Source organism: Marmota marmota, unplaced genomic scaffold (genome assembly GCF_001458135.2).
Source record: "Marmota marmota marmota unplaced genomic scaffold, marMar, whole genome shotgun sequence".
Lineage (NCBI taxonomy): Eukaryota > Metazoa > Chordata > Mammalia > Rodentia > Sciuridae > Marmota > Marmota marmota.
This window is the reverse complement of record NW_026000077.1, coordinates 873,644-1,005,146: the sequence shown is the minus strand read 5'-3', so window position 1 is coordinate 1,005,146 and position 131,503 is coordinate 873,644. Positions and strand designations below refer to the sequence as shown.

General features: G+C 44.5%; 1 long non-coding RNA gene and 1 pseudogene across 1 annotated transcript; one reads left to right on the top strand and one right to left on the bottom strand.

The window, feature by feature from the left end:
* Positions 1–26,422: 26,422 nt before the first annotated feature.
* LOC107156145 lies at positions 26,423–76,276 on the top strand. Its single transcript, XR_001505316.2, has 5 exons — positions 26,423–26,932; positions 58,323–58,446; positions 64,897–65,074; positions 67,338–67,458; positions 76,031–76,276. It is a non-coding gene; the product is annotated as an uncharacterized LOC107156145 (long non-coding RNA).
* LOC125620196 lies at positions 29,331–29,426 on the bottom strand (annotated as a pseudogene).
* Positions 76,277–131,503: the final 55,227 nt, after the last annotated feature.

Below are 131,503 nucleotides of genomic sequence, written 5' to 3'. Positions count from 1 at the left end.
GTTATTGATTGTGTTATTGAGTTCTATAGTTTCTTTATTCAGCTTTTGTCTGGAGGATCTGTCCAATGGAGAGAGAGGTGTGTTGAAGTCACCCATAATTATTGTGTTGTGGTCTATTTGACTCTTGAACTTGAGGAGAGTTTGTTTTATGAATGTTGCAGCACCATTGTTTGGTGCATACATATTGATAATTGTTATGTCTTGTTGGTAGATGATTCCTTTTAACAGTATATAGTGTCTTTCTTTATCCCTTTTGATTAACTTAGGTTTGAAGTTGATTTTATTCAATATGAGTATGGCCACTCCTGCTTGCTTCCGAGGACCATGTGAGTGGTATGATTTTTCCCAACCTTTTACCTTCAGCCTGTGTATGTCTTTTCCTGTCAGATGAGTCTCCTGTGTAAGTGTGGATTATTCATTATCTGTGATACAGACAGACTCAAGGGTCAAATTCCAGCAATATATGACCTTGGGCAACCACCCTGCCTCAGTTTCCCCATCTATAAGACAGAAAAAAAAATGTTTCCTAGCTGATTTGTGGGAAGATTAAATAAGCAAGGATGAATACAATGCATGATTCAGTACACGCATTCAATAAGGGTTAGTTCTCCCCTTTTGCCCAGATGGAGATAAGCCAAGAGAACATTCTATTCTGCAAACACTGCTCTTTTAAAACTTCATTTCCTCTCCAGCCCCTATGGCAGTTTCTTGATTTTCTGGATATAGAAACCATGTCCGAGGGCCCGTTGTGTCCCCCTGACTCGTTCCTCTCCTGGCTTCCTCATCCTGGAGACCAAGGACCTCCTTGTCTGTTGTCCTTTCCAGATGGGATCTCCTGGCTCTTGTTCCAATGAGTTGAGGGTAAGGTTTCCTGGACTACACCAGAAGGGTGAGCAAATTGCACCACCTCTTATAGCTCCCTGTTAGTGCATCCGGTGGAGGATTCCTGTAAGAAGAAACCGTTGTGTTCCTCTTTCTAAGTGCCTCATTAAAAGCCTGAGGATATATTCCCCTGCTTCATTTGCCCTAGGAGGCGAGACAGCTCCTGAATGAGAAAGAGGAGGACATGCTTTGTGCAAGTCATTATCCCCCACTAGGGTGCTCTGACCACAGGGACACTGGTCTCCAAGGCCCTGTTACTTCCTGCATGCATGTAATTGGGATCGATTTACTGGGGAGTCTCAACTTGTTGAGGTATAAACACGAAACAGCGTTATTTCTTCCAGTAACTGCCCCTGGCTATCCTGTGCCAGGTCTCTTTCCTGTCGGGGAGCAGCTCCCTTAACATCTTGGTCTGGTTCCATAACTTTACAGCCACTTCCATTTAAGTCTCATTCCGGTAATTAAGACTCAGCCTTTTACATATTTAAAACTTTGATCGCAAACTTGATTCAGATCACTTTTCCTCCCTTCCCTCCAGCATAAGCTAGAGCTGGGCCCTGCCTTTGGAAGGGAAATGGGTTCTGATTTGAAGGCACTTCTTCTTCTTCCTCTTCCAGGCCTCCGGATCTGGGGAGAGGCCTCTTTGTCCTTTACCCCTTCCTAGTCCTGTCTGGTTCTGTCAGATGCTGAAGACTTCAAGCAGCCCTCCTCATCACTGAGGATCAATCCCCCTTCCTTCCCCAGCCCTAGCTATACCTCTCTTTGGCTCTGCCAGTGGTATGGCGCCCATTGACCCCGTCTCTGTCTTGAGTGTTTAATTCATAATTCAGCAGCCACCTGGGCAAACCTGAGCTCCTTCCCTTTGCTTCTCCACATGAAGTCCCAGTGACTATTGGAGTTCTCCTCCTTAATCCTTTGAGAGCCACACCAGACCTGAATGAGAGCTGTCCCCATGGTCTTCCCAGTTCCTGCTAGGTGGCCAATGTAGTGGGCCTCTCCTTTTTAGATTCGCCAGGCTAAAGGCGGTGGCAGCCTCAGTGTTCAAGTGCAACCCCAGACCTCAAGGTACAATACTTAAGCGCTGCTCTTCTCTTTCCCACAGCGGGGGAATGGAGCAGAAAGTTCTAGGTGCAGTTCTAGGCCTCCCATAGAGGATAACATAGTTCTGTGTCACAATGCTCTGTGTCTCTGAGGCATTGTGGTGAGTCTGGATTCCCTCTCCTTTCACTTTGGGCAGGAAAGCACCCCAGTCTCTTCTCTACAGGGGAGAGGGGCGCCTAGCCTCTCCCCAAGTACACTATGCTCCCCATGAGCTGAATCTCCTTTTATCTCCCTGTCCTGTTCCTATCCTGACTGGAGGAGTGCAGGGTGCTGGTTCATTTGAGGGGTGCTTGTTCCTCCATCAGCCCTGTATGGAGGTGACTGGCTCCATCTGCTGGCAGCTTGCGGGTAACTCTCAGGGTTACTTGGCTCCTCTTGGCTAAAAGCCCACCACAATGGGAAAACATTAGAGGGCATCTAGAGATATGCAATGATACCCTATCTCTACTGTCTCTTGGTGCTAGGGATTGAACCCAGGGCCTCTTGCACGTGCTCTTCCCTACCCCCATCTTTTCAACTGTTTCTTTTGCACTGTGTTGAGGTTGATCTTCACATGCTCACATGCATGTGAGCAAGTGTCTTGTCATATGTGACAAGTAGTTTTTAAATTTTTCCATTTCCAGCCATATGTGTGTGTGTGTGTGTGTATTTTTTCTTTTTCTTCTTCTGTTTAACTTTTATTTTGAGACAGGGTCTTGCAAGTTGCCCAGGATGGCCTTGAACTTTCGAACCTCCTGCCTCAGTCTCCCTAGAAGCCGGGTTTACAGGCATGAGCCACCATGTCTGGCTTCAGTAGTTTTTTATGTATTGTAAGTATTGCTAGTGTTTATTGTGCTCTTACTACATGCCATCTGATATCCTATGCACATACCATACTTCATCTCATCCAGTCCTCACACCACAGCCCAATGGGCTAGGTACCATTATTATCCCCATTTTACAGATGAGAAAACGAAAATGAGATAGACAGGTTAAGGTTTATAGCCAGAAAGTGTTACAAGATCTACCAGTATCCTATCCTGCCTGCAGAAGGCATCCTTTGCCCCTCACCTCTCCCCATCCCTCACACTAAGTAAGCTCTATGAATCTGAATGAACTACATCTCACAGTAATTTTTGTTTGTTTGTTTGAAAGAACAAAATATGCCCAGGTGAAGCTCATGCAAGAGTTTTACCTAGGCCTGGTGGGACTGGTCGGTCAATTTATAAATGGCCACACTATGTGATGATATTGATGTCATCAGCATGGACCCTGTGGCCAGGGGCTGAGCTCTCTCATTCAACCCCTTCTTCATTTAATTTTTTCTTTTTCCACATTTTTTAATTGATGCACATAATGATGGGATGTGTTACATATTCCTACATGCACACAATATAACAAGAAAATTTGGCCAATATCACTCCCCACCTTCTCTAACATTTTAGATGAATTTTTTTCCAGAGAGGTCTAGAATCCTGACCACATACTCCAGGAATGTCTGAGTACTTCTTTTCATCTGAAAATACGAGAATCTCTGTTGTTTATATAGTAAATTTACTTCCATTGTCTCCTAGATGTATTTGAAATCACTCTGGGCCCTCTCATTTTATGGGTGAGGAAACTGAGGCATGGAGGTTAGCCACCTGCCTGAGATCATGCAGTTTGTGCATGCTGGAACTGGGGATTGGAACTGAATCTTCTGCCTCCACCCTATCATGCTGCAGCCACATCCTTAATGTCCTTCACTGAGACCCTCAGGATCCTGCCCTCCATGTGCTGGGGGCTCTCTTTACCTGGGGGCACCTCCTTTCTTTGCTTTTAACCATGTCCATGACCCTTGATCCTGACTCTTTCTCTAGCCTCCTTCCACTGACTTCACTGACATACTCTCCATCTCTCCCAAGATCTAGAAGCATCCTTCAGGGTAGGGGGAGCAGACCGAGAAGCTTTCTGATTGGGACCCCCCAAACCCCAGAGGGGCTGTTCATTGCCTGTATCAGCCCTAGTCATGGTGGATGTTATTTATTGTCAGATAAATGTATTTCCAAATAAAACACAAAACGAACAAATAAATGCAGTGACAGAGCTGTAAAAAACCCTGCCGGCTCGCTCACTTGAAGAAAAGCCTGCACAACTAATTAACCCAGGCAGGCCTCCGTGGTGTTTGGAAACAAGCTTGGAATTAATATTGCCCTTCCCAACTGCTGAAGCCAGCCTCTAAATCTTTATTGGGCAATAGCAAAAGAGAGACACGAAAGTGAGAGGCCAAGATGGAAGAAGATAGAGAGACAGAGGAAAATAAATACAGTTATCTATCTGCCTCAGTTATCCCTTAGCTACATCTGGGCTCTAGACAGACAGACAGACAGACAGACTGTGTTTCTTCTTAAGAGCAAGAGGCAAGAGGGGAAAACAGCCTTTGTCTAGCTCAGAGTACCTTTAATTTCTGGACCACTGAAGTCAGAGAATCAGAGGCTCTTGGACTGGAAGGGTCTTGTGAGAGGTCATCTAATTCAGTGGTTTTTAAATTATTTTTAGCAGCAAACCCTTTGCTTGAAATGAAATCAGACACAGAAGCACCTTATATAAAGCAGATAAAAGCAGGGCTGTTCTGGTTGAAGCTTGTTGCTTTTCAAGGCCTCTCTTTCTTTTCTTTTTTTGTAGTACCCGGGATCAAACCCTGGGGGTCGTTTCTCCTGAGTCACATCTCCAGCCCTTTTTAGTTTTCATTTTGAGACAGGGCCTCGCTAAATTGCTGAGGCTGGCTTTGAACTTGCAATCCTCCTGCCTCAGCCTCCTGAGTGGCTGGGATTACAGGTGGGAGCCACTGCGCCCTGCCTCATTTGTCTAGTCTTCTCTGGGGAGGTGGTCACTTGCTTGTGGAAGCCCAGTTGTCAGCATTAAGAGCAGAACCCTGAGGAAGGTGAAGGGCTTCTCTTGGAGTCAGGGGTGGGGTGATGGGGGAGGATGAAGGGGTGAAACTGGGCACTGGGTGTGGAGCTTTCCCACCTCGGATTAACCCTGAGTGTCCTTGGCTCAGGCCTAGATGACAAGGGGGCACAGCAGGGAGGAGAAAACACAAATCAAGAAGTAACGCTTTTTTTTTTTTTGAAGGAGAAATTATAAATTGCAATTTAATCACATAATCACTTTGACACTCTCAAGCAAGCTAATTTCTTCCCTTGCCTCATTTCATCCACTCAGTGAGATGAATCTTAATGAATAATGTCCTATGAATATTTAATTTTTGATCAATTTGAATTTTCCCTGGCATACCTGCTGGAGACATAAATCAGTTCCCCTTCCACCCAGCAGAGAGAATTTGGACAGCAGCCTGGAGAAATCTCTGTCCATGGCCGCAGAAGTGGCCAGCCTGGAAGTTTTGGGTTTCTGATTTGCCGCCATCTCACATTGCGACTTGGACCTCCTTAGATGTCATCCCCAGGCTGTTTTCTAGTATTGCTCTACCAGCAGATGCCTGAAGCAGTGGTTGTCTGAGCAGATGAAAGGCATCTGAAGCTGGCTTTCCACAGGTGCCCCCTCTTGCTTCATCCTTTTTCACTAATGACTTAAAGAAACCTCTCTTCCGACCCTGAGGTTCCTTATGCCCGCCCCCCCCAGACAAATGTTATTATTCAAAAAGCAAGTATCTAGAGAGGTAGCATCAGGAAAAGTACCATTCTCAGAGACAATACATGATATTTAAATGTTACATTTCAGTTTGCAAAACAACTGCTCACGCATCTTTTCTTTTCATGCCTTAAAACATCTCTGTATTCAGTCTCTCTTTCCTGAAGAAACGGGGCTTGAAAGGGTACTTTCTTATTCTGGATCAAGAAGGTGAGGACTGGGTGGTGCATGCCTATAATCCCAGTGGCTTAGGAGGCTGAGATAGGAGAATTGTGAGCGCAAAGTCAGCCTCAGTAACTTAGGCCCTAAGCAACTCAGTAAGACCCTGTCTCTAAAAATAAAATATAAAAAGGGCTGGGGATGTGGCTCAGTGGTTAAGTGACTTGGGTTCAATCTCCAGTACCTAATAAATAAATAAATAAAAATAAAAAATTGAGTACTGAAACTTACACTCTAGAAGAGCTAAACACCAGGACAATGGGTCCAAATGGAGCTGTCTATAAAGAGGGATAGATGAGCATTTTGGACTGGGGTCTGGAGCAGGAAAGGCAGGTGTACTTAATAGGCCGACTGGAGGTGGTCTCAGTAAGAGTAGATGACAGATTGTAATGACACATGATTATGGGAGGCTGAGGCAGGAGGATCACAAGTTCAAGGTCAGCCTGGGCAAATTAGTGAGACCCTGTTCCCCGCCACCTCACAAAAAAGAAAAGAAAAAAAGTAAAAAGATGTGGGCTGCAGCTCATTGGTAGAGCACCCCTGGGTTCAATCCCCAATATTAAAAGAAGAAGAAAAAAAGAATTGATGACAATGATGGTACTTTTTGAGAAAATACCTTGTTAAAATGTATTTTGGATGCACATCTACATCCTCTACATTGTGTTTCCTGGGGCTCTCTACTCATGAAGGCAATGGGTTTTAGTGCTTCAGGAAGGGCAGGAACCACCTGAAACAAAGAAGTCATTGTTTAGTTTCAAAACTTTCGATTCTCCTGCGTTGGCCTCTCAAATTGCCAGGATTGTAGGTATGTGCCACCATGCCCTGTTGAACACCTGTAATTTCCAAGATTAACTTCCTGTCTTTACAGGAACCTGGGACTTGAAACAAAGAAGATACTCAAGTGTTTCTGAATGGTGCAGCCCTAGGGCAGCAAGAATAAGGGAAAATAGGAAAGGAATGAAGTGAGCCATAGCCTCTCCAGAAAACCCATTTAGTTGTTCAGATGCATGGTGTTTCTTCCACATGGGCCACAAGAAACCACCATTCTTCAAAGTAGTGTGTGTGTGTATGTGTGTGTGGGGCGGGGGCAGGGGTGGTGATGGTCCAAGTTGTCTTCTGGTCTGTTTTTTCTCCTTTTCTGTCTTGCAGTGGTCACCATTTGCCTGGTGCTATGTGAACTTGACTCTACCACGATTCCTTCTTGCCTGGTTCCTCAGGAAGACTCAGAAAGTTAGAGGTCCCATGCCTGTGCCATAGCCCTTCATGGTGGTTTTGAAATAGGTCCACAAGTGCCTTCATACTCCTCCCTTCAAGAGGTAGAGCCTACTTCTCCTCTGCTCGAGTGTAGGCTGGTCTTAGTGACTTGCTTCTAACAAACAGAATAAAGAGTGTGACTTCAGAGATTAGGTCATAGAAGGCACCACACCTTCTTCCTTGCTCTTTAATTACTTGCTTTGGAAGAAGCTGGCTCCCATGTGTGAGGATACTCAAGCAGCCTATGGAGAGGCCTACGTGGTAAGGATCTACAGCCTCCAGCCAGCAGCCACGAGAGTGAGCCTTCATGGCAGGGGATCTTCTAGGCCCACCGGGCCTTCAGTTGACTGCAATTCCTGTTAACACCCTGACAGTCATCTCATGAGGGAACCTGGATCAGACCACCCCACTAAGCCATTTCCAGATTCTTGACCCACATATTTTGTAGAATAATTGGAAACACTAAAGACAATGAGAAGATCTAAAAGTAGCCCGAGGGAAAAAATAGATATCCTGTAGAGCAATGAGAATTCTATCCACAGCTCATTTTGTAACAGCAACAATGATAGCTTTAAAATGTTAAGTCAAAGTAACTATTATGCCAAATTTCTACCCTATCAAATATTATTGTCAATATGAGGGCAAAATAAGATAATGCAAAAAAGTTTTATTTATTAATTTTTTCATCATACTGGGGATTAAACACAGAGCCTTGCACATAGCTTAGGCAAGCACTGTATCAATGAGCTTCATCTCCAGTCCTTTTTTTTTAAAATTATTTTTTAGTTGTAATTGAACACAATATCTCTATTTTATTTATGTGGTGCTGAGGATCGAATCCGGGCCTCTCAAGTGGAGGCGAGCGCTCTACTGCTGAGCCATAACCCCAGCCCCATCCCCAGTCCTTTTTACTTATTTTTTTCTATTTTGAGACCGGGTCTTGCGAATTGCTGAAGCTGGCCTCAAACTTAGCATCTTCCTGCCTCAGGCTTCTGAGTTGCTAGAATTACAGGTGTGGGCCACAACACCCCACTCAATTGTGTGTGTGTGTGTGTGTATGTGTGTGTGTGTGTTTTGGCCCATGCCCTTGTGCATGCAAGGCAAGCACTCTACCAACTGAGCTATATCCCAGTCCTCAATTGTGTTTTTAAAGATATTTTTTAATCCAAGCATGGTGGCTGCATGCCTGTAATCCCAGCAACTCTGGAAGCTGAGGTAGGAGAATTACAAGTTCAAGGCCAGCGACAGCAATTTAGTGAAACCCTCAGAAACTTATCAAGACCTATTTCAAATTAAAAAATAAAAGAACTGGGGGATGTATCTGCATGGTAAAGCACCTCTGGGTTCAATCCCTAGTACCATAAAGCAAAGCCAAACAAAAACTACAATTGCTACACTTGACTACTAAGAAACATGTACTAAAGAAATTAATAAATATATATAACAGGAAGTAGAAAAACATTTCAAGAGAGGTTTGAAGTATAAGAAAAAGTGATGAAAGAAAATGTTAAATGTTGGGCTGGGATTGTGGCTCAGCGGTAGAGCGCTTGCCCCGCACGGGCGGGACCCAGGTTCGATCCTCAGCACCACATAAAAATAAAGACATTTGTGTTGTGTCCATCTACACTTAAAAAATAAATATTTTCAAAAAAAGAAAATGGTAAATGTTTATATATATAAATATTGATTTTATAAAATTATAACTTATTTTAAAAGACTTTCTTCTAGCTTTTTGAGATATGCAATACATAATTTTTATCTGCAGTCACCCTCTTATCTGTGAATTAGTAGCCATTGTTCAAAATTATTATTATTATTGAACTAAAAGAATAAAATTCATGGGCAAAATTGACAGTATTTGTAGATATAGAAAGTAAGAGTGACAAAACTCTTCTCTCTTTTTTGATATACTTAGACTGTGATAAAACTATAATGGCATCAGAATGATTAACACAAAATTTTGGGCAGTGAGCCATTGGAGCAGGAGAAGAAGGTGGAGGGGATGGGGTAAGGGATGTTGGGAGCTTGGCTTAAAAGCAGAAATATTCTATTTCTTAGGGCAACTATTCAGTACTTGGCTGCTTATTTTTTTTTTTAATTATGGCTATTCTTTAATGGGTACATCTCTTATATACACTTTTTCTTTTCTGATTTTTGGGTACTGGGAATTGAACTCAGGGGCAGTCAACCACTGAGCCACTCTACCGGCCCTATTTTGTATTTTATTTAGAGACAGGGTCTCACTGAGTTGCTTAGCACTTTGATTTTGCTGAGGCTGGCTTTGAACTCACTATCCTCCTGCCTCAGCATCCCAAGCTGCAGGGATTACAGGCATGCACCAATGCGCCCAGCTATACTTTTTCAATGTATGGTATAGTAAAGACAGACAAATTATAAATGATCTGTGATTATCAGTGTTGTGGCGTGTCTCTCTTCACACACAATGCAAATTCCTATAAAGATTTTCTTCTTTATTTTGTCAGTACTGGGGATGGAACCCAGGGCCTTATGCATGCTGGGCAAGTGCTCTACCACTGAGCTACATCTCAAGCCCTTCTAGAAAGATTTTGAGGAAAAAGGTGAGGATAAGTTTATTTTGAAACTTATTGCCAAGGGACCCCCTTCCCCTGAAAAAGGGTGCCCCAACTAACATTTCTACCAACAGAGCATAAAAGGACCCATATCTCCACATCTTTTTGTGTATTTTTACTAAAATATATTTCTATCATATATGTCAGAGTGGTAAGCTATGTCTATTTGAAGAGATTGGAATGGGATGAGCAATTTATGAAGTAGTAATTATAATGAATCCCATTTTACAGGTAAGGAAACAGAATGATTGAGGTTGGCGATTTGTCCAGGCATTTTGACCCTGTCTCTTAATTCAATGCTCAGTTAAGCGGCCATTTTACTGTACCCCTCTGATGGTCAAACTCCACAGAGCCATGTATCTGCTGCCACACATGGAGATCATCAACAGTCCAGCCAAGTTACAAAAGTAGGCAGGAAGCATGTGCACACCGGCATATGTGGGGTGCTGGAGTGGCGCTGGGAAGAGAAGTCTAGCATTTATCTCCTCAGAGCTGAGGATGGCTCCCTTCCTTGGGTCTTGCTGCTTCGGCCCCTGATTATAGAGACAGGGTTGGAGTCCTATTTAATCACTCTGTGTCTGGCATGTGGAAAGTACTCAGTAAATATTTGCTGGCTCTTGCATAAATTCTGGTTGATATTTTTGTCACCAAATATGGAGAGAGAACTGTCCCTTTAGCTAGGTCAGGCTTACTTCTCTGCATGAAGTGAGTCTGTGCCAGGCCCCGAGAAGGGAGGCATTGACCTTCCAAGGAAAAGACCTTCCTGCTGTAAAGACAAGGATTTCTCAGCAGGTGGCGCTGCAGCGAGCCGACCCCCGCCCCTGGCTCCCTTGGAGGTTCCTTGGCTTTCTCAAAGTGATTAACTGGGAGATTGGCAGGCAATAGTGGCAATGGAAGTTTAATGTTCTGGAAACCCAGCCTTTTTCCTTTTTCTCCAGGTTTTCCCTGGTGAGCCAGGAAAAGGTCTTGCAGCTTAACAGGCAGACAGGGATGAGGCCCGGGAGTTTTGTCATCAGAGACTGGAATTTATCACTGTGACACCAAACCCAGGCATGACTGCATTTATGGAGGAGAAATAGGTTGGGGGAGGAAACTACTGTCCCACCTGGGGACAGTGCATTGAGACCTTGCCATGACCCTGAGATTTGATTGGCTACCGCAAATGTCATCAATTGGTCTTGCAGTTCTAAGACGATATTCAATACCTGGTGGGTCCTATGCCTTTGTGCCTGTCAAACAGATGACTTGACACAGTGACAAGAGCTGACAGGCCTGTGTTAACATTTTACCTCGGTTCTCTATTAACTTTTGTGATATTGAGGAGGCATCTTTATTCCTTTGAGCCTCAGTTTTCCTTCTCTGGATATGGGGGCAATAATAATTACCCTTATTGTAGAATTCAATGACACAGTGTATGCAGTTGGCTAGCACTCTTTCTGCTACCCAGAGATGCAGGAGTGTGGAGTGGTAAAGATCACACCTCTGGACCTAGATTTCCTGGGTTCAAACCTGATTGACAGTTTTCTAGCTGTGGAAATATTGGCGAGAAAACTCAGCTTCTCTACTTTGGTTTCCTTACCTATAAGATGGGGGGATAATAGTGACACATTCCCCCAGAGGAGCATTGTGACGACCGAATGAGTGAGCATTCATAAAATGCTTAAATCCATGGCTGGCACAGGGTGAGTGCTCTACAAGTTCTTAAAATAAGTTGAGGGTCCAGCCACCCTCTTCTACTTTTCTATCCTTCCTTCCTTCTTGATCTTACATTTTTTGCTGTTCTATAAGATCTGATTTGGGTCTTGGTTTTCTGATTTGTAATCAGTGTTTCTTGGGGTCACCCAACTCAGTCTCACCAGGTACTTCCCTTGGGATTGGAGTCTGCCCCGCAGGTGCCATGCCTAGATAGATCCAGTCTAGATGGATTCTTCTAGAACTCACCTGATATCTTTATGACTCTACTCAGTGCCTTTGCCCAAAGACCTCTGCTGCCTCCTCCCTCGTCTCCCTCAGGAATCCAGTGATGTTCCTTCCTTCCTTCCTCGTTTCCTCCTGTTCTTTCCTCACTGGTACTGCCAAGGTCCCAGCAGGTCCAATGGCTGAGCCCATTGGAAGGACAACAGGATCCCTAAAAGCTAGATTTCCTCTTGGGTGGGCCCAAGGTGGGTGAAGACCAAATGTTGGTCTTTAATCCAACATTCCATCTAGAGACTTCTCACTGCCAAGTTTAACCTTCCTTTCCAGTATAAGGCAGCCTTAGTATTAAATGGCTGTAATGAATAATAACAAAAGAAACTACATTTGTTTAGGGCTTACTGATATAACAGATTGCTGTACATATATGTATTTTAAATTTTGTTTATTTGTAAGTATAGTATTGTTGATTTTTACAGTTCTGTAAAAGAGTTTTCCCCAATTTTTACTTGGTAAAATACATATAAAATTTGCTATCTTAATTTTATTTTTTGGTACTAAGATTGAACATAGGGCCTCTCCCATGCTAAGCACATGCTCTACCACTGAACTACATACCAGTTCTATTTTAGCCATTCTTTTTCTCCATGATGCTGGGGTTGGAGCCCAGGGCCTCATGCATGCTAAGCAAGCACTCTACAACTGACCTACATCCCAGCCCCATATCTTCATCAGTTTTAAGTATACACTTCAGTGATAGGAAATTCATGTTGCAGTATGACCAACACCTCACTCTAGAGCACTTTTTATGTTATCAAACAGAAACTCTACTCACTAAACAATAATTCCCATTTCTCTTTCCCCACAGTCCCTGGCAACCATCATTCTACTTCCTGTCTCTAAATTCTTCATCTAAGTGAACTCATACAGAATTTGTTTTTTTGTGACTGGCTTATTTCACTTAGTATTACGTCCTTAAGGTTCATCCATGTGGAAGTGTATGTCAGAATTCCCTCCTTTTCAAAGGCTGAATTATATTTCATTGTATTTAGATACCATGTTTGCTTGTTTGTTCATCCATCCATGGACACTTAGGTTGCATCTACATTTAAGTTATGTGGATGCTGCTGCTAGGCTCATGGGTGTAGAGATCTCTCTTCTATATTCTGCATTCCATGGTAAGATAAGTTTTATTTTATTTTTTTTTCATTTTACAGATGAGGAAAATGAGGCCCAGAGGGGATAAATGATCCGCCTAGGGCTGCAGCCAGTGGGTGGCCTGGTTTGCTTGGATCCAAAACCAGCTGTCTGCACCAAACTGCTGCCAATAAACCGGAATCTGCCTCCCTGTCTCTTCTATCTGCTGGAAGCTGCAAGATATAACATCTCCCTCTTCCACGTTTGTGCTTAATGTATATGAAGAAAGCTGTCATGTCGATTTTTTTTTTCTTTAGGCTAAATACCTTCAACTGTGTGTTAGATTATACGACATGGTTTCCAAGCATCTCAACATCTTGGCTTCCCTTTTCCGGACACAATTGTTGGTTGATGTCTCTCTGATGTGCATTTTTCTGTATCCTGTACTCAGTGCTTGAGACATTTTGAATCTCTCTGTCTTGATAGTACACTATCATGGTTTAAGAGTTTTGCATTCAGGCTGATCTGGATTCAAATCCTAGCTCTGCCCCATGTATCGCTGTATGATTGTGGCAGATTGCTTTTTTCAAAACATGGATGCCATCATGTATTCCATTGTGCATGTTCTTACAATATGCAATTCTCCTCTTCTCAAATGGTGGGCTCTATGTCCCACTTAAATGTGGGCAGACTTTTGTGACTGCATGGCCAATAATATATAGCAGAAGTGAATTATGTGACTTCTAAAGGTAGGTAAATGAGTAACTTCCATCTAGTTTCCTTGATGCTAGAATACCTACAAATGTATAAAGGAAAGAGGTTTGTTTGGCTCATGATTCTAGTGGTTGAAAAGTCCCAATACAGTGGAGAAGTGGAAAGGGGACCAATCGAGGGCAGGGGGTGCCAAGCACATGGGCTGCCTCATTCTATAACAGCCCACTGTCAGGAGAACTCACCTAGTCTCCTGGAAACTACACTACTCTCTTCTGAAAGGGACGATCTCATGGCCCCATCACCTTCCACTAGGCCTCATCTCTTAAAGATCCACTGCTTTTCAATCCTGCTACACTGGGGAATTAGAACTCAAATGAGACTTTCCAGGGACAATCCACATTAAAACCACAGCAGATAGGTACTCGTGGAACTCAGTCACCATGCTGTGAGAAAGCCCTGTTGGCTGAGGGGCAGAGACCTCACAGTGAAGCCATGCATAGGCATGTGGCTGATGGCTCAGCTGAAGTGCTAGTATAGTCACTGTCAACCTCTGGACATGTGTAAGAAAGCCATCGAGATGATTGTGTGTGTTGATAGGGAAGTCTTTGAGATGACTGACACCAGCCCTGCCCACCACTTAACTGTATCATTATGAGTGACTTCAGGTGAGAATCACCCAGCTGTACCCAGGCAACCTAGAATAAAATAGTCATTCTAAGCCAGGCACGGTGGCACATACCTGTAATCCCAGGGACCTGGGAGCCTGAGGCAGGAGGATCACAAGTTTGAGGCCAGCTTCCACATGTTAGTGAGACCCTGTCTTAAAAAATAAAAACGGCTGGGAATGTGGATCAATGGTGAAGCACTCCTGGGTTCAGTCCCTAGTACTGAAAAAAACAATCATTCTAGGGCTGGGGTTGTAGTTCAGTGAGTTTGATTCCCAGACTTAGAAAATAAAATAGTTTTTTTAAGTCATTAAGGAATGATCAGATATGTAGCAACAGATAATCAGAACAGTGATGTTAGGCTTTATTTGGGCTCCCTAAGTCTCAGTTTCCTTATCTGTGAAACGAGGACTGGAAATCTACCTTGGGGGAGTATCACGAGCATTAAAAGACAATGTATGTGAAGCATTCGGCCTGTGCTTGCCTGTGCAAAACGTAATTAATTATGATTAGTGACATCATGAGGGAGATGAATCGAGACCTCAGAACTAGCTAGAGACAGAAGAATAGGAGACTGAACTTGCAGTGGGGGCACCTCTGGGAATCAGCTCAGATGTGCAGGGAGTTGTGACAAGCCTCAGGCAGCAGCCAGTGTGAGATTGCCCGTCCAATCTGGGATATCATTTACTTCTTGACCTGCAATGGGGTGTGTGAACCATCAGTATGAAGCCTGGAGAGGAGAGGGCAAGACCTTGGTCAAACCTGGAGCTGACTGCCGGGAAGGTGTGAGTGGGACACAGAAACATTGTTGGGAGTTGGCCACCGGGTGGCCCAAAAGGTGAGAGGGGATTGTGCTAGCGTTCTAGAAGTTGGAGGTCACAGCTGGCAAAGTTAACGAAGTGACAAGAGGGGGAGCCCGGGAGAATGCCTGATGGAGTTCTGGACATGGTGTTTTCTTGTGGCTTGGTCCCTCTGCTTCAAATGGCAGTGGTCTCAGGGTCTGAAAGGAATAATGTCTGGAAAATTCAGGCAGCTGTCAATTCTTAAATCTTCAAAAGTGCCAGATGCGGCGGCGCATCCTTATAATTCCAGAGGCTCAGGAGGCTGGGGCAGGAGGATTGTGAGTTCAAAGCCGGCCTCAGCAACTTAGCGAGGTGCTAAGCAACTCAGTGAGACTTGTCTCAAAATCAAAAGGGCTGGGGATGTGGCTCAGTGGTTAAGTGCCCCTGCGTTCAATCCTCAGTTTAAAAAAATAAAAATCTTAAAGAGCAACATTAACCACCCCTTCCCCCAAGAAGCTCCCCACCGCAAATCCCTATGCTCCACCTCCACAAATAGCACAAATATGCTCCTTGTAGAAAAATGATATGATATAAAAAGCAAAAAAGGGCAAAATAAAAATCATCATATTTCTCTAGTCCAGAGATAACCTCTGTTAACATTTTGGTATACATATACAGCCTTCCAGACGGTGCACAAAAATAGAAATGTACTGTTTGGAAACCTGCTTTTATCACTTAATGATACGCCCTGGACATCTTTCCATGTTATGAAATGTGCATCTGCAGTTCTAAGCTTTTCCATTTGGGGACATGGAGCAGTGTGCTGGGGGTCCTATGAAGTAGCAGGAAAACCATGGTTCATCACACTAGAGCACCAATTTGACTCAGTGGTAAGTTGCTTAAAATACTATTTTTATATTAAAACAAACCCAGCTACGGTATGGAGTAGAATATAAAATGTGCATGAATTTTTAGGAGAAGATGTGAGACTTCAGAGATACATCAGGCCTGTCTTGTTCTTTTGTACCAGCCTTTTAAATGGCAGGTAGCCATTAGCTCATGGGGGTGGGATCAGCTGAATGGTTTGAATGGAAAGAGGAGGGAAGAGGATAAGTGACAATTTAGGGGCAATAAGGGCACCCAGAGTCATTCCTGGAGGCACAGAGTCCCTTGCCCAGTAGGCAGTGAGATGATCAGCAGTACAATGTGGGCGTCTTGAATTCATGGCTTGGCCTTCAGAGCCTGGGCCTGGCCAGGGGTTTAATTATAAGCCATTCCATTTCTAACCTCCTCCTCAGCCTGTTGGCATAGAGCAGTGAAGGCTGGGGTGGCGTCAGGGTAGGGAAGTGTGGCTGTATCTGACATTGCACTTAGAATTAATCCAGTGACTCCACATGGACTGTGCACAGGGTGAAATGACTCTGTCCCAGATCTGCTATTAGCAACCTCTGTGACTACAGACGATTTACTTAACTTCTCTGTGCCTGGTTTTGTCTTCTGTGAGCTGGTAATAAAAGTAGCATCTCAATGGGTTGTTGAGGGCATTAAATAGGTAAAGTATAGTACTTAGAGTATCACTCGGGACATAGTAACTGTTCAATATGTGCTAATTATTATTGTTATGTAATCTGTGCTTGCATAAGTTTCTCATGGCAATAGTGTCACACACTTGTTTCAAGCTGAGCTTGTGGCTAATTGAAACTCCTGGGTCTTTTTCATTGGCATTGTTATTAAGCTGGTATTTATTCTCTGTGTTGCTATTAGTTTTTAATTGCATGGCTTATTAATGTTCCTTGTCTTATTTCTGATCTATTATCTTAAAGCATGGTAGTTATCCCACAGTTAAGCCTTCTTTTCTAGAGACAATTGGGTTTCAGTTTCTAATGACATAATTTTACTGTCCCCATTTTACAGATGACAAAACTAAGGGAAGGGAAGTACTAGCTATTGCATGAGTCCTTTATGCCACATGTTGGGCTAGGTGCTTTGAATTTCAGAACAAACTAAAGTGGCATGATTTATTTTTTTTTAAATTTGTTCTAAATAGTTATCTATGACAGTAGAATGCATTTTGACACATCATACATAAATGGAGTATAACTTCTCATTCTTCTCGTTGTACATGATGTAGAATCATACTGGTTGTATAATCATAAATGTATGTAGAGTAATAATGTCCAATTTATTCTACTATCCTTCCTACCCCCATATGCCCTCCCCTCCCTTCAGGACCCCTCTGCCTGATCCAAAGTACCTCTATTTTTCCCTAGCCCCACCTCCTTATTATGAATTAGCATCTGCATTATCAGAGAAAACATTTGGCCTTTGATTTTTGGGGGACTGCCTTATTTCACATAGCATGATATTCTCCAGCTCCAATCATTTGCCTGCAAATGCTATAATTTCATTTTTTTTTAAGGCTGAGTAAAGTCCTTTGTGTATATATACCACATTTTCTTTATCCATGCATCTGTTGAGGGGCATCTAGATTGGTTTCATAGTTTAGCTATTGTGAATTGAGCTGCTATAAACATTGACGGGGCTGTGTTACTGTAGTGTGCTGATTTTAAATCCTTTGGGTATAAACCGAGGAGTAGGATAGTTGGGTTAAATGGTGGTTCCATTCCAAGTTTTCTAAGGAATCTCCATACTGCTTTCCAGAGTGGTCCTACCATCAATGCATGAGTGTGCTTTCCCCTCACATCCTCATCGCTGGATTTCTTACTTCCATTTTACACATGTGGCAAAAGTAGCTCAGAGAGGTTAATCAGTTAGCCCAAGTTTACTCAGCTGCCCCTCAGTTTTCCCCACATCATACTACCCGCTGGTTTTGGGTCATCCATACATTGAAATGTTATGATTCTATTCAGGCTATTGACTAGATGTTTTATGGGACAAAGCCAAGGAGAGAGAGAAATCACTGGAGAACCCCTTCTAGGTAGATCTATTAGTCTTACACCCCTAAATCAATACTCTTTGTATGGGATCAGTGAGCCACTGAAATTGGATGCTGCTATTGGAAACCAAGGTCTTATGCTTCTTAACCACAAAGAAAACCTCCTTCCTTCACAACTTTAAGGGAAGGTTCTTTCCTTGACCCCTTTTGGCTGGAGTCTAAACATTTTATAGGGTCACATGTCCTGAATCAGTCCCCAGAAATGTTCCTGTTCAAGCTGAGTGCGAGAAGTGTTATGGAGCACTCTGGGAATAGTCAGCATCTGCCTGTATTTACTCTTGTTGTTGATTAAAGCCGACAGCCAGAACGCCAGGAGCCCAGACTGTGGGCACAGGACCGCAGTCTCTGGAGAAGAGGAAGAATCGACAGCATTGGCTGGACTAAGAGAAACCCAGGCCCTTCTTTCCCACTATCAGGATCCTCAACTTGACAGACCAGCAGAGCCGTCAGATCATAAGAAGAGGAAGAGATCATTTCTTCCAGATTGATCTTGGCCCCATTTTGGAAGAAAGAAGCAGTTGAAGAGAGTGGTGATATGGAGGCTGGTGCCAGAGGGCTCTAGAATTGTGTCCAAGGGCCTGTGGACAGCAGCATTAATCATACTTTTCCCTAGGGGATGAAGAAACTGGTGGACAAAGCTCTGACACACTGATTAACCCTCTGATCCCCACCGGTTCAGGCTGATCTAGAGCAGAAGGAGAGGAGTTGAGAGAGGCCCCTCCTGATCCCCGCCCTTGGAATGATGTGTTGAGGTCTCTGAACTCCCCCGTTCCCAATTCTGTGCTACACAATGTCAGGTGTAGTGCAGTGACCCATTTGGACCTAGAATATGCTTGATCTTCTGCCTCCTCCATCTGACCCTTCTGGAAGGAGCATGGTCAGGGTAGCAACCCTTTGTGTTTTGCCGCTGTTCTTCACACAGCGGCTCAGACTCCTGCAGGGCTTTCCTTTCCACTTAGAATAAAGTCCAGAGTGCTCAGCATGGGCCACGTGGCCCTGTGTGCTTGGGCCTCCGCTCCCCAGCAGCCTCACCTCCTACCCCATGGCCCACAGTAGCCTCCCTGCTGTGCTTTGAACATGCTATGCCTGCTCACGCCTCCGGATCTTCACACTTTCTGTTCCCTCTCTATGGCTGCCAGATTTAGCAAATGAAAATACAGGACACCCAGTTAGAATCAAATCTCAGATAAACAATGAATAATTCTCAGAACAAGTATGCCCCATGCAATATTTGTTTACCTGCCCTTCAAATTTAACCAGGCATCCTGCACTTTGACTGGCAGCCCTGAGCACTCTGGGGAAGGTTGCTTCTCAGATACGTACGTGGTAATTCCCTCACTTTCTCCAGGTCTCTGCTCACCTTGCCAGAGGCCTTGCCTTTCTGTCGCACCTGCAATAGCAGTCTCCTCAATCAACTCCCTCGTCCTGCTTACTCATCTGCAGACCTCTTACCTTGACCTCATATGATGCCATTTTTGAACTCGTTTATTGGTTGGCTTTATGTCTTCCTGGAACACATAAACTCCAGGAAGGCAGGAATTTTTGTCTTCCTGCGCTATCCTCAGTCTCTGGACTCATTGTTGGTGCTGAATAAACATTTACTGAGTGAGGAAATGACCTCTTTACTTTGATTCACCCTTTGGGATGTGATCCCTTCAAACTTTGATCTCCTTTCAAGTGACTTCCCTTCCTATGAGCCACAGCCTCGTTGCCTTCAGGTTGATGTTCATGCACGCCAGGTTCATTCCCACCTCCAGGACTTGGGACTTGCTGCCCGACACAAGCCTTCATGCTGTTTCTATGAGTGATCCTTCTCTCCCCTTAGATCTCAGAGGGGTGCTTCCCAACCTTTCTAACCAAAATCTTATCCTAGACCTTTCACTCACATGATTCTTTTATTTCCCTTAAAAATCTCATTGCTTTCAGAAATTATTTGTTTAATGATTGATTTTTTTCTTTTTAAAAATTTATTTTTAGTTGTAGATGGACACAATATCTGTATTTTATTTATTTATTTTTTAATAAATGGTGTTGATGATTAAACTCAGTATCTCACGCATGCGAGGCAAGTGCTCTACCACTGAGCCACAGCCCCCAACCCAATTTTTTCTTTCTTCTTTGTGTCCTTCACACAAGAATATAAGTTCCATGAGGCATTGGCACGAGTCACTTGTACATCACCATATCCCAGCACCTAGACCCATGGCTGGAATACAATATAAAATCAATATATCTTTGTTGATTGAATGAGAGAGGGAGCTATTTTGGGGTGGTTGATGTACTCCAGCTTTTCAGGAACATTGGTAACTTCCACATGGGAGGTGGCTAATAGCAGAGGGAGACTGAGCCCTGGATCCACCCTAGAGAGGGACTGTCCATGCTGTTGGGCTGCACCTTGTCTCAGGGTGACCGGGAATGCTTAGTCAACAAAGCCGACTAAGGGTGAGACGTCTGGAGAGGGCTTCTTAGCTCTCTGCTTTTCTCCTTGGGGCAGCCACCTCTTTCCCATTGAAACATGTCCCTTTGGGCTGGGACCATGGGAGTGTCTCCTCCATGCCCCCTTTCCCTCTGTGTCTCATTGCAGAGGTTGAGCAGGCCCAGAGGAATGGTGAGACCCACAGTGACTATGGAGCCCCAGGTGATTGTGGAGAAAATGAGTATTGTCCTTGGGCTGTCCCATGAGAAAGAAACCAGTGTCCTGTGTGTTCAGTTGCTGAACTTTTGGGGTTTGCTGCTGAAGTTTACACTAATGAATACACGGCTGTATCCGCTGTGTCTAATATATAGAAAGTGCTCGGTAAATGTTTTGTTGAGCTCCCTGGTGAGGAAGAGCTGTTTATGCCTGCAAATGGAACAGAATTGCATTAAATAACTAAGGGGAGCCTGCCACCTTCCCTTATTTGTCCAGATAAGAAGCGTCCTTCTTAACTCCCTAATGTCATCAGACTCACCAAGCATGAGTCCCCCTCTCTCTGCATTTACCAGGGGTCAAACTTGTAAAATGTGTCCTTCAAGGCACAAGCAAAAGAGGAGTTTATGACAGATTCCTACAATTACAGTGGTCTTCCATGTTATCTGTGTCACTTGGAGGTAGATGCTACAGCATGATTGGCTGCACCTATAAATGATCTCTGTGATGAGTTTCCAGGGACTCTTTTGATGGAAATTTATCTTAGCAAGTTAGTGGCAGTCCTTCCCAGCTCAACTGTTTTACATGGCCTGATTTTTTTTTTCTGTGAAACCTATTTCCACCCTCAGACTGATTTCTTGTTTCTTGGCTCCTTCAGATCGAGTGACCCTTGGAATTTTTATAGCGTGGGCTTTAGTGGCACACTCTTAATTCAGTTTCTATTAAGAGTTTTTGCAGAAGGCTTAACAATTTTCTTCATGCATAGTCTTCATCTGCCCTTAAAATGGACGTTGATCTTCATTTTCTTGCTACCCTTACACTTTGGCACAGACAAAAATCCCTCTCTCTGGACTATAACTAAGAGATTGACTTTTTTAAGAAAAGAAATTTTACTTTTACTTTGAAATTAAGAAAACAACAAATTTAAGATCAGAATTCTGAACTAGTTTAGAGGACACTGATTTCCTGGTGGGCACAGCTGACAGTCTCTCTGTTCGTAAATGAATCACTTAGCAAGTATTTATTGGGCTCCTGTGAGGCCCTGCACCAGGCCCAGGAGATTCAAAGATGAAGACAGTGAAGACTGACCTCACGAGAGCTCCTAGTGCATACAAAAACCCAACAGGAAAAAATTGTACAACGTAGTGTGATAAATATAATAATAGAAACATGTAACAGTGGGATTTTCTCAACACAGTGAAGAAGGCCCCAAATTCTCTCCTCTACTTGACACTATCTGAGGCACCCTGTCCCAAATTCTCCCTTTTCAGTTTTGGGTATCACTTTGGTCTTGTTTCCTCCTTTGCCAACTATTGCAAGAGAAAAAAAGACTGATGAAGGAATTTTGTTCTTTAATACACTGGATTTAATTACACTGAGATACCATCTCACTTCAGTCAGAATGGCAATTATCAAGAATACAAGTGACAATGTTGGTGAGGATGTGGGGGAAAAGGTTCACTCATAACTTGCTGTTGGACTGCAATGGTGCAACCACTCTGGAAAGCAGTATGGAGATTCCTTAGAAAACATGGAATTGGAACCACCATTTGATCCAGTCATCCCACTCCTTGGCATATACCCAAAGGACTTAAAATCAGCATACTACAGAAACGCAGCCACATCAACGTTTATAGCAGCTCAATTCACAATAGCTAAGCTATGGAACCAACCGAGGTGCACTTCAACAGATTAATGGATAAAGAAAATGTGGTCCATATACACAATGGAATATTACTTAGCTATACGAAGAATGAAATGATGACATTTGCAGGTAAATGGATGGAACCAGAAAATATCATGCTAAATGAAATAAGCCAATCCCCCCAAAACAAAGGTCAAATGTTCTCTCTGATATATGGGTGCTAACTCGTAACAGGGGAGGGTAGGGAGGAAAAGTATAGAAGTTCATTGGATTAGACAAAGGGGAATGAAAGGAAGGGAGGGAGGATGGGAATAGGAAAGACCGAAGAATGAATTGGACATTGCTTTTCTATGCTCTCATATGAATACGCCACCAGTGTAACTCACATCATGTTGAACCACAAGAATGGGATCAAAATTGTAATGGGTTGCACCCAATGTATGTATAATATGTCAAAATACATCTACAAAATACATCTAAAAACAACAACAAGAATACACTGGTTTTGGGGAACTGCCTTACACATATGTATTATTCTTTAAAAAGAAATATGACTCAACAAATGCACAATTTCACGTGATTTATTTTGCCTACCTTTATAGGCCTTTGCATGTGAACAAATAAGTTAGAAAAATAGTCGCTTTAGTAGGTTATATCCGCCCCCCCCATGTTTTTTGGAGACAGGGTCTCCCTATGTTTCCCAGGCTGACCTTACTTCTGGACTCCAGCAATCCTTCTGCCTCAGACTCCTGAGTAGCTGGTACAATAGATGTGCCACCATGTTTAGCTTTATACATGCTTTTTTATTTGCAAAATTTGGCTACTTCTGTAAGTGAAGAATAGATGAGAAGTAACACTTACCTAGAGTATCTGCTTACTTCTGGAAGATTCTGTGTCACAAGCTGTCACTAGCACTCTTTGTGTGCATAGCCCTCCCCTCCCTAGGAGGAATACTAGGTTCTCACGGTCAGCAGTGTTCACTCCTCAGGGCTCTTCTCTGGCAGGGGAAGGAAGGAGCCCTGATCCACTCTAGATGGGACACTCCCTGCAGGTCACCTTTCAGAGAGGTCAGAAAACCTCACCAAAACCAATACCATTGGTCTTTGTTCTTTTGATCCAATTTTGGGCTGGGAAAAAGAACAGAGCAGGGTAGAGAAAAAGAGATGGAGGGCCCTGGGCATGGGGGTGGGTGAAGGTAAGATTGTTGCTGCTCATCTTCCTGTAGAAGGTCACAGGACAGCCTATGAGGTCCAAGGAGCAAGGGGGAGACCACATGCTTTTCTGGGCCTGGATCCATTTCTGTCTTTATCAGTCACTGGTTCTTATTCTTCCGTCTTCTGGTGGCCTTCTGGAAGGGTGATCGCCATAGCACAGAGGAACTATTGAGGACTTGGGAGTGGGAAAGTAGGGGCTTTCCAGAATCAGGGGAGAGCCCTTTGTTCCTTGGGGTCCTCTAGAAACAGATTCTCAAAATTAGCTCTCAACTCCCATGTGTAAGGAGAGGAAGGAAAAAGAACTAGAATCAGACAAGACCCTGACAGAATTAGGCAAAGCCCTGGAACACCCTTCCTCGTTGCACCCACTGACAAAATTCCTAAGGAAAATATCTGGGCTCTAGAGCATAAGACCTGGGAGAGTTCTTGTTCTGCTGCTGTCAGCTTCACTTCCCTGACATCTGCATTCCTCATCTGCAGAATGAGGAGTATTTGAAATGAGACAATATGTAAAGAGCCTCTAGGTAGCGCAGTGGGTACAAACAACCGCTAATTCTGCTATAGGTAAGTAATGGCCTTTGGGCTCCATGTGGCTCCATCCTGCCCTTTAGACTTGTGACATAATACCTTGGCTTGACCCATGACAATCTGTAGGGTCTCCCATTGTCCTAGGGACCCAGAAGAACTAGGGAGTATGAAGCAGCCTTCTGCAGTCTTCTGGGATTCTTGCTGTCTCCTGTGGAGGACTTGCCCGAACATCCCCTTTTCCTCTGTCTTTGTGTAGGCAAATGCTCTTCCCTGACCTACAACACTCCCCTGCCTGGTCTGCTGCGCTATTCCTGACTCACAGCCCAGGACAAACATGACCAGTTCCCTGTAACTTTCTCTGACTCTCTGAGAAAATCAATTTCTTGCTTATCTGTGTTCCTGTAGCACTTTGCAGAGGCCTCTGAGGCCTCTGTTGTTGTCTAATCAAGTCTCGTTATAGCTGCTTCTCACATTTCTGTCTTTCTCATTAGACTGTGAACTCTTCCAAGGCAAGGACCATGCTTTATTAACCAGGGCCAAAGATGTAGATGTGCTTAAGCATCTTTATTTTCATGGATGAGCTATTGGGAGAGGTTTGATCCTGCTCCCATGGTACAGAAGGAAGGGTTGAGAGATAGTGGGAGGGAAATGTGTATTAATGTTTCTCTTTGGCTTTTTGAATGCTTGGAGGTATGGGGGAAATGAGATGGTCTGGGCATTCTTTCTTCTTCTTTTTGGTACTGGGGATTGAACTCTGGGATGCTCCATCAATGAGTTATATCATCCATTTTTACTTTGAGAGAGGGTCTCTCTAACTTGTGATCCTCCTGCCTTAGCCTTCTGAGTCACTGGGATTATAGATGTGTGCCTCTGGAACTTGGTCTTAAGAATCAGTAATTTGCTTAGCAACACGTACCCCTGGGAGAAAGAAAGTCTGCATGAAATAAAGAATGAACGGGAGTGGAAGACTTGGGATCAAGTCCATTTACTTGCAATGGTATCTCACGCAGGTCAGCCATTCTCAGCCTTAAGTTTCCTGATCTGGGGAAAAGCATGCTTGTTTCTGGGTTTTATAGCAAAGACAGGGCATTGCTACCTGCTTATCTATCCTGTCTCCTTTCCTTGTGAGCATCCAGGCTCCCTTGGAGTTAGGGAGGCATGTGACTAAGTTCTGACCACTCAATGTCAGTGGAATTGATGTTTGTGTCCAGGGTCTCCCTGATGGAAACCTCCCCTGAGTCCTCCATATTATCTCTTTGCCTCTCTGAGCACTGCAAGTGAAGGCCTTGGAGGCCCCAGGGAATGGCAATGCCACGCCATGAAAGGGGCCTGGATCCCCAGTGTCTACATAAGACAGGTTCTCTTCCTTTCTGCCTACCTGTATTGCATTATGATGAGATCGAGAAACACTGTGATTTTGTTAAGCCACTCAAATTTTGGAGTCATTCTTTATAGCATTTAACCTACTTTGACAGAGTTTAAATGGATAAAAGTTTTTCAGAGACTTCAAAGTGCTGGACTAATGTGGCTGGTTATTATTATGGCTTTTATTCCAGAAAAATCTTTTGAGTGCACAGCTGGGGAATTTTTTCCAGGTTTTATATAGTTCCTGTATCTTCTCAAAGGTGGAGAGGGAATGAGGAGAGCCCTTGGAAAATATGTCATGGTCTAACTATGCAGAGGAGTGCGTGATTTGCGTTCCAGGGATAAGACTCCTCCAGGAAGGGGAGTCCTGATTGACAGTTCTATTCCTGTGGGGGAGAAGACCTGTCTCAGAATAGACCCTAGGTGGCAGTATCCAGCACAGGGGGCAATTAGAAGGCTTCTGAACACAGGCTGTTTGAGGGCTGAGCACTCCAGGGTTAGAAAGGGGAGGTAAAATTGGATCAATTGTCATTTAGGCCCTGGGAGACCTTGTCCATCATGTGAACCACTCAGCTTTCTGAGTGGTTCCCTTCACACAGGGCTGCTCCCAGAGTTCAACCCAGGTGACTTTTAACCTTGGTCTTTTGACCTGGCCCAGCAGAGGGCTGATAAAAGACATAAAACCCCCTCCAGATGTTGACTTAACCTAGCATCTGGGCAGGAAGTGGGGTGTAATGTGGATGGATCCAGACACCAGACATCAAGAGACTGCAGTCCTTAATCAGAAAGAAGAAGGAAGGAGAAGACAATCACTTGTCATGGGCCATATACTTTATCTATATTAAATCCTTTAATTGTTACGACAATTCTAAGATAGGTATTGCCGCTGTTACAGACAAAGAAACCGAGGCCTAGGGTAATAGAGAACCTTGCCAGGATCCCACGGCTATTACAGGCAGAATCGAAATCCTGCTCTCTCTTCCTTAAGAGCCAATGTCCTTGACACTGTCCCTTGTAGCTCTCTCATTAGGATAGCCCCAGGTCAGGGCTGAGAAAAGGGACCCCCTGGCTCAGCCCTGCTCAGTTCACTGGAAGGCCCACGGAGAAGCATTCATTCCTTCTTCTGAGTTTGGGGAAAACTTTCTGTGAGCACATGAAGCCTAAGTCAACAGGTAGAGGCCATCAGAAAAAGGAGATGGAGAGAAGGACAGGATAGATGTTGGGGAGAAAGTGGAAATCAAAGGAAAATTATGATGGAAGCAACATTGAAAGCCTTTCAGATGGGGTCAAGAGGCCATCAGGAAATGGGACTTAAGCATGTTTGCAGCTGTTGCCTGGAATGTAAACTTTTTTTTCTCTGTCCTTTGACCGCAGGCATCTGGAACTGAGGTGCCCAGAGGCTCAAGAAAGCACATCAAGAGGTTAATGGACTCTTGTTTTGTGGACATTTCCTTCCTGTTTATGCTTTCTTTTCTTTATTGACATCAGTCACACAGCTCCTGTTTCTTGTCAATATTCAGTTGTCCATAGAAGCCCCCACTTTTCCTGCCGCCCTTGGAACACTGATTCTCAGTTATCTTGAACCCGTCCTTCTGGAACTGCAATCCCTAAGACCCCGGGGAGAGTCCTTCTACTTCTGCAGTTGCCGAGTTTGGATTGATGGAAAAGGAAAGGGGATGTACCAAAGGGGAGAGGAAGAAAAGGAGAGGTAAAAAGCAGTAAAGAAGGTAAAACAATGAAAGAAAGGGGAGGGAGGAAGATGTTGCCTCCCCTGACGTTTTCATCTGGAGTCTGGTGTCTTCACTATGGGAAGAGAGGTGGCAGGCTGCTCCGGGTGTGCAGGAGGCAGTACTTGAGAATCTATGAGGATTCGATGTCTTTCTGGAACTTAGCTTGTGCCCAGTTCAGCCTAGCCCAGAAGCAGAACAGTTTGGGCCGTTTTCAATTCATCATTCAGAACCTAGTCTCACTGGAGGCTCTTCGTGGACTAGTCTTTCAGCAGGAACCTGCTTTGGGATGTGTGCAGCCTGTGCCTGGGAGAGAAGTCATCCTCTTTGGTTTGGCCAGACCTAGTCTGCGAGACCACAGTGAATGCTACCACATGGGTTTCTGGGGGCCATCCAGCTAGTTCCCTTGAGAGCTGCCTGGCATAACAATGCTATGCTTCTCTTTGCCAGCTGTCATTCCGTTAATGTTTGTGCCGAACCCCAAAAGCCTTCAACAGCCAGCACCACTTCTCCAACCCTGATTGGGAGGAGAAAATGCATTAAAAAAACCAATTGTTTCTCCAGTGGCAGGTCCCTGGCCCAGGAAGGCTCTGGGCTGGATCAGACAACAGCTGGAGTAGTGCACAGAGAGCTTCCCCACACTGCAGCCTTCCGGCCAGTTTTCCCAGAACCTTTCTGAGGGGCTGAGCTCCAAGGCAGTCAGTGGAAACTCTGGTTTAGTGGCTCATGGAGAAGATGCACTTTCTATATTTCTCCAAGACTTACAGAAAAGTAGGAGGAATGAGCAGGGCTGGACCTCTAGAAAAACACCCTGGTGACCTGCAGATGGGCCTGCCTGTTGGTATTAGAGAGGGAAAAACTTCAGGCCATCTCATTAACCCTCCTGACATGAGAATTCCCTTGTTGTGGAAAATCGAGATTCTGCATGGTGTTTTATAGCTCATCTGTTAGGATCACTTGTTTATTTTACTTTCAAAATAATTTTTTTTTAAGGGAAGCAATGCCTTTAGTCATGCTCCTAATTTTAAGAGGCTCTGCTGAGCCGTTTTCACTGGTTGAATTATAACAAGACCAGTGAGGTCATAGTCGGTGGATTAATTATAGCAAGGCTGGTGAGAAAATTCAACCTCCTTTGATAAACACAGCTTAGCTACTTTAAGTGAACAATTTTCTACAGCAAACATTTTAACACATGTTGTCTCTTACAGCAAACTTTAATGGTCTCCTGGTTACAAGCTGGCAGTTCTTAGAACTCTTAAACCATTCAATATTATAGGAAAACTGCATTTTTTTTTCCCCATAAACAGACTTAGATGGAAATTCAACTACATAACAACAAGATTCAGAAAAAAAGTATGGATTTAACCTAAATTTTGTATCTGATGTGTAAATATTTCTAACCTTTTTCATCGGTCTAAGCCAAGTCCCAGGCTAACCCAAGGTTTTGCATCCTCAAAGCACTTGTGTCAATATCTTCTTTACTTAATGTTCTTTCTTAATGTTTTTTTCATTAGGTGCCATTTAATCAAGGCTGAATAAAAGCCTTGGGTGTGTGTGTATGTGTGTGTGTGTGTGTGTGTGTGTGTGTGTACACATAAATATATACATATATATAAATATACACACAAAAATATATGATATATATGAAATATACTTGTGGAAAAAATGGTGGCTGTAGTTATAATGTTTGCTGAGCAAGCAGCTCTGCAATACAATGGGGTGGACTTGGAATGAAGAGGAAATTTGTTTTAGAAGTGAGGGATGCAGTGGGCTGCTGTGTTCAAATTTGGTCTTTTCTTGGTTATCATCTGAGACCTGAAAATGGAGGCCCTCCTCACAAAGGAACCAACACTGGGAGAATATCGAAGCGTAGCATCTTTGAATTAGAAGGTAGTATATGGTGGTTTTGTTTAATTCTTGCCTAACACGTGATTTTTGTCTGAACTGTGTCCATACTATGACTCACAATGAGCACAGCACTCACCCCAGGGCCAGGCACACAATGGGTTCTTGGCGAACGTTGAATGATGAGATGGATCTATGAGTAACCAACCCCATGGGGCGGAAGTGAAGCTCACCATCTCCCAAGTTGCCTGCCTGCAGTGTCTGGGTCCTAGAGAATATATCCACTCCTTTTTTTTTTTTTTTTGTTTGCTTCTGGATCCTCCAACTGTAGCTAACTATGACTCTGATTTTAGGTTATTTTAAAAATGGTTTTATTAGTGCATTATAGTCATACATAACAGTTAAGTTCATTTTGTCCCAATCGTACAAGCGTGGAATATAATTAACTGCATTTCAGTCCCCAGTGCTTCCTCCTTCCCCCTGTTCCCCTTCCCCTACTCTCCTGATCTTTCTTCTCTTTATTTATATTTTAGTTGGTTCTTTATAGACACACATAAAGTTGGAATTCACTGTGAATGTCATCCTTGAGTAGGGGCCATGTTAATCTTCTCTGTATCCTTCTAAATTTAGGAGGTAGGGACACACACACACACACACATACACACACATGCACACACACACATGCACACATGCATACACCCACACACAATTTTTTATTTTTTAACTAATTTTGTGGTGCTGGGGATTGAATCTAGGGTCTTGCGCATGATGCTAGGCAAGCATTCTACCACTAAGCTACTGAGTAGTATTGTTATTTTTGGTACCGGGATTAAACCCAGGGGTGTTTAACCACGGAGCCACACACCCAGGCCATTTTATTTAGTGGGGTGAGGGAAAGGAAGTGGCACAGGCTATGGAAAGTCAAGGGAAGGAGGTGTACAGGGAGCAGGGAGGGTTGTCTTGTTATGCAGGTGAAGTCTCCCAGGTGACAGTCAAATGTGGCAGTCTGTCTGGGCCAGGTGTCGGATCCCTCATTTCTTCTGGTGAATAGATCTTCCCTAGGCCAGAAGGTGAGATGGCAGATAGAAAAACAGGCTGTTTCTTTCACCAAGAGATTTCCTTTATAGATATGCATTTCTTTATATCTTAATAAAAGAACAACTTTTCAGAGCTAGTCCTATATTTACAGAGGTCAGCAATTTCTTAATAACTAACTTGAAATGTGCCAAAGAAACATATTTGGGTGGGGGTGTTTTTCTCTTTCATATGGTTTAGAGTATGGTCTGGGATCAGACAGCTTGGGTACAAATCCTGTTTCTCTCTCTCCATATATATATAATTTTTTTTCCCCTGATGCTGGAGATTGAAACCAGGGCACTTTACCACTGAACTACATCCCCAGCCCTTTTTATTTTTATTTTGAAACAGGGTCTTGCCAAGTCGCTGAGGCTGGCTTTGAACTTGCAATCCTCTTCCCTTAGCCTCCTGAATTACCAGTGTGCACCACCACACCTGGCAATACATATTTATTTACGTCGTGAACCTGAGGTCGAGGAAGGCAGAACATTTTGCGTGATGTCTCTGAGCAAGGAAGCAGCACTGTGTTCTGAAGCCATGGCTGACTTCCAGACTTCTGCCCTGACTTTCCTGAAGACTTCGACAAGTTCTTGTTATGAAGACTTCAAATTATTTATAGTCCCATCATTCTCAATAGGACAACTTTTTTATTTATTTATTTTTGTCAGCTGACTGCCTTCACTCTTCCAATGCTGAAAATCACTTTCCAGAAGGGGTGAGGATAGGAACAATTCCTTTCATGCCTACTTACTCTGTGTGTGTGTGTGTGTGTGTGTGTGTGTGTGTGTCTTCCTACCCAATTCAGTGGCCTTAGAAGTAGCATTTCCCAAGCTCTGCCATAGCATCAGCATGACAGGCTGGGGACTGAGGCTTGGGTAATGGGGTGAAGATCAGGACAACAGAGAGGTGCAAGGTATGGGAAAGGGGAGGCTCACCTTAATTTGAGGACTTGCCAGAGCCACCTCTTTTGCCTCCTTGATTGCCTGGACTGGGGGTGGGGGGATCCAGCATGTGAAGACTTAGATTTCTGCAGACATAAAGGATGGATTCACACCCTATTTAGCTTTCTGGCTCACCAGCTTCGCACCTGAGGAGCTGTTGATGATCCTCCTCCCTGCCATTCTCAGTTACTCCCTGCTGTACCACACTTCCCTCCTCGCTCCTCTGCCACCATAGCCACAGGGTTGGCCCGGAAGTTGGGGTGGGCAGGCTCTGCTCTCTGGTGAGCTGGTACTCCCTAGGCCTGGGGAGACTGAGGAGGCCTTGGTCAGCCTACAGGCTGGGAGAGGGGAAGGGAAGGAGGAAGCCAAGGGCTGGGGTTTGCTGGCAGTGGCACCTGTTTCTAAGGGAAAAGGGTGGTGCAGACACCCTGAGCTGAGCCATGGGAGGGGCTGGAGAGAGATCAGGGAGGCTGATGTAAGCGACCCCGAGGAGAAACTCATCTAGAGAGATGCCCTCTGTGTGAGGACCAGGTCAGGTGTAGACACTCTCCTCCTGATGGAGGCTGTTACGGTTTGGATGTGGTATCCCCCCAAAGCTCACATGTGAGACGGTGCAAGAAGGTTTGGAGGAGAAATGATTGGGGATATAGCCTTAACCTAATCAATGAATTAATCCCTGGTGGGATTAACTAGAGGCAGGTGGGGTGTGGCTGCTCATTGGGGGTGTGGCTTTGGGATATATGTTTGTATCTGGCAAGTGGAATCTCTCTGTTTTCTGATCATCTTGTGAGCTGCTTCCCTCCACCACACTCTTCCACCATGATGCACTGCCTCACCTGGAGCCCTGAGGAATGCAGCTGGCCTTCTATGGACTAAGACCTCTGAAACTGTGAGCCCTCTAATAAACTTTCCTCCTCTACAGTTGTGCTGGTTGGGTCTTTTAGTCACAGCAGCAAAAAGGCTGACTAAAACAGAGTCATTCCCTTCTTTTTATCACAGGGAAGAAGAAGCTGGCCCAGCAGGCGTGGCCGCTCACTCTCCCCAGGAGGAGAGATGGAGAGAGGCCTTTTCCTCACATTTCTCAGGCCAGCCTCCCCAGGGCTCCTTGTGAAGTGTTAGCAAGGCCCCTGCTTTGTTTTCCAACCGGGAGCTGACCCTCCCTTCCTCTCAAAGGTCACAAAACAGAGTTTTGCTTTGAAGTGGCTGTGGTTTCCATAATCTGACTCTTTTTGGTTGGATCAAAGTTCTTCTACCCTCTTAGCAGCCAGCTGTTTCCATAAATGGGTAAGGCTACTGGCCAAATGTCTCCTGGATTGGCTTCTCTGCAGAGTCCCTTACATTTTGTACTGTTGCTGGTTCACTTGCTTTGTCTTAGTTCCAAGGCTCCTCCTTTGTGGACCACAAAGGCTCCATGCAGCAGGCCCATGAGCAGGTAGACGTCTTATGGGGTGGAGGGAGCAATGGGAGCACCACAAAAGGGTTGTGGGGGGAATGGGGCAAGGGAGGGGCTGCTGCAGGAGCAGGACTGTCATTAGCTGTGGCAGTGGATGGACCAGGCATTTGATTTTTTTTTTTTTTTTGATACTGGGGATTGAACTCAGGGGCGCTTGACCACTGAGCCATATCCTCAGTCCTATTTTGTATTTTTATTTAGAGACAGGGTCTCACTGAGTTGCTTAGCACCTCACTATTGCTGAGGCTGACTTTTGAACTTGCGATCCTCCTGCCTCAGCCTCCTGTGCCGCTGGGATTACAGTCATGTGCCACCATGCCTGACAGTGCATTTGATGACCTCATATCCTCATGTGGGGACTCTGACCCAGGAAACAGACTCGGGGTTTGGCATGTGGAAGAAGATGCAAGATGCAGTTAGGATAGTAGACATGCTTTATTCAGTGGTGGCCACAGCCTCTAGCCTCCAGCTTCAGCTATAGCCTCAGCCAGTTCCCAGTAGCCCCTCTCACCCTGAGTCCACAGACCTTTTTTATATATAGTTCAAACAAAGAAGGCATTGCCAACAGGTCACATAAGGGAACACACGCTCACAAGTTAATGTTTATGACCTTGAATATGTATGCCGAATCAGGGTGTTTCTGGCCTTGACTCACTATAATCTAGTTGGTTCCCAGTCCTGGCTACACACTAAAAACATAACACAGCCCAATGGAAGTCTCCGAGAGGGAGCCTAACTACAGCCATTTGGGGTCTGCCCCAACAACCGCCACGCTTTGGCCACTGGCACTTTATTTCCTCCTCAAATCTCAAAAGAGCAAGGTACTGGACAGGGAATGGCCTAGGGACTGTGAATAAAGATAGGGACTATGAATTTGGGATTTTTTTTTTTTTTTTTAAAGAAAATGGCTTGCATGTGGCCACTTGGTGCCCTGCCGGATTGTCTCTTAGTTCAGCTCTTTTCTCCTCTTTAGCAGGACCTCTTGCTATGGCATCACTCAATGCTGGATGGGCTTCAGGAAGCCCAAACATCTATATTTGTGGGGAGTGGCTTTGATTAGGTTCTCAGAGAGGTCAGTGCCCCCAAAATGTTAAGAAACTCCGATTCTTTGTTGAACAAGAGTGAGAAACTGATGTGACTCCATTTTTGAGAAACCAGCCTCTACCTCAGAGCAAAGCCTGTCCAAGGAAGCGGTCATGACCCTTGTCCTTGGAAGAACCCACAGAGTACTCCTAGGCACATACCCACCCTGCTGAGTTGTTTATCTACAAATAACAGGAGAGATCTGTGGCACCCTGACTCAGACAGACTAAGTGAGGACCCATAGCAACCCCCTAGCAATCACCAATCAGCATGAGACAGGGAAAATACCTGTGATGCCAGATGACCCCCAACTAGTTTATGGTGGTTGATAACATGTTGGGAAACCATGTAGTTCAGCAGTACACCCCTCTTGGCCTAAACCAAAACAGTTCAAAGGAATCCCCCCCTCTTGTACTAACCAATCACTCCTACCCAACTTGTTCCCGCCAGTGAATGTGCTAATCAATGTTAAGAGTTGTTTTATGATTTTCCCGTGGGGTGTGATGATTTGCTAAGAGATGTTATGATGTATGTGAAGTCCCTACCTTCCCCCAAAGAGAGTATAAAACTGCTGCAAACCCTGGACTCGGGGCCTCTCAGTGTCACCAGTTGCTGTGTGCACAGAGGACCGAGCTAGCTTGCAATAAACGCCTCTTTGCTACTTACATCGATCTTGGTCTCTGGTGGTCTTTTGGGGGTCCCAAATTCAAGCATAACAAGAGTTGTTCTAGGGGAGTTTGGCTGGGAGGGCTCCTTATCTAAGAATGTAGCTTTGTCTTTGATGATGGATGGGAATGAAGGAAAGGAGTCATTTGGTTTATATCCTGGACCTTGGAAGAACTTTGATTGTAGGACATTTTAGAATGCTTGCAACAATCACCTTTCCCTAAATATTATTTTTACCTTTTGCCGTTTTTCTCTTTGCTACTGTTGGACTTCAGAGAACAATTTCCTCTAAATATGGCTTTTTGGTGGTGTTGTGCTGGGGATTGAACCTAGTGATTCTCTACCAGTGAGCTACATCCCCAGCCCTTTTTACTTTTTATTTTGAGGCAGGGTCTCACTAAGTTGCTGCGGCTGGCCTTGAATTTGTAATCATCTTGCCTCAGCTTCCTAAATTGCTGGATTCCAGGCAAGTGCCATCACACCCCACTTAAATGTAGCATTATTAAAAAAAAATCATATACTGAGCAATTTGATCTAAAAGGAATGAAAAGACCTTAGAATCATTCTTGCTCCTCTCACCCAAGCTTGGGGAGAAACTCTCTGGAATTCCCTTATCTGCATTAAGAGCAGACTGCAAAGGGAACACAGTTGCTTTCCACCCCACCCTGAAGTCCCATTATCTATATTAAAAAATAAAAATAAAAAAGAGTGTAACACACCTCGTTGGACTTCCCCTACAAGAAAATGTGTAACTCCTGGGTTCATTCAAATTCCAGAGACCATCTCTGGGACCATTCATTCCCCTAATTGACATTTAGAAGCTCTCAAAATTGTCTGCATTTCCATTCTTCCTTTCCCCCATAGTAAAAAGGGTATGTGTTTCTGAAAAATATTAAGTAGATGGGGGCGGTCATCATACTCCTGTGATTCCCCCCAAGCTGTGGCTTCCTTCTTTTGCATATTAACATATTTGCATGCTTTTTCTTCTATTTATCTTTTTTTTCAGTCTTTCTACTTAATCTTTTTCAGTGAACCTTGAGAGGGCAGAGGGGAATTTTTCCTTTGCAGCTACACTCCTCAAAACAAAACAACATTTAAAAAATTAATCAACCTCCAGAAAATGAGAAGACAAGTCACCAACTGGGAAAACATATTTGCAAAAGACCTTTCAGAGAAAGGACAGTTATTCAGGGTCCGGGATATATTTCAATTATAGAGTGCTCACCTAGCAGGTGCAAGGCCCTGGGTTTGATCCCCAGCACTGGGTCAGGGGGAGGGGGGAGGCAGGAGTTAGTTATTCAGTATATACAAAGAACTCTTAAAATTCAAGAATTGGAAATTAAGCAGATTAAAAAATGGGCAAATGATCTGAACATACCCCTGACCAAAGAAGATTCACAGATGAAAACAAGAACATGAGAAGGTGCTCAACATTTTATATCATTAGGGAACTGTAAAGTAAAACAAGATACATGATACGGCTATTCGAATGGTCCAAATACAGAACACAAACAACACCAACTGCTAGTAAGCATGCTGAGCACCAGGAACTCTCATTCCTTTAGTGGAAATGCACAATGGTACAACTATTTTGGAAGATGACTTGATGGCTTCTTACAACACTAAACACGCTCGTATTATAAAATCCACACTGCTTGGTATTTGCCCAACTGAGTTGGAAATTTATTTCTATACAAGAGTCTGCTCATAGGAGGATCACAAGTTTGAGGCCAGCCTGGGCAAATTAGCGAGAGAGCCTGTCTCAAAAATAAAAAAGGGCTGAGAGTGTAGCTTAGTGTTAAAGTGGCCCTGGGTTTGATCCCAGCCCTGAAAAAAATAAAAAAAAGATAAATAAAAAAATAAAAAACTGCTCACTTATGTTGATAGTGTAACAGTGGCTGGTCCTTTGAGAATTATTCTTGGGAGAGATGACTCCCCTACCTTTGCCTGGCATTCTAAATTCTTAAAAAAGGCTTTACCTAACTAGTTAAGATGTTAACTGCTAAATAATCTGCCTTTAGATTTACAGAACCCAGAACATCTGGTGACCTACAGATAACATTAGCATGTGAACTGCCTCTACTTATTTTTTAAATTCTGTTCATCAACTAACTAAAACATGTAAATTGCCATAATGCTTAGCTTGCAGAAAAGTAAACTAGCCCTAGGAGGTCAAGCTTATTGCAATGTTCCTGCAAGGGGGAGAGGACAGTTAGAAAAAAAAAAATAGGAGACAGGTTCTGGATGACCAAACCCCTCTCAGTACTTAGTATTCCTGCCTATTTCCAGCGCTTCTCCTTTCTCTCTCTATAAAAACCCTTTGTATCCCTGAATTCTGGAAGACGGTGCTTTGAGGATGATAGCCTCCTATATCTTCTGGTGTGCCAGCCCTTGAGTAAATCTGATCTCCTTTCCACCAACTCTCATTTCCCAAGTATTGGCTTTTCAGTGGTGAGTGGCCGGACCTGCATCCAATAACAAGGGTAGCTTTATTGCAAAACTTGGAGGCAAGGAAGATATCCTTCACTAAGTGACGGGATGAACAGGTATATCCAGGTCAGTGGAATATTATTCAACACTAAAATGAAATGAGCTATCAAACCATGAAAAAACTTAAATGTGTAATACCAAGTGAAAGAAGCCAATTGGAAAAGGGTACAACTATGATTCAAACTATATTCCTTTTCGTCTACAGTCATCAAAACAAAGCAACATTTAAAAAATTAATCAACCTCAAGAAAATGAGAAGACAAGTCACCAACTGGGAAAACATATTCGCAAAAGACATTTCAGAGAAAGGACAGTTATTCAGGGTCCGGGATATATTTCAATGATAGAATGCTCACCTAGCATGTGCAAGGCCCTGGGTTTGATCCCCAGCAAATATATTTTTTGTAAATATATTTTTTGTAGACACAGTAAAAAGACCAGTGGTTGCCAGGGGTTGGAGGGAGAGTGGGATGAGAAGGCAGAGAGTTTTTAAGGGAGTGAAAATTCTCTGCATGATTCTATAATACTGAGTACATACATTTGTCAAAATTCATAGACTATGCAACACCAAGAGTGAACCCTAATAGAATATGGATTCTGGGTGATAAAGATTGATGTAGGGGCTGGAGTTGTGGCTCAGTGGTAGAGCACTTGCCTGGCACGTGTGAGGCCCTGGGTTGGATCCTCAGCACTGCATATAAATAAATAAATAAACAAACAAATAAAAGATCCATTTACAACTAAAAAATATTACAAAAATTGACCAATGTACATTTATTTGTTGGAAAAAATATACCATTTTGATGAAGGATGTTGATTATATGGGAACTCTCTAGACTTTTTGCTCAATTTTATTGTGAACTTAGAGCTGCTCTAAGAAATAGTTTATCAAAAAAAAAAATCAACACAAAATGAAACAAAGTGACACCAACTTATCAGGCTGTGTAATTTTTTTTTTTAAGAAACTGAGTGGGTGGGGTGGAAAACAGGTGTTGTGCTGGGTGGGTCAGGGCCAGGGGGGCTTTGCTGACTATTAGAAGTCCACAAGTAGTCTGGTTCCTCACAGCAGAGGGAGGGAGACAAGACAGGAAAGGGGGAACTGGCTCAGAAGAGAGCTGTGCACCCAGAGGTTGCAAAGAATGGCAATTGAAAGTGTCTTCTAGCAGTTGAGTGCTTTTTCATGTCAGGTGATCTGCTAAGCATCCTATAAGCATTACTCACATATTGCTCACAACAATCCTAGGGGGCAGGCAGGACTGATATTAAAAATATTCCAACACTGGTACGACATGGGTTCTGATCAACCAGAATAGAAACAGCTAGAGCAGAGTCCTGGGGGCTCCTCTTGGCCAGGAGCTGACCCTTTAGTTGCTGTCTGGGTGGTCTTGGGGAGGGAGGGGCAAATGAGCTTATTGGGATGGCTGTGTCTTGACTAGAGGTTCTCCTACTGCATCAGAATCACCTGGATGACTTGTTCAAACAGATGTCACAGGGCTCTGTCCCCAGAGATTCTGATTCAGTAGGTTAGGATGGAGCCCAAGAGTGTGCATTTCTAACTAGTCCCAGGTGACAGGGATGACACTGGTATAGAGAACCACAGTTCTTTCCTAAATATTTCAATGTTTTAGTAACTGGTACAGCCCTGGTTGAATATCAGGCCTGGAGATGCTTTTACTTCCATTTCACAGATGGACAAATACAGGCATAGAGAAATGAAGTAACTTGCTGGAGATCCACACCCAGTGACCCACGCAGGCGGCCTGAATCCAATCTTCCTGATTCAGTCCCTCCCTGAGTTTGCAGACTGTGGCTCCCTCAGGGCCTGCTGAGGTCTGTGCAAATGGCCAACCACCTCTGGGGAGGCCCCAGGCTTTGGACAGCAAGGAGAAGAGGCCAGAGGCCTGTGGGGCTCACCTTCTATCTGATGGCCTGGAGAATGCCCCCGAATTCCTGAACGGCTGGGCACTGGCTTCCTCAGCCCCCTCCCTCCCAAGCAGCAGCTGTGAAGTTGAAGAATTACTCTAAACTGTGATGCCTCCTCAGGAGCCTGTTCCAGGGCATGCTGTGATGGCTTCCCGAGAAGGCGACAGCCACGTGGTCTGCGCATGAACCCTCTTGCTCCCTGGCTCAGCACAGCAGCTGCTCAGAGGCAGCGTGGGCCCTGAGCGGCCTGCCAGGGGAGCCTATTAAGAGCCACAACACTATGAAAAGCACAGCTGAATTGCTCCATTAAACCTGGTGGGGGCCTGCTTAACAATGGGACCCACCCTGGGAATCCTAGCTCTGCTCCAGCCTGCCGGTCTCAGTCTCCTCCTGTCTGCTCCTTCAGTCTCTTCCTAAAGAGGCTTTGGGCTGGAGCTGGCAAAACTGGCTGAGTGCACAGCAAGACTCGGGCGGGGAGCAATGGGAGGGAAGTGGTCTCTGCTGCCTAGGATGGAAATGAATGTGCTTTTGGGTGTGGGACATGATACTGTTAAGGACGCTGATAGGAAAGATAGTCTGGACAAGAAGGACTTGTGTGTGTCCCCCTTCCAGCTGTAACCTTCTCTAGGGGGCAAGAAATCCTTGCAGCCAAGATCATTCCAAGGACCATGACTCCCTTTCTCTCTTTTTTTTTTTTTTTTTGGTACCTGGGATTGAAATCAGGGGCACTTAACCACTGATCTACATCCTCAGGTCTTTTTTATATTTTATCTAGACAAGTTCTAAGTTGCCTAGAGCCTTGCTAAGTTGCTGAGGCTGGCTTTGAACTTACGATCCTCCTGCCTCAGCCTCCAGAGCCATTGGGATTGGAGGCATGCACCGCTGCACCTAGCCCATGATCCCCTTTCTATACCATACTTTAGGTACTAGGGAACCTGCAATTCCCTGCCAAATGACCCCATGCCTGTTTCTAGTGTCTATGTAAGCTTCTTATCTGCTTGTCCTTTAAAGGAATGACCCTATCACTGGGGTGTGGACAGAGCTTGGAAACAGGAGTTGGATGTCCACTTGTGTGTGTGAGGTCCCTTGAGGGTGAGAGAGCTTGGGGTGGGAAGAGGTGGGGACAGGCTGCGTGCTAAAAGTCATCTTTCCCCATAGCTCTATGTGCCAGTGCAGAACACTCCAAGGAGCCTGAGAATTCTAAATTTAAACTTTCCAGGCTTCTGAAAGTATATTTGTCAAGGTAGGAGGATGGAGTATATTTTATTTAACAGTTTGTTAGCTTGATTTATAACTTTCAACTATCATGCTCTTGGCACTGGAAATTAGGGGTGGGTCCAGTGCAGGTGGTGGGGAGAGTGGGCTCCAAGGCCTCCCTGAAGCAGGCTGGGCATGAACCCCATCTGCAGACTACCAAGCAAAGTGCCCAGTGAGACAGCGAGAACTGCAGAACTCTCTGAGCCCTGCAGAAAGGACACATTTGCATTTCTGGGATCTTTGGCTTTGGGGTAAGAGTGAAGATGATGAGGGCGCTGATGAGCTGGCCAGAGTCCCATGAGGAGCCTCTTGGATACCAGTGGTCTTGTGAGGAAAGGGTCCAAGTTCAGGTTCCTTGACCTTTGACCATACCCTTGACCTTTGGAGACACGATCTCTTCTTTTCCCAGTTGTTTTTCCTCAGTTGTTCCATTCCCACCCCAACACAGACACTCCACCAAGTTGTGCAGTAAGTCTCAGGAAGAAATAGGACACCAGGGGAGGAGGCACCTTCTTCCAGTGTCCCTTACCATGAAACAGACCTCTTCTAGGCTTGGCAGTGAGGGCGGGGAGGGGAGGGCAGGTGGAAAGGAGAGTAGCCTTTGTGATTTCTAAGTGGCCCTGCCACTGGTAGTGGGTGGGAGGAGAGGAAGTGTGAGAAGTCCTTTCTTACATTTATCAGAAACCAAAACTTTATCTGAAGGGCTTTTCTGGATCTGTCTCTATCTCCATTTCTATGTCTTTCATCCATCCTCCATCCATCCATCTATCCATTATCCATCCATCATCAATCCCGCTATCATCTAGGTTGGTTTGTTTTCCCTGAAAAGTTTTTTTTTTTTTTTTAACACATTTACTGAGGACCTACTGTATTCTGGGCTGTGTGCCATATGTTCTTACCTCATTTAATCCATGTGAAAATCCTATGAAGTATTCTCCCTATTCTGTAAATGGGGAAATAGACTTTCACAGGTGAAGCAGCTGGCCTACTGTCAAGTTAGGGCTGACATCCTTATCATCGGACTTTGAGTTTTGTGGTGCTTCTATTGAGGAAAGATTATCCCTAGATTTTTTTTTTTTTTTTAATCAGGAAGGAGAAATGCTGCTGTGAGTGTTTGCTTATCTCTCTCCAGCAGTGTTCCCAGGGGTCCTGGTTCTGGCTCTGACTCTGCGGGGGTGATGGGCACCAGGCGGCACGGCAGGGCAGACTCCCCGGAGCACCAGGCCACCAGCACTGCTGTATGGGTGTGCCTGTGGTCAGGCTGCACAGGCCATCTTGGACAAGTGGAAGAAGCTGTGAAAACAGCTCTTTGACATCCCCTGCTGTTTTTAAAAACAAAACAACCACAAAGAGGTTGAATGAAACGCAGAAAATATTCTTGTTTCATATGGAGCATTTGTTTTCTCTTTTCCTTTCTCTATTCCCTATTTAGTTTCCTAATTATTTCCTTCTTTCCATCCTTCCTGCCTCACTCTCTCTCTCCCTCTCCCTCCCTTCCCCCCTTTTCCTTCCTTCCTCCTTTTCTTCCATTTAAAAAGATCTTCCTGTTTCTATGTCTTTTTTCCCATCTAAATTTTCTTCTCTCAGTGGACACAGTTTGACTCTTTCTTTCTGTTCCCCATTTTTCACCTCTCCCATGCCTTTGTATATTAATCCATCTCTCTAACTTTGGGTACATACTATCCCAAATGTGCAGTTTTATGAATTCCAATATTAGTTTAGTTTTTTTTTTTTTTGCATATATATTCCAAAGCGTCTTCAATTAAGCCAAGGTGGGAACAGGAAATTCTAGAACAAAATGAAACAATCCCCACCAAACTATCATTTAATTCAGATAAATAAAAATATGCATAAAAGGACAGGGTATCTGGCAGTAACTGTCTGTCTCCTCTGGTCACCTCCATAGCCAGCAGCTGCAGGAAATGGGTGAGTTCTTCTCATTTTTAGGCTTTGAGCTTGTGGCCTGCTCTGCATGTTGGGTCCATTGTGGTTCAAAAGCACACTTCTGTTCTCTTGGCTGTTCCTCACACAACCCCTTCCTTACGGTGAGATCTTCTCCAGGTTTCAAGGTATTCATGGACAGGAATAGGTACATCACATGACCTCAGCTTAGTTCATTTCATGCATCTTGAACAAGCTTAATATACAAGATGGACTTTTCTATCCTGTGGCTATTTTTGGCCTCTTGGATGACTGGACCCTTCCTCAAGATTACAGATCCTCCCTCCTAAGCAGGTTATCTGCCTCACCCACCTACCCAGGCATGGAGTCCTATTAGGTTCTCTGAAACATTTTCTCCCTTTGCTCCATGGCCTACATTAAATCCTACTAGGGCCTTGACACTAACTTCCATTCCCCATTTCAATTCCTTCTTTCCTACACTCTCTCCAAAGTTGCTACTTCAACAGTTACTTTCCTGGCCACCCTTTATAGTCTGTTCGATGTGGTTCCATATCCCTGGTTCTGGTTGTTTTTTTCCTAAACTAAGAATGTTTCCTGTCTTCTTTACCTTCTCACTTTCTATTGACTTATTACCCATCACCCCACATTCCCCATGGTGCATCTCAGACTGGGCATTGCTGGGGCTGCCTATCCATCACCATAAGCATAAGAAGACTTTGGGTGTGCAGCTGATCAGCTGCTGGGTTGGGGAATGCAGTTAGATCTACAGCCAAAAGCAAGTTTTCTGCTCCGTCCTCCCTGAATGGTATCTACAAACACACCCATACAGAATGGAAAAGTTTTGAGCCTCCCTCTGATTCTTACAAGGAGTCAAGGTGAGACTGCAGGCAGGCAGTCTATAAGAGAACTCAGCAAGGGCTGAGTTATGCATTTATAGGTATTTTTCCAACCCCAGCAATCTCATAGGTCATTTCTCCTCCTCTGAGGAGAACAAGATGATGGGAAGAATTTAACTGTTCTTTCCCAGGGATGGAGTAAATGCCCTTTCCCTTATGGAAACGTGAGTGTAGGATACCATGGCTCCCTGACATTTGGGATTTGCGTGGGGAATATGGCGGGGGCTGTCACAATTTCCAAGAGGCTGAGGATTTTAGGTGTCTTTCCCTAATATTTTTACAGTCTGGGAAAGAGAATTAAAGCCCCTCTAGCTATCTCCTTTCCCTCCTCATGATGACTCCATTCCTCACTCATTCATCTCTCATGAATTTTGCCCTCTTGCCCAAGATTGGTCCTACCATCTCCCAGAAGTATCTCTTTGGCCACTTCTTAGGCCTGGAGGTACATAGTAGCCCAAGGCACTGGCCACCTTGCAATATGGACCTGGGGAGGAGGTCTGTGAAGGGCAGGGAATTCCAGTGTCCCAGGTGCCCAGAGAGCCATAGAAGGGAGGTTACTGTTCTGATGGGCATGTCTCATCTGTGAGTAGGGGCAGAGGAGGTGCCACAGCGGCCTCTAAACTGTGGAGCCAAGGCAGAGGCCCTGGTTACTTGGGTCCAAGGGGAGTTGGTACTGTATGTATCCCATAGAGATCTATAGGCCTGACTTACTCTACTCCTCTCACTGGGTTTTGCTGACTTCTGTTCCTGGAGATGTTCCTTTAAGGAGATCCTAAGGACAGGGCTGCAACTACAAGGGGGATTGAAGACCTGTGACCTTCTCTTCACTTTTATCACCTTTCTGATTCCAGCCAAGAATGTGTTGTGATTCCAAAACACACGCAGCAACGATGTGTTAGGTCTATTCTGGTTTCTGCATTGATTCACAATGAATAAAAATTAAGTTGGTACTAAATTTTATGGACTCATTTTTTTTTTAATTCCTCCTCTTTGAGGTTTAACTAGATAGTGCCTGTGGGAGCTGAAGGCCGTTTTAATTAGCATCTTACTACTGCAAAGAGAGGAACCCTGATCATTGCCAGGCAACCTCAAGTTGCCACCTTCTCTAAACTGTGACCCGCCTCTAAGTACTTGCTATGCATAGTGCACCGGTTCTTCAGCGAGCTGCCCTGGCCCTGCAGCCTTGGTCTCCCCTGCCTGAACTTCTAAACTGGTACTGAAACATGACATCTCACCCTCCTCCCAGCCCAGGAGGCCTTGTGTTAGTAATAAGCTTCCAAGTCTATGTACCTCGGTTTCCAGTTAGGTTCTTCAGGGTAGAGACGTTAGGGTTGGAATAACATCTCAAGGGTTTCTTCATATTAACCAGATTACTTTTCTTATATTAATGGGTTAACAAGTATGAACAAAAGAGAGAGATGAGAGAGTGAAAGCACGCAGTAGCAGCTACATTGCTCAAATGATAGAGGAAGAAAGAAAGAGCTGTTTTCTAGGGTAATGCTTCTCGAGCTTCATGGTCCTCATTCTCAACTCAGAGAAGTGTGTATAAAATGCAGCCTGCACCCTTCCTGCCTGAGACTCCCAGTGATTCTGATGCAGATCCAAATTCAAGAGCGACCTTTTAGGGCCACAACTTGCAGAAACAACTCTGCTGACAGGAACTACCGCATGAACTGAAAAACAATTTTTTGTTAAAGAAGTGAAAATTTCTTTTCGTGTATGTGAATTAATTATTATTATTTTTTGAAACGGGGTCGGTTGTTGGATGTTGCCCAGGCTAGCCTCAAACTTATGATGGTCATCCCCCTGCCTCATCCTCCTGAGTAGCTGGAATTTCAGGCATGTGCCACCACGCCCGGTGAAAAATGGAAATTTCCTAATGAACGTTGAGAAAATACAAATAGAATCAGCTCCTAGAGCACACACACACACACACACACATAAAAATGGTAACCAGCAAAAATACTTGTAAATGTCAAATATAAAATTGGCTATTTAATTTGAGTTGGTAGGTTTAATTCATCTATAATTAATCCTAGGTTTATTTTCAGCTCTGGACTGTTTGCATCTGACCTTGCTTCCTGTCTTCCTATCTCTATTGTTTCTATAGTTTTGCTCACTTACTGCTGGATTTTAGAGCCCTGAGGAAGAGGAGCCCTTCCCAGATCAGGCTTCTTTGCTTGGACTGTTCTGCACACAGACCTGCCCTCTGCCTGCTGCCTGAGCGTTGGTCTTGATATATAGGAACATTCTGTCACTCCATCAGCATTTACGAGGCAGAATAAACATTCTAAATGGTCTCATAACTTTTTACACTTATTTAAAAATACAAAGTAGGAGGCAAACAAAGAAGCGTATGGCTTATTTTGTCTTCCAACGGACTCAATATATCCTCCAGACTTCAGTTACAAGGTTAGAAAGCCATCCACTCAGATGAAAAAGAGAATGAGCTTAGAATACACATAACTCACCCACTGTGAGTTTGTAAATGTATTTCCAGAAAGTTTAGACAATTTGTAAATCTCCCCAAGAAATAAGGACGTCTCCCACATCTTCCCAAATTAAAACATAAAGTCATAGTATAATCAATTATAACATGTTTAAGGTGAAGTTGTCAAACAAAAAGTTGAGTGATTCCCTTGAGTCCAGTTAAAAAAGAACCCCAAAGAAAACTTTTTTTTCGGTACATGCACCTGCTATTTCCTTCTATTTTGCAGGTATATTCAAAATAGAACAGAGAAGGGATATACTCAAAAAGAGCATATGTTCCAGAACAAAATGAAATTTCTAACAGAACTACTTTCAAACTTCAAATTCTGTACCGGGTTCTTATCTTGGCCCAATGGGTTTTATTTGTTGTTTCTATTTTGCCTCAGATTTCTTGTTGCTTACTAGTTTTTTTTTAAGTAATTTTATAGTTATTTCAATTATCTGTTTTATTTATTTATTTTTTACATACATGACAATAGTGGAATGTATTACACTCATTATTACCCTTTTACAGCACAAGTTTTCATAACTCTGTACATAAAGTATGTTCACGCCAAATTATGCCATTATACATGTACTGTTTTTTTGCATTACAATTCTTAATACACATATATGCCTCATTTTTTCATATCTCTGTTTGTATATAAGGTATGTTGACACCAACTTCAAATCTTCTTACATGTATTTTGAATAATGATCACCATCACATTCCCCCATTGATTAACTGTTGCTGTAACTTTTGTTCTGAGATTGCCTATTAGAACTAGTTTCATTTCCATTATGACCTTTGACTCCCTTGTTCTGGTCCCATAGTCACCACAAGAGAGCTACTGGCCTGCCTGGTGTGTGAAGAGGGGCTCCTTGTAATTTCTTGGGAAGCAGGTGGGGTAGGTATTGTGTAGATCAGCTTTTTGTTTCTGTGACCCAAATACCTGATACAGCAACTTAGAGGAAGAAAAGGTTATTTTGGCTCATGATTTTAGAGGTTCAGTCCACGGTTGGCTGATTCTACTTCTCTGGGCTTTCGGTGTGGCAGATCATCATGGAGGAAGGGCGTTGTGGAAGAAAGCTGCTCAGCTCATGGCAGCCTGGTAGCGGAGAGAAAGGGAGCAAGGGACAAAATATAATCCCCAAGGACACGCCCCTAGAGACCTAATTCCTCCAGCCATTCCCCATGACTACTATTACCATCCAATAATGAAATGGTTAATCCATCGAAGGGATTAATCAACTAATTAGGCTCTCATAATGAAATCATGTTACCTTTAACATTCCTGCATTGCCTAACACATGAACACCTCATATCCAAACCATAATAGGCATCTTTTATCTTCTATTCCAGAAATGCAAACCCCTTGAGAGGTAGAGATGCCTTTGCATCCTCAAAGCAGGCATACAAGGAAAGAAACAGGTATTGGCATGGGCAGTGGTCCACTAGCCTCTCCTCTGTCACCAGACAGTGAAGAGTTTACAGTCTAAGGAACTGGCATGACTCAGACAATAATAATACCCAGCATTTCAATAATCAGAGATAATAATTGATTATTATGAATAAGAATTAATAATTATTAAAAACAATAACCAGACATTGTTCTATGTATTTCAATTTTTAGGATAAACTTATGAGGTAGGCACTAATATTAATACCATTATATAGATAAGGAAACTGAGCAGAGAGTGACTAAGCAACTATTAGTCTCTTTTGGGTTGCTATAATAGAATACCTGACTCTGGCAATGTATGCAGGAAAAAAGAGCTCATTTGGCTCACAATTCTGGTGTCTGGAAAATCCAAATAGCATGGTGCTGGCATCTGGCGAGGTCTGCCTGGCTGCATCATAACAAGGCAGAGAAGTAGAAGAGTAAGTGGGTGCATGCAAAGGGAGAGGTCATGTGACAAGACAGGAAGCAAGAGTCAGGTGAGGGGCCAGTCTTGCTTTTTTATAGCAACCTACTCTGGAAACTAATCCATTCCTCACTCCTGTGAGGCCCCACCCACTCCAAGAGAGCATTGATCCCTTCACAGGGCAGCCATGACTCATTTACCTCTTAAGAGTCCACCACCTTTCAACATGGTTACGTGGTGGACCACCTTTACAGCACACTAACCATAGCACTGTCCAAGGTCATATAGCAAATAAATAGCAGAATTGGCATGCCAACTCTACGTGATTTCAAGGTCTAGATTTTTTTGACCCGTGTGTTACACTATCCTCCCTATATTGCAGAGTGGAGAAAAGTTGACATTCTGAGTTATGACAAGCTTGGAATTAATTACCTTGGACGCTGGGCTTAGAGTACACATCAAATCCACTTCCCAATGGATGCTGGGCTGTGGCTGCTGAAAGACTCCCTGCCCTGGTTAGGATGGTCCCCTTAGGCCATACAGGGTACCGCGGCCCCCAGGACAGAGAGATGCCAGCATCTTTCCTTCCTCTCTCCATTTTAGCTTTGTACAGAGCAGTTGTTCTTTATAGATGTGTCACTTACTTGACTGATTGAAACCAGAGGTCAAAATCAACCAAGGACGGTGCCAACATTTCTCTAAAGGAGGGATTTAAAGATGATAACCGGCTGAAGAAGAGGAAGCAGGCTTGGAGGACGAGTCTTGAAGCTATTTTGTATAGTAAGTCATGGTTTGATTTTAAAGTGTGTTTGTTTGGGGGGGATTGGGTCTGAGGGAGATTTGGGGCACGTCTCTGAAACAGTCCCCGGTCCTGTTGCTGGCGCACACTGACTGTGGCTGTGAGGGATATGTTCCTAAGTTTAGTTACATCCATGAGCACACCGTGCGATTGCACCTTCAGAAATACAGTCAGGTGCACCAAGAGCTCCAAAGAGCATCTGAAAGGCCAGCGGCATGGCTGGCATGTCTGAAAACTTCCCAACTGGGAGCCAGACAGGAGGAGGAGCTTGGGCATCGGTGCTCTGGGCTGGGGGTGTGCCTAGTGATCAGGAGTGGATGAAATTCCATTAGAGGTAAATGTTGTCAGACAGCAGGCTGGAAAGATATATTTTAAGCTGAGAAATTACTTAATAAATTCAGACCAACACTCTGTGACATTTCCCACAAGACTTTAATGCTGTTTACAAATTCCAGAGAACACCCTGAGTCGTTTCTGGCATGGGCTTATGATTTATTTCAAAGGAAAATGGGACAGAGTGTGTGGGTTTGTGTTTAATGTGAAAAGGGATTTGGAGATGAAAAGTCAACTGGCATGAAAGATTGCAGGGCAAATGCAAAGTCGCAGAGCGTGTGGGTGGCCTTGGAGCATGTAATAGGGTGTGGAGAAAAGGGGCCTCTCACCCTTCCAGGGCTAATCAAATGGTTCCATTTGCACGGGCCAACAGCGCATTAAGGAGGGTGGGTTAGGAGGCCAGGCTAGATCCAGGCTTTCTGAAGCACTCCAGTCCTAAAGATGTTCATACCAAGAACAGGCAGAGCGTCTGTCCTAAGGAGGAAAGCCACAAAAATCAACAGGTGGAGGGCATGGCCTTCATTTGCAGCAAGATGGACTTCAGTTAGACCAAAAGAAGGCATTCCTAAAGAAAATAAGACCTTAGATGAACTGTGTAAGGAAGGTCTGGGGGCAAATTCTCCATGTGGGATGCTCTGTGTTTCTTGGAAACAAGGGGATGGATTGGATGACCTTGTGATTTCAATCTCCACGAGGTGCAGAGACCATACAGGGATTAGGGGAGGGGATATTTCACCGGTTCACAGCTGGTGTGATCCAGGGGACAGTGATTTAAGTATTGGGTGATGGGGGAGGCTGCGATGTGGGACCGGGCTAGTAGGGAGAGGACAGAGTCGGGAGGATCCTCCTTCCCTCTCTCTGCCTTTTCCTCTTTTCCTAGGAAACTCCTGGTTTCATTCATCTTGTTTGCTATGGAGTATGTGGTTTGAATGGGAAACGAGGACAATGACGTTCCTCATCTCTCTTGTAAAAAAAAAATGACATTCCATTTGGTTTTGGAAAATACACAATATTCCACTTATAAAATATTCAATCACTGTCATTAATCCTCCCGCCTGGGCTGGCTCTGCCCCAGTTAGGCATGAGCCACAGACTTTGGCTGGAGCCACAGGCTTCTTTTTATGGACAATATCATTAGAGGTTCCAGAGTCCTGTAGATTGGAGCTCTCCAGGGTAGGGGTCTGTATCCACCAGCTGCCTCCAAAGCAATCTCCCGGCTCAAAGTCCAAAGGCTCCAATCAACCAGGGCCTCCCGCCACTGGGCTGAGGATTTATAGAGAGGTTCTGGGCTTTGACAAATTAATTCCTGTTAGTGCAACAAAGGGTGCCCCCTCCAAAGGCTCTGCCCACTCTCCAAAGCTCATCTGCCTTAAAATGTGGCCAAATCTTTCTACTCCTGTGCTGCCAGACTGTCCTTTTTCTTCCTCAAAATTTTTTTCTTACATTTTCCTGTCTTTTCTCCTCTGTTTTTTCTTATTGTTTTAAACTTTGTTTTATACCTTAGTATCAATGACAAATAAAATTGTATATACTTACAGTGTACAACATGATGTTTTGACATATGTACGCATTATAAAATGATTAATGAAAGCCAGTTAATATTGTCTTACACACTTTTGTGGTGAGAACATTTGAAATATAATCATCTTTTAGCAATTTCAAGTATACATTACTCATTCTAGTCATCAGGCTGTCAAATGGATCCCCAGAATTTTATTTTTGTGAACAGCTCCCCTACCCCTTGTTCACCCCAGCCCCTGACAACCACCATTTTACACTTTGCTTCTGTGAGATTGACTTTTTTTTAGAGGCCAGGATGAAGAGAAAAGGGAACCCTTGGACACTGTTGGTGGCAATGTAAATTAGTACAGTTATTGTGGAAAATGGTATGGAAGTTCCAGGAAGTTCCTCAAAAACCCCAAAATACAACTACCATAGAATCCAGCAATCCCACTACTGGGTATGTGTGCAAAGGAGATGAAATCAGTATGTTGAAGAGACATCTGCACTTCCATGTTTATTGCAGTTACTGTTGATGATAGTCAAGATATGGAATCAACCTAAGTGACTTCCAACAGATAAATGGGTAAAGAAAATGTGGTATATATACACACCATGGAATACCATTCAGCCTTAAAAAAGAAGGGGACCTTGTCATTTGTGACAACATGAATGAATCTGGAGGACATTATGTTAAGTGAAACAGATACAAAAAAAAAAGACAAATACTGTATGATCTCACTTATTTATTTTAAAATAATCATAGAATTCCAAAATGTCAGAGCAGAAAGTACTTTGGGAAATGCCAAGTCCAACATGCTTCTTTGACAATGGGAAAAACTTAGGCCCCAAGATCTGTTAGTAGAAGTTTTCTCCAGACTTCAAAGCAACAACTACTTGCTCTCCCACCCACCTCCACTCCCTTGGAGGAGCGGGTGTTTGTCAGGAGCCTGGGCATGTTGACTGGAGAGAACTGCAGTGGGTGGCCAGGCCTCTGGAGGGTCCTCTTTAACAGCTGTGCTCTCCGAGGACAAACTGAGGCTCTAAGGAGGGCAAGCTGCCGATGGCCCTGCATTCTAGCTCCAGGACAGTTTTCCACGTGTCACTCTACTTTCTGCCGGAAACCTTGTTGCAGGCGCCACCTCCTGCCCAGCTTCCCCATTCCCCTGGACGCCAGCCTCTTATGCTCTGGAGCCATCTGGGCTTCATCTCGTGGGCCATCCTAGGAAATGTGCTCTAGGGCTTAGTGTCTGTGCTCCCCATGGTGGCTGGGGGCTCTGTGCTCTTGTCCCTCCAACCCCGGGACACTCACTCACTTTGCCCACCTGAGACACCACTAACCTTTGCCAAAGCTACAGATTGGTTTGCATTTGGCATCGGGTGAAGGTTCCTTGGGATTTTGAGGATGGGGCCTTTTGCCTAACAACACAGGGAGAGTGGGGGTTACTCTGTTCTTTTGGGGGGGAAACTAGGTTCTGTGGCCTATCAGGCTCCCCCCTCAGCCTGACCCTGGAGCCCGAGAGAGGCTGTTGACATTCTTGTCACTGGAACATTTTGTTCCCTGCTGGAGACTGGCTCCCTCCAGCTGTCAGGAGTTGTGGGTGGCTGTCCTTCGTGCCCAGCTGTTGTCACCAGCCTCCTGCTGAGGGTGCGCACGTCTCCCTAGAGTCACATGGAGCAGATACCTTGGATACTCTCCCACCTCTTCGGGTCCCTTCCAAATGCCACCCAGGACCAGGAATCTCAGGGTCTGGAGTTGGGGGCCATCCAGAATCAGATTTGGGGAGATCTTAGAAGCTATAAACTTCCTGTCTGGGAGGAGGAAACTGAAGGGCAGGCAGATGAAGTTCCCCCAAGTCCTGTAGTTTATTAGTGACAGAGCCAGAGCACCAGTGATTGCCCTTGCTCTCCAGGACATAAAGGGCTGTCACCAACGTGACCGCCATGAGCTTCCCAATAGTTCTGTGTGGCCACCCCTTTTCCTGGGTGGGGAGAAGGCCCTTTGCAGTGCTCTGAAATCTGACTTCTCAGTCCTTCTCGGGTTTGCAGTATTCCTTGAGGTGGGTAAGGGTTAGGGATTTGGCAGGCCCCGCCAAGACCTTTCTGAGGGTAGCGCTGTCCCTATTCTGTATTTCAGGGTCTTTGCTCTCTTAAGGACATCCATAAAATTAGGCGGCAAATTCATGGTGTGGGGAATGGCAAGGTCCTCTCAGCTGTCAGAGGGAATGCAAGCTGTGTTTTATTCTGAATGCCTGCAGAGTTGCTGGGGGTGAAGGAGGACAGGGGGTGGCTGGATATGCAGAAGTACCAACCCCTAGCTGTTCTTGATGCTTTATCTTGGTTTTGCTTGTCTTCTGTCTCCTTCAGCGTGTTAATTCCAAGATGTTGAAAGGAAACATTGTGCCGTCTGATTATGACCTTTCAAATGAAGGGGTTGAACTAGTGGCTTAAAAAAAAAAAATCGTAGGGCTTATTGGACTCTGAAGCTGCACATTCCCCACTGGGGTTGGGACTGGAGTTCACAGCTCACTTGGGTTTGGTCAAATGCAGCAGCCTACCTGCCAGCAGGATTGCCCAGACCAGGCCAGTCCGTCCCTGGAGGCGCACAGGGAGTTTAAAAAAAAAAAATTCCAACAAGAACAAAGCTGAAGCTAAATAATCCATGATAACCAGGACAGAGCTTCTCTCTCACCACAGAAAGACAGTCGTCCAAGCCCTCTTTGTCCTCCTGTAGTGGGCCACAACATCGTCCACCACCAGGACATTCTTTAGTGATGGGGGAACCATTTGTGTGATCCTGCTAACAAGGGCTTGGGTCCTGATGGGGTGAGGGCAGAGCCAGAGCTTCCACAATAAACATTTTCCTTCTGGAAGCAGCTCTTGTCCTAATACCAGCTCTGGGCTTCCTGTGATGCCCGTTCATAAATGATTCAGGCCTCACTTTTTGAGAGCATTAAAGCTCTCTGTCTTTTTCCTTCACCCGGGAGCACAAACAGCAGTCTGATGCCGGAATTTAATACCCAGTAAAGCTTTCAGGTTCAAGAATAAAAAGGCCGCAGTGTAAACAGCCCACAAATCCCGCATCCAACCAGCAACAGCCGCCAGCGAGGCCCGGCTAAGGGCAGGTGGGCCACGGGGAAGGGCTGCTATGTCCCCATCTGGGAGTCCAGTGGCATCGTGCCCTCCACAGCAAGGGGTGGCCTACTAGGCTTCTGGGGTGCAGTTCTCGAGTTAGTCAGCTTTCCATCACTATAAAAAAAATCCTGAGATAATTAACTTGTAAAAAGGTTTATTTTGGCTCATGGTTTTAGGGCTTTTAGTCCATGACTAAGCAGACTATTGTTTTGGGCCTCGGGTGGGGGTGCCAGATGGTGGGAGGCGTGCGGCAGAGAAAACTCACCTTATGGCCAGAAAACAGAAGAGGAAGAGGAGGAGACCAGGGTCACACAATTCCCTTCAAGGATGTGCCCACCGTGACCCAAGGACTTCCCAGTAGGCCTCCTGAAAGATCCCATCACCTCCCATAGCACTACTCTGGGGACCAAGACTTCAACACATGGATTTTTGAGGAACAATAGCAGTTCTCTAACAGCCCCACTGTCTGATCGCATCTCAGAAAGGTTGGACATCCTCCCTGGGGTTGGCAGTCCCAAGCCCAGGTCTCCAGGAAAAACCGTTCTTTGGGGTCCCAGGGATTGAACCCAGAGCACTCAACCCTTGAGCCACACCCTCAGTGCTTTTTATTTATTTTACTTTTTAAAACTTTGACACAGGGTCTTGCTATGTTGCTTAGAGCCTCACTAAGTTTCTGAGGCTGGCTTTGGACTTGAGATCCTCTTGCCTCAGCCTCCTGAGCCACTGTGATTACACCTGGCTCAGGAAGGACTTTTGATCTGACTCCATTGCCCATAGTTAGAGGAAAAGCAGAGCGAGTTCTCCCAGGCCTAGGCACCACGTTCCTCTGCCACGAGGAGTCTGGAATCCTGTGTTTCTGGCACCTGTTAGTTTGAAGCACTGTCTGTAAATCTTAGCCATCTTCCATGCTCCAACCTGGACTCCGCTGCTTCATAAAGTTTTCTCTAATACACCAGCCCAGTTTTCTGAAGCCCAGGCTGTAGTAAATTTCTATAAACAAGAATGATGGTGGTGGTGATGGTGGTGGTATAGGGATGATAGCCATGATAATAGCCCATCCTCACTGAGTATATTCCTTGTGCCAAATTCTCTTCTAGTGCTCTTTTGTATGAACTCTGTTTATTTGTACGACAGCCTTATGAGGTCAATAACAGCATGTTCTGATTTTGCCTCTGTGTGTGTGTGTGTGTGTGTGTGTGTGTGTTCTTCTCCCCGACACTGAGTCGTCAGAAGGAAAGGGGTGTGTAATGCAATGTGGAGACTGAGTGTTCAGGGGCCCCACAAGGCATTAGCTGATTAATCCTTCCTCCCTCCCTATATGAAGTGGTATTCTGCCCATTTCTCAAATGAGGGCCAGAGGTTGAATCACTTGCTGACTGATCTCAATCACACAGCTTTATAAGTGCCCCAGTTGGACATAGAATATGTACATCCTATGTCTTCTCTCATCTCGTGGGTTGAAAGCACAATCTCACCACCTCTTACCCAGTGTATACGACCATGGGTTTACCCTCTCTGTCCTTCAGGTTCATCTAAAAAAATGATATGTGCATGTAAGGAGCTTAGAACAAGGTCCCTGGCACAGGATAAACACTCAAAAATACTGATTAATATTATCATGTCTTAATGCAATGTCAAGCAACACATGTTTAATGAGCCCCCATGATATGACAGGAAAAGGCATTGTATTGAATGCTCTCCTGTTTTTATTCCTCTTCTCTACTTTCCAAAGTGCCTTGAAAAGCATTAAGCACATAGTAGCTGATCAATAAATGCTTTGTGATTGATTTCTGCAATGTAGTTTGGGAGTGGGTCTCAAAGAGCTCTTCTGCCTATGGTGAAATATCTCCTCCATCTACAATCCTTTGATTTTCTTTTCATTTCTCCTGTGCCTGATTTTGGAGGCACCCATGGCTGTGCGATGGTATAAAAGCTGAGTTCCGGGAGCCAGATGACCTAGAGGTCTACTTTTGATACTACACTAACTTCGACCTGGCTGAGTTAATTCCACCTTTGGGCCTCAGGGGCTTGGCTTAGCTAGTATCTCAGGCCTCTAGTGCACTTCAATTCTTAGGGAAAGTAAGTGCCAAGGAAGGGAAGACCTGAGATGCTCTCTAGCTCCTAGCTCTCAGATCTCAACTTTCTAACTTGCTAACTTTTAAAAATTGTTTTCATGGGCCTGGGGATGTAGCTTAGTGGTTGAGCACTTGCCTCGCATACATGAGGCACTGGGTTCGATCCTCAGCACCACATAAAATAAATAAAACAAAGGTATTAAAAAAAACTGTTTCGAGCCAAGAAGTAAACTAAATGGATGTTAAAAAAAAAAAAACCTAAAAATCAAAACCAAAACCCCCCTCATTTGTACAGATCAGTCTGTCTTTCCACTCCCAGCCTTGGCTATGGTTGGGCTGGTCCCATGTCACAGGCCTGCTTTCTTTTCATTACCCCAGCTCAAGAGGAGGGAGGATTCTGTGATAGGGACGTGTGCACATGGCGAGGTAGCTACTTTGGGCAAAGTTCCTTGTCTTAGCCGGCCATTGGCACTTTTGGTTGCCATTATTACAGGAAAGAGGTTATCAGATTGCAAATGCTCAAAACTTATTATTAAAATTTTGCTGATGTTGATTAATGTCAGGCTGCCTTCCAGGGGCCCGGGTGTGTGTGTTTGTGTGTGTGTGTGTGGGGGGGGTGGGCGGTGGCGGTGGTGGAAGGATTAATCAAACCACATGCTTCATCTGAGAAAATGGAGAAATGCCGCCAGGCTCACTTCAGGAAGTGGGTGGGAACATCAGGGCTGTAAGGATTATTCTGGAGTCCTCTCCATTCTAGACCATTAAGTCTTGACCTTCAGGTCTGTTGCTCTGGAGAGAGGAAGCAGATGCAAGGTAAAGCTCTCTGGGAACTGTTGTGAGACCCCACAGGTGCAATGATTATCTAGGAAGCACAGGAGTTGTCATCACATGACTGGAGAAGGGACAGCATCAAGTTGTTCTTGGAATTTCAGGATAAATTATGTGGCCTCCAGATTTTTCCTGCAACCCACTTGAGAGTTACTGATTTTCAGTTCTCTTTGAGATTATTTATTTATTTGTTTATTTTGGTACCAGGGATCGAACTCAGGGGCACTCAACCACTGAGCCACATCCCCAGCCCTAGCTTGTATTTTATTTAGAGACAGGGTCTCACTAAGTTGCTTAAGGCCTCGCCATTGCTGAGCCTGGCTTTGAACTCGCGATCCTCCTCCCTCAGTCTCCTGAGCTGCTGGGATTACAGGTGTGTATCACCTCGTCCAGCTGCCATTATTATTATTATTATTTATTATTATTATTATTGTGGGGATCAAACCCAGGGCCTTGTGCCAGCTGGGCAGGCACTCCACCACTAAGCTACATTCACAGTACTTTTGGGATTCTTTTTACAGAGAAAATATCTGCTTTCTGAATTTGCTGTTGCCAAGCCCTTGGTTGAAAAGAAAGTGGATGTACCTGGCCAGGAGCTAGAGAGGGATGTGGGAAGGAGAGATGGGAGGAGGGTTCCCCCTCTTTGTCTCTGAGGACAGGAGCAGCCCAGGGCAGCTTGACTCTCTGGTCTGGATCTATACTTTATTCTAAGAGTATCTAAGCTAAGAAATGCAATTGAAAGAGAATGCTTCTATGAGTTGCCTCCTGTCTGCCAAAAACATGGTAATGAGTTGGTAGGGCCAAGTCGCATTGCAGAAACCTGTGTGAGGGAGAGCTCTAAGGTTCTGGAGTCCCCCTTGAACACCAGGTTGGGCCTGGGGTGGGAGCCTTCCTCTCCCTCCACAGGGATCATGGGGCTGCAAAAGAGGCAGGAGAGGGAAGAGCAAAGGTTGAACGACTATGAACTGCAAAGGAGCCTGGGCTCCAACAGGGGAGTGGCAGACTTGGGGCACCTTCTGAACTAAGTCAGCCCTCACCTTCCCTGGGGAACATCCCAGAAACCCTCAGTCTGGTGCACCTTCTCTTCCCTGTCTGGCCCCCAATGTTCCCTTATAGTAGAATATGGAATTTGCTTGCTGACATTTTTCCCCCCCTATTTAGAGGAGTTCAGTGATCCTCAAAGGATCATGCTGTCCTCGCTCTGTAACTGTGTCTGGCAAGTAACAAGGGGCCATAAATGTTAGTGAATCAACAAAACTGAAGGGACTTGGCACCCAGTAGACACAACGTAAGTGCCATCTTCCTTCCCTGCTGCATCATGTCACAGTTGACTTTTGACTCTGAGAATGAAGAATGCTGACTTTGAAGATGTCACTTTTTCAGGCCCATGGTTCCATTCCCTTCGGTCACATGGCCTTGCCTCAGGGAACACAGGTTTTTATGTTCGGTCACTTTTGATGTTGAGACGAACTGAGCCCAGCTCACCTACGCTCTGTAATAAATTCCAAAGCTGGAAGGGGACCAGGAGGGGACTCATCTACTCTGGGACATCCACCATGCACTCTTCCTGTCCATTAGTGTGCACTGCTGAGAGTTGGCTGGGGAGCTCCACTCCTCAGCCTGCTCCCCCTCCTCTTAGGAGCCCCAGCTCAGATGGAGCAAGGCAGAATCACTTGGCTACAAAATTATCTCTACTTCCTGCTAAGGAAGGAGGCAGGAGCAGGAGCCTCTTCCTTGGGGGCGGATTATTTAATCACTCGTCTTTCCCCTCGAATCAATGCAACTAATGAACATCTTTTGCTTCTTCCGCCTTCCCCTCTGCCTTCCCGCTCTGTCCTCGCCTCTTATTAGTCACATTCTCCTTGTTTGTGCTCGGAGTCATCAAGGATTTCACCAAGGAAAGGAGGGCTGGGACACATTGCAACCTACTCCTCTCCCACCAGGGTGGCTCTTCCTCTCCGGGTCACAATCAGTCTGTTCTGAAGTGATCCAGCTTTGCGGGACTGTAAATGGCAGAACTTGCCAGTGTCACACAAAGGAAAGGCCCTTGAGCTCCCTCCAAGAGGGAGACTTTAGATCAAGGAGGTAGGGGCAAGAGGCGGGACAGAGAACAGAGGAGTCATTTGTCACGGCTAAATGGAAATTTATTGCTATAATCCCTGGGCTATAGAAAGGCATCAGGCTGACAAGGGGAACAGGAACTCTAGAAATTGCTGGAAAAAACAGGCAATGTCCTTAAATCATTCTGAGGGCTATGGTTCTTATTTCCAAATGGTAGTTTCATGGGGCTCCATGCTGGCTGAGGGGCATGGGTAGCCTGAGGTCAGGTGGTTTGGGGAACTGGGCTGCCCATTTCCTTGACTGCCTTGCTGGTGTCAGCTCTGGCTAGTCACTGGCCGAGGGCCAAAATGTGAGTTCTTCTGCCTGCCTCCTGCCTCCCAGTGTGAGGGTGGCACAATCACCTCCTGGACAGTTACGCTTCACGAGAGCTCGATCAACAAACCTGGTTGATATTCACTAAGTGCCTAGCACTTCCCTGGACACCATGGGGGATGTAAAAGAGTATGTATGATGTATCTCCATGCCTCCAGTGGCTTGGAATCTAGTTGAGGGAGAAAAGTAACACCAGGATTCAAGTGAGAAAACCTAAGTGCTCCCTGTTGAATATGCATGAAGGAGAGTGAGGGAGACAGATTACCTGCTTGGGGGGGGGGGTCCGTGGATCTCTCATCCCTTCCATTTGTACCATGGTTTACAACTTGCTTTTGGAACTTAACCTCTTTTTTGTTTTGATTCCTATGTCAATATTCCATTGCGGGCAGTCATTATTTTAACCTTTTTTTTTAAAACAGGGCGATGGTTGAAGTTGAGAAAATTTAAGACCCAATGGACATGAACACCAGGGTTCTGACTCTGGGTTCCTTACTCCATTCCTCATAATACGTCGAGAACTTAGAAGAGAAGACAAGTCTTGAGGTAAGGAGGATTTAGATTAGTGGAAAGTAAAGGACATGAGATTTCAGGAAGAAGAAATAGCACGAGGAGATGCCTCCTTGGCACCTACTAGAAACTTAAGAGAGTTGTGCCTGTTGAATTCAGCGTTGACTTCCCAGCACTGAGCATGGGATTGGGGTTGGTTCTCCAGAGAGACGCATTTAATGACTGAATGGATTTTCGGTGGGGTGGGCGATAATATTGACTCCGAGAGCAACTGGGAGGATCTCAGGCTATCTTGTAAGTTCCTTATAAAGCTGTAGATAAATGGGAAAGGTTCTTGTTACTGGGACTTTGATGAAGACCATCCAGAGGCAGAGACAGGCTTGCCCAGTTGCCCAGAGTGAAGGCGGGGTGGAGAGGGTGGAGAATGTCAGAATCTTTGGAAGAACGGACCCAGCACAGTATCCAGCTCCCCATGTGCAGAATGAAGAGAGAGGAAACTCCTAAGGTTCTCTTTTCTGGTTTCCTTTATCTCTCTTCACATTTCCAATCCTTGGCTTCCTTGCCTCTGACCCCACCTGAACCCTCCACTTTGGAACCACTTATCCTCCTCTGCCTTTCTTTGGCATGTTCTCTCTCTCTCTCTGTCTCCATCTCCACTCTCCACTTGGTGCTTTCTCCTCTGGGTGTTTATCTCGTCCGACCTCTTTCCTACCACCTGCCTGCCAGTTCTGTTGCTCGCAGCCTGGATGTTTTCTGACATCTGCCAGGTGGATCCATAACCGTGGTGAAGATTTCTTTTGGTTCTTCTCTAAGCCCGTCTACCTCTGCCATCTGCTTGACTCTGTTCTCTTTCCTCCCTGAATTCAGAGACCAAACAGGTACCTTCTAATTGGTGCAGTGGGCCCTGGTACCCAACTCAATCAGTCTCTTTTACACTCCTGGTTCATATTGAAGCTTCCACCTAGGATTCATCCCCACACCCTGACCTAGTACGCCCTCAGCTCTTCCTTTATCTGCTGGGCCAGGTCTTGTCTCCCCTCCTTCCTTCTAACCTGATAATGAGACAGATATCTCATGGTCTCCTCGTTTCTTAATGTAATGCCCTGTACGTTTGTCTTCACCTCAGCCTGCCTGTCCAGAAAACAGTCAGGGGACGTCAACCTGGCTGGTGTCACCTCCTTTCAGTCTAGCTGACTGTTATATAAAAGCAGGCTCTTCATAAACACTTTTTGATGCTAATGCTCATGATGTTTCTGATGAAGATGATGATAAATGAGATAAATCACGACAAATGTTTCTGGAACAGTGCGTGGCACCAAATAGGTATTCAATAACCATTAGTAGACTCTTAATCTGAATGATGATGTTAATTGCTTTTCAAGACTCTAGTTTTGATTGCAAATAATGGAAACTGACTCAGAGGAGCTTCAGGAGGAAGGAAACTCGATGAGTTGGACATGAGCCTAGACCCAAGGCAGGACGTGAAGTTGGGTTTCATTAGAGTCAGGAGCCAAGAAGTAGGAAGTGATCCAGGATGGGGACGGCTACTGCCCAGGCTGTGTGGTCTCTTCTCTTTCCCCCTTTATTTCTCTATTTCTGGGAACACGAGTTTTCTCTGCTCTTCTGTGTACCTGGTGGTTTAGCAGCAGAAACCCAGGATAGCTTTCTTCACCCATTCTAAAAATCGCAGTGGGCCCTCCTATAACGAAAAACAGGTTAACAAAAGAAAAGCACGACACATTTACCTAATCAAAGTTTCAGGTGACACAGGAGGCCTCAGAAATGAAAACTCAGACACCCAGGGAAAACCATGTTTCTATGCTTAGGTTTGATGAAGTGCAGAAATGTGATTGGACAACATGTCATGATCTAAGGTAACAGACTGCGGGAAGTCCAGCAAGGCCTGCCTGTCCAGATTCCTCTGGGTCTCTCTGTGTGGCCTTCCTCCTTCCCAGGTACAGGGCGGGATCCTCTGGAAGAAGGCCTTCAAGGAAGAAGGCAAAACATGAACTACTTTCTGGGTTTTATGGCTGCCTTGGGACAAGGAGTTCTGGTTTCTGTGATTCACTCTGGGGGAAGAAGAGGATCAGCAGACAGGACAGAAGGTCAGAGAGACACTATGTTCTCAGGCTGCTTCTGAGGACTTCCAGTCTCCTTTAGTTCAAAGTGCTCAGCAGGTCAACACACCAGACTTTAGGGTATCATTTTCTGATATCCTAAAGTCAACAGCGGAATATGACCACCTCTGCCTGGTGTTAATCATATCCCTAAGCTCGCGTTGCACCAACCCACGTTCCAATTCTTCACGGCCATATTTAAGGAAGAGAAATGTGATGAGCCCAGCTGAGGTTGCATGCCCGCCTGTTTTATCAGCTGGGTGGAGGACAGGATCATATCAGTGGGTGGAGGACAGGATCATACTCCACAAACATAGGCACAGGAGTGTCCCCCTCTGAGTGGCAAGATCCTTAAAAGCATGATGTGTGTTCTGAAAGATGGGAACAGGGCAGAAACAATGGAAAATACCTCCTACACTAACTACAGTAGGAACCATGAAGCCCGGGAGCCTGGATATACCCAAGCCAGTTAACCTGAGGTCTTTTTTCCAACTACCTTGAACTTGTGCACCCCAGGTGGTGCTCACTCCTAGAAGTCTGACTGCAAATTAGCGCTGCACTTATCTCTTCCAATGTGAGGAAGGCAGCATGCCTGGATTCTTCCCTCTCCCAGGATCCTGGAGCTTGCTGGGCCCTCCCAGCTGAGCCAGAGTGGCAGCCCCTTCTCAGAAGCTGATTACAAAGGCAAAAGCTCTCGGGCTCCTGGCGGAGATAAAGGGAAGCACCTTCACCCACTGGCTGCAGCAACGGATGGGTTTGCCCTTCTGCAAGTGATTACTTTGGCTCAGATAAGGAGTCCAAGTAGCCGGTGAACCAGCAGATTTTTCTATAATCTCTTTCCTGAGATTTGAGCTCCAACAACCTCAATCAAGTGCCCCATCACCTCCCACCTCTTGCAATATTGACTTTATGACCTCTTCTGGGAAGAAACAAATGTTTGGGCCTCTTGCAAGGACTGCAGAATTCTGGAAGCTCTGGATGCTGGGAAAAAGCAATGTTCACCAAGTAATGGAAGATTGTTGTTCGGAACTCAGGCCTGGAGTAGAGAGCGCTGGGTTTGTATCCTGGTAGATGACTCATATAGCTAATGAAGTACTTTAAAAATTCATACTTAAAATAATCATGGGAGAACAAACTTTGTGGATTTCTTGATGTCTGTTTTATCATCTCATTTTATTTTGCTTTTGGAGTATATTTGAAAAGGATGCCATAATCTTTACAATGCCTTGAACCTTGAATTCTGGATCTTTCATTTATTAGTATGTGACCTGAGTCAAATTCTTAACCCGTTTTAGCTTTAGGGTTTTCCAAAGTAAAATGGGGGAGAATTATATACCAGTCCTATTGGGTTACTCTGAGGTTGAAATGGGACTCAAGTGAACCCTTTGATGTAATGCCCTGTACGCTGACACATGGTTAGAACTCTCTAAATTATAACTACTATCCCTGCTCCCTAAAGTGACCATAAACTCTAAGATGAGAAGGATATTTAAAAATATAGGCACAGAACTGGGGAAAAAAGCTACATTCTGATGAGAATTATCCCAGGAGTGTAACTCAGTGGACTTTGCCCCAAGTTAGGCCCTGTAGAATTGTCACATAAGGGGAAATGCCTGAGATTCGGGACCCTGTTAGGGTTTAAGTAGAGGACTATGGTGAGGGGGGGTTATCCTGACTTTCTCCATACTTGAACATCTAGAAAAGTACAGAAAGCAAACAAACAAACCAACACCAAACAAACAAGTGCTAGCACTTCATATTCTACTTGGATGGATCCCTTCCCATTCAATTTCCCTCGCTGTTTTAGGATTCAGATGGCAGATATCATTCTACCCATTTCCAGGAAAGATGATCTTATGGTCCTGGCCTGAATTTAAGAGTCCCTTTGTTGGAGTTGGCATATCCCTTCCTCATTTTTTATCCATCTTTTCTTATTTTAATTGTCAGGAAGTCCTTTCTCAAGTCTTTATTAAGGACTGGGGTTCTGTCTCAGTCTCCTGAGATTGGAGGGTACTGGGAAACCATCCACATTCTTTTTTAAAATTTATTTTAATTTTTTATTCTTTCTAGTTATACATGACAATAGGATGTATTTTGACATATTACACATACATGGAGTATAACTTCCCATTCATCCACATTCTGCATTACCTCTTGGTTAAGGGAATTGTTCTGTTGACTGATGAATAGATGATATGGCTGGGTTGATTCCTTCAACTATTCTGCTTGCACCAGGCTCTGTGCTGAGTAACAGGCATCCAGAACTTCGTGGGACACTTTATCTATATGGAAGGAAGGTCTCAACACTCAATTTTTTTCCTGTCCGGATGGTAAGAGACGGGACTCATACCTGACATTCATTCTTGCTCCTAATCCACTGGCTGATTCTTTAATTTGAATAGTTGCACACAGTAAGTTTTCTCAATATCCTCAGTACTTGCCTGGCTTTTCCAGCAGGGGATAATATCCTTGTGTGTACTAATCAGCTTTCTGGGATCATCCACATTCTCCAGCTTCTCAAATGTGACTCAACCTGGAAACTCATAGGCAAACAGAATCCTGGAATTTGCATAAATGATTAAATCTGGCCTTTTGGATTTGACCAGCGGACTTCCCAGCTGGCTCAGTCCCTCCCTCTCACAGGGTGGAGCATTGCAGCGTGGGCAAGAGCTGGGCCCAGGGTTAGTTAGAGCTCAGTTAGGTTGAGAGCTCAGGCTTCAGGGCTCTGTCTCAGATCTACCATCATTAACTGTACAGCCTTGGTCAAATTCCTGAATTCTTTGTGCCTTGATCATCTCATCCACAAAATGGGGCTAATAGTTCGGAGCTATTTGAATGAGATGATCTAACGTAAGTGAAGCACAGTGTCTGAGCCAGACTAAGCAATTGGGAAACAATAACGATGAGAATAATAATACCTAGAATGAGTATTTCAAGGTGGAGGAGGTTGCAGGGACCTGACAGCTCCACATGGGTTTTGAGGATTTGTTGGCAGTCTCCAAAAGGAAACCATTCCTGGGCTACAGTGGAAAATTAGAAGGAAGGGAAAGGTGCATTTATTCTGACAGATGTGGTGGTAGGTACATTATCTGCCTTCTTACCTAACTTAAAAAAAAAAAAAAAAAGCAGGGATTTGGTCCCTGCTTTTCCAAAGAAGTAAATTTCCACAGACTCTAGTGACTTGCTCCAGGATCACACAGCCAGAAGTGGTGAGCAGGATTTGAAATCATGCCTATTTGACCCCACCTCAAAGAAAGGAGACTCTTAAAAGCTAGTAGAGAAAAGAGTAAATAGGTTGATTGCTTATTCAGGCCTGGGCCTTATACAATGTCATTTGCCTTAACTGCCCAAGTTGTTTTTTTTTTTTTTTTTTTTTTTTAAATCCAGGATTACAGATACAATCAGTCAAGTTCAGAGAAGGCCAACAACAGCCTGGGGTGTAGGACAGCCATGGAGCTTGGGTCCATTCACCTGCCAGGCTGGTGTTACCTCCTGGGTCTCTCTGTCCAGCTCTCTGTGTGACCCTGGGCAGGTCACTTATCAACGTGCCAATTTCTTCACCTAAAAGGAAGGAAAAGAAGAGTGGCCACTCTGCCAGCCTCTTAGAGCTGTGAGGAGTCTGAGTGAGATAATGGATGTGAGAGGGCTTCATAAACTGGAAAGCTCTATATAAATGGAGGAGTTATTACCATCACTCCATAAAACATCCCCCACGCACCACGTCTTCCATCTCCCCCTGATGCTGTCTCCGGGCTTTAGTGCTTTTAGAGTCTGCTGGAACATCTTCCCGTCTCCTGGCACCAGAGAGGAAGGTCCTCGGGCCTCCACTCCCCCGCGCCTCACTGCAGCTCCTAGAGTGGAGTGGTCTGCGGGGGCTCCACCAGGACCCAGGGCTTGACTGGATGAGCCCACCGAGGCCCTCTGGGGACCACAGCTGTTTTAGGGTACCCTCTGTCCCCTCAAGGAGCTGCAAACACCATCCCAGGGCAGGCCTCTGCTGGGGCCTTCTGGAGCACCCCAGCACCCAGCTGGGTGACTCTGTCACTTAGCTTTCCCCACCCATGACACTCGGGTGTTCCATTTCCAGTGGCTTCCAGTTGAAAGCTCATAAGAAATGACCTCACACGCGTTAAACACTCCTTTTAAAGGTGCTTCTTTCCGTCCTGCCTTTCATTTTCCTCCCCTTCTTCCTTGCCCTCCTTCATCCATAGCTGCAGTCACTCTGGTCTCGCCTCCAAGTGGCCCCAGCTGATAGCCAGGAGGCTCATCTCAGCCTTCTCACTGGGTGGCTTTCCCTGGAGAGAGGGGTCTGAAGTCAGGGCTGTGAGAGATCCTGGACATGACCTAATCTGACCTTGTCATTTTACAGATGAGGAAACTGAGAGCAGAGAAGAGAGCAAAGTATGTGAGCACACTCCATTTGTCATCTCGTGGCGTGGCGGGGAAGAAGAGTGTCTAGATTTCTCTAATTTGAGAAGGCAGATCCGATCGCCTTAGCTGTCCAGTGCTCTTCCCCACTGCCTGCAAGGAGCAAGAGAAATGGCCTGGTATGAGCAGTAAGGGGTGTGGGGGTGGGGGAGGGGTGGTCAGAAAGTGGGGCACAGGAACTGATGCTAAAGAGAGAACTCACTGAGTGAAAGCCATGTTCCAAAATGACCAGTGGGGGAAATACAAGCCTGGCCACCTGGCTTCCTTTATTGCACATTCTACGCATACTCCTATCCAGAGGCACATGGCCTATATAGAGTGATCTTGGGACTTTGGCTTTCTCTGGAAGTGTTTTGTACCTATTTCATGCCAAATACGGTTTATAAGCTGGGGACAAGATTTTTGGTGCCTAGCAGCTTTGGGGCACTCAAGAAATGTTAAATGACCATTTACTATCCGTTGTAGCATACAGGAGGAGCTTGCATGAAATTTCATTTTCCTACCTGCTCCCATGATCAAAAAGACAGAGGAAATGAGATTATCTTCTCCCTGCCCAGAGACAATCTCATTGCCTCCGCTCCATCGACTGCATAACCACGAGCAGGGTTATTGCATCTCTTTATAACAGATGTGAAACAGACCTTAGGAGAGGAATGGAGAGCTCCCGTTCCAACCCAGTGACAGACTCTAAAGTGAAAAGAATCACAGAATCAAAGTCTTCCTTCCCTCTGCCTCCAGGCTGCAGGCTCTTTTCCCAGCCCGGTGTGGGGAGGGTGGAGGAAGTTTCCTTCAGCTTTTGGAAAAGATGCTCAGGTCCTGCTGTGGGCTTTATTGCTCCAGGCTCTGAAGTAGGTAAATGGGGCAAAAACAGAAGGGCTTTGCCTGTGCTAGGACCATAGGGATACAGCTGGCCGTGAGCAGGGCTAGCTCTAGACGGGGCACCCTGGCAGGATCATGATGGCTCCTTTCTAGTTGGCTCAATTTTTACAAGCAAGGTTGAGAGTTTTGTGAGTGACACATCATTCCTTTCCTCTGCTGTTCCCAGCAATTCAGGGCTGGCTCCAAATTTGGAGTCCAGTGGTTAAGGAGGATGGTCAAGCAAGCATCTATGACCTGTAAGTGCCTTGTTTTAGCTTGCTTTGTCTCTGAGCTCTCTTCTTATTCCCCAGTCAGTCCCCAGTCACTACTCTGGTCCCAATGAGGCTCAGCAAAATACCCACTAATCCCTACAGTCTTCTTTGTTTTGGGGGGAATTCTGGCAAACATACTCTCTCTAGCTATCTACATCTGCAGGGATATTTTACTTATAGGTGGCATTTAGGGTGGGGGCCTGGCTGGTCAATCCTTGCTTCTGTTTGGGCTGCAGATTCTGCACCTTGCTGGCTCTGCTTCTGAATTCTAACCCTTGCTTTGTGGACGTTAGCTCCCATTTTTCTGAGGGAAACCTGTTTCTAGCCCTAGTTTGCTCCATCGCTGCTCTTCTTATTCCCAGTTGGCTCTTCTTCATGCCTTTTGGAGCTGGCTTTCCAAGGCCCCAGGGTGGTTCGAATGTTCTCTATCTAGATTGCTCATCTTCCTGTCACTAAAATCCTGTTTAACCACCCTGAATCTCTGGCCATAATGGAGTAACTGGGAGGCTGGCTTCCTGAGGGTTGGTGTTCTGCTGCCCCCTGGGGGTGCACAATCTACAGGATATATATAGATATATTTTTTAAAAATTGGTGTTGGTGATTGAACCCAAGGATGCTTTACCACTGAGCTACATCTCCAGCACTTCTTAGTTTTAATTTTGAGACAGGGTCTCACTATGTGATTTAGGGCCTCACTAAATTGCTGGGGCTGGCCTCGAACTCGTGATCTTCCTGTTTCAGCCTCCCAACTTGCTGGGATTACTGGTGTGCACCACCAGGCCTGGTTCAACAGGCTAATTTGGGAGACTTCTACACCTGGTATAGGGAAAAGTATTGAGGTCGACCTTCTTCCATCACATACTTCCCCTTCTTCTCTTTATATCTCCCTTCCCCTCTTATAGCTGATTGTAAGCCCACAGATGTTTTCTCCAACCGAAAAGGCCTCTGCTGTGGCCAGGTAAGGAAGCCACGGTCCCCCTTCTATCTCAGGAATGGGGATCTGCAAAGAGAAGGCAGGTACCTCCAGATTATCATTTTTTTCTACAAAGAAAGGAATCACTGTAGATTTGTTCCAGCCTTGGCTTCGCTAGAATAAACACACATGTGCTCATAACACCCACATGCCAAATATTCAACTCCGGCAAACAACCAGACCCTACTAATTAAACTGTCTAATCCATTTAGATGAATGCAACAATTAATTTAGCTAGACAGTAATTGTGCGATTTGAATACTCTTCATTCCCATCTAGTTGGCTGGTGGACTCTTCATTTCCTGGGCACACCTTGTGATCTTTGAAATGGACTTCTCTCCATGGAAGTCCCCACCTCACCTGTCACTGATGATACTGCCCCTGCTTTCAGGAAATGCAGGTGGGTCGGATTGTGGCTCATGCCAGCAGGTGCAGAAGCGCAGCTTGGGGCAGACTTAGTTCCCCTGGGAGTGCGGCCTAATCTGCAGGAGCTTCTCCTTGAATTCCATCTTGGATGGGACAATTTGGGGCTGTAAATGTTTCCCATCTTCTCATTCCTGTTCTTTCTAAAGACTCCCATTATTAACTGTCTAAGCATCAAGACCAGAGAGAGAAAAGACAGAAAGTCAAAAGAAAATCAAAGACAGGGGGAAAAAATCAGGAATTGAGACAGAGGAAAGAGAAGGAAATCTTTTACCTATGCCATTTGATATAAAAAAAGACAAACATCAGAGACTACTTGGCCATCACCAGCATACAGGCCAGGATGAGGGCTCCCTCCTGCTTCCTGTCTCCAGAAGGGCTCTCATTTGGAAACATTGTCTACTCCTTGTAAAAATCCTAAGGTGGCGTGTTGGGAGAAGAGAAATATGAATAGGTATAAATAAACAGCCATGGATGCTACAAGAGAGATACGGTATGTGAAGCCAGCTGTGGTCCCAGAATACCTGCAAAACAGTAGTCAGGGGCTGGAGCCGAATGGAAAGCCGGGCTAAGACAGGTGGCGTGGTGTCTGTGTACATGAGTGCTGTTTTTATGGAGATTCAGGTGGCAGAGCCAGGTCCTTTTGGGGGGGGGGGCTGGAAGCTTATTAATTAGGAGGGAACTTATTTAAGGAAAACAAAATTGTGGATTCAGAGTTATGTATAAAGTTGTTTATTTCAAAAAAGGAAAAAAAAGATCACTGTAAATTATATATTTAGAAAGCTGACAGTATCATAAACCTCCAGAAAAATAATAGAATTAAAAATTTATTAGCTGACAGGTACACCTCTCTGGCACTTTCTTCCTACTTTTTTTGGTCGCACACTCTTTGATGTTCCTTCAAATGACAACAATTTTGGCATATCATTTCCTAAAGGGAGAATAGGAAGATAATTCTGTCTTTCTTCTAACACAGTTGATCAGAATTTGTTTTGTATTAATGAGAGTTAGGATTCATAAAACATGATACTCCACACACAAACACCACTTGTTTTTGGAACAATGCTACAGGTTTATGCCTTGAAACTCAAGAATTCTGATAAATTCCAGCACAAGGGGCTATCTATGGACATGCTACCTCTTGCCCTGTACCTTCGTGTCAAGAGACCAGGTGAGTTGGCACCATTGAAACTGGAGTTTTGAGATGAAACTAAATTTTCTGCTTCTGCTAGTGGGTGAGGTCTGCATAAGCTGCTGGTCTCTGCAGTCGAGGAAGACTGTTGTAATGTTAGCAGCTAATAAAGGCAGGGGATGCCTGCCTATGTCAGCTCAGAGGGTTGCAGCTGACAAAACCTGATTTTTCTACCTTTCCATTGAGTGGTGTGTTGCAACTCTTAACGGCAGGCTATGCTCTCCAGTGTTGTAGCAGACACCAGAAGCTTACCAGCAACTTCTTTCCAGGTTCTTGTCTCATGAATTCAAAGAATGAAATCCACAGATGAGGAAGAGCGAGTACAAAAGAATAGGATGTATTCACGTGGGAAGAAAAGAGAGCTCTGGCAGGGCAAGAGGGGACCCATATAGGGTGTCTAGCCACTTGAGTGTCTAGCCACTTGAGTGTGCTTAGACAAGGGATTTATATAGCACTTGGGTCAACCACTACGGATCCAAATTTATGCTATTCAGGGTTTGAAAAAGGACTAACACGAATGGTTCAAAGTTATGCTAATCAGGGTTTGGAACTTATCCATGCTATTGGTTAGTCTTGTGATCTCCATTTGGGTCTGTGCCATTTCCTTTTCCTGTTTGGTCGGGAAGTTGAGGTTGGATCCTGATGCTTGGGGTTTCCAGGATGCCATGCTATGTGGAATGGACATTCTAATGGGGCCAGGCCAGACTGCCAAGGTAAATACGTTGACATGTCCTGGCTCCCTGGCCTCAGACCTATAATGTCATGGCAGTCTCTGAGAGGCCACAGCCTGTGCTCACCACCCATACTCCAGCTTTCCCGGAGTGCCACTGCACCACCCTGGGCAAGGACTTGGCTTCATGGTTGGGTAGAAAATGTACTTACTCCCAGAGTCACTTCTATATTGGGACAGCTGGCAGTAGGAGCTTAACTATACCTGAAATTGTGAAATATGTGCATATACCTTCCCCAAGATGTAACTGGGACAGCAAAAAGCTTTCCCACTTCAATTTCCTTGGAGCTGGATCTCTAAATGCCCATGACCACTCTTCCACTGACATGAAGAGAAGTGTGATGGAGGGAGCCTGGGATGGAAAGAGACACTGGCTATAATCAGTTTGGGTTGAAATATATTCCTTTAGAAAGCTTTTCAAAAATATATGATCATGTGAACACATTGCCAGGGCCTTTCCCAGAAAAATAGGGATCTCAGAAATGAGGGGCCTGGACATTTCAGGGTTTTATTGGTATCAGAATAAATACCATTGCTCAGCTTGGTGTGGGATAGTGATGGGAATTCCACTATCCCTTCTCATCCCTTGGAGCTGAAGAGAGAGTGTTGCACAGTAATTATGGGGCTGATTGTTCTGAGTTCAAATTCCGTCAGTGTTTGAGGAGTTCTGTGGTCTTGGGCAAAATACCTAAACCTCAGCTTTCGCATGTGTAGGATGGGAATAATAATAGTAATGATCGTGCACATAAAATATAAAGCACGTAATAGGCAACTGATAAATGCAGGCTGTTTTCTGTTTTTCAGAGGGAGAAGTGAGATCTTCTAGCTTTTGGAGCGGCAGAGTGAAGGTGGAGGGAGGGTGTGATGAAAGAGGAGATATTTAAAGTGGCCTTAAAGTTCCAGGAAGATTTAAGCATTCAAAACCGGGGTGCCTGTTTGGCAGGTGTACAGGGTGCCCAGAGGGAAAGTCTGACATACATTTGGCAAGGCAGTACAGGGCTGAGGTGAGTACTAGACTTTATTTCCTGTGATTTGACACAATCAGATCTATGAAGCATGAGTTTTGTGGGATGAGAGTGGCCTGCTGAGGAGGGAGAAGGTGGAATTAGGAGACTGATGAGGAGATTATTGAAACTGCTCAGGTAGGAGGAGATAAGGACTGAAACTAGGTGGTGTCCGAGGTCCCCCCGCACCACGTGTGCACACAGGCATACCCATGTGCACACCTAGAATGACACTCCACATTTATGACATGGTTCCTCTGGATCAGTTGAAGTTGTTTATCCTGCTCTCTGCTGGGACTTGACAAATAGGAGACAAGCCTGGTAGAGCTGTCGCTGGTGCCTGGCTGAAGCTGGGCCCTCTCAGGCGTGCAGTGGGTCCTTGTATGACAGAACAATGCTCCCTGGGCCCGCAGGGTTACTCCCTGTGCTGGCTGCAGCTGGCTGACTTGTCTTCACATCTGACTAGGCTCTTTCTGGGAGCCGTGGGAGCTGCCAGCAAGTGCTGGCCTCCAGCCGTCTGACGGGCAGTGGAATTTATTGTCTGCTGAAATGACACCAGAGCCACAGGGCCTCTTGCAGGAGACAATTTGGTTGCTGTAATTGCTAGCCCGGGGGTAGGGGCAGGAGTCCCCCTCTCTCTTCAACACCTGCCAGAGTAGCAGAATGGCAGCAACAGGCTCCCTTAGAAAAAGAGGCTCAGCGACCCCTCTCCTGCCCATCTGCCCCGGAGCCTCTCAGTTCACGATCTTCTGCTCTTCAGAGGCAGACATCAACCAGAGATGAAGTGATTAGTGGCCCCGACCATTAACCGGTCTGGATGTGGAATTTTGCCCAGAGGTTTCTACCTCATTTGGATCTAGCACTATTCTGGAAGTTTCTTCCCACTGATTCAGGAACTTGTTGCAAACCCACAATTCATGACTGGTAATTTGTTTTCCCTGCAGTGCTGGGGATGGAACTCAGGGCTTTGTGCGTGCTAGGCAAGCGCTCTGTCACCGAGCTGTACCCCCAGCCCCCATGTATAACAACACTTAAATGTCCATTTTCAAGATACAGCAATGGGAGGCATAGATTGTTTTAGACCAGGCAAAAAGGAACTTAGAATTACCTATGACCGATCATGTTTCTCATGAGGAAATCTCCCCCTCCCCCACTCGCCTATATGTGCATCTTTGTCCCACTTGTATAGCCTGATACAGTTTTTGGCACATCAATTAGTGCTAATTTGTTGACTGACTGATTATGTTCTGAGTTGAATAATAATTTGGACCAGGTAATTAATTTCTATTATTTTACCATGAGGAGGAGGAGGAGAGAAAGTTAGTCTATGTCTTCATTCATTTATTTATTCATTCAACAAATATTTATTGAGTTCTTCCTACGTGCTGGGTACTGTTCTGTGTGCTGGAGACGGAACATCTGTCTCAAGGAGCTACAGCCTTGTAGATGAAGCACTTAATACGTCACCTGGAGAAGGAGTAGTTAAGAACTAAGCACTGGGTCATAGAGGGAGAACGTGGTGCCATGGGAATACATTCCAGGGGTACTTGAAGCAGATAAGGGGTACAGGAGGTGGTCATCAGGGAAGGCTGTTGAAGTCTCATTTGGGACCTGAGGATAGATTAAGGGTTGGCTAAGTGAATGGCAAGGGGCTTTTTGTCTGGAGGAAAGTTGAACTAACAGAAAAAGGTGATTGCATCCAGGTGTAAACCCTGGAATGGGGTAAAGATGGGTGTTAATGGGAGCTTTCACCAATAAAGTTTCTTTGAGGCAAACAACTAAATTGACTCTAGCCAGCTCAAGGTGAAGGGCATCATGATTGTTCACCAAAGAGGAATCTGAACTACCAGGGCAACTCTAGGGTCTCTTGGATCTTGTCTTCAGGAAAATGAGCACCATGAACTCCAAGTGCCTGGTTTCTGTGTGACAGTGCTAAAGCCTTCAGTTTCCTGAGATGAAGAGGCTGATTGGCTCAGAGTGGCTCTACCCTTGGATCCAAAGAGGGGTAGGCAGGGAACAGGAGGGAGGGTGGACATGGCTGATGAGAAATCTTTGTGAATCTTATAATGGGACTTCCCACTACCTCTCCTTTTCTTTTCTTTGTTCTTTTTTAAGAGGGTGATTAGGAAGGAGAGCTCTTCACCAAAAGCCAGTGCAGTAGGGAGGTAGGGAGTCAGAGGTTTCCTAATTCTTTTTTTCTGAGTTCTTTTAGGTCTGTGAGCAACCTGGCATGTTTACAATTTTTTATGCAAGACCCACGGATGTCTGAATTTCCCCCCATGCCAGCCCTCCCTGTGAATGGCTCTCATAATCAGTTCTCGCACCGCTGGACTTCAGTATATCCTCTGATGACTCTGGAGGTGGCAGAGTCCTGAGAATCTCCTGGGGCTATGACTTGAGGGGGCTGGAGCGAGGGTGGAAGGTATATGTGCGAGAGTAGGGCGGTGGAGAAACCCTCAGACATCTGGAGGGTAAAGAGAAATGTGCTCCGTTTCCAGGTCTAATTTGGGTTTATCCAAGTGAATAATTTCCTCAGGCAGCTAGGAGGAGCCATAGGCCCCCTGAGACCAAGGCCGCTCAGAATTCAAGCTGCAGTTCTGACAGCTTCAAATTGGAATCGAGCGCAGTCCTGAGCAGGACCTGTGGAATCCTTCACTGCTTCATTCTTGTCCCCAGGCTCAGGGCCGAATCCTCAGGGGCTGAGGCATTCCTCCACTGAGTCTTTGCAGATGTGTGAAAGGGGAAGATGGGTCTTTAGCTACTGAACCATCTTTACTTGTTCACCCGCCAAATGGCTGGTGAGTGAGAAAGAGCCTGACTCTGAAGGGACATCTCTGCCCATTTCGAATGGGCAGGGAGCCCTCGGCCTTCTCCTCATCCCTTTGGGTTCTCTTGGTCCATTGGGTGGGCAATGACTGTCAGCCCCTCAGAATCCCAGACTCAGACAATCAAGTCTAGAAGGCATCTCAGCTACCTCTCAGTCTGTCCTTTAATAGACAGGGACCATGTGCTCAGAGAGAAGGAGACTTCCCAAGGCTGTTGAGCTTTTTGGTGACAGAACTGGCACCACAACAAAGAGCTCTTGAAGCCCCATCGAATTGTCATTTCTGTTGCCTCTCACACCTCTACTTTCTGTGGGAAGACGGAGGATGCTGCAACTCTAGAGCCAACTTTTCATCTTGCTGTCACCTCCCTAAAGGCCAGTGTTGGCTTTGAGCCATCTCTGGGGGAAGGAACAATTCTTGCACCTCTCTCTCCTTTCTGTGAAGCATCTTTCCTCGGATAAACAGCTCTTGGGTCCACGAGTTAGATCCAGACTTAGCTGAGGAGAGGGAACCTCCTGATTCCAAGGAAGTGCTGCTTAGAAATGATCACCAGTTTAAGGAGCTTCTAATCCCAGGCCTTGAGTGGCACCCAGGACAAGTGTCTGGTTGGCAGAAGGCCCCTTATTTGGGGAAGAAGAAGGGAGTGACCTGGGGAGTTAGCCCGTTTGACAGCTTGGGGACTTGTTCTTTGGGTCATTTTGTATGACAAGGTAGTGATGGTGGTGGAGCTCCTGGCGGTGCTGATCATCCAGAGATGATGTGACCTGTTCAAGGTCAGCCCCTTGCCTGCCACTGGGGCCCTTCAGATGAGAGGTTCTGAACCTGTGGAGCTTCCCTTTTTCTTTTAAGTTTGAAGAGTTTTTCAAACTTGAAATGCCAACCTCATAATTTCAGTGATGGTGATTTTCTCTCTTCTTTAGAGAGTGGTATGATATTTTCCCTATTTTTTTTTTTAAGCAGGGGATGAGGGCAGAAGAAATCTTTGCAGGTTCATATAGGAATCACTTGGAGAACTTTAGGCATTCTTATTTGATTGGTCTGGTGTGCTGTTTTGGGTATTGGGATTTTTAAAACTCTCCAGGCGTTTCTAATGTGCAGCTAAGATGGAAAGCCACTGGCTTTATTTAACAAGACCTCAAGAGAATGTAATTTTTTTTTGTGAGAGTAGGGACTTGGTCTCTTGTTCTCTGCTATACTCCCAGCACCCATAAAGGTGACTGGAACATAGGAAGTCTTGCTCAAAAAGCATTCATTGATGAAAGAATGAATGAAGGTGTATACTTGTCAGGTCATCATCTTTTCCTGGTAAAGCAATGATGGAAGGGCTTGGAGAGACCATATTTGCCTTGGACATGGTGGGACTGGGTGGGTTGTTTCTGGACCCTTGCCAACATGCAGTTGAAATCATCTAAGTAGGACAGATCAAAGCTTGTTTTCACACAGGAAGAGCTCTTGGGTCACAGCGCCTGTGCAGGAGGATGGGTTGAGGACGTGATGACAACTCTGTGTTTAATTAACGTGGTTCCAGAGGGATCAGGAGCAGAATTTAAAGGAGGCTAAGATTATTCACAAGTGGGGGAAAGGATCAGCTCAGATCACAGGAAGCATCTGGAGGCATGAAGTAAAGCCTTGTTGAGAAGAGGTAGGCAGAAGATCTCCTTCCACTGGCTATAGTTTCTGAGAGGCATTTGAGAGAACTAAACCCTGAGAGGCAGGAAGAGGGTCTGTTATGCAGGCTGCCGCTGTGCCTGTGAGCCCAGAGCTCTTCCTGGACCCAAGGTACTACCTCCATGGAGACCTGAGGAGCTCATTTGCTCCCTCCCCTTCCATCTTCCATTCTGTGTTGAGTGGGGAGCCACATTGTGGTTCCATGGGAAGAATCAACATGGAATCCAAATGGAGGGAATGAAGGAAGGACACTGAGTACAAGAGAAAAAGGCAAAAACTGAGAGTAGGTGTGTGATTGATGGGGATACAGGGCACATGAGCCCGGGGGAAAGAAGGAATCTATCAAGGGGCATCTTTCTGAGGGCAGGCATTGTGGAAATGTTATAAAGGGATGGAAGGGACGTGCCCGGATAGAGGATTTGAAGGTGCATTTGAAGGTGTCAGGATGGAGAGTTCTGAGGTTTTGCCCTGGTAACAGGGTCAGCTCTGTGATGGGCAAAATATGTATCTCATCTAGTCCTTGCAACTCTCTTATGAGGTGGAGAGTATCAACTCTGTTTTACAGATAACTCTGTTTGGGCTCAGAGAGATTGAGTGACTTGCTCAAAGTCACCAAACCAAGTGAGTGAAGAGTTGGAATGCATATAAATTTGCCTGTGTTTGAAGCATAAGTTCAGAGAGGAGAAGCATAGATGGGGAATGCTCAAACTTCAAACCTCAGTGTTTAAAGAGGTTGAATCTATATTGGTATAAATAATGCAGGTGATAGTGTCTTCCTTTTGATTGCCCAGTCTGTATAGAAAAATCTGACCGTCAGGAGGATATGAATTACTTATGGGGGAATCATAGGTCCAACTCCACTTTCCAAGATCCTGCCTTCCAGATTCCCTGCAGATAGACACTCCCAGAATAGGTAAGGCAAACCCACCAAGTGCCAAGCAGTTGGGGCAGTTTACTGGGTGTTAGGACCCCACTTCCCTTCCTTTCTTTTCATCTGGAAATGCCAAGTAATTGTAAGTGATTACTAGAGTGGAAAGAATCCAGGCCAGGAAACACAATTCAGAATTCCAGGCTTGCCTCTGCTATTGTTTATTCAGCCCCCCTCTTTCTCTTTTTTTCTTGCTTAATAGAATTCCTGTTTTTAGTGGGCAACTTATTCCATGTGAGCTTCATGGAGCTATACCATGGTCATTGTCTGCAAGAGCCCTGGAAGCCTGATACAGCCCTTTGATCTTAAACTTCGAAGTCTCCAGAATGGTGAGCCAAATAAACTTCAATTGTTTGTAAATAAGCAAGTCTGTGGAATTCTGTTATAGCAGCATAGAGCAGACTCATACAGTTCAGGAGGTGAGCAAAGAATGAATGACCAAGGTCCTCTACAGTCCACCCCTTTTCCAGACCAACATCAATGTACAGTTTTCTTTTCATATTTGTATTTTGTATTTTCAAAAGCAAAAGTTTCCTCCTAATAGAACTTGGTTATCTTGTACTTAATCCAAAACACTGTTTCCCCAGTTCTCATCTGCATCTAGCTTCAAGTTTAGGAGCTGTGGTTGGTATCTATTTCTCGTCTATCTCTGGCATGAATTTACATTAAGATTCTGTAATTTATAGAATTAATTATAAGCCTAATTACAGTGAACATACAATATATGGCAAATGAGGGAAATGGAGAAGAATGGAGACTAATATTTGTTAAAATATATAAATAATACAACATGGAAAATAATAAACATGGAGACCCTTGTCCTTATTTTCACTGTAATTGAAATATAGATATAGCTGTACCATCATTGGTATGTAAGATTTTCTCCTTCACCAACTTATCCATGTTTCCTTTTAGTACTCATTCAGTCTTTTTTTTTTAATAATAGGTGGGTGATGTAAACATTTATTTTTTGAGGGATTTGTACCCTCAGTAGGTTTGTCTGTATGGTGTTTCATTGATTTTCCATCTGTTATCATTGAAAATTGAAATATATAGAGTCACTATAGGTGATCTCTTGTGTTCAACCCATATTCTTTTATGGCCCCAGTTTTTTTTGAAAGGTATGAGGAATTGAACTCAAGAGCAATTCAACTACTGAGCCACACCCCCAGCCTTTCTTTTCGTATTTTATTTAGAGACAGGGTCTCACAGAGTTGCTTAGCACCTTGCTTTTCTGAGGCTGGCTTTGAACTCACTATCCTCCTGCCTCAGCCTCCAAGCCACTGAGATTACAGGCGTGCACCATTGCACCTGGCTGACTGCAGTATTTTACAATAACCCCAATGCCCTTGATGATCTACAGCACTTATTCTAGTAACTCCCAATTGTGTTTCCTGGTAGAAGCATTTTCCCTTGAATGCTAAAATTCCTAAGCCTGAAATGCCCAGAGTCATAAGGACTGGAAGCAAACACTTTTCTAACACACTATAGAATGACAGTGAGAAATACCATCCCCACATCTACCCTTTGGTTTCTGGACTCATGATTTCTGGCTATGTAAGAAAGAGCTTTATCAATGGTTCAAAGAATATACTTCATTCTGTGTGATAGCACCTCCGTCATGGAAATGAGTTGGAATAGGTTTATAAGCTTATGAAACTCATGTGTACCATTAGGACATTCTTGAGCCTGGTCCAATTTATATCAATTCCACAGATATTGGTAGATGGATTAGGCAACACCCTGCTCAGCATGGGTAACTCGGGTTGCATGACTATCTGATATCTAGTGGTCACTAATTCATTCTCAACCAGGGTCTAGTAGCAAACTAAAAGCCATGATCATCTTATCTAACCTTGCTTCAAACTTCATATAGCAACCTGATCTGCCAAAGGCACTTCAGATAATTTTGGATCTTGCAAATCACAACGGCCAGGAGAAGAGATGCATATACTAGAGCCTGAACCAGCTAGAGAACTTTCTCTTACTCTACACTTTGCTCAAAATTGGCAGCCTTCCCAGTCTCCTGGAAAATGAGCTGGTGTACTAACCAAAATGTGGTAAACATTACCTCTAAAACCCAAAGAGACCCTTGAAGTAGGCCTTTTTCTTTTGTCCTAGTAAGAGGCAAAAAGTTGTCCTTTATTTTGGATAAAATAATCTGCTATTCCCTACCATTGGGCCCCACCCACTCATTGGACTTGGGATCCAAATGGGCCTACCTTGAGGTAGACTTAGGTAAAATTGTATTTACTGCCATTAATACCCACTAAGAACTATTTCTAGAGGGTACTAGACTCCCATTAGTACCCAGTCGAACACTGTAATGGTGTTCTGGGTCTTCTAATTTTGCTATTATCTTAGAGTCAGTATCTAATAATCTTCAGAAGAACTCTGAATAGTTCTTTTTTCCCAGGTAGATAGATACTCTGCTAAATGACTGCAAGATTCTTTGGGGGACTTCTAGAAGAAAGATTCAAGATACAGTTGCCATGTAATCGCAGGGTTCTTACTCAAAGATACTCAACTTCTCCTTTTTAAATAGAAAACTGACTCAGATATGAGCCTTGAGTAAAGAGGCAAGTATCAGTGGGACATTTTAAACTTTAATAGCAGAAAATCTTAGGTGCCTTTAAGAATAAAGAAACTGTATATCACATAATGAACAGTTTGAAGGCTTTCTTGAGTTTCTAAATTTCTTTGGTTAATCAAAGTCCTGCTTAATTCAATAGTTCAAAAATATAGTGGAATACCTGGTCTTTTTAAAAAAAAATATTTTTAATTTGCTCTTTTTTTAGTTATACGTGACAGTAGAATGTATTTTGACATATCATACACACGTGGAGTCTAGCTTCTCATTTTTGTGGTTGTACATGATATGGAGACTTGGGCTCTTTAAAATTCTTTGTTCTGCCCTTCCCAGTGTCTTGGTTTACTTCCCCGCGATTGCAAATTGGCTGACATGCCGGCTGCATGAACCACTTGCAGTCAGATTATGTCTAACAGAAGATAGACTGTTTCTTCCTTAGAGTCTGCTTTTTGGAGGAAGAACTCTTCTTGCAGGAGTCTCAGCTGGACTTCTGTTAGAAAGGAGGAAGTGGGATTGGTGAGTGGTTGTTGGGTGGTAATGAACATGGCCTGCTCTAAACCTCATTCTATAGGTCTGCAACTCTCAATCACGTCTGTCAAATTAAAATAAGGATCTTACTGATATGTCCATCTCTTTTTGATTTTTGGACTCCATGAGCTGCCATACCAAAGATCCCTGTGGGTTGGACCATTCTGCTTGTATGTCTGGGAAGCTACCTGTTCTGGTAACCAAGCTCAATGTGCCTCTGGCAATTAGTGTTTTTCCCAGGTCTGTGCTACCTTGTGATGGTCCCAATCCAATGGAAACTGTGCATCTCATTTCCAACCACAACTGTCCTCTGCCACCATCCTTGGTTGACAGAGAACAGTTATTCTAAGTTTTTTATAAAAATGTTGATATTTGCCTCACTAATGTATTTACCATTGTCTTCATGAAAGTAGTGTGTTTTGGGTCCTCTTGGGAGACATAATTAGAAGGTGAGTGAGCACTCATGATAATTCCACTACAACATTTCTATGTCCCTAAGGCTTTGAATTTACATCCTCTAAATTGTACCTTGTAGTTTTTGATATCTCAGCTCCATTTAGTATGGAGCACTAATGAGTCCAGGTTTCTGTCAGTACACCCGGAAAACAATTAAAATGATTCCTAGTTTTTCAAGCTAGTGCATCAAAGAATCACTGGCAGATGCTACCATATTGATAAACTCAGATGGACCTAAAATTATGTTTTTTTCCCTTGTTGGCCTAGTACTTTTAGAATTTACCCTTCATACATTTTCCAGGTCTCTGCCAATATAAATTATCAAAGTCTACAGTTAGTAATATCAATTATCATGTCAAAATAATAATATGAGTTATTTTTAAATAAGTCTTTCCCTTTAGATATTGGATAGAGGGGTTAGATATGAACTTCACCCCTTACCGTAACCTGTCTCTGAGATATGTTGAGGTCTAACTCAAGTTGTAGTGGTAGAGACAGTGAGGATTAGAGGGGATAGGGCATGAAAAGAGTTGATTTCTTCTTGCAAGATAATACCCTCAGGTTAGATCCCTGAAGGATCATTGAAGCAATGTAGGAAGGAGGGGCCGATGGGCTGACAAGAGAGCTGGGGATCAATGAGGTTTAGAAATTCAGTGCCCTCTGAGTCATCTGAATCTTCCCATAAATCTCTGTTCCAATTTTTAGGTCCACCTCTTTCCTAATCAATGTTCTAATTTTCACCTAAGCAACAGTGTAAGGTTGCAAATTAAACTGATCTTATAATTCAGCCACCTGCAGGATCAAACTTTGGTTTGATTTTTGTCTATTTCACCATTGTGACGATAAAAGATATTCTCTGAGTACATAGAAAAAAATCCTTGTTTTTCATTTTGTGCCTTGAATTGAGAACATAAGAATTTGTGTTTTTCATTATTAATTTAAAAAAAAATCCATTTAGCCCTATTAGAAACAAGCATTGTATCCTACAGAATTTCTCATCCTTTTTTTTATATTGTTCTATGGTGGCGACTGCTTCCTGCCCTAAACTATGATTTCGGTAGGTACTGCATTCCAGGTGACTGTAGGTAAAAACATAATCATGGTCTGTCACGTGTTTTGGCAGAGTGACAGCTCTTACTCCTAACTGAATTTTCACTGCATTCAGCCCTAACCTTGCCAAACAAATCATTCCAGATTCCTGCCAATTTCTGGAGGGTATGTTTCTGCCCGACTCTTGGTAGCATTTTTTTGGGCTCAGCCAAGGTTTTTTATTTATGAGTAACAGAAAGAGACTGTGGATAAGTTAAGGAGAAAAAGAAAAGATGGATTAAAAGGACATGGGGTAGTTCATTGAATCAGGATTTTTACAGTGAGGAACAACATCCAAAACCATGACTCTGGGGGTAAAATCTTCCTGTACACTTTTTCACTGAGTTACTATTTCCCAATCATAATGTGGGACGGGAGTGTTTGGTTGGCAAGAGATCAGCTCAAGTGCTAGGCCCTGGCTGCAGGAGGCCTAGGCAGTGATTATCTGATCTTTTCAGCTTCTGCTGTAAAAGATGGGCTTCAGTCCTTACGGAGGCTCCTAATGTGGGGAACTTCCCAAAGGAGGAACTGAGATGCTGAAGAGCAAAAGCAAATGGTAGCTGCTCATTAGCCCTGAGCTGGTTGCTGGCATCTCTGTTGAGTTTCCTCATCTGTAGAGAGAAGACACCTTTGTAGATAGTCATAAAGGCACTCCCAAACCTAGGGTGCTGAGGCTCTGCCCCTTTCTCCTTGGCCTCTATGGAGTCAGCCATTCTAGCTCATGGTGTTTCAACCAAGAGTTGATGAGGCCTCGGACTGCTGCTAGGCACAGGGCTGGGGGTGGGGGAGCAGTGGGGAACAGGGAAGGGGTGGCTGAGGATGACAACCTCAGAGGGTGAAGGCCACTCTTCCTGGCTCCTGGCAGCTATTTTTGCAGCAAGTTTCACACTGGTGCAGAAAATAGAAGCAATGTCAGGCCAGTGCTGTGAGTGATTCAGAGAACAAAGTCATTTCTCAAGACACTGCCCCGTTTGAACACTGGGTGTTGAGGTGACAGATTTTGTAGACACTATGAAGAAAAAAAAAAAAAAAAAGAAAGAAATCCACCACCTTGACTGGTTTTGAAACCTTCAGAAATATTTGGCAAGTGTGAACAGTTGGTTCCCTACACTTTCTCTTTAATCAATTGCGCCTTTAAGAAGTGGCTGTGCGAGGGAGAGAGCTGTATATTTCTTCCCCCCACCTCTGGCTGCCTTTCCAGCGCAGTGGTTTTTCAATATGAAGCGGCAAAACTTCCTCTACAATCCTCGAAATGGTGCCTGCATATTAAAAATACACCAGCTTTCTTTGCTGTTTGCCTGCGGATTTGTTTCATTTCATACCTCACTGAAGCCTCCTTTCTGTTCAGAACACACTGTACCCAGTTGTAAGGCGAGAAGGGAGGGGAGGAGAGAGCACTGCTTGTTTTCTTAGCAAACTCTGAGAAATGCTGAAATGGAAGTTTGAACTTTGAATGAACAGAAACCTGAGGACTAAGGAGTAATTTTAATTCACTGGCTTGTTTGAGGCTTGGATATCCGTCTCCTCTTCACCAGAAGATGGTATTCACAAGTCACCCCTCAAAAGGTGAGCATTGAGATTTGGAGTCTGAATCATCGGAGTTTTGAGTCCATGTCCAGTCAAGATCTAGCAATAGGCCCATGTTGCCCAAGTGGGTGGAGCAAAGATTTGAATCATTGAATATGACGCACCACACCAGAAGTCAAGCCATTTCTCCTATATGTATTCACCCCCTGCAGGTTAAATGTGTCCCCACACAATTCACATCCATCTGGAACCTCAGAATGTGACCTTATTTAGAAATAGGATGTGTGCAGGCATACTTAGTTAAGGATCTCAAGATTAAATCCTCTTGGATTTAGCATGGACCTAATAAGAAGAGGACACCGAGAGTCACACAGACAAGAAGGTGATGTGAAGGAAGAGGCTGCGATTGCAGTGATGAGTCTACAGGCTGAGGAGCAGCAAAGATTGCCAGCAGCCACCGGCAGCTAAGCAAGGGGCATCAGGACATTCTTCTGAACCTCCAGAAGGACCTCTTGACTTTGAACTTCTGGCTCCCTGGAATGTGAGGGAATAAATGTCTGTTGTGTTAAGCCACCCAGTTTAACATAATTTGATACAGTAACCCTAGGAAACCTATTTGTCCTTTTGAATGTCCCTTTGCTTCTCTGCCCTCCATCCACAATATCACGCAAAACTTTCTCTTCAAGTTTCAGCTCAAATGTCATCTCTTCAAAGAAGTTCCTGGATTCTTCATTAAAAATTCATCCTTTCTTTGCTCTGAGCTCCCACAGCCTCTTGCATTGACTGTGTTCTTGCATTTAGTTAGAGGCTTAGGTGGTACCCTTCCCCTCCTTGGTCTTGGGCTTTCTGAGGGCAGGGACAGATTTTTCCATATCTGTCTTCCCAAAGCCTGGTAGAGTGAGTGATGTGAGCAGACCCTAGTAAGTGTGTGTAGAGAATGTAGAGATTTTTCCCCTCCTTGGTTATTTTTTTTTTTTTTACAAGGATTTTGTTGCTTTGTATTTATTGGAAAGAGGATTGCTTTTGTGATTATTTGCTGTTGGCATATAACAATGCTACTAATTTTTGATATTGATTTTTTATCCTGAAACTTTGCTGAATTCATTTATTAGTTCTAATAGTTTTTTTTTTGTGTGTGTATGTCTATGTGTGTGGAGTTTTTAGAGTTTACTTTACATAAAATCATGTCAACTGCAAACAGTGACAATTTGATTTGCTTCTTTTTGATCTGGATGTCCTTTATTTCTTTCTCTTGCCTGATTGCTTTGGCTAGGGCTTCCAGTATTATGTTGAATAAATGTGGTGAAAGTGGGCATCCTTGTTATGTTCTAGATCTTAAAGACAGAGAGCACTTTCATCTTTTCTCCACTTAGTATGATGTTAGCTATTGGCTGTGTGTAGAGAATGGATGGAAGGGAAGAATGGCATCCTCCAAAGGTGACATGCTGGGTGCTGCTAAACTTCTGAAGGAGGCAGCTTGTGTCTTGTGATCTTTCACACCTGCATGCATTTCTTTTCTTCTGATGTCATCTCTATCCTGTGTACTAAGCTGCTGAATGCTGACATATCTGCTTAAGTGTTAGCTGGTAATCTTGGTGTTGGCTGGTCCCGGTTTAAGGTGAGGCTTCTCCCAGGATCCTGCAAACTCACAAGACAGAGAAGTCTCATAACTTTAGAACATTTGGTGCGAGTTGGAAGGGTGACTTTCTGGCTCTGCAGGGAGATGAAAGACATGAAGGAGCATTTTTAAGTTGCTTGTGCTACTTAAAAAATACTGTACATTCTTAGGAAAGGTGGTCCCTGGTAGCTCTCTCTCCCTCTGCATTGTACCCACTGCCACTCCTCCATGTGACCACCTCCATAACTTCTTCCATTCCCTTCCACGCTGCCCTGCCAGCTGCCAAATAATGTAAGGAATACTGTCTTTTGTCCTTATTGGGATAGTTTTTTTTAAAAATCATCATTACTATAAGTCAAACTCCAGGAATTTGATAAAAATCAAATTACTTTATCTTGTTTAAATTAAAAAGAAAAGCAAGGTGAGGTTGTGAGGGTCCAGGGCACTCCGTGAACTGCACAGAGTTTCTGTGCCTCATTCTATGAGATCTTTCCAGTGCAGTGTGGACCCAAGGGATAGGGTGCAGCCCACGAGGAGTTCTGCCAGGTGGTCTAGCAAAGGAGATGCAGAGAACTGCTGCCTGAGTAAGCTGGCCCCCATGATGGGACCCAGGAGAAGGCAGCTAGGAAGAGCCCATGTCCCTCACTAGTAACAAAGGTTGCTACTTCTGAGTCCCCAGAGCTCTCTGTAGGTGTCTGGGGTTTTTTCCTTCTTCTCTCTTGCTCAGTGTCTTTGGAGTTACCTTCACAGTGCTCAGCTGCTTGGTGAAGTGGCTGAGGGAAACAGGGGTCTATGGAGACCAATGGCAGATTCCAGTTTGGAGGTTACACACCCTGAGGCTGAGGATGATTTATGAGAAAGTTTTAGATTCTCTTGCTTCAATTCCCTCTGGAACTGTCTAGAAGATTCTGCTCATTTTATTTCATTGCTAAACCACCAGATTGTTCTTCATCCTTAGCAACTGGTCCTGGGACTTAAAAAGAGCTGCGTAGGGGTAGGCATTCATCACAGAAGCCTAAGGGGGTCTTGTCAGAGCTCTCTGCTCTCCCTCCCTGCCCCGCTTAGATTTCAGGATTCTCTGTCCTTGAAACATCCTGATCAATGACTTGGATTTCACTCTGAGTGGGCCAGGCCTCGTATGGAGAAGGCTTTCAGGAAGATTGGGAGAAAGAGATTGAGTTCACTCTTGCTGCTATAACAAAACACTACAGGTTAGGTAACTTATAAATAAGAGAAACTTACTTATTATGGTTCTGAAGGCTGAGATGTCCAAGATCAAGGTGCTAGCCAGTTTGGTGACTGGTGAGGACTTGTGCCTTCTTGTTGCATTCTCACATGGCAGAAGGGCAATAAAGGATTAGGATACTCCCTGCAACCTCTTTTATAAAGATACTAATCTCATTTACTAGGATGGAGTGATTATGACTAAATCATTTCCCCTAAGTTTTTACCTTTTCATATTAACACACTGGGTATTTGATACCAACATGTGACTTTTAGAAGGACACATAAATTCAAACCATAGCGCAAGGCTTGCTTCGTTCATTTGATCAATAGGTATTGGACATCTACTTTGTGCCGGGCATTGGGGACCTAACCATGAATAAGACACACACACACACACACACACACATCTGTCCTCAAGGAGTTTGCACCATAGTTCTATCCTGACTTCAACAGTGTGTATGTTGCTTCTCCTTTTTTTGGAAGGCAGAATCAAGGGAGGCATAGAAAGATTGTACTGCTCAACTGAGGTGGAAAGCAAGTGACAGGGACAGCAAGTCAAGTATCCATACACAAGAGTCTTTAATCATCAGACATCCTGTTTCCCAGTGGGGTTGCCTGGGGGTTGGAGGATGTTGCCCAAAATACATTATTTTACCACAGAGGTTGCCCTCCTCTACTTTGAAGTCTGAGGACAGGTCTGGATGGCAACGTGGTCACTTTCTTCAGCCTCTGCACACAGACAGCAGGGTAGGCCACAGGTCATCTTGGGAGGGGACCCTGTGCTGGAAAGAAGGTGTTCTTGTGTTTGCATGCATGGGCACCTATGTAGTAAGAGTGGGACATTCCAAACACTGGAAAGCCTTTTATTTTAGCACTTTTTTCCTGAGGCCTGAGCCTCTGCTAGATGTGGAAGTTTTGGAATGGATCAGAGAGGTGGACTTCTCTGCCAAGGGAGCTTTGGGAATAAATTGTCTAGTTAAGAGCTGCTGTGCTTGCCTCATTCCTCAGGCAGCATCACACTGGCCTCCAGGTATGAGAGCTGCAGGGAAATTGGGAGAGAAGGAGGACACCAGGCGGGTGCAGCTGGGGCAGTGAACCCAGGGGTGCAATGGAGCTGCAGATGGAGACTCAGGGACTCAGGCCCATGTGAAAGGAGAACATCTCTAAGTGACTGTCACAGAGCATGGCTCTCCCTTCTTTCCCTTTTCAAGGAAGCCAATATGTCCAACATCCTGACATTCAGGCAGCAGCCAAGCTGAGGTCTTGTCAGGGGCGTGAGGGTGTCCAGCAGGCTGCAGAGCCATCAGACCTTGGGCTGGAGGGACCCTGGAGCATGAGCAGGAGTGAGAAGGCAGCAGACCAGCCTCAGGCTGGAAGGTCACCTCTCTAGAGAGAGAGAGCACTCCCAGCCAGGGACCTCTGTTCTGCTGTCTGACAGCCAGACATCTGCTGGGTCTGCAGCACAGCCATTGCTATAGCTCTGGTCAGGATCTTTGCTCGTAGCGGGCTCCCACATCTCCTGATCTCCATAAATAGGCTTGGATCTGATCCGCGATTTGTAGTCTCCCGCCCCCCCCACCCCGACTCCTTTTAAACAGGCAAACTACCTCTTAAACAACATTTTACAAGGAACCTTCATTTTAAAAACAGCCCAAAGCAGAGCTGTTTTGGTGGAGGTGGAGTGAAACAGGGTAGGAGCTGGAGTCCTGCCTGTGGGCCTCCCTTCTCCCCCTCACCATGCCCTTGAGGTGTTCTGAGAAGCCTAGGCCACTCAGAGCCCAGTTGAGGAGCCACTGGACAGCTGCTGGGTAAGAGCTGTACTGCTTGTGGCATTCGTGACTGTGTACAGCTCCCAGGAACAGGCAGGCAAGAAGCAGGGTCAATGGAGCAGAGGATATGGATTCCTGGCACCTTCTAATGGGTCCTCATTACAAAGTTGTCTTTTCCTTTTTGGGTTTCAGGCTTTCCCCCCGCACCTGGCTTCTTCTGTTTCCTGTGGTCTCTATTTTCTGCGTTCACATCAGAGGCTCTTGTCTCATGTCTGTTAATGTGGGGGAAGCCCCCCCAATGCCCACATTTGGCTTACCCATTTTGGTAAAGTGAACCTCCCTCAGTGGTGCCCAGTCCTTGGGTTCCACCCTGTGCATATGACCAGCCTGCAGCATATGGGTGGGTGCTGCCCTGGTGCCCGAGTAGGGGGAGGGGACGCAGAAGGAATTGTTGCTCCAGCTGCTTTTTTTTTTTAAAAACCTTTATTTTTTATTTTTATTTTTATTTTTTGAGAGAGAGAGAGAGAGAGAGAGAGAGAGAGAGAGAATTTTAATATTTATTTTTTGGTTTTCCACGGACACAACATCTTTGTATGTGGTGCTGAGGATCGAACCCGGGCCGCACGCATGCCAGGCGAGCGCGCTACCGCATGAGCCACATCCCCAGTCCTCCAGCTGCTTTTTTACCTGTTTTCCTTATTTTAGTGACTTGACTTCTATTTCAGAAACCCGTGGTGTTGCCAACTCCTGGGTGTTTTGAGGGTTCTGTGGTGTATATCAGGCTGACTGTCATCTGTCCTCTCTACCAGCACTGACTTAGATTCTCCAATCTGTCAAGTTCATTATGCTTTGCCCATCCACTTTGCAGCTCCAAAGTTTTATTCCTGCTTTCTCCTTTGCCACTTTGCCTTGTCCTTGCATATCTGCCCCTTTGTAAACAACCCCCTTGCTGTGGTTTTGGTGAGGCTTGGGGAGGGAGTGAAATCACATGCATGTGTTCAGTTCACTACTTTCACAGGGCGTCTAACCATTTACTTTCGTTATTTAGAGAAAGTCTTTTCCAGTTTCCCACTGCAAGACCCTGGATCCTGGACTTGGGCTATCTATATTATCAGGAAAATTCCCTTTCTTAATGGTCGATTGGCCACTATTCTGTGGCCAGCATCTTCTCCCTGTCCTGATGATACCCTTGTCAATCACCTGCCTTCCACCTGCCATACTTCATTACCTTCTCTCTTCCTGTACATCATTCTTCCACTTAGATGCTCTTGGGTCCTTGTCAAGGCACTTTTAATCCATCAAAGGGGGGAAAAAACGATCAATGGATTTCTTTCTTTTTTTTTTTTTAACTGAGTACCCAGGTAAGTCTGTGGGTATGCGAATCAAACTTTCTGAGTCTCAAATCTGGCTCCCTAATTAAAAAGATTGTCTTGCTGATGTGTTTTTTATTTTTTTAAATCTAAGTTAGATTCATCTTTAATTGATGCATAAAACATAAAAATCATACATATTAATGGGGTACCATGCGGTGTTTACATACTTATCCATGTATACATTGTGTAATGCTGTAAATCAGGTTAAAACTATTTGTCTTCTCAAACATTTATCATTTTATGATGAAAACATTCAAAATCCTTTCTTCTTTTTTTTTTCCTTTACATAAAGTCGTTACTGAAATTCAGAGAGCACTGGAATGAATAGTTGAAATGGGGTCTGCCTTAGAAAACCTGGGGTGCCATCATTGTATCAGAGGAAGCATAGGGTCTGGCTGGGATTGAGAGATGGAAGCCCCTATGAAGGGGGTGCCAGGTATTTTTGCAAGTGCCAAATGCATAGTGTGAAGTGCCCTAGGAGCTTTGAGGACAGGACAGATGATCGTGGAGGTTTTGGACTGGACAAAAGAGAGATTTCCTGGACACAGACTTAGAGCATGAACCTTGAAAACTACCCATAGCTGAGACTGGTTCTGGTAGTGGAGAAGTAAGAGGGCAGCACTGCCGTCAAGGTCAAATCTTCCCAATCTATCTCCACCCATCTTCCCACCATCTGATTATCTTGACCTCTTGGAATTTCCTCTTCAACTTTAAGACTCACTTTGTATTATTTAGGATCAAGTTCAGCTTTAAGTAAGAGAAATCCCCAATAACTGGATTAAACAAGAGTCTTGTCCCCCCTCAGGAGAAGTCCAGGGGGATGCTGTTTGGGACTGTTAGGGACTATTGTGTGAAGTCTTCCAGATTGTAGGCTCTTTCTGGATCACTGTAGTTCTCATCCTAATAGACCAAGAGGGAGGTTAGTGCCCCAGTCATCATGTCCACATTCCAAGTGGCAGGACAGCAGAGAAGGGAATAGAAAAGAGAGGACAGAAAGCATGCATACCTGCTGTCTTGTGTCCCAGAAGCTGTTACACATCATTTTCTTTTAATGTCTTATAGGCAAGAAATCAGGCAAATTGGGGTATGTAGCCAACATATGTTGGGATAGGTGGGCTTCATTCTGGGCTGCCCTTGTTATCATGGAAAAGTGGGGAAGAGGAGATAGTGGGACAACTAGAAGTCATGGTCAGGCTGTCCCCATCAGTCACTCTCAGTCCTCTTCTGGCTGCCCCACCTATTTGTCCTTCTCTCCCAGGTACCTCCCTCCATCAATCTTCCTCTGTGTGGCCCCATCACTTAGAGTTGATGAATGTCGGTTGCAAAAAAGAAAAGCATCTGTCTATTTTTGTCCTTCAGCAGTAGAAGAAATGAAGGTGCAAGAAGGGACATGACTTGTCTAAAGTCAGCCACTCTGCTGAATTACTGCAGACTCATTCTTAGATCACCAGGATAAAGGTTTGTCCGATTGGGCACCTGAGTGCCGAGAGAATGAGAGGAAATAAAATGCTCAAACCAAGCCAGTTATCCAGGATGTCTTCCAGAGGAGGGAAGGGTTGGAATGAATTTGGGGAAGCAGAGCGTCATTTAGCAGGGAGGAGAACGTTTCCAGAAGGGAATTGGTCTAAATAGAGCCACAGACTCAGGTTAGAGCACTTCCTTAGGGCCTATGAATTTGAACAAAATGGAGGGTACGTTGTCAGCTAGGATGAAAAATTAAACAGTGACTTGCAGTAGGGGTATAGGAGCAGTGGATGAATGGGCTTTGCCTGCAATCCAGGAGCTTGGAACAATAAAGAAATATGTCCATTTTGGGCTTTTTAGGCTTAGCAGAATTTGGTTTGGTACCTATTCTATCCACCGGTTTCTGTCTCCCCTCCCTGTTCATTTCTGTCTCTGACCCTGTCTCAGTTTCCAGTTCCCTAATCCTTTGTCTTGTTTTCTCGCTAGTCTCTTGCAACAGCTTTCATGCTTACAAAATGTTTCCTGTAATTCCCTTAATAAATGTTGATGGGTTTCCTACTCTGACCCCATGCAGATCTCTCACCCCACGCCTGCCTTTGAGGTCCATATTCCCTTAGCCTCCCTCCTGCACTTAATGGAAACAAGAATCCAGGCTGTTTTTTGGTCTGGCCTGGACACCCAGGACAGGCGGACAGACACTAAGAAGCCTGGAGAGTTGTCCCCCTCCTCCGTGATGGCGTTTGGTAGACATGCTCAATCCACAGTTCGTGGGGACTGAGAGCCTCTCCTACTACCTTGAAATCTACCAGCTCTGAAATTTATGATGAATTCCCTGTCCCTACTCCCAGAGGTAGCTGCCAAGGAGACAGGTTAAAAGCCTGTATTTATGGCAAGTGACACTTTGTGAACAAGATGTTGATTAAGGAGCATGTTGGGTTCTGGCTGTTCCACCAACTCCAGAGCTGAGCAGCGAGTGTGAGGACCACGTGTGGGTGGGGGCACCCTCCCCCATTTGCTTAAGCCTGGAGGCCCTCAGGGGCAGCAGGGGGCTAGGGACTTGACAGGGCTGTGCTGAAGTTATCTCACACTGGCAGACTGTTAAATGGTCAGGAATGTTACAAACTGGTGGTTAAACAGTTGGTGGCATGAAATTGGCCATGGTGGGTGTCTTTACACCAGGAAAATGGACAAACACTGTAACTCAAGATTCGTTTCCCCTCTTGGAGAACTGGTTTACCTACACTCACAGAGCCCCCCTCTTTTGGGTACTTCGTGGGGGTAGTGGCAACAGTCTGTGGGATCCTCGAGGCTTTGTGCAGGGATCTGGCCTGGTTGTGGGAAATTACTTCACCTGAGGATGGTGTAGGAGAGGGGAAGAGAAGTTAAGGAGAGAAAACCTTTATCTGCCCAGTGAAGCAGAGTTGTGGCCAAGCTTGGTATCTGGTCCATGGACCAGGACAGTGGGAAAAATGCATCTCAATGACTGTTTACAGTGAGAAAATTAGCTTGGATACATCGTCTAGTGAACATACCCCTCTCCTGGTTACCTTGTCTACTCCACTTGAGCTTCCTTAGAGCTCACTTTCTATTGTGAAGGTAAAGAATGGCTTTGCAATGTCCAACCCCAAAATATAGATGTCTGCACCTGTCACAACTCATATTTAACAGCAGGCTGATAGCTGACGTTGGGCACAGTGCTGCAAGAAGCTAACTCATGTCCAGTTATCATTGTGAGCCATGGGACAAGGGAATGTCTAACTTGCGAAGCAGATCCTCAACTATGTCTGCTCAGCCAGGGCCTTTTGCATGCTGATGTCTCTCTCTTCTTCCAAAGCAAGAGATGTAAGTTGCTTCTGTACCCTCAAGTACACGTTCTGGCTTTAATTGAATATGAAACCATAGGGGGCCTCTGAGGTTAATGTGGGGCATAGCCTACTGGTGAACATCAAGCACTACAGAATATTTCCTATATGTAGCAATTACAGTGCACACTCGAACACACAGAGAGAAAGGAGACCCTCGCAGACCCTCACAGACTCATACGGGGAAGCCTTGGAGAACAGACCCAAGGAAAGCAATGTAATTGCCATTAAGCAGGGTGAATGGCCCAGCGACAGATGCTGGCAACGTGTGACGGCTTGATAATCGCCTGTTCATTCCGGAGGGAATGTGGCGCTCCTGCTCCCCTGCAAAGTATTTATTTGTGTGAGATTAGATTTGACTGGGAATGCTTCTCCCTTTTCTAAATTATTAACGTCTAATAAAAGGTTATAGACAAATTCCCTGACAACCTCACGGATGGAAATAAATATCATATTTTACACAGTTACCATGCATTTCGCTCTCACTGTGGAGAAATGCAAGGAAAAAAAAAAAACGAAAAAGAATTAGGATCATGTTCAGTTCACTGTGGCTGTTTTTCTTGCCCTTGGCCTCTCTCCTTGGGGATACATTTTTTTTAGGGGGACCATCTCCTAGTTTTTAGCCCTTCCCTATTCACAAATGGCAACATTCTGGCTCTTTCCAATCATGTCAGTTTCGGGGCTCTGGGCCCACTTGAGGCAGAGGTGCCTTGTGGGTAGATTATGAAGGAGGGGATTTCTGATAGAGATGGGCTCATGGTTTGGAGGCAGTGTCAATCAGCCTGTCTGTCAGTCGGTCAACAGGTCTTTATTTATCTCAGTGGGTGCAGAGCAGCCTATTAGACGGTTGGGACACATGGTCTCCCCGCTGGCAGTCTCTCCTCCTCACACCATCCTACACACAACTGTCACATTAGCTCTTCCTCAGACACAAATTCGGATCCTGTCGAACTCTTGCTCAAACACTTTTAATGACTCCTTATTCCCTCCAGGAAAAAAAAAAAAAAGCCATGCAGCTTACCTTAGCATTCGGGGTGGCCTTGCTCTGACCCAACTTGAGAGCTTTGTCTTATCATGACCCTCAATGGAATCTTCAGTGCCATCTTTTTAATGCATCTGGCAACTTCCCGCCTCTGTACTTTTGTTTACTCCTTCCCTTTTCCATCTCATTTCTCTGGGCCAACTTCTTCTCGTCCCCTGAGGCCCTTCTCAAAGATCACCTCTTCCAAAGAAGCCTTCTTTGGTCACTTCAGCCAGAAAGCACTGATAACACTCATGATAACTCTTCATGCTTTGTTTCTAGCACATCAGTTTTTATCTTGTCGTTTAGTAACTTGGGAGGCCAGAAAGCATGGTAGTAGAGATCACATGTTCTGTATCAAGACCCAGAATTTGAACCTCAGCTGTAATATTTATAACTAACTGGCCTCTCTGAGTCTCCAATTTTCTTCTCTAAAACAGGGAGAATTATTGTCCCTTTTTGTGTGTGAAGGTAATAACAAAGATTAAATGGCTTATTCCATGTAAAAAAAGTGCTTAGAATATGGTTTGATAGAGAGCCAGGTGGGGTGGGATACACCTGTAATCCCAGCAGCTCAGGAGGCTGAGGCCGGAGGATTGCGAGTTGAAAGCCAGCCTCAGCAACTTAGCGAGGCCCTGAGCAACTCAGTGAGACCCTGTCTCTAAATAAAAATATAAAAATGGCTGGGGATATGGCTTAGTGGTTGAGTGCCCCTTGGTTCAATCCGTGGTTACTGCCCCCCCCCACCCCCAAAAAGCTGGGACACTATTAATTTACAATAGCTGGAATTCAGTAAAAGTTATCTGCAAACCAAGCAAGATAATTCCAACTCTAAAACTCTGTAATAATAATAATAATGCTGATATATAGATGTTAACAATTACAAAATATTTGTTCATCCATGATTCAATTTTACCAGTGTTCATTGAGAATACTTTATGTGCCAGGTCCAGGGTCTCATTTTAACTCTCAATGTGACTATCATTTTCTCTATTTTAAAGCATAAACAATAGGATTCATTGAGGTTCAGGGGCTTCCCCAGGGAGATTTAGCATGGATGGATTGGAATGAGAGTCCTCTGATTCCCAAGTTCATTTTGTTTTTCTGCTGCCCCATGGCTTTGGATCAATTAGAAGACTCAAGTTACTCCTTGAGGCATTTGGATCCTCAGAAGAAGGAGTGCACAGTCGTCCTGGATAGCATGGATGGGCCAGGGGCTGTTCTAGGAACCTGTTATGGTTTGGATGTGAAGTGTGCTCTGAAAGCGCACGTGTAAGACAATACAAGAAGGTTCACAGGAGAAATAATTGGGTTGTAAGAATCTTGACCCAATCAGCCAATGAATCCATGATGGGATTAATTAAAGTAGTCAGGTGTGGCTGGAGGAGGTGGGAATTAGAACATGGCTTTGGGTATATATTTCTATCTGGAGATTGCAGTCTCTCTCTCTCTGCCTCTTGGTCACCATGATGTGACCTGCCTTCCTCCGCCACCCTCTCCCACCATGATGTTCAGTCTCACTTCAAGCCCTGAGGAATGGAGCTGGCCTTCTATGGACTAAGACCTCTGAAACCGTGAGCCCTCAAATAAACTCTTCCTCGTCTCTAATTGTGCTGGTTGGGTTCTTTAGTCACAGCAGTGAAAAAGCTAACTAAAATATAACCTGAACTACATTCCACAACCCATGATCTTAGATCTTAGAGTGAAAATGTGAGCTTAAAGCAAAAGTGGGCAGGGAACTCTGGTGTCCTGTGTATGGACAATCTGTTTCCTTTTTTAGTCCACTTCCACTGGAGGCCATATTGCTTCGTCTCCACCTTTCAGGTCGCAGTAGTGTGTGTAAACTCCAAGATCACTAACTCTCTTCACTATTAGTCTAAGGAACATTAATTAGGTAGGCATTTAGCAGCACAAATCCCCAAACAAATCAATGGTGTGTTGTCTAATCATGCATGTCAAAGCCAAATTGAAATGTTTTGGGATCATTTGCAATTTTGGATGATCCCATCCATTGCTTTCCTCCACCTGGTTTGGAAATAGCACATCTGCTTTTCTAGGTGTTCAACCCTCATTTCCCAAATGCATTTACTCACACTCCTCCCCCTCACTGTCCATCCAGGTGCTGGTGTGGGATGTCTCTGTCCTGGGAACGTACTGCACATAGTGTCTTATGTCTATGTGCTGGATGTAGCAAGTAGCCTAGCACAGTGCCAAGTGAAGTATGGAACTTAAATAGTGAAGGCAATTAGCATGTCTGTGTCTGGAGCAAATTAAATTTTCTAAATTATTCAGGCCTGGATTCCTAGGGTTTTGATGATCTGGGTCCTAGTTCAGGTCCCAGCACTCATTAGTTATATGTCTCAGTCCGGGTCCTGGCAGGGAACAGTGGGCACTTTCAAAAGAGGCAATGATGAGGGTTTAAAAAAAAAAGTATGTGTGTGTGTGTGTGTGTGTGTGTGTAGGTGTGACTAAGGGAAACCAACCAGGAAAGGTGGAGCACTGGAGTGTCGGCAGATCAACACTCTTCAGCCCTTTGTATGACCTTACACAAGTCTCTTAAATTTTTTGGATTTACAGATTTTAATTTATAAATTTAATTTTAAGATGGGTACAATTAAAATTATCTAGCCATAGGGTGGTTAAATGTAAGAACTATGAGACATAAGCTGTAATGTATGGAGCTGATCCTTTTTTGTTTTTTTCCACTTGCTTAGCAGGTTTTAATTTTGTATGTTTGGCCAGAGACAGGTCATGAGAGAATGAGATACATAGGCTTGGAGCAAAGAGAAAAAGAAAACTCTAGCAGGCACCTAGCTGGCCAGGAGTGTCAAAGGACCCAGGCTTTTCATTGTTCCTGTCTGTGCAGAGTAGGGCAGCAATTTAGAATTTGCTCTTGATTCATATTGAAGTAATCTTTTTCTCTTTGCTGCAATTTATTCAGGTTTATGGAGCACATAAAGACCTACAAAGGCGGCCTTTTGATGTAGTTATGCAGCTATAAACTTATACAGCTGTAATAATTGCATTTTAATGATTTCTTTATATTGCCATAATTGGTAGAGTTAATGATCACGTCAACTGGACGATGAAAAGAATGCTCACGGCAGCCAATCCCCTTTCTCACCCTCTCAGGCTCTCTGGAGAGTATGGATGTGGAGATGTTTTCTGATTCCCCTTTATGTGCAATTAATGGACCCCCAACTGGTAATCACCGAACTTCCCAAAGTTCTCCTTGGAAAGTCTTCCATTTGATACATACTCTGAATTTGCCCTTGTTTCAGGAGCAAACTTCTCACCTCTCTCTCCAGAAGGAGTCCGGCTGGCACATTGTCTATTCCTCTTCCTCTTTCTGCTCCAGTCTCTCTGCACAGTAGTTTTCCATTTCAGGCTTCATCACTGAAGAAAGATCTGGGAAATAAAAGAGTTTGGGGCTGGTAGGTGCACGTGTGCCTGTTATTTAATCATGTCCCAAGTGCCGAGAAAAAAAGTCCCTCTGAGATCAGAGCTGGATGAAAGATCCTGATTTTAGCTGGAGGGGGAAAGGGGAGCTAAAAATCAGCTTGCCTGAAAATTCTCATAAAATTTGCAAAATCCTGAAACAGAAAGTTCTGCAGTGCAGAGGCTCGTGCAATGTAAACAGGGTCAGTTAGGGCCTCTCGCAACCGTGCTGGGGTGGGGGCCCCTGTCAGTCAAGCTAATGTTGGGCTTGGGATGGGGGTGGAAGGAACTGACCCTCAAAATAGAGATCGCTTTGGGCAAGATTAGAAAATAAATAATCTTGTTCCTCCCACCTGCCCCATCTGCTTCTGGCAAAGAGATGGAAAGGAAAGCAGTTAACCTCCCCCCACCCCAACTCCCCTTGTTTTGATGTACAGTGTTGAAATTCTGGACAGCTCCCCAGTATCTGTCCTGTTGATTATTGGTGACAGTGATGGTAGTGGTCTTGGTGAGCTCAGTAAGAGTTGATGGCGGGCTGGGGGACGTCACAAAAGGGGCTATGAAGAGGAAGTGGAGGGTGGGCATTCTGAGCAGAACATAAACAGAACTAGTTGATGCTCAATAAGTAACTATTGATTGATCATTTCAATGGGTTCCGCAGTGCATTGCATGAGACGGTGCCAGCACTCTTCCTTATTTCCTTATGTTTTGCTGAGGCTCATCTGAAAAGTAGATTTATGCTCTGAACACCTACCAACTCGTAGTGCAGAGAGGCAACAGGGCAGAGCCAGGGTGCTGGGGAGGCCAGTCTCACACAAACCCAGAGAAATTTTAGGAAATCCTTAGTTCTCAGGAGAACACCTGGAAATTGGATGCAAACTGGTCTTGGGTAGGGAGGGACTCTCTTCCATTCCAAAAGCTACCAACACAAAAAGTCTACTCTGCACCCCCCACCCTAGAGATATGAGGAGATGAAAGTCCCCTGGGTGAATATGCCTCTGGCCTCTAACTTTGAATTGAACAACAACAACAACAACAATAAAAAAGAGCAAAATGAAGGAAAGTCTCAGCAGGACCATTTTGGGCCTGACTTTGAGTCTGATTTGTTCCTGGGAGCATAGTCTGTGGGTCTTTAGGGAGGCCCTCTGTTCCAGTTTTCACTGTCCAAATGCTCTGAAATATCATCTGAAGACCCAGGGCTAATGTGCAACCTTTAGAAAGCTAGCACTCCATGGTGGAGTAAGGACTGCCCCAGGCTATACTATACCATGGTGGGACTGGACACAATTAGTGCTTTTTATTCATAAAAAGAGGTGAGATCATAGCATTGAAGAGGAAGAAGCTGATATAAGGAAATAGAAAGGATAAATAAAACTTGATAGGTTCAGAGCACTGGTTCTTGAAGCAAATCTTAGATAAGGATTTTTTTTTTTCGCCTTGGGAGTAAGGAGAAGGGTTCGAGGAGGTGAAGGAAACAAAGGTACATTTCACCAGCTTTGGAAATTTTTCATCAGTGCAAATCTGGTTTGTGACAGATCCTTTACTTATGTGCCTTCTTATTTCTCTTTGATCTTTGACTCTCAATATGCATTCTGATTTGTCAATAGGCAGATCCATTTGCTATGAAGAGACACATGTATACCCTTGGATTACAGTGCATAGAGAGAGTGTGAGGTGAGATCTATGTAGGAAAAGGATTGATTATACCAACAGGTGACACTGTGGTTTTGAGCTTTATGGTTTTCAATTCACTTTCATCATCATCTCACCTCATCTTCACAAAAGTCTTGCAAGAAGGAGTTTTAAACTCAGGAAAGGGTGCTGACTTGCTGTGGAAATCATCAGGTTAAGTGATGGAGCCAGGAGTTCAGATACTCATCTGCCAGTGGCTAAGATGGAAATATCTCTTTTATTGAGCATCTTTCAGTATAATATTGCTTATTGCAGGGTGAACAAAGTGGCGGTGGAAGGGTTTGCTCTCTGAGTTGTTAATTATTCAAGGCAATATAATCAGAAAAAGGATGTGAGATTCTGAGAATGCGATGGTTGAAAATTCCCCAAGAACCTCACAGACTACATTGGTCTGGCCAATCAGATTCTTTCCAGCCCAGGGCTGTGGCCATTTGGCATCTTCTCTAAGGGGACATGACTGGGAATCAATGGTGATGAGGTTCCTTCCATTATATCGCCTTCATTTTGCAGAGACTCAGGCATAATAAATGTAACGGGAGAGTCTGCCAGATGAAAATTAAGGCTATTTGCCACTAACTTGCCTTTTCCCCTACCTTCTGCCAATATAGGAAGAGATCCAGAAAGAGAGAAGAATGCGTGACTCAATTCAGATGCCACAAGAAATAAACCTCGCAAAGCCCCCCTCTCCTTTTGGGCTTTCTAACTGCTCGATTCTCTTTTGGTTCTGCTCATGGAAGTACAGCTATTCTAAACTCTGGCCATTTTATCTCTCTCAGAATCACTTTCTTCATAGTTCTCTTGGAATTAATTCCTTTATTTTCACAAATTAGAACATCCCCACTACATCAGGAAGATCCGTGCATGCTTCCATCCACCCAACTATACCACCGTTCATCTGTTTGATATGTCCACCTGTCTATCCAATGAATAGTTAGCAATCACTCAGAAAAATCACTGTATCAAGCGACAGTGGGGACCCAAAGATACCTGAAATATAGTCTCTATTCAACAAAGTGCAAAACAAAAGGGAGGGAGCATTTTAAGTACTTATAACACAGGAAATTCAGTCCAAGAAAGTGATGAAAGAAGAGTTGAGATGCCAGATGGGAGATGGTGGGGCAACACAGAAGTCAGAAACCCTTGGGGAGACAGAAGAAGGGTGAGATGTTAGCAGAGTCTAGGGCTTGGGATCTTTCGGAGGAAGCCAGAACCATGTGGATGTGTCTGTGGGAGATAACATCTGTGCCTAAGGGGAGTGGGAACCAGAGGAAGGACAGCTGCTGTGGATACCCAGCCTGAGGCAGCATCCCTCCAGCCCTCCATTCTCCTGACAGTCCTTCTCACTGCCTGAATCTAGCTAGAAGTCTGGGAGATGCCATCTGCAGGGGACAGCTTCCCTGTCTTCACCATAGGACAGAATGGAGCAGACAGAGGCCGAGGCATAAATCTGGGGATCAATGGGTCTAGTACTAGCACAGCCCCAGACTAGGGGTGGGAAAGAGAGTGCATGATCTAACTTACTCAGATCCTAGAAAAATCTCTCTGATTTTAAAAAGACTTGGCAAAATATCCTAGTGATTTTTTGAGTAATTCCACTGAAGACAGGGTACTCTTCTCAACACGACTGTCCTATGCCAGGTCTAACTGTGATTAGGGACAGTTGAATGGAGTGTAAACACAGTCTCCTGGTGCTTCTGCCATGTGCCCAGTGCTTAGAAAATTCTTGAGCAACCACCATCACTCCAGGCACCATGGTGTCCACACTCCCACCAAACCTAGTTGGTCATGCTCTGCCATCTTGCAGAGGTCGGAGCTGTGTGCTCTGCCCAGGGAGTTATGGTTCCTCATCCTTTGAGAACCAGAACTAATGGCACATCTTCTGTGAAGAGTCCCCTCCATCCCATCTCCATATTCCCCTAGCACTTTCTTTTATCTCTGTTATCGCATCAAGTGTAATGTGGATTTGAGTTTAGTTGTGTGTTTCCATTAGTTCTCTCCATTAGTCAAGAATTCCTGGGAAATTCTTACTAGACCATATGACCCAGCTATCCCACTTCTTGGTGTTTACCCCAAAGATCTAAAATCAGCACACTATATTGATACAGGCATATCAGTGTTTATAGCAGTGCAGGTCACAATAGCCAAGTTATAGAACCAGTCCAGATGCCTGTCAACAGATGAATGGACAAGGAAATGTGGTACATATACACAATGGAGTTTTACTCAGCTATAAAGAAGAATGAAATTATGGCATTTGTCAGTAAATGGACGGAACTGGAGAACATCATGCTAAGTGAAATAAATCGGGCTCAGAAAGTCGAGGGTTGATGTTTTCTCTCATAGGCAGAAGCTAATCCAAAATAAGGGGGAAAATAGGGGAAGGAAATCATGAAAATGGAAGGGAGATCAGTGGAGTGGGGCGGTTTGGGAGGGGAAGGGATGAGAAAGGGGAAGAACTATGGAATGAGATTGGCCAAATTATACTGTGTGCATGTATGAATATACCATGAATTCCAACTTTATGTATACCTATAAAGTACTAATTGATACAAGTAATAAATAGATGGGTGGGGAGGCCAGTGAAGTAGAGGAAGTTGGGACTGGAGCAAGGGGGAGAAGAGAAAGGAGGGAGGAAGTAAAAAATAAAACTTTTTTTAAAAAAAGCATTCTTGGGAAACAGGGGTGGGGGACACATCTTAATTGCCACTCATCCATGCACAAGTGTAGCACAACGTCTGTCACAAAGTAATTAACAGTGGGCATGCGTGCATGCCTATAATCCCAGGGACTCCGAAGGCTGAGGCAGGAGGATCACAAGTTTGAGGCCAGCCTCAGCAACTTAGTGAGCCTGTCTCAAAAAATAAATAAATAAATAAAAATACCTGGGGATGTAACTCAGTAGCAGAGTACCCTGGATTCAATCCTCAGTACTGGAAAAAAAAAATCAATAAATAAAATTACTCTTCTAGGAGGGCCTTGTTCTTCCCTACCCATCCCCCAACCCCCAGGGGTGATGGTTATGTTGTTATGGTGACTGGGCTGCTGGAGCAAGAGGATTTCTAAGCCTGGCTTATTCATGCATCAGACCCTAGAAATAGCCTTCTGGGAAAACACTCCTGGGGAGTGGGTCTGAGGGTTGTGAGCAGCGGCTGGCTGGTGCCTCCCTTTTGATGTTTTATGGATGTGTCTTCTCAGCCTGGCTCAGCAGTCAGGCAGCTCTTGCATCTGTCTTGAACAGCTCAGACAGCATGGAATTTGATCATTTGGGTAAAGTTTTATATGTAGAAAACAGTATCATTTTTCCCTTTCTGCTCCATATTTTGCCTTTCATCTTTTTTTTTCTGCCACATGCGAGATCCCCTGCACCTATTCTTGCCCAACTCTTGGGGGTCCTGCCTGCTATAGGGGAAATAGTACCATCGGGTTGTCTCTTTAGGGCACCTGTTCCCTTTCTGAGTCCCAGAACTATTGACTGATTCTCTTCTCAGTCGACTCCGGGCTCCCAGGCCCAGGCAGAGACGTCTGGGTAGGATGTTCCATTGTTCAGATAAAGTGTTAATGTCAACAATAACCGAAGTCCTTCCTTTTCAAGATGCCAATTTGGCTTGTCTGTTTTTTTGTCCTATTCTCTTTCATCTTTAGTACTCCATCAGACAGTTTGGACAGAGATGCTGGCAATCATGAGCCCCTTTATAGTGGGTAAAAGGAAACCAGGCCAGGGAAATAAAGGACAGTAGGAGGCAGATAATGACGAGGGGTCCTGAGTCCCAGCCCAGGGAGCCACCAGAATCTGTGGAAGAGAAGGAGGCCAGGGCTGATTTCAAGTGACGTCAGTGAGGAGCTTGTACCCAGATGTGGGAGTGATGAGCTGGAAATGGACTGGGAGTCAGCTTTTCTGAGATTTCTGCACAGCCCCTCCTCCACAACCGCCCGGCCTTGTCTGCTGACAAGGGGGGGACCATGAGCTGTGGCATTAAGTTTGTCACTGGGACCAGTAGGCAGGATTTCTCGGAATCCTGGTCTTGTTGGTTTTTGCGGCCTTTGGCAAACTACTTAATCTATCTGGAAGTTGTATTTTTCACCTGTGAATGGAAAAAAGTCTGGCCTGAAGGCCGTTTTTGAGAACTTAATGAGACAGGGAGCTTAGCCATGTGCCTGGCACATAGTAAAACACCCAAGAGGGAGTATTTATGATGGGGATTTTTATTACAGCAGTTCCCTCTGCCTTTTCCTGCCCCGGCCACCAGCGTTGGGATTCGGCTCTGTCTGCAGCTGCGGATGGCTGTCCTGGGAAAGCCTAGACCCATGGTTTCCTCCACTGCCTCTAGTTTCCCAGCCCTTCTCCCCCTACTTCCTGGTTCCCATTTGTAGGAAGACCCCCTTGGGTAGGAGTTGAGGAGGCGGAGGTCTTAGGAGTAAGGGGGACCGCCCTCAGTTCTGGGGACAATGGCGAGTGAGGGAAAGGGACCTGTTTATTCAAAAGGAAGAAGAGGGCCAGGGCCTCTCTTCTGAATGTGTGGAGTGTGTGTGTGTGTGTGTGTGTGTGTGTGTGTATTGGGAGTGGGGAAAATGAAGAAGTAAACCCAATTGCTTAGTTAACTTGGAAATAAGAAAAACTCGATAAGAAGTCACAGCCGAGGGTAATGGCAGAAAAGGACTGCAGAGGACAGAGTTGAGAGAGATTTAATTTTTCTGAACAGGGGCTTCCCCATGCCCTTCCCTTCTTGGGGTGGTCTCTCACCCCCACCATCCTCCAGCCAATTCCGTCCTAATTTTATGGATTGCTCTCATTTCTATCTTGGTAGGAATCTACCTCATCCTCTTCTATTTTCCAAGGGTACTTGGCCTGCAGAGAATCTGGCTCCTGCTAGGACCCGAGGTACTAGTCCTCAGTTGTAGTGTCCCCTTGGAGGGGCTTCAGGGTGGCCCTGGTTGTTGTTTTGTCTTCAGGCAAGTTCCTGAGTAAGCCTCGTCACTCAGGCGGAGTGCCATGTTCCTGGGCCTTGTACCATTTCCCTTTTGGCTTTTGCTCCTGGGGTAACAGGAGCTGAGCTTTGCTGCTGAGCAGGGCTGGTTTTCACTGCTGTTTGGAAGATTGGATCTGGCTGCTTGTGGACATTTCCAGGCCATTTGATGAATGGGTTCATGTAAATGGGGGTGGCAAGTCGCTGGCAGGAAGAGCAGGGAAGAGACACAGGGCTTTTTGCCTGCATTGAAAAGTTTGTAAATTTTTGCCGATATGGATTTTCCTCCTTTTTCTTCCCAAACTCTCAGCTTCCCTTTCTCCCTGTTACTTCCTCTCCTCTCCTTCTTCCAGCCATGACTTTGTGGCTCTCAAAGGGCACACGTCCTAAGGGATGCCTGCACCTAGAGGAATTCTGCTTCTTACACCTCTAGGGCACATCCTTGTGGTGACTCTGGATTTTGATGAGCCAGGATGCCCCCTTGATAGGTGCTTTGACCTGGATCCCAGCCAAGGTTAGGGGACATGGCAGGGTTGCTTCAGGAAGGGCTGAAGTGGAGTCACATATTTGCAAGAAGACGAGTCATGCTCCAGGGAGCTAGCTTACCCATCCTTGGGAATATATGGAGATACAAGGCAGGTTTGGGGCTGCATTGACATTGGTAACAGATGGGTAGAGGAAGTCACAAGCTGACTCATTTATAAGGCAGTGTCCAGAGTTCTCCCCACATGGCACTGCTCAGATATATCAACATCTTCAAGGAGGCGCAGATGACAGCACTTTTTTTTTTTTAAACTGGCATGAATGTTCAGCAAGTGGATTTGAACTCATCTGTTGGTCTACATCATTTATAAAAGATTGAAGGTTGTAAATCTATTCCTAAAACCATTGACCTTCTTTCCCATTATGCCTTCAAAAGTTGTACTGGTCTATCATGCATCATATCCATGTTTGTAGCAGCACGATTCTCAATAGCCAAATCATGGAAGCAGCCTAGGTGTCCATCAATGGATAAAGAAAATATGATGGTGGTAACATGCCTGTAATTCCAGGAACTTGGGAGACTGAGGCAGGAGGATTGCAAGTTCAAGGCCAGCCTCAGCAACTTAGCAAGACCTGTCTCAAAATTAAAAAATGGAAAAAGGGCTGAGGATATATACACAATGGAGTTTTATTCATTCATAAAGAAGAATGAAATTATGTCATTTGCAGAGAGATTGATGGAACTCAAGAACATTATGTTAAGTGAATAAAGTGAAATAAACCAAACTCAGAAAGCCAAGGGTTATATGTTTTCTCTCATATGTGGAAACATATAAGGAAAAAGGAAAAGAAAGATGTATGAGTGTGTTGAGGGATCAAGTCTCATGAAAATTGAGGAGACCAGTAAAGTAGAGGAAAGGGACCAGAGGGAGGTAGGAAAGAAGGGAAAGGAGAAATACAGGGGAATGATAATGACTAAATTATATTTTATATTGTGTGTATGGATGAATATGGAACAATGAATTCCCCATTATATATAAAACTATAATGCATCATAAAAATAGGAAGAAATATCTTTAAAAAATCTTGTGCTGATCTAACCAGACCCATGGCCCATAGGAAGCTCCCAGATTGAAATACAACTGAAGCCATCCCAAGATGATAATACAAATCTGTAAGCAACAACCTCTAATTAATTTGCATCTTGTCTGATAATCCAGAAACTTTGGACCCATGAAGGAAGGCAGACTACAATGAGGTGAGAGAGCACGTTTCCTCCACACTATTTCTGACAGTCTTTATTTATTTATAACAGTGCATCAGCTCAAAAGAAATACCATGTGACTTTATTGTATAGATGTTGCTGAAATCATTCTTGAGCTTTTAATTGTTAATGTAATAGATCAGGACTGATAAACAACTGTAAGTAGATACATACATTGAGCCAGAACTCTCTCTACTCTTGTAAGTTTTTAATGTGATATAATTTTATTTAGAAGAGTTCAAGGATGTACAAAACAAACCCTGGTTGGCCCTTACCCAGATTTGCCAATTGTTTTGGCCTGTTTGTTTCATAATTCTCAGGTACTCTGAAAAACCAGAGGTGACACCTATCCACAAGGCCCAGGTTCAGGGCTTAAGGGCACAAGCAACCACAGGCAAGGTAGACCTGGATCTTTCTCAGAAGACAGAGCTGGCCAGTACAGTAACAGAGGATGTGCTGACCTGACCACTTATGGAATTTTCCAGAGGGATGGGGCTACTTAAAGCCAGTTTGGCAACGTCTGGCTCTGTGATCTGGAGTAAACTGTTGACCCCTCTCTGAGCTACCAATTTCCTTACAAGTAAGTAAAGAGATTAAAGTCTACCATATCATTTTTTTTAAATGAGGAAGAATGAACTGATACATAGAAAGTCTCTTATGATGCCTGGCACATAATTAGTTCTCAATAAAATGAGGATTAGCATAATAAAAAGAATACGTCCTGAGCCTGAAATTGGGCCAGAGGTCGGGAGCAGCTTGGTACCACAGGTGAGGCCAGCTGGCTGGGCTTACAGTTGTTGGGAGGGAGCACAGAGACCTGGATTTCAGGCAGGACTCTTGCTTCCCTGGGCATCTTGGGGTGACTGCTGGAGTGGGAGGACCATGTGAGAAATTCTTCTGCATGAGAAAGCCAAGTTCCTCTGGCCAAATTCCAGGGGTTGGAGATCTTGGATAAGAAAAAAATTAAAACTGACAGCCATAGAATGCTCCTCCCTTGGCCCAAGGAAGGATGAATGGAATATTTGAGATGCTGGAAGCCCTCCTACATGGTAAGTTCAAAGAACAGAAAGTGTCTCGCTTCTCTGAGGATTCCAAACAGACTTCGCTAAAATGTAATTAAGTTCCAAGTCCCTGGAAATCAATCACACTCCCAGGAACTAATACCTTGGCTTGTTGATTAGAAATGAGGGGAGCCAGGGGCAGTTACTCTCTGATGAGGGAAATTCTTAGCTCAGAGATCCAAGTGCTCAGAAGCCAAGGCCAGAGGGCTGGGGTGGGGTGGCTGGGAGAGGGGTGGTGAAGCAGGCCCCGGGAACTGCAGCTAATCACGCATGACCTGCTTCTTCCGCTGCAAAGTCCACCTCCTGATCTATACTCGAGTCTCAGGAGCTTTTTTCTATAAGAGTGGGGCGTGGGGCGGGGGGAACTGAATAGAAATGACTGGACCCCAGAGCTTCATGAGGCCACTTGTCATTGTGTGGCATGCTCCCTCCCTGCCATGCTAGAGTGACAACACGTTCGAGATAGCCTGCCAGGTGATCACCCTTGTTGGATGCTCCTGGGAACCTAGCCCCGCCCAGGACACCAGGTATGGTCCTTGCTCCCAAATCTTGACCAATGTCCCTCTGGAAGGAGGTAACATTGGACAGAGCTATAAAAGCCCTGGGGTCCAGGTAGGGCTGGACATAAGAAAACGAGGCAGAATGCTCCAATTGGTGAATCCAGGTGAAAGGTATATGGACATTTCATTTATTAGTTTTTCTAGTATTCTGTGGAGTTCTTGTCTCAAACCAGCCACATGACTTTGGACCAGCTGACCTTCTGGCCTCAGCACCTCACCTATAGAATGAAAGAGCTGGACAGTGAAATCTCTAAGGTCCCTCTATCTCAGACCCTCTTCTTTTCAATTCTTTACTGCATGGGAGGATAGCAGGGTAAATGCAGAGAGAAATGGAGGAGATAGAGTCCAGGGAGACGGGCTATCTGCAGTGGGAGGATGGATCCTGGGCTGATGATTATTTCCAGCCTCAGAAAACTCAGTCTGCTGACCATTTGATGCCGGCTTTGCAGCTGAGGACCTTGGAGGGCGGAGAGGACATTGGGGGAAGGGGAGCGATTCCTGTTGTTATTTGAATGCTCATCATTCCGGCACTAGATTTCTCTCAAAGTAGACAATCAGGCTGAATGTCACTCAGACCCAGCCTGAGCTGTCTCAGCTTCCCTCCTGCTCCAGCTGATCCCCATGGGGATACGGCTGTACCCAGGGGAGTGAGAGTGGAGAAAAAGAGCCAAGAGCTGCGAGAAACCCTTGTAGAAGCAGTGGCTTCACTGTCCTTCTTCCCTTGGGGTCTGGGGCAGCTGCAAGTGAATTCCAGACCCAAAGCCCACTGAGCACCCATGAGTGGCTAGTGGCTGGGCAACCCAGGGCAAAGGGACAGGGTTGGAGGCAGTCACTGAGCCCGTGCCTGTGGAGCACCTGACTTTAAGGAACCTGTGGGCTGTGAAACTTCAAAGCCCTTTCTACAACAATGTAAAAGGAAAATTCCTCTTGTTCCCCGCATGGCTGCCATCTTCAAGCCTGGCCTCCTGAGCTCTTGTCTCGTCCTTCAAGCTGCTTGGCCCCACCCTGCACAAGGCAGCAGCTCCCACTCTGGCTTTCTGGGGTTTCCAGCTAAATTTAGGGCAGGAAATTCCTCCTTTTATAGATGAAGCCAGTGGCCCAGGGGAGTGGCTAGGAGCAAGCACTCAGTAGTCACAGGGACTCCGGTTGGGATCCCAGATCACCTACTTAACCGGGTGACTTAAACCGGGGTGATTTCTTTATCCTTGGAGACTTATCCCCTAGTCTGTAAAACAGAGACAAAATAATACCTTCCCCATAAGTCTGCTGTGAGGACTGAATGGGAACATCTATGCAAAGAGCTTAGCACATTACCTGGTTCACAATAAGTGGCTGTTTCTATTACGACTATCAAGTACCTGGTAGAGCCAGGTTTAGAATCAGGTTACCTTGCACTAGGGTAAATGTTGTTGTGCATCTTCACCTTGACCTGAGTTGTTTTGGTCCCTCAGAGGCTGGGGGATGAATGGCTGAGATGCATCGGGACCCTTGGACTCAGGGCAGTTCTCCCTGGGTCTGCACGCTTGCTTGATGCTGACCTCGATGTTGACTTAGGTCCTTCCTCCTTCCATTTCCCCACCTCTCAGCGCCATATCTGAGTGGGATTAGGTCTTCTGACCTCCTGTTTCCCGCACAGCAGCTCTAGGGGTCCCTGGAACCTGCACTTCACTCTCTGCCCACCTGGCCTCTCTCCTGACCTGGTGTTTCTGCCGAGCCATTGAGGGCTGTGTGCTTTCCCAGGCTGGTGCTAATGGCCAATTTTCCGTGAATCATAATAACCTTCCTCCATTAGGCAGGACAATTAAGATCAGATGGTGGGCCTGTTTGCTTAGCACATGGGAGTGGACAGCTGTCCTGGGTTTTCCAGAGGACCCCAACACCCAGCCACAGCTCTATCTGTCCCCTCTGAAACCCAGAGGCTTAGAAGGCTGCAAACTGTCCACAGTCCCTGGGCTCCTTCAGTGAGTTCCACAAGCTGGTGTTGAACATGGGGTTGCAGATCAGTTCCCCAGCTTGCTGTGAGATGACTGTGACAAACGTCTTCTGGAATTAAATGACATCCTTTGAATGCTTCTTGCGTGCCAGGCCCTGTGCTAAACACGGTACATAGATGATCTCATTTAATCCTCACAATGTCCTTCCTTATTACACTGCCACTGTTATTCACCCCTATTTACAGACAAGAAAGCTGAGGCTGCACAAACCCAGGACAGCTGTCTACTCCCATGTGCTAAAAAATGTGTTGTAAGTCACACCTGGGAGGAGACAGCTGGGACTGGAGTTTGGTCAGTTTGACTTCAGAGCCTCTCCTTGGTGTGTGTGTGTGTGTGTGTGTGTGTATAAAGCACAATAATGCAACAGTTTTCCTTTTTTTTTTTCTTACTTCCTTTCCCTTCCTTCTCCTGGAGAGTATTTTTATCTACCAATACCATCCAGGCAGCTCCTGCATTGCAGGGCAGGGCGCTAAAACCTTGGTTGTTTTGCAATTAACATAAGGTTATAGATCCCCTAGCTCTCTGGCTATACCCTGAAGACAATTAAATTCGGAAAGCTAAAAACATTGAGGGAAAAATAATCCTGGGTTATGAAACCAAATAGAAATCACTTTGCGGTATCTGTTGTTTTTGGATTATCCATGAGTGTGGATAATCAAGAGTTGGCTGTGTTTTTATGCACACAACTTAATCTGCACCTTCTCAACAACTTCTGCGGCACAATTTTGGACAACAAATTAGTTTCAGATGAGGGACTCTTGCTCCTCCTTGAAAAACATTCTTCATTTCCAATTATCCTCGCTGCCAGCCATCAGGGCTGACAAGAAAGCAGAGAATTAAACTGTTGATACAAATCCTGGCTCTCGGCTGTCTCTCATTTGCTCATCACAGATTCTCTTTGTATCTCCCCCTTTAGGGGACGTCCTGAGCAGGGAGGAGGAGCAGGTCCAGCATTATGGTGGGCTTCAAAGCTCTGCCTGAGCTTTCTTTTCATCTTCCTGGAGGAATTTGCTCCTTTGAGGAGGCTTGAGCCAATTCTGGAAATGGGGCCAGCTCAGAGGGGCCCTGGAGCATCTGGGATCGAACCAGTAGCTTCTCCTCCAGGCAGAGGTCTGCAGCAGGAGTCCACACCAGGGGGGCAGGGCCACCTGCTGCCGTTCCTGTGATCCTGAGGCAGCCAGTGAGGAATCAGGACATTTCTCCAGGGAACCAGAGAGTGCAAGGTGCCATGGGCACCTGTTTCAAAGCAGGCCCAGCGTTTCAAAGCAGGCGCTCTGTAGACTTGTCTTGCTTAATGGTTCTCCACTGTGGATCCTGTGAATGAGGAAGCTGAGGTTTTCCCCTTCCCCAAGGTCACACCATTCATAAGAGGTCATTTTGGGATTTGAACTCTGACCTAAAGCCAGAATCTTTGTTCTTTCATTTTCTGGTCCACCCCTTGGTGGGCATCTGCCATCCAGTCTGCATTTGGGAGGGGAGGGCTCTCTTGAGATCTAGCTCCAGGCAGAGTTGTGATTCTCCTTTCCTGGATAGGTCTCCCAAAAAAGTCCCACATCACAAGTGGCAGGTGCCCCTAGAAGGGAAGAAAATCAGATCAGAAATCTTATGGAACTGTCTTCAAAGGAAGATGAAATTGACTGGATAACTTTGAAGTGTGGGCTGTAGTTTTATTTGTTTTGTGATGGTACAAAAAAAAATCACAATTTTTGTCAAATTAGAAAATACAAAGAAGAAAGAGGGCTTTGGTGTCACGTGACAGACAACCTTCTTTACTACCCTATCTACTGGGTTCCCATTCAACCCTTCTACTCACATGAATTAATGTTTTCATAATAGCAAACACAAACATAGCACTCGTGTGCCAGGGACCGTTCTAAGACTTTTTGTTTCACAGCTTACTCGCTTTGTAACTTCCTTATTCTTCACAAATAACTTCTGAGGTGAGTATTATTGCCATTCTCAATTTACAGATGAGGAAATTGTGAAGTCCAGAGTGGCTAAGGAACTTGTTCAAGGTCACAGAGCGAGTCAGAGGCAGAAGTGGTCTGGCTCCAGGGTCTCTGCTCTTAACAATGGCCTCACAGACATTGGACCACTCCATGTACAAATTCCTCACCCTCCTTTGGGGGTGCACTGTGAGGTGCCAGCCTTGTTTGGTTGTCATACTGTGTGCACTTAGAAGTTCTGTCAGGGGACAGTTGTTGCATCTATGACAGAGCTGTGCAGTGCCAGGGGCCTTGGCTTTTCCTTCTCTGTGTTGCAGCCCAGTGTTGCAACGAGGACCACGGATGCTTCACCTCTGCCCAGGAAGGGCATTTGCTTATTTGATAAATGCACTTTGGCTGTACACTCTGTTGCTGGCACTGGCCTAAGTGTTGGGAGGCCTGGAAGCAACACAACACCTGCTGAGGAATTTCCTCCCTGCCCTATCCTTCCCCCAGCTCCATCTTTATCTGGAAGTCAAGGAAAATTGAAGATCCAGGGCAGCCTTGAATGTAAAAGGGATCTCACTACAGCAACCGGAGAGGGTGTGGAGAGGGGGCAGCTGCTGCCCCAGCCTTTGGCTATAGGGAGGAACAGGCTGGACTAAGTAGTCCCCAGGGCTGGGGACCCAGAGAATGATCGTCGGGTCTTTGCTGCTTCAGCTGTGGCTGGACAATGTGCTCCTCCAACGGGCTCCAAATGGGAACTTTTTCTGGGTCTGCCACAGGGTCTGGCACAAAGCAGACCTTAAGCAAGCAGGTCTTGAAAAAGTGAAGCTGCTCTCTTGCTCATGTTTGGTACAAGGATATCAGGATGGGTGCTTGGGATCCCTCGGGGAGGTATGGATCCCAAATCAACCGGGGTCTCCAAAAGGAAAGGAGCTCATTCCAAATGACTGTCATGAACAGACCTCAAAGAAGGGATGACTGACTCGAGTGCAGGAGGGTTAAGGGAAAAAGCACGCCGTGGCCAGGCACCCAGGGACCAGCCACATAGCCCTAAGGCTGGAGAGATGGGAAAGCAAAGGTGCCCCAGAGCAACTGTAAAGAAGGCCGCCCCGCAGGAGCTACGGTCACAGAGGGTTAGAGCAGAGACACGGCTCTGAATAGGCAGGGCATGGGGAAGCAATGCCCCGACCTCCTGTCTAGCCCCAGAACTCTGCCAGCGCCTCCCACTGTGAATCCCCCTGGGATCAGGATCCTCAGGGTGCAGAATGGAGAGGTATCCAAATACGTCCCTTCTGGTCTCTCCTGTGGACTCCCACTGATTGCTGGTAAGGACCTTCAGGTTCTTCTCTATAGGAGGAAGCAGACAGGAGCAGCCAGAGCCTGGGGCATGGCTTGATTTGGGGGTATTATACTCTCCTTCTCCCTGTCTCCTCCCTCCACACTGTCCCACTCTCCAGCCAAAAACCCTTTTAAGCAGAATCTGTAGGTATGTGAGAGCATCCCTCTTCCTCCTCCTCATAGGAGAGAGGAAGGGTCCAGAGCTGCAGTGCAGAGTGGCACAGATGGCTTCTTGCTGCCCAGAATAGAAGCATGGCCTGTATATCTTTGGAGCCTGGGAAGAAGCTGAGCAGAAGACCCCTGTACTCCAGTGACTAGCTCAGTCGGGATTCCAGGGCTTGGCTCTTTTATCCAGTAACATGTCTGGAGCACATTCTAGGTGTCCAGCTCTGTGCCAGACCCCGAGCGTTCTGAGATGGATGGCTTCTGACCAGTGGGCTCCTGCCTTGTGCCTATGGGCATATTTTGCCAACCTGACCTCATTCCGGTGGGTGTCATGCAGCTCTTACTGATATCAGATGATGGCACTCAGTCTGCTGTCAGCCAGATTTTGTGCATATGGGCAAACAGGAGGAGGGGAGGATTTTCCTATTTCCTGGAAATTGTGTGACTTTGAACAAGTCATCTAGTTTCTCTCTCTGCTTTCACTACCCAGGTAGAAGATACACCTAGAAACCCCCTCCTTGAGGCATATGGCTTTCCCATTCTATGGGTCCCAATGGGGCTGTCAATCATTACGTCTTGCCTCCCCCCCACTGTGGGCACGTGAAGCCGACAGCCCAGTGAGTGCCCCATCCATCTTATGCAGTGATTCATCTAGAGGTGGGATGGAACCCTTCCGGGATCAGTGGGTTTTCCCTGACTCTTCCCCTACCTCCAAAGCATGGCTGCCTTAGCAGTCCCCTCTTAGTTGATGATAAGTCCATCCTTCTCGTTGTTCAGTATGGTCATCTTGGAGTCAGTCTTGATACTCTTATTTCTGTCACTCCACATCCAATCTATCAGTTACTCATGGTGGCTCCATTTCAAAATATGTCCCTAATCTTATCACTGCTTCTGCTCTAGTCAAAGCCACCACCATCTACCTGGATTATGGCAGTGGTCTCCTAGGTTCAGTTCATGCCCCGACAGCTCGTTTTCAACAAGGCAGCCAGGGTGGGCCTCCTCAAATACATGTCATGTCACATCTCTCCCCAAGCCCTTTAGTGACAATGTCTCTCTCTACAAGGGCATCCATAAAATGTGCCCCTCCCACTTGTTACGTCTCGGATCCTGATTTATCTCTACTTCCTCCCTTTTCATTCTGCCCTAGTCACACTGTCCCCTCTCTGTTCATCCATCATGCCAGGCATACACCCACCTCAGGATTTTTGCACAGGCTCTTCCTTCAGATGCCTGCATTGCTCACTCCCTTGCCTCCTTGAGTTCTTTGCTCAGATGTCTCTTTCTCAGTGAGCTCTTTTCTACCCTCTACCTCCAATTTAGTAGTGCATTACATGGGACTCCTATCCTCTTCCGGTTTTATTTGCAACTATCACTACATGGCACACTCTATACTTTACCTACTTATCTTGCTTTTTATTTATGTCCCACCCTGTTGCCAGTAGAGTGCTCTATTCCACAGTGCACGGGGTTCACATTTGTTTTGCTGGTGGCCACCTCCCTAGTGTCTGACCACGATGGTTGCTCCCTAAATCCTTACTGAAGGAGTAAACAGACTTAATAAATCAGTCCTGGGAAAGGGGGTCTCTTTCCCTGCTAAATGGTTGGCCATCTCAATGTAGGTTGGGGACTGTTCTCTCTCCCTCCGTGTGTGCAGCAGCTCCCTGAATGTGTGGCCCACAGGCAGCGGGTGCACAGACGGAGACACTGAGTCCTGAAGACATTGAGGGAGTCCCTGGACCAGCCAAGTCTCCCCTGGACCCAGCCTGCTCCACCCTGGCTTCCCAATTCCTCCAGGAAGCTCCTGTTGGGCTGAGCTGGTTTCAGTTTGGATTGATCATTTGCAACAGAATGAATCCTGACCCAAAGAGTCTGGCTCTTGGCAACTGTGATGGGCAGCCAAGGGACAGAGTTGAGACCCTCGGAAGGGGGAGCTGGCCATAGAAGCAGGCTGATGTGCATTCTGCTGTGTGCTCTCAACCGAGGCAGGGCAAAATCTCCAGCTCAGAGAGAAGCCTTGTGGGATTCCCTGCTCTGTTCTTTGCAGTCCTACTGATGGCAAGTCCCCACCAGGGACTCAGGTCTCAGAGGTAAGAAATTTGTCTGGTAAGACCCACCTGGTTCCAGCCCTTTGAATCTTCTTGATCACTGCGAATGACCACAGGAGGGCATGTGTGGAGCACCTGAAAGAGCTCTGACCATGATGTCTGCATGACCTGGGGCAAGTCACTGTGTCCCCTTGGCCTCAGTCTCCTCATCTGTAAAGGGTTTAAACAAATTATTGCCTTTCAGAGTGACTTTTAGTGGTTAAATACAAGGGCTCTGGGGTCAGGGTGCCTGAGTTACGTTCTGTTTCTTGCTGCCTGCTTAACCTCTGCGCCTTGGTTTTCTCATATTAAAAGGGGATGCACACTAGTACCTGCCTCATGGAGTGGTGATAAGAATTAAATGCGCACATAGAAGAGAAGAGCTAGGTACACACTAAGTTCTCAAAAATAGTAGCTATTATTATTTTTGTTATTATTGAATGGTTTCCTGGAGTGATTTCTGCTCCATCTCTAAGGTGAACCCCCCCCTCAAAAGGTGGTGCCCTGTCCCTAGGGGCTGCACCTACCTGGTCTGCAAATAAGCTCTGATCATTGTCTCCCTCTGCCTGCAGTGATCACAGGTAGCAGAGTGCCCCCAGAGCCATGGCTCAGGGTCCTTGTCTCCAGGCTGAAGTCTGGGGCTGGCATCACTCATTTCATTTGGAAAGTTTCCATAGCCCTTTTAGCATATTTTGCTTGGTCTAGCTTATTTACACCAACCTTACATCTTATCGCTGTCATAAATTTTTATTCCTATGGACATGTCTAAATGTATGGGTTAAAATAACATAATTTGCATGCTTTTAGTATGCAGATTGGGTTAATCTGCTTCTGTAAATTCACCACCAGCTACCCTATCCCTCCAGGACTTCAGCCTGATTTCAATATTGCCCCTTATTTTGTGGGAGGGGCGTGCAAGAGGCTGGAGTCACCAGCTACCCCTGGACAGCCACAGCACCTTCCTGCCTGTGCCTACAGCCCATTCGGCACTCAACTCCCAGCTCAGAGGCCTCCTCCGTGTGCTGCTTCCCACACTCTCCATCCCAAGGCTGAGAAGCCACCTGGACACAGCTGAGCGCTTTTGTAACTAAAGCTGCGTTCTGAGGTCAATCTCCGTGTACGTGAGTCCAGGTAAACATGGAAGCCCTGGAAGGCACAGAAAGGAAGGTGCCCAGTGCAGGGTGTTCAGGAACAAATCACCACTGCGGGCGCCTGGGTCCAGTCCCACCAGGGCATCTGGGAGCTGGTTTTAGATATGACCCAGAGCTGTCCCACCCACGGGGTGAGAGAGCTGCCATCCTTGCTCACCAACTCCTTCCGGTCATTGACGGACAGCTGCCCCCAGAGCTTGAGGACTTGTCACCTGATGTCCTCCCCGTCTGCAGTGAGGGAAGACTTGAGGTGAGAATGGTTTGTACTCGCAGAGGGATACCAGTGGCCAGGGACCCATGCGTGGCCCCTCTTGTCTGTGTGGAATCTGCATTCTCTGTCTCGTGGTCTAGGTTTGCCCCATTCCACTTCCCCAGGGAGACCCTCCCTAACCACCTACTGAAAACAGCTCCCTCTCCTGTTCCAGCCCCTCCCTACAGGGTTCTCTTTCTGGCGCTTATGGCTACCTAATATACCGTGTATGTATGATATGTGTCTGTGGTTTTGTCTGAATCGTTTCAGTGCAGGAAAGACACTAAACAAATATTTAATGCAGCAGGCCACCACAAGAGTGAAGATAAAATTGATGCTGGTGGAAGACTTAGGAATGCCCTGGGGAGGGCTGCTGTCTCCTCTCTAACAGGACCTCAGGGAGTGGAGACAGGCCTTTAGGCAGTGAAGGGGTGGGTCTCCCGTAAGAGCTTTCCTGGCAGAGGAAAGTCAGGTGCAAATGTCCTGAGGCAGAGGTGTGATTGGCTTGTTTGAGGTCAACACTGTGGGAACATGGTGTTTGAAGGGGATAGGAAAAAGATGAGGTCAAAGAGGTAATGGGGGAGAATGGTCATGTTTGGACTTTACTGTGTGTCAGGGTCTCCCGAGAAACAGAGCCAGAGGGGTGTGTGTGTGTGAGTGTGTGTGTGCGTGAACATGTATTGTGTAAAACTGACTCATAAAATTATGGAGGATAATAAGTCCCAAGTCCCAAGATTTGCTCTTAGCCATTTGGAGATGCATGACTACAGATGCTGTAAATTCCAGTCTGAAAGCAAGCAGGTTGAGACCCAGGAAGAGCAATGTTTTAGTTTAAGTCTGAAGACAGAAAAAAAAAAACAAAAAAGAAAAGAAAAAAGCCCCAGCTTGAAGGCTGTCAGAGAAGAGCTTTTGACTCTCTGTCTAGGCCTTCAACTGATTGGATGAGGCCCACCCACATGGGAGAGGGCAATCTGCTTTATTCTCTATAGATACAGACCTTATCTCAGTCAGAAACACCTTCAGAGACACACTCAGAATAATGTTTGAGCAAACATTTGGGCCTGTCTATGGTTCAGGCAAATTGATAGAAGTGACTATCACAATTAAGATGGGGAAAATTTGGGAATTTTAGAGATGACAGATGATCTGACTTATGGTTTTTTTTCATTATGTTTGTTTGTTTTGGGTACTGGAGATTGAACCTAGAGGTGCTTAGCCACTGAGCCACATCCCCAGGCCTTTTTTATATTTCATCTAGAGATAGGGTCTTGCTGAGTTGCTCAGTGCCTCTTTAAGTTGCTAAGGCTGGCCCTGAACTCATGATCTTGCTGCCTCAGCCTCCCAAATTGCTGGGGTTGTAGGTGTGTGCCATCACACCTGGCCTGACTTATGTTTTTAAAAGATGAATCTTCCTGTTGGGTGGGGGAAAGTCGGCAAGGGCAGATCAGGGAGAATTTTTCAGAAGCTAGTACCATAATCCAGGCAAGTGATGGTGTTGACTGGAGGTGGTGAGAGGGGATTGGATTCAGATGTGTTTTAAAAGGGACAGCCCACAGTATGCACTGAGGGCTGGGAATGTGACAGGAGGAGGGGCATCAAGAATGAGACCAATACCTTGGGTCAGTTTCCATCAGTTGCTCTTTGGAAGACCACTGGAATGGCTGGTTTGATCAGAACAAATAAGGCAGAGCAGGGGTGTAGTTTTGTTCAGTCTGGTGATCAATAAATACTCCTTGGGGAAGTGATTTTAGGAGTACTCAGTTTGCTCTCATTGGTCGAGGGAGGCCGTCCCAGCTGGTGACGTCCAGGTCTCTGCTCTAGATTGAGTACCAAACTGCTGGCCGTGATGCTCTTGATACTTCTCTAACCTGGTATCATCAAGACCAGTGGTTCTCACCGGCAGGTAACCACCTGGGGACCTTTTGAAACCTATTGCTGCATTCCCAGGTTCTGATTCAGTTGGTCTGGGGTGGGTGGGGCTTGTACATTGGTCATTTTAAAAGACCCTCAAGAGATCCTCTACATCCTAAAGCCCATCGAGGGGTTGAGAGTTATCATTCTAGGCTCTGGTCTTAAATGACCTCTTGTACTTCACTTTTTGTTTGCTGGGACTTAAAAAAGAGAAAAGAGCTGTATGTGGTGGCGCATGCCTGTAATCCCAGCGGCTCTGGAGCCTGAGGCAGGAGGATCGTGGGTTCAAAGCCAGCCTCAGCAACACAGTGGGACCCTCAGCAACTCAGTGAGACCCTGTCTCTAAAAGACAAGGGCTGAGGATGTGGCTCAGTAGTTAAGCACCTCTGGGTTCAATTCTTGGTATAAAACAAACGAACAAACAAATAAAATAAATAAAGTCAGCTCTTTTGTCAAGACCTCAGGACAATTCTGAAGTCTTAGGTAAAAATATTTGAAAAAAATCCCATCAGTTAGGAAAAAATAAGTTCTATGTAAAAACAATATCTCTGGCATAGCATTATGTTTAATAGTGATAATTTCAAAAGGTCTATGAGACAGCCAGAAAAAATGGTTTTGGTAGACAGTTTAGTCACTTGCAAAGCTGTGAGTTCTTTAAAAGTAAAAAAAAAAAATGCTTATTTGATTTTTTAAGTAAAAAAAAAAGCAGCATGCCGAATTATATTTACATTATGAGTGCAACTATGTAAAATTATGCATGCATATAAACGAAGGACTGTGGGAAAACAAAGAAAAATGAAACGGTTGATGTGTTAGTGTAATGGGATAGTGGGTAATGCTTCTTTCTCTTTTAAATTACTTCTTTATTGTTGTTTGGGTGTTTATGCAGTAAGGAGTTGAAATAAAGAAATGGCAGTGGGTCTCCAAGCACACAGCCAGATTCTCTGCCTCCCCAGGAAATGTCCTTACCATTCCCCCCCCCCCTCGTACTGGGATCCATCTCTGGACTCATCAGGGAACCTTTTCTTTGTCTATTAAGAGCCTCATGGATGCCAGCACTCTGCTAGCTACCGAGCTGGGACGGCAGCAGGGAAATCTATGCATCAGTCATTGTTCTAGTGGGGCTCATTGTGAAGAGGGAGATGTTATTGACATGTAAGTAAACAATGGCAATCAGTGTCAGACCAAGTCATGAGCGTGATGTTAAGGGTATGGGAAGGGTTCTGTGTAAACACAGACAAATCTGCTTCAGGGGAGTCTGAGAAGGTGGAAAAGATGTGTTGACATTGATCTTGGTCTTGAGGGTAGGAATTTGCCCCATAGAGAAGGCATGGGGTAAAGACTAATAGGTATTCCACACAGTATGTAAGAACAAGGAGCCATAGAAGGTCTGGAGTGTTTAGGAAATGGCAAATGGTTAGGTTTGTTCAACCAGAAAATATTTTTTGTGTGCCAGACATTGGTCTAGATATTGAGGAGGTCAAGAGTTATGAATCTTGTCTATACCTAGTGAACTGATCATCATAATAATAAGCTATCCGCATTAGCTTATGTATTCCCATGTCACCACCATTGGAGAGGGTCCATTTTTATTCTCAGTTACGAATGATGGGTTGAAACTTAGGTTATGTTATGGTTTAGATATGAGGTATCCCCCCAAAATCTCACATGGGAGACAATTTTGCAAGAAAGCCCAGAGCTGAAAGATTGGGTTATGAGAGCCTGAACCTGATCAGTGCATTCATCTGCAGATAGTGATTAACTGGGTCGTAATTGTGGGTAGGTAGGGTGTGGCTGGAGGAGGTAGGTAAATGGGGTATGACTTTGGGGTATCTATTTTGCCCTTGGTGAGCACAGCACTTTCTCTGCTCCCTCGTTGCCATGTCCTGAGCTGCTTTCTTCTACCATTCCCTTCTGCCTTACCTCCTGCCCGGAGCAACGGAGTTGACCATCTATGGACTGAGACCTCTGAAACCGTGGGCCCCAAATAAGCTTTTCTTCCTCTACTTTGTTCTTTTCAAGTCTTTTGGTGGTCCCAGAAGCAAGACAGCTGATGGAAATCGGCTAAAAGACTTGCTTCTGGCCACACACTTATCTTGTAGTGACGCACCTAGTGCTTGCAGTCCAGCAGAGGAAAGAGACTAGGAAGCAGGTGATTCCAGAGCAGGGTGGTAAGTAGGAGATGGTGGAGAGGGAGATGAGTGCAGGGGCCTAGATGCGATCCAGGTAGATGTTTGGGAATGAGGTGATTTCAGTTGGGTCCTGGAGGACGAGTAGCCATCAGGCATGGAAAGTGGGAATGTAGGGAGGAAAGAGTGGGGACCTGTGATGATGACTGACGAAGCTGGAGAGGTTCGTTTCCCAAACGGGGGGCCATTTGGGAAAGCTCCGAACATCCTGTGATGCGGTCAAGACTTCTATAAGTCTCTTGGTGAACTCGGAAGCTTTTTTTTTTTGGTCTGTTTTTAATCAGGAGGCTGAGTCACTTGGGCGATGATCAGTCACACCAACTGTGAACTCCCAATGACTTGGGCTAACGAGGAGAAGAATGGCAAGGATAATCTAAAAATAACAGACAACTGGAAAAATCTTCAGCCTGCTGGTTGCATGCCCCAGGTCATGGTTTTTTCTCTATGGGGCAGGGAGCAACCCATTTGCCTAATGCATTCTAGATCCCTGACTAAATTAGCTTGCTCTTGAGTGTACCTGTGGCCATCAGGCTAGTCTGTGTCACAGAGGCTGGGTGGCAGGATAAAAATGTAACTGAGTCCTGGATATGCCCATGTTTCTCATCACTGCATCTTTAAGATATCAATGGGACCTGGAAAGGTGGCTGCGAGCTCATGGCTCCCAGCGGCTGGGGTTGCTGGCTGGGCTGGAGCTGAGAGAAGCTTGGAGGTTTTAGAAAAACTCTGGCTTCAGAACGAAGGGTGCAGAGTGATTAATGCTGCAAGCTGCATGGAGCAACCGATTGAAAAAGCTATAAAAGTCAGAATAGCACAGAAAGCATTGACCCTGAAGCCCACATGCCCAGGAGAGGGGATTTTTTTCCCCCCTTCTTTTTCACTTTTTATTGCGGTAATGCAGGGACATTCTGTGAATAGAATCCAGGGGAGCCATCAAGTTCACATTCCAGAGGCTGTGAGGGGGCGGGGTTTTGATCCTCCTCGGAGAAAGCTGGCCAGGCACAGATCCCATTACTTTGTGAGAGCCTTCAATAGTTAAGAGAAAGTTCTTGGACAAATTGGGAAAGGCATCTATAAATAACTGTGAAATCCTGAACTCTAAAATCCTGAGCTCTACCTCCTTCTGTGCTAGCTACAGAGGACCAGAGGCTGAGGTCAAGACCTGGTTGTCACTAACTTGGGCAAGTCACATCATCTCTCGGCACCTGTTCTCATCATTGGGAAGCCAGAGGGTTAGACTAAATGAGATTCCCAAACGCCTCAGTCCTCATCACCTCCTATTTGTGGATAGAGAAATCAAAGACCATTGATGAGAAAGCTGGCAAAAGTGCAGGTTTGTTCATAACACAGAAAGAATCAGAGACCTGGTCAGCACCACAGGAGACGAGGGTGACCTGCCCTGGGTGCAAGGAACAAGGAGGGGCATTGTCTGGAGAATTTTGAAACAATAAAAAAGTTGGGCTGGGGATGTGGCTCAAGCAGTAGTGTGCTCGCCTGGCATGCGTGGGGCGCTGGGTTTGATCCTCAGCACCACATAAAAATAAAATAAAGATGTTGTGTCCACCGAAAACTCAAAAATAAATATTAAAAAAATTATTTCTCTCTCTCTTAAAAAAAAAGTAGTGAACAGTCTATCTGCTGTTTATTGTCACTGTGCAATGACAATTCTAAGCAATGTCAGTGATAAAATATTCCTGCTCCCCTGGTGGAGCCCCACCCCCTTTTTGGTATGCGACTGTTTATCTTACGATTCTCTCTTTACCCACTGCTGTTTCAATTCCTCTGGCTACCTAGGAAGAGAGTCTCTTTAATCCTTTCTTTAACACCTTTAACGCCTTGAACCTGATTTGGCTCTAATAAAGAGGAGTGATGAGTTACTTTGAGTTGCTTCTGGAGCAAGGAGGGTATGCTATAGCTGTGGACAAGCCCCACAAAGGGGGGACAATAAAGACCCAGAGATTAAAATACGTGATCGGATGGGTGGACCGGTTACAGCAGGCTGGGTGGCTTAGGAAGTCAAATTCTGAACTCGTGGCCTGTGGACAGGCGGGGACAGCTCCCCCTGGAGGCAGCCCCCTGCCCGCTCTCAGCTCTGACCTCTGAGATCTGCAGCAACTCCAGCCCTGCCCGCATCCTTGCCCTGCTGCACTAAGGTGGGTTTCTTAGAATTGATTCCTCTGCACTCCTGGGGTCTCAACACTGCTTCGGCGACATTGTATCCTGCCCTGGTTCCTCCCTCCTGCTGGCTCAGTCTTCTCGGTGCTCAGTCCTCTGTGTGAGGGCATCTGCTGTGGGTGTGCTCACTATCTCCAAGGAGCCATTCCTGACGGCAATAAAATAGTCCCTGCACTTTCTTTGAGGGCTGAATGGGCTACTGGAGACACAGAGTGGCTCTCAGAAAAATATGAGTGCTGTGGGGGAAGAGGCTGAGGTGGAACCCAAACACAGAGATCCCTACCCTGCCCCCTGCAATATATATATATATATATATATATATATATATATATATATATATTTATTTATTTATTTTAGTTTTTGTTTTTTGTTTTTCAAAGTGAGAGTCCAAGTTAGGAGCAATTAGACTGACAACCAACCCAACCCAAACTAAACCATGGGGGTCGAGGGCTGGTGTCTTATAGATTTACAGTTTGCTGATTTCTCTCTTTGGCACACACACCAGACACATATTCCCTCTTGCACATTTAGTTCCTAATTGTTATCTTAAGATGATTTATTTACTCTGACAGGAAGCAAAAAGGAAAGGGGCAGCTCCCACTGGAGTTTGTCTTATTTCTTTCATCCTTCCTTTTCTGATTATGAAAGTCACACAGGCTTACTGTGGAATATTTAAGAAATGAATATTCTAGACGGAGATAAATGCTTCCTGTGAATCCCATCACTCAGAGGTGACAGCTGTCCACCTCCAGTTGTAGTTTTTATAGTGGGTTCGCTGGAAGCTCTGTTCAGCTCAGGCTTTGACTCGAGCCCCCTACTGCACCAGCCCTCTGTGGGCCTGGGGGAGGGGCTCCTGTTCCTGCGGAGACCCTGGCCCAGAAACTCCCTGCTCTTTCCTGCTGGTCTGGGCTCTTGGGCTGGATCTATTCTCTGGCCCTTGTGCTATAGTTTCTGGAGTTATAGCTTCTTGAATTTCGGTTGAAATCCTTCTATCTGCTCACAGCCGGTGAGCTTCACCTTCACACAATTTCTTCATTTATTTTCAGCCATTTCAAACTCATCCTAGTCATGGTTATTCACAGATGTTATTGGTTTATGGCACCAAGCGATATTATCATGACACAGTGGACACATTTATTGGCTCTTTGGGCTCAGCAAGCAATGCCCCCATTCTAGCTCTGGGACACCCCCCGTGTGCAGACCTCTCTTCTCTCACAGTGTGACCGAAGGGGAGAGTCTCTCCCAGCCCAGGCCGTGAGGGAGTAGGCCTGTGATCTGGGTCCAGTCAATCAGGCTCTACTGCCTCACACTTTGAATCCTGAAGGAGCCTTGCTAACATCCAGAAACAGCTCAGGCATTATTTATGGTGGTGCAGAGCCTTTGAGATTTGGCTCTCAGCCATGTTGTTTCAGGGTGTCCCTAGGCTGCAGTGGTATATGGCAGTGGAGATGCTGTCCTACCTGAATAGGTCCTGAGGACTGACCCGGATTGCTCCTGCTGGCTGTCCTGGGTGTTGGGCATGATTCTGAACTTGATTCTCCAGCTTTTTGTTGATTCTGTGAGCTCTCTGATATTCTTAAGAAATATTCCTTTTTTTTTTTTTTTTTTAGTGCTAGCCAGAGCTGCTTACAAGAACCCTAATTTATGCATCTGAGTTTTGTCTTAAAGATTCAGATACTGCTTAGTAAGTCACAACATGGCAATTTGAATTTCAGTTATGACTCGTAACCCCTGCTTCTCCAGGTCACACAAGTAGTGGAGAGAAGGAGAGGAATGGAGGGGACAAAAAGAGTCACAATAGCATTCCCTTGGCCCCTCCCTCAGGGAGGATAGCACAGAACTCAAGTCCTTCCTTTCGAGAACCTCTATGACAACACTTTTAGCATTTAGCCCTGCAGTTTCCTCCTTTGTGCACCCCAGAGGTTTCTGGGAGCTTTTCCTTCCGTGGCCCGTCTGTCTGGGCCGCCTGGCTTGCTTGAATCCCATTGACTAATCAACCATGAAGGCTGGTTCTCCTCTTCAGTGAAACCCAGCTATTTTAGCTATTATCTCAGGCTATAATCTGGCCTCAGAAATGGCCATGTATGTACTCAATGGTGATCTCATGGGCCGAGGCCACAGTACTTTCCTGGTGCCTGTCTGCCTAAGGTTTTCTTCTCTGTTGATCCTGCCCATGCCCAAGAAAGTGATTTTTAAGCCTCATGATTTTCTGTCAGGTCACATCCAATATGATCTACGTTCAGGGAGGAGGAGATTGGGAGGGGAAGTGATCTGGAACCACATCTGTCTCCTGAACTGGTATAATCCCTCTGCAAGTACAGGGAGGCCAGCCAGTGCCCGAGATAGAACACAGTGCCAAAAGGGTATGGGGACAAAGGACCGTAAAAAAACCCTGCCTCACACTAAAGTGTGGCCTTTCCAAGTGAGCAGGTCTTAAGATATCGCTAGGATCCCAGAAGCCAGCAGCGAAAGGAGTCTCAGCAGCCAGATGCAGAAGCAGCAGTTAGACACTCAGCCATGGTCCAGGACCAAGATTGTGGAAATGAATTGCTCTGGTTTGGGGTGGGAGGTGTGGAACGTCAGTAGAAAAATATTTTTCTAAAACCATATTTGTATTTGGGGTATTCCAAATCTAAATGTTGCGTGATTAAAAACGTTTGGAACAGTGTTAGAGTTGAATAGGAGCTACAGATGTTGTAGAGTTCAGTACTATGACAATTATGGTTGATAACAATTAATTGTATATTTCAAAACATTTAGTAGAAAGGAGTTTGAATGTTTCTAGCATAAAGAAATGACGAATGTTTGAAGTGATGAGTATGCCAATTACCTCGATCTGATCATTACACATTGTAGACATGTACTGGAATATCACACTGTACCTCATAACTATGTACAATTGTTATGTCTCCATTAATTTTTTTTTAAGTTTTGCAATTATAGAATCTGAAATACCTCTCTTGAGATTCATGATTCACATTACTATATTAAAGACACTGAGTCCTGCAATTATAAACCAAATGAAACCAAGCCTGTTCAGCAGGTAAACAAGACTATTTAGGCAGAAGACTTTTGTTGTTGTTTGCTTTTGGTTTTTAGTATTGTGCATTGAACCCAGGGGCACTTAAACCACTGAGCCACGTCCCCAGCCATTTTTATTTTGAGACAAGATCTTACTAAGTTGCTTAGGGCCTTGCTAAATTGCTGAGGCTGGCTTTGAACTTGCTATCCTCCTGCCTCAGCCTTCAGAGCCACTGAGATTACAGGCTTGCACAACTGCACCCAGCTCTGAAGACATTTCTAAAAATTACTTTTTTCAACTTCATGAGTAATTCAAGTGGCAGTCAGCCGAGTCATAAGATTGATTAGTTTATGATCATGATTATTTCATAAAGACAGTATATACAATACATATAAGTGGTTTAAAATATTGGAAAAGAATAACCTGATAGCATGTTTCCAGTACCGGTGAAGTTCCCCTGTGTGGCCCATCTGGTTCACATTTCTCTCCTCTCTCCAGAGGTAACACCAACCTGAATTTTGGCATTTATCTGTGTGCCCTCAAACAAAACATTGTTTAGTTTCACCTTTTAAAAATATTCTAACAATTTGGAATTGTTATCTTTTGTGAATTGCATTTTTCCCCCCATTAAAAATATAGATGAGGTCCATCTATGTAGATATTAGTTCTATGTTGATAATAGTTCTATAATTAATTAATTTTTATCTCTGTTATGCCATTGTATGAACATGTCACAAGCCATTTATTCAGTTTTCCATTGAACATTGGGGTTCTTCCAATTTTTTGTTTTTGTTAACATAGACAAAGCTATTGCAAATATTCTCATACCTTTCTCCTGCTTATTCATATAAGAGTTTCTTTATGATTTATTTCTCAAAATAGATATTGCTAGGTCATAGGAATTGTGTACATCAACTGCTTTATTAGAAACTGTTTTCCAAAGGGCTGAACCAATTATTACTCCTAATACTGTCCACATACTAACCAGCACTTGTTTTCAATTTTTTTTTTAACAGTCTTGTGGGTATGAAATAATAACCCAAATTCCCTGATTTGCTGCACCCACCACTCAATCTTCTTTGCCTCCTGGCCTGAGAGACAGAGGCTATAATTGAACTTGAATTTAATATGATAGCCTTTATAGCCAAAATATGAAATGACTAAGTGTATAATCCATGGGTTTTTTTGTGGAAGGCAACTCGAGATGACTTCAATGAAAATAAATTTCAGGGTGAAATAAAATAAAAACAGTGACTATGGGAAGCCAGAGAACCAGGCTCAGGGAAAGAGCCAGAATCAAGGAGGGCCAGGAGAAACCATGGTAGGACTCATCCACAGAACCTGTCTAGTTATGTCACCACTGTTTACATAGGTGATGCTACAGAACGTGCCAAGACAGCACTACTGAATTCTGTGCCCCTCCCCACAGAGTTCCAATTCAATTTCTCTATTTTATGCCACAGAATATTAGCATATTGATTTCATTTATCATAGACCATTGTTGACAACATCGCAGTCAATCAAGCAAACAGAGTTATTCTTAACTAGTTCTAAAGCTAATGTGTTAAATACAGAATCTCAGTTAAACGTACCTATATTTATAAATTCTGCCTTGTTTAAGGTTATATACCGTCCTCCTTGGAATCTATTATGACATGTATTTCTAATGATATAAATGAGTAGAAACATGCAAGTGTCTGGTGTTCATCAAAGGCTTTGAAGAGGTGCCATCCTGATCAGGGTTGGAGCCACAGGACAGATGATGCCTTGGTCCTGGCTACAGGGTTTGGAATCCCCGGCATCACCCAGCATCTATCGCAGTGTGGGAATCAAATGCAGGAAACTTCTCTTGTCCACATCTGATCTTCCAACAGTCACTTTGGATTCCCGTTAGTGGGATCTAAAAGAAAGCCAGCTGGCAAGGGAAACTGAGAAATGTATTTTGCAGACTTTCAGCCCCGACAGCATAGAACACCACAGGAAAGGGCAAGTGTTGGCGGAGGGAGACGAGTAAATAACTGGCACATATGGGGAGGAGGGAGACTGGCCGGGAATGTTCATTCTCATGCTGGATCTTAGTTTCTTTTAAACATTTTATTACTGAGAATTTTAAACACACAAAAAATAGAATAATTTAATGGATTCCCATGCTCCCATCAGTCAGGTCTTATCAATCTCACTTCATTTAAATGCTTCCCACGAATGCCCTCTTTATATTGAAAAGCAAAATCCCATACATAATATAATTTAATAATAGCTTCTCAATATCATTAATAGCCAGCCAGTATTTGAATAGCTAACTTTGTCTTCTCACCCTTGCAACAGTTTGTATGGATCAGGATTCTAATGGAATCGGCACATTGCTGCTCACTGAAACGCCTTTACATTTCTTCCTGCATTTATATTTTCTCCTCTGTTCCCTTTTCCTCCAAGATTTGTGTTTAAAAAATGTGAGTTGTCCCATAGAGATGATCACAGTCTGGGTTTGGATAACTGTATCTGAGTATTTCCCCTTCCTTAGATTTCCAGGAAATCAATAGATGAGTAGAGAAGCTTGAACAGATTTAGGTCTGATATTTTTGGCAAGACTATCATGAGTTTTAAAATTGATTTGGAGATTTAAAAATCTGTCTTTTGCATTGATGTATAACTTAATAGTGTTGTGCTGAGAGAACACTGTCTGCATGTACCTTTTTCTGAAAAATTTGAAGCTTGCTTTATAGTCATGAACATGATAAATTTCTAGTAGAATTTCACAACTATATTAAAAGACTATGTTGTTCAAATGTTGAGTCAATATTCCATAGCTATTAGAACAAGCTTGCAAATTGCATTGCTTGATTTTTTTGGCTACTTTACCAATTATTGAAACAATGATGTTAAAATTTCCCATTATGGTAGTAGATTAGAAAATTCCTGTTTAGAGAGATCTTGCCATGTTTACTTTATATATTTTGAGCTATGTTTTAAGTGCACATAAAATTAGATTTTTATTATATCTTTTTGGTTATTTAGATCTTTAAATATTATATAGCAACTCACTTTACCTTATTCTTTTATGTCTTTATGTTCCAGTTGTGTCCCTGTTTAAAAAAAATCTAACTACATTCTCTAAAAGAATGGGTCTGTTTTTGCTTATCCATTTATATTTAGTGTAATGATGATATATTTTGTATTTATTTCTACTAGGTGCTTATTTATCTTCTTTTTTGTTTTTAGTTCATTTAAAAAACATCAGATTATGGAAATTCCTTTGTATTCTTCATTTTTATTTGGTCCCCTCCCCCAGTACTGAGGATTGAGCCCAGGTGTGTCTATTATTATTATTATTATTATTATTATTATTATTTTGAGACAAGGTCTCACTGAGTTGCCCAGGCTGGCCTTGAACTTGTGTCCCCTGCCCTAACTTCCCAAGTAGCTGGGATTACAGGTGAACTCTACATGTCCAGTTTATCTTCACAGTTTGCTATAAGTATTTATACTTATATAATATGTTGTATTTTCTCAAAGGTAGTTATTCTTGAATCTCTGAGATGATCTTATTATTTTTATTCATTAATCTGTTGGTATAGTGAATTTTTATTGGTATAGTAAATTATTATTTTTATTCATTTATCTGTTGGTATAGTGAATGAACTGATTTTTCAATCAAATGAGACTTGCATTCTTGAAACAAACCCAACTTGTTTATGACTGTTAAAAAAAAATACCTACAAGGAATCCTCACTTTTGTGGTGGTGTGGGATTGTGAAGACGATTGTGGAAGCTGAAATCATGCAAAGCAATCTTAGTCCATGAAACGAAAAACATGTTTTTCTGTGATCTATAAATATATATGTCAAAACATTAAAAATTCTCCCACTGTCTGTTACAAACAGACAGAGAAATGAAAAAGAAACTTCACGGATCCTCATTTAGTATACTGCAATTTAAAACATTAGAAACATTGAGAATTAAAATGTTTAAATTTTTTTTTTGTAAAAATTACAAAAAGTAGTTTGGACAGTGCTTACCATCTTCTGATTGTATAACTATGGAGAAAGCATTGATTTTATGTCTTAGAGAACTGTCACACACCATTTCAGGTTTGGGTCAACTTCCAAGATTTATCTTTCAGGCTTTCAAGGTTGTTAAATATCCCTGGGAACTCCTTTAATGTGAGGTTTTCTGCTGGTGTAGCTTCCTCTGGGCCCTTTCCTCACTTTTTTCAGACCCTCCTTCCTCATCTATGTGCTAGTTTGCCTTCCCTGGCTGGATATGCAGAGCTTTTTGATGGCAGGAGTGTCAACTTCCACTGTCAACTGTTTCTTCTATAACTTCTTTCATTCTCTTTGGATTTCACTTTGAGCAGTGTCACTTTTCATTTCTTTGCAGCTCTTGCATCTTGGTTGGCCTATCTCCTTTATCAACTGTCCATTTTTATATTCCATCACGTGAACTCATTCCCGAGAGACAAAGAGGTGACACAACTGCATGCTTTGCTGTCTGTGACTAAATAACAGACGTACAGTGACCAATCACTAACACAGACTTTTCAAGAAGTTCCATGATCATTCACCAATCATGATGACCTGTTGTTTGCGTAGTGATTTGTGAATTGAAGATCTATAGTGTCCTTTATACTAAATATAATTCCTCACAGTTAATAGAAAATTTGAACCATGCTCTTGGGAGACTGGTATTATTTAAACTGTGGTAACTGAAGTGTCTGCATTTTTGAATTGTGCAAGGTGAGGACTCCTGTGAGTTGTTGGATTCAGTTTACTAATTCTTTTTTTTCCCTAAGAATTTAACCTTTATTTATTTGTGGTTTATTTGTTTTCATGTGGTGCCGAGGCTTGAACCCAGGGCCTCACCTGTCCTAGGCAAGCGCTCTACCCTTGAGCCACAACCCGAGCCCCTAATTCTTATTTAGGAGTTTTTGCATCCATGTTCAACATCGGCCTATGACTTTTCTTTGTAATATTTGCCTTGTTGGATTTTGTTATGAATATTATGCTATTTTGTACAATGAATTTTCCTCAACTCTGTCACATTAATATCAACTGATAAATTTTAATATAAAAAATAAAATTTAAACATAAAAATTCACTGAAGTTCAATTTACCAAGAATATAATACTAAATTTGTATGTATAAAATAGCAAAATACAGAAAGCAAATATTGACACAACTACAGAAGAAGATAAATCATCATGGGAGATTTTAATGCTCCTCTTGCCATAATTTTATAGAAAAACAAGTTCAGTTAACCTATAAAATATAGCTGGGGATGATTTTCTCTTTTTTTTAATCTTTGAAAAGGTATGTGTAAGGTTGAAATTATTTCTTTCTTGAATAGCTAGTTGAACTTATCAGTGAAGCTATTTGAGACTGGCGTTTTCTCTGTGGGAAGACTCTGGACTACAAATTCAGTTCCAAGACAACATGAATGTTCTATTTCTCTTTGAATTTCTTTGGTAAAAATTTATTTTTCTATACATTTATCCATTTTATCTAAATTTTCAAATTTATTGTCAAAAGGTTACTCATCTCTTTTTTATGTCTGCAAGATTTACAATAAACTCTTACAATAAAATTTCCCTTTTTATTTGTGACTTCTTTCTCTATCATCTTTTCTTTGAGAAGTTTATTAGCATTTGTCCCCCCAGAAAAACAAATTTGACTGGCTTTATTTTATTCTATTTTATGTTCTTATTTTATTTTCTTGTTTTTTTTTCATTCTTTGGGTTAGTTTTTTTAAAGGCTTTAAAATTTTCTTGGGATAGGTATTTAATTCATTATTTGTCAGCATTTCTTATTTTCTAAACTTGTTTATCTGCGTCTCATAAATTTATTATATATATATATATATATATATATATTTATTTATTTCACTATCATGGAGACTAAAATATTTTCTAAATTTCCAAATGATTTTCCTCTTTGACCTATAGGCTATTTAGAAGTGTAGTGCTTAATTTCTAAGTTTGGTAAATATTTTTCACTGTTGTTACTGGTTTGTCAATCTAGCTTAATTGTATTATGGTCTGCAAACATTTCTTACATAAAAAAAAGGATGTTTTCTTGTATTTTTTATGACTCTTCCATGGGTGCTTGAAAACAATCTGTATTATGTAATTGTCAAATACAGTATTCTACGAATGTCTAAGCTGTTTATTAATTGTATTATGAAAATATTTTATAGATTTGCTGAACTTGTTTATTTCTTCTATAAATTATGAAAAGAGGAACACTAAAATCTCCCATGATGATTTATCTTCTTCTGTAGTTCTGTCAATATTTGCTTTCTGTATTTTGAAGTCACTTTATACATACAAATTTAGTATTATGTTCTTGACGATAAACTGAATTTCAGGGTATCTTTATTTTAAATTTAATTTTATATATTAAAATTTGATTGATATTAATATGGTTGCACTAGTTGTTCTAAGAACACGTTTCTTGAGAAGTAACTGACATACAATAAATTGTTCATATTTAAAGTATACAATTTTAAAAAAAATTGTAGATGGACACAATACCTTTATTTATTTTTATGTGGTGCTGAGGATCGAACCTGATACCTCGTAAGTGCGAGACAAGCACACCACCAGTGAGCTACAACTTCAGCCCCCAATTCAATAAATTTTGACATATATACACCCATGAAACCACCATGATCAAGATATTTAAATTAAAATTTTTTCTCACTGCTTTTCATTTTTGTATTATTAAAATGTCTTCAAGTTGGCTAATGTTTTCTTATTCTATTTCTAATCTGCTGTTACTCTGGTGTATTTTCATTTAATGTGTATTTTTTCTCTCTAGACATTCAATCAGAAATTTCTTTTATCTTCCATGTCTCTGCATAACTTTTTGAACCTATGGAATACAATTATATTGTTTATTTTAATGCTCTTATTTGCCATTTCTAATATCTGTGTCAACTTTGGGTTGGTTTTTGGTTTATTAATTTTTCTCCTCAGTAAATCATATTTCCCTGTTTCTTTGTATGCCTAGTTATTTTTGATTAGATTTCATACATTGTTGCCGCAGTCTGGCTGGGCACAATTCAGGAGCCACTTGTCAAAAGAAACGAACTTTATTTTTAGAACCACACACGCCAAACAAAACAGCTCCTCAGGAAAAACCCTCAGAGCACAACTGCCACCACCGGCTTCCCACAAGCCTCTCCACCTCCCCCACTCCTCCTGCTCTTGAGGCCGATTGGCTGGGTCGCATGGGCAGAGCCAAAAAAAGTCCCCCAGTGAGCAGCTCTGTAGTCTGAAAGGGCCGGAGAAAAAGCCCAATGAGCATCACCGCAGAGGAGCCAATCAGCTAGATGTTGCTGGGGCTGCTATGAGCCAATCATCAGCTGGCAGTCTGAAAGTTTGCTGGGGCCCCTTGAGCTGTGGCTCTCAACACATTGTATATATTTTTTTGTGCCAGTTATTTCTGTGTCCCTGTAAGTATTACTGAGCTTTGTTCTTGGATCTAC